Raw genomic sequence first — 124,613 nt, 5'->3', positions numbered from 1 at the left:
ACTTTCAGCAAAATTAAATGCACTCAGTGTCCCCTTTCCACCGTACCTGGGAAAGACAGAGACTGGCCTTGTGTTTCTGGACCTCTTGCGGTTTTTTTCTAGTGAATTAATACACTTAGCTGTATTACTCTTCCTTAAAGGCCCTAAGCTACTGATTTTGACTCACTCCTTATATCGAGGGGATGGCGGCCCTTGGACTCTTAGATAGTTTACAAATACTTCTTAGCACCATCGCCTGTTAACTTTACAATCTGTTCCTAATGTGACAGTGCTCATTTAAGCCAGCAAACCTGCCCCACTTGTCCTGAAGCCCTTCTGGATTTCTCATCAGCTTTAAAAGGCAGTGCCCTTTAGAGTAGGAAATTGAAAAAGAAAAGAAAGGAATGACCCACATTTTCAATGGACTTGGCTAATGGACTTGGCAGCTCTGCCGTTGCAATGTCAAGGGCAATAATTATGCTGAGTGCTTGGGACACGCGGGGATGCCTGTGGGACACAGCAGGCTATATCCGGCCAGCTGTTCATCCAGCCCAACCAAGTCCACTAGGCTTTGAAAGACCCGGTAGAGGTGAACTGGCTTGCGTTTGAGTTTAGAGAGTTAAGGATCTCCTTTAAAAAAAAAAAAAAATTCAGAATCTCTGTTTAGTGCAGTGAGGTATTTTTGTCACAACATCAAGCAAAAGGCCTTGGCTTCCACCTTAGAAGTGGCTGATGGGAGAGAGCAGAACCAGGTGGATGCAGAGAAGCCTAGTGCCCCCTGGGGGTCAAGATGAGCAATCCATCCTTTTCCAGCTTTGTGGAGCCATGCAGCCGCAACCAGACACTTGCTCTGCCTGTCCCTGTGGGGAGCACCAAGCAGGTCAGGCACTCCTTCCTCCGGCCCTTCGCTTCCCTTGCTCACAGGTCCTCATGCAACACATTCCCAGGGTTCTGCCTTCAGTTGGGGTCTGCCCTGCCACCCTGTGCCTTCCTGGGGTGACCAGGCTTGGCACACCTGACTTCCTTCCCATCTCTTCCTCTGGCAACTCGCTTGGCCTCTAGCCTGTGGTCCTTCTGGCTTCAACCCTATCTCCTGTCCCCCTGCTCCCCCCTCCACACTCTCACATCTCGACTCAGGACATCATTCTGTTTGAGTAGACTGTCCTTTTTCTCCCATGGCTTCATTCTCTACTATCCATTAAAGCACCACCTAGGAAGGGTGGGGGCATGATCTCCAAGTGTCAGCCCTAGACAAAGAACTAAGGGCAACTGGAGAATGATGAACGCAGGGGAAATGGCCTTTCCCCAGAAAAAAGCCCCCCGTTGGCTACCCCCTTCCAATACCCAGTGGTCAGCCCAACTGAGATAATACACATACAGATAACATTATATGGACTGAGCAGGCTGTATTTATACATTTAGGTGTGTGTGTGTGTGTGTGTGTGTGTGTGTGTGTGTGTGTGTGTGTGTGTGTTTAACAACTGAAGAAAAAGAGACCATGAATTTTAGAGAGCATGGGAGGGTTGCCTGCAGGAAAGAAAGGGTAGAAATAATACAATTTATGGTTTCAAATACTTAAAAATGTATTTTTTTTAAAAAAGAACTCACTACATAGCCAGGTATTCCCAGATCTCTGGGGTGGGATAAGGCATCCTTCCCAAGTCCCCCAGATCCTGTCCCTTCTGGTCCTCAGGCCTCATTTGTCAGTGGGAAAGACAAGTGATAGAGAAGAGCAATGATACAGATCTCTCTGCCCAGGGCCTGAGACCAGGCCACTGGCTCCACTAGAGAGCTTGACTGACAGCTAGCCTGGAGGCACCTCAGGGCCTTTATTAGCAGGTAACCCTGACTCTCTCTGGAGTAGCTTATGATGAGGCATGACAGCCATTAAGCTGCCATCCTGTGTGGGTCTCTGGCTGGTTCTGGGAAGTGTGGCATTGGATGCTCCATTCTTAGCATCCTCAACATCCTACTTATGAAGGTGATTCTGTGCTGTGGATTATGCTCAATGTTAATAAAAAGCTAATTGGTTGATAGTGGGGCAAAAAGAGATTGGGTGAGACAGCCTGACACAGAGAGAATGATGGGAGGAGGAGGAAGGGCAGAATCAGGAGAGGTGAGAGAGATGCCAGACAGCCACTGAGCAAGCAGGATGTGTAAAAAATGAGGTAAGAAGCCATGAGTCATGTGACAAAGTATAGATAGAAATATGGGTTAAGTGTAAGAGTTAGCGAGTAACAAGCCTGAGCTACTGGCCAATCATTTACAATTAATATAAGCCTCTGTGTGTTTATTTGAGAGTGGCTGTGGGACAGGAAAACTTCCATCTACAATTCTGTATGCAGCTTAAATCCCAGTATGTGTCAAGGCCAACCCAGGATCCAGAGGAAGCCCCTGGCTGATCATGGTGCTGAGTCAGCCATCACAGTGGGAATAGCAGGCAGGTGATCTCATTTACAAAAGCAGGCTGGAATCCTCACTCTCTCAAACCGCACTGACCTGTGCCACCACTGCTTCCTGCCACTTCAATTTAACCCCGGCATCTGCAAGAGAAAGCCATGCCTATTTTGTCTGTATGGCTTCTACTCTGCCAGGAAATGTCAAAATACTAGTTTTGGGGGCCACAGGTTGTGTGTATTTTAGTGTAAGAAACTCTTAGCCATGTATCTTGGACATACATGATTCATTTCTAATCCTATCCATGGGTTCTGAAGGCATCCTGATGGGGTCCCTGGCCCTCCCAGGGTCCCCCAGGAGTTTGTGCCAATCATAAGGCAGAGCCTCTGACCCCTCCCAGCAGAAGCTGTCTGCTGGCTTCATCCCTCACTTCCCCCAAAACAATCAAAGAAGCCAAATGCTCATCTGCCAGGGTGGGAAGAAGGATTGTACTTGGCAGGCTACAGGATGATGGAAGACACAGATTGTAGTCACAGCTCTCTCTCTCTCTCTCTCTCTCTCTCTCTCTCTCTCTCTCTCTCTCTCGAGTTGCTGCTATTTGCTCATGCTAGTCTTTAGGGAGTGAGAGCCATGCGGCACAGGGGTTCCCCCGGGCCTACACAGCAAGTCCCCTGAGCAGACAGACTCTCTGTGGCCCATCCCCACTGGGTGTCTTCCATCACTAAGCCATGACCAAAGCCACTGAGGTGCACCCCAAGGAACTGTCGTCTCCCTCCTCTGCTGACTTTTCGCCCAGAAGCCATATCATCTATGGACCTCTTCTTTGGGTCCCTCCCTTCCTCTGGTCCCAGTGAAGGGAACTCTGAAGTGTGCTAATAGGGCCGTCTTGAAGGTGGATGACAGGCCCAGCAAGGCCTGGGCCTGCCCCATCCAGACAATAGCAAATGTTGGCAGAAAGGGCCAGGGGCAGGAACCAGCCAGGCAAAGACACAGAACTGGCAGGCAGGCAAGACAGGTGAGCAAGGAGCAGGCAAGGCCACTTCCTCTGTTAGCATTGTCACTTTCCGTGATTCCAGAGACCCCTGGTAAGCCACAGTCCGAAAATTTTAAATGGAGATTTCCAGAAATGTATGGTTCACAAGTTTATGAAGTTTAGAATAACTTTTATTATGGTCCATTGCTATAATTATTTTATTAAGACATTTATTTATTATGTATATGGTGTTCTGCCTGTATGTCTTCCTGCAGGCCAGAAGAGGGCACCAGATCTTAGTACCGATGGTTGTGAGCCACCATGTGGTTGCTGGGAATTGAACTCAGGACCTCTGGAAGAGCAGCCAGTGCTCTTAACCTCTGAGCCATCTCTCCAGCCCGCTATAATTATTTTATTTTGTTATTACTTGGTGTGAATCTCTTCCTGATCCCAATTAAGTTAATATTTGTTGTGTATACATAGGAGAAAAAACATGACAAATTTAAAGTTGCTTCTGTTCTGTAGTTCCTGATGTGAGTCTTGGATGATACCCTCCAGGGCTGAAAGCATGTTCACCCACCCCAGGTTCATATATACAACATGACAGGTGCCTGCATGGAACTCTACCACTGTATACAATAGGCAGAGAAAACTATTGAGTTCATTTTGTGTCAGCCAGCTACTTCTGAGCATGGGGCCAGTGTAGACTCTATTGGAGAAAGCTGATGTTCCTGTTGCCAGTGGTCCTAATGGCAGATAGTTTCTTGGTTAGGGGTGGTAGCTCATGTCCACTTCTCCATCTCAGTGCTGATACCCCATCTGGCTCGAACCTGTGCAGGTCTCGTGCAGGCTGCCAGAGTCTCTGTGAGTTCATCTATGTGTCAGCTCTGTTGTGTCTGGAAGACACTGCTTCCTTGGAGTCTTCTATCACCCACCGCTGGCTCCTACAATCTTTCCATCTCCTCTTCTGCATAGATGCCCTGAGGGGAGGGGTTGGATGAAGAAATCCCATTTAGGAGTGGGTGCTACCAAGTCTCTCGTTCTCTGTACATGGTCTCTATGTTAACTCTCATATACCTCAAGAAGAAGCTTCTCTGATATGGGTTGAGCAAGACACTGATCCATGGGTATAGCAATATGTCGTTAGGAGTCATTTTATTGCTATGTCCCTTTAGCAGAATAACACTGGGTTTTCTGCCCACGGCCAGTCTAGTCTCAGGTTCTTGGCCACTTTGGCAGTGTTAGGTATGGGCTCCATCTCATGGAGTGGGCCTCAAGTTCAATTTTTAAAAAAAAGTGGTTGGTTACTCCCATAACATTTATACCACCACTGCACCAATATATCCTGCAGGCAGGTCATTATTGTTGTTGGGTGATAGTGATGATTACCTTTCTCCTCCACTAGCATGAAGAGTACCTTCCAGTACCACGAACACTAGTCAGTAGGGGTGAAGCTTCTAGTTCTGCTTGACTTCTCCATGTTTGAAGACGTAAGTAAGTGTTGTCTTCAGCAATTAGGGCCTTCCCATCAGGGTGTTGAGAGCGACCAATAGGCTTGGCAGTAGTCTGTGATGTTTCAAGGTGTGTGGGAGGTGGGCCTTGGGACCCTTTGGGCCAATGACTCATCAAGATGCAACCCATTCCTGGCACTGGAGGTTTTACTTGGTGGGATAAGATGTCTTGTTGGGGCATCGCCTCTCCTATTATGTGGTGATTTCACTTAGATCCTGGTCTATGTACATATTTTAGGAAGCGTTTGCAGTAGTATGTTTCCGTGTGATTTTTTAAGTCACCTTTCGTGTTAGTTTTCCTTCCCCATAGTCTTCCCTTTCCCCTTCTCTCCCATCTCCCTCTCTATTTAATCCCTCTTTTCTATTTCCCCCTTTCTCTCTCCATAGCACTATATCCTATTTCCTCTTCCTTGGGAGATCCTCTCCTCCCCACCGGTCCCTTACTGAGAATGTAACTTCTGTGGTTAATTGGATTGTAGTACACATATTGAAAGCTTAAAGACTAATATCTATATATAAGAGAAAACATATAATATTTATCTTTTGCGATCTGGGTTACCTCACTCAGCATGATTTTTTTCCTAGATCCACCCATTTATCAACAATTTTTATAATTTCATTTTTTAACAGATGGATAATATTCCATTGTGTAAATGTACCACATTTTCATTAGCATTTATCAGTTGATGAACATCTACGCTGTTTCCAATTTCTGGCTATTATGAATAGAGCAGCAATGAACATGGATGAGCAAGTGTCTCTGTAGTAGGATGTAGAGTCCTTTGGGTACATGCTCAAGAGTGATACAGCTGGATCTTGAGGTAGGTTGGTTTCCGGCTTCCTGAGGAACTGCCACACTGATTTCCATAGTGGCTGTACAAGTTTTCACTCCCACCAGCAATGAATAAATGTTCCCTTAACTCCACATCCTTGCCAGCATGAGCTGTCATTTGCTTTATTCATCTTGGCCATTCTGACTGGGGTAAGAAATTCTCCAAGTAGTTTTAATTTTCATTTCCACGATGACTAAGGATGTTGAACATTTCTTCAAGTGTTTCTCAGCCATTTGGGTTTCATCCTTTGAGAACTCTCTGTTTAGTTCTGTACCCATTTTTTAATTAGATTATTTGTTTTCTTGATGTCTAGTTTTGTAAAGTTCTTTATATATTATAGATACCAACCCTCTATCAGATGTATAATTGGAAAACGTCTTAGGGCCAGCAGACTTAGGAACAGGTTGGGGCAGGATCTGAATCCAGTGCTCACCTGCTGAGTGGCATTGAATAAATAGCTCCACAACCCTGAGCCTCAGTATTCTTGTCTGTACAGTGGGACCACAGTCTCTGAAGGACTTGAAAGGTTCACGAAGGCTGCCACACAGTGATGGGTCCATGCGGGGCCTTCCCTTCCTGCCCCGTGCAGTCCTGGGATACTGTTTCCCTACAAAAGCACTCAGTCACTGTTGCCATGGTGTGTGCAGTTTCCCCTTGGAGCACAGGTTTAAAGATTGCTGAAGAGCCTCCTTTAGAGCAAGTGAATGACAAGAAAACTGCTCCTGGAGATCTCAGCTGCTCTCCTGCCTCAGAGGCTTCCACATGCTGGCACCAGCATCCTGCGGGGCCGCAGGATGACTCTGATCTTTACTGAGTGTCTCCAGGGGCATGGGGTACCTCCTCAGCCAAATCTTCTGCCAACTAGGCAGGGAGCAGGCTGATGACCGGCAGCCAGTGAAGGCTGGGAAGCCATGTGTAAAACAGCCATCTTCCCAAGGCTGTCTCCCTGGAGACCTGTGATATTTGTACAGGAGTTGCTCTGGGAAGCTCAGCGAGGTGTAGGCCCCACTGTCACTGAAATAGAGATCTCCTGTCCTCCTCAAAACCCATGGCAGGAGGGACTGTACTGGCCAGCGGGTAACCATTTAAAGGGTCATCTGAGGGCCCATCGTTCTTCAGCCATGCGCAGAACAAGGACAAAGACCTAGCATGTTCAGCTGCTGCTTGCAGGGAAGATTGGTGCTTTGCAAGAAAATAGGTTGGAACCACTCCTCTGGAAGGTTCCTGGGCGTACTTCAACTGATTCGATGGTATGCTTATGTGGTCCCCAAATTTCTTTCTTAAGTCAGAGGACCAGCTGAACTCTGCTTCATCTGTGGTGTAGGTGAATGCCATCACCAGCAGCCAACACCCCAACTTTATAAATACGTGCACAGTATAAAAAGCCGCCTTGCTTTTAAAAAGGCCAGGGATGAACCGGCTCTAGATGCAGTAGGACCCAAGGGCATACTGTGTCTGTCTGTATGTCTGTACCTTCCTTTCCAGCCTCTGGGCTTTCCCATGTGGCCAGCATTACAGTCCACTGGCTGACTGTCCCGCCTCACATCTGGTCAGTTGGGTCACGCAACAGAGAGGAACTTTGTGAAAAAATCTATGAGAAATGTCCTGGGGGAGTGACTGGGTACAGTGGGCCACATTTTAATGTCATAACCATGAGTCACAGGTTGCTTTGTTAATTATATTTTTAAATAGAATTTTTATGCTGGAACTATTTTAGACTTATAGAAAAATGGCTAAGCTAGAACACACAGTTCCCAGATGTCCCAGAGCGATTCTCTTGACTGCTAACATCTTAGAATAGCAGGGTACATTTGTTAAATTAATGAGCCAACATCGATACATTAGCACTAACGAGAGCCCATGTTTTATTAAGGCTCCTTAATAAAGGAGCGTTTGCCTTGTCCATGTTGTGCCCCTCGATCCAGGGTGGCACTTCTCATGTCTCCTCTCAGCTGTGGCAGCTTCTCAGCCTCTCCCTGTGTGTGATGACCTTGACATCTCTAAGGAGGCCCAGGCAGCCCTTTTGTAGACTGTCTCTTAATTGGGTTCTGTCTGGTGCCTTTTCTCCTGAGCAGCCTGGGGTTACAAGGCTAGGGATGAGATAACGCGTAGGTCCCTCATGCTGTACCAAAGGCGAGGCTGAGCATAGGGATCATTACTCTTGGCCCTGACCTTGATCAGCTGGCTGGGGAAATGTTTGTCAAGTTTCTCCCTGCAGACTTCCTCCTCCTCCTCCCTTCTCCCTCCTCCTCCTCCTCCTCTTCTTTTTCTTCTTCTTCTTCTTTTAGTCCTTCCTGGAAAGAAACAACTATGTGCAGATCATGCCCCACTCCTGAGCACAGTGTGCTGGCATAAATCTGACTTTTCTGCATGGGAACTGGTGTCTCTCCTTCCGTGTGTCTCTTCAGCCTCTGATTATATCATCATGGCTTTGTGGGAACTTGTCTTATACTTTGAGCTTAAAATCTGATTCTACCTCTTTTACTTTGTTGCTCAGTTTGTTTCACTCTTTGCTGTTGGGTGGCTCCTCAGTTGGCTCCAAGCCTCTTTGATGAGTCTACAACAATGCACTTCACTTTTCTTTTCCTTTCTGTGAACAAACATCTCCTCATCCCAGACAGGAAACTGATGATGGACCAAAGTAAGGATACAACCAAAGTCCAACTTAGTGAATCAGTAAGTGTTTGGGAGTGACTTACAGGAGCCTAGGTAACTCAAATGCAGTTCCATCATCAAAGTCCATTCAATCATAGGTGATGACTCCATGCACCCCTAGAGTTTCCTGAACAACTTGCAGGCAGCTTTATGCTCAGAGAGTTTCCTCCCCTCAGTAGTTCTTACTGCTTAGATAAGTTAGGGGAAGGAGGGACCTTATGAATCTGGTGAGTTTTGGGGACTTCCTGATACTTGTGAGTTGTCTTCTTTCTGAATTTTAACAAGCTTCTCCCAGGGATGGAATATTTCAAATCAGAGGAAATTGCCACATGGCAAGTGTGTGTGTGTGTGTGTGTGTGTGTGTGTGTGTGTGTGTGTTTGGTGTGTGAGTGTGTGTTTGTGCATGCATGTAGAATTCGGAGGTCAGTGTAAGGTGTTGTTCCTTCCTTCATGTCTATCCACAGATCTAGCCTAGTGTCTCTAGCCTAGAGACAGCGTTGGTGATCATCAAGGATTTATTAGGTCTGTGTCACCTGCCTTAGAGTGCCAGGCCTCTGGTTACACAATCCATTTGGTGGAGCCCCCCCCCCACTTCTTCCCCCCCCAGAAGGAATCGGTCCATCCTTTGTGGTCAGGTGCACCTCTGTATGAGACAGGAACCCTGCACCGTGTGATGGTTTTATGCTCCTTCCCTATTTGAGAAATGTCATTTCTCATCAGAAATCTCTCTCAGGGAAAGCAGAGTTCAGAGATGTTCTGGGAAGGGGGCAATGCACCGGAGGCAGTACAATGAGCCTGCGCGGCACTGGTGAGAACTGGGCAGGACGTCTTTTGGTGAAGGCTGATTGGTAGACTACCACTGTATTCGTTACTTTCCTCATTGCCTTGACAGAATACCAGCTCTGAAGCAACATAAGTGAGAAAGGGTTTACGTTGGTTTGTGACTCAGGGGGACAGTCTGTCCTGCCTGTGCTGGGGGGAAGCCGCTTGCTCTGGGTGCATTAGGAAGCAGAGAGAGACAAGTCCTGGGGCTCAGTTGGCTGTCTGTATTTCCCCTTTTTATTTAGTCATGGGATGCTGCTGCTCACATGCTGGTGGATCTTAAGTACTTATTCAGCTAATCCTCTCTGAACATGCCCTGAAGTATGGCTCACTAGCACCCTTGGCATTCCTTAATCCAATCAAGTTAACAATCAATATTAACCACCACAGCCACCTAAAAACACACACACTGGGTGGGTGTGGTATGTGCCTTTAATCCCAACACTCGGGAGGCAGAGGTAGGTGGATCTCTGAGTTTGGAGCCAACCTGGTCTGCAGAGCAAATTCCAGGATAGCCAGGGCTACACAGAGAAACCCTATCTTGAAAACAAAAACAAAACCAAAACCCACCAACAAAAACCAAACTCACAACAGGGCAGTTGTGCATGTGAACCCTCAGTGATTGTGACAGTATATACAAGGCCTGTGCAAGCTCAAACCAGACAAAATCCCATCATGAAGAGAGGAGGTGGGCACAAAGAGAAGATGCATCCCTAGCTGAGGAGCTTCTAGCAATTGATAGCTGCTAGGAAAATCAGTTTTCTTTTAAGGTGTGACCCCTGGCAGGCTGATCCACTCCAGGGCAGGCTCCACACCCAAGAGTATTTGAGCTGCACAAATTGGACTCAATGGTGTAAAGAAAAAAAGAACATGAAGTTTGGTGAGTAAAGAGGTTGGAGTGGGATTGGGAGGAGGTAGGGGGCTGAATACGATCAAAATGCATTATATGAAATTCTCAAAGAACTAATGAAAATATTTAAAACTTGCTGTGGGTTTTCTTTCTCTATGCTGTGAATATGGGTGGCTCCCATTGGATAATAAATAAAGCTGTTTTGGACTATGGCAAGAAAGTTTACAGCCAGGTGGTAAATCCAAGCAGAGATACAGAGAGAAGAAGGGTGGAGTGGGGGGGGGGGGATGTCAGCTGCCACCAAAGAAGCAACAAGATGCCAGCAGACCAGTAATGCCACCACCACATGGCAACATATAAATTAATAGGAATGGGTTAAGATGAAAGAGCTAGCTAGCAAGAAGCCGAAGCCATAGGCCATACAGTTTGAAATTAATACAAGCCTCTGAGTGATTATTTTATAAATGGATGCGGGACTACAGGGCTGGGTGGGACACAGAGAAACGTCCCTCTACAAAAACTTCTCTGTGCATTACTAAAGGACACATTTCTATGTTCTCTCCTGTGGGAGCCCGTTTTCAGGTTCCTCGTGGGCTTTACTCAGCAGGTCCACATAGAGAGGATGATTAGGACCACAGGCCTGATTGCAGGTGTCTGAGATGGTCTGCACTTGGCTGTGCTGGGGGGAGGTCTTTTGCTCCACCCCTTGGCGTCTCTATAAATACCCTGGGAAAGAGACAGTCAGGGCCCGTTGGAAAAGGTTCCAGGCCCTCTCGAGGCTATCCTTTATTTTCTATCTGTTAATCTCTGCAACATTCTCCGCTATAAATCCTTCTATCTAATATTTCCTGCTGCTCGCACTCAAGAAAACTCTGGGGAACTGTGGGGTTGGTGGGTAAATACCCCACACTTTCCTTCCTTTGTGCATCCTGACTAATAATAAAATTGAACACTCGGGCACACAGGATTGACGAAGGCCTAGTGTGTCCCTCGGGATCCAGAGGTTTGAGCTACTGTGATGGTGGAGGGGAGAGCTGGCCTCCTCAGCACAGGAGCAGAGGCCAGGAGGAAGCTGAATTAAGGAGTGGAAAGGGAGCCAGTGTTGGGAGTGGGAAAAGCTCCTTCCTGGCTGTGAGGACAGAACCTCTGGCCCCAGGCAGAGCCGAGCATCCTAGGTGAGCTGGTTTAATCATTTTGGCTTCAAGATGGCGGTGGTTCAAAGGAAAATGGCCCTCATAGGGAGTGCCACCATAAGGAGGTGTGGCTTTGTTGGAGTGGGTGTGGCCTTGTTGGAGGAAGTGTGTCACTGTGGGGTGGGCTTTGAGGTCTATGCTCAGGCTATGTCCAGTGACATAGTTCATTTCTTACTGCCTGTGGATCAAGATATAGGACTCTCTCTTGCCAGCAATGGTGGTGCATACCTTTAATCCCAGCACTTCCAAGGCAGAGGCAGGCAGATCTCTGTGAGTTCAAGGTCAGCCTGGTCTACAGAGCGAATCCCAGAACAGCCAGGGCTGCACAAAGAAACCTTTCCTCAAAAAACAAAAACAACAAAACAAAATGTAGAAGTCTAAGCTCCTTCTTCAGCACCACGTCTGCCTGCATACCACCATGTCCCGCCAAGACAACAGTGAACTAAACTTCTGAAACTGTAACCATCACAATGAAATGTTTTCCTTTACAAGAGTTGCTGTGGTCATGGTGTCTCTTCACAGCAATAGAAATCCTAACTAAGACAAAGACCATCCCTAGAAAGGTGGGCTCACCATAAGGTGGGCAGAATAATTATTCCTTTAATGGGACACTGAGCTTTTCCCTCTGAGAATTCCTGTCCCCAGGGCAGCAGCTTACAGAATACATTTGCATGCATGCATGCATGCATGCATTCGTGTGTGTGTGTGTGTGTGTGTGTGTGTGTGTGTGTGTTCTGCCTGCTTTTCCTTTTTTCTTTTTTTTCTCAGAATGCTTTCCTAATGCTTTGGACTTTTTATTCCCCCAACTTTTGGGGCTTCCTTAGTCCTTCTCTAAAGCTTCCCTTGATTTTTAAAAATTGTGTGTGTGTGTGTGTGTGTGTGTGTGTGTGTGTGTGTGTGTGTGTGTGTACTTTGCTGAGTTTATGTGTGCAGCATGTATAGGAGCTCTTAGAAGACAAAGGAGAGTGTTGTGCCCCCTGGAACTATGTTACACATGGCTGTGAGGGGCTGTGCATGTGGGTGCTGGGAACTGAACCCAGGCTCTGTGCAAGAGCAGTAAGTGCTCTTAACCAATTCTCTCTGGGCACTCAGACTGACTGACAGTTGATAACCTCACACTGAGGGGGACCCTGCAGATATCCAGGTAAAGGAAGTGAACCCTCAAAGAGATGAGAATGAAAACCCAATTCAGATGGACTTTGCCAACCTGGATCTAATGCCAGGTGGTTCATTGTCAGCATATTTAAGACACAGGACAATTTGGGAAAAGGTTCCCAGGCAACAATCATTCCAATTCCAGGTACATCATAAAGCTTAAGGTATGACTACATAGAAACTCCTTTACAAAGTCCATGTGACCATGAGGGTAGGTTCTATGGCTAAAGGCCTAGAATCTAGTGTGGTCTCTGACTGAAACAGCACAGAGGTCAGCAGACCAGAAAGTACATGTGACATCTCCCCTGAGGATGGGTAACAGTCTAGGGAGGGAAGAGTCCGGGATAATCATTCTAGGGGATTTGGGCAAGGTCTGCATCTATAGAAAAAGGTGAGTGAGGTCTGCCTTCACAGAGAGCACAAAGTCAGCAGGTTATTAACAAAATCCACTTCCAGTCTTCTGAGTGGGGAAACGGGTATTTTATCTCCTCCATTGATAAGAAACCCCTGTGTGTTTAACATTCATGGTTTTCCTAATGATCTGTGGGCCCACAGGCCTTTGTGTTCCCAACACCACATCTTTCTAGGGCAGGATGTGAGTGTGGGTACATGGAAGGCCTGTGCACTGATGGGCACTTTTCCCACCACCTCAAACTCTTCCCATTTCTTTGTGTAAGCACACTTGTAATCTCGTGGCTGCCCCCATCCTGCCGTACCTCGTGTCTCTTTGAAGACATTCTATAGTCAGAGGTGTGAGTTGGTGCAGTTATGTACAGGGGGAAAAATCACACAACCCATGTTCCCATTGCAGGCAGCAACCTGTTCTGTTCTTCAGGCTGCCTTGAGCTCTGGCCTCCTGTTCGCTTCCCAGGTTTAACGAGGAAAGACAATGGCATAAGAACTGGCATCCTGGCCGGGCGGTGGTGGCGCACGCCTTTAATCCCAGCACTCGGGAGGCAGAGGCAGGCGGATCTTTGTGAGTTCGAGGCCAGCCTGGGCTACCAAGTGAGTTCCAGGAAAGGCGCAAAGCTACACAGAGAAACCCTGTCTCGAAAAACCAAAAAAAAAAAAAAAAAAAAAAAAAAAAGAACTGGCATCCGATCAGGGGAAGCACTTTGGGAAGCAGGCCAGGCTTGTTTAGAACAGCTCCTTAGCTTTAGAGTTGAGGTGTTTGAGCAGTGTGATTAACATGTTACACAGTGGTCCCTGGCAGAGCAGCTGCCATCACGGAGTAGGGAAACAGCCTTGCTTCAGGCAGATTGAGGACCTGTCACTTTGGAGTACCAAACTGGGTATGTGATTGCATTTAAAGCTCTATACAACTGACTTGAGGTTCTGCAGTTTTATTGTGTAGTTGTTAAAGCTACTTAGGAAGCAAAAACTGTGCTGTTCCTAAATAACCGAAATGACATCAGGGTGCACACTCCAAGGCATTTTGCTTTTTAACATCAGAGTGCATGCTTCAAGGCACTCTGCATTCTGTTTTAACTGATGGGGCAAACGAGAAGCATGGCTGTAACCACACAGCACCTCTGCCTCCTGAGTGTGAAATGTCCACTCTACCCTGGCAGTTGTTTTTGAAGTGGAGTTGAGATGCTGCCCTAATTTGCTCTCTGGTGCTGTGATAAATGCCATGACACTCCCAAGTCACAATCCATCATTCAGAGACGTCAGGGCAGGAACTGAAGCACAGACCATGGAGGAAAGCTGCTTACAGGCTTCCTCTTGTGGTGGTATTCTAATTGTACTGAAATGTGATTTTGATTGTATGTTAATAAATAAAGTTGCCCGGGGGTCAGAGCTATTAGAGCCATAGACAGAGTGTGGCGGTGGTGGCACACGCCTTTAATCCCATAGATCTCTGTGTGTTCAGGGATACAGCCAGCATTGCAGACATATGCCTTTAAGACCTAGGGGGCTGTACATTCAGACAGTGACGAGGTAGTCACGTGTTTGGGTTTACAACCAATGAGAAGGCAGAACAATAATACTATAAAAAAGACGTACAGACAGGATATAGCTCTCTTTCGGGAAGCTGGGACATCGCAGGCGGAAGGGTGAGATTTTAGCTCTGAGCTCTGACCACTTGGCTTTCTCTTTTACATTGTTTCTGTGTTTTTTATTTAATAAGACAGTTGGTTACATCAATATGCTCTCTATGGTTTACTCAGCCTGATTTCTTTTTTTTTTTTCCAAGCCAAACTGTATCCAGCTTTATTAAAGATACTTTCCATAAACAATCATGGTTTTTCAGGCAGGACATGGGCAGACAGTCATTAACAGTATACAAGAACTTCCAAACTCCCCTCTTGTATAGACTACCAGAATCAGAAAGCAATTGTAAAACCCGATGAGTCTTCATTCAATGCTTTGAAAAGGGGGAGAGCTTAGAGTGAGGGCTGACAGTTCACACTGAGGATGTTGTTTAACAACTTTTCTGAAGCCGACCCTGACTTTCAGGAGACCAAACGAACATGGCAGGATTATCAATCTGAAGATCCACAATCTTTTATAAAAGGAACCGCTGCTCTTTTGAGGGCACAATGATACCACTGCAAAGTCCAGATTGCCCGAGAGACCGGCAAAACCAATTGTGGGGGTCGGGTTCCAACAGGTCTCTGGTTTGAAGGGAGTTAAGTCTATGTTGATGGTGCAGGGGGAGGAGGATATAAAAATGAATTTAGAGTTTCCCACACAGGGCATTGTGTGCCATGGTGGCCACATATGTCAACACCAGGACGTCTCTCCTGAGAGCCAAGAGGAGTCTTTGAAAATTATCAGGGAAAGATGTTTTCCAACCATCACCAATCCAGCTTGGGAGACATTTTGTTAATGACACATGTTCCTTCCCCGCGCCCCCCCAAAAAAAACAATGAAGTGTTCTGTGTGCTAACAACATAGCTTAAAAAAAAGTAAAACAAAATTCTGCATTTTTATAAAGCTTGATAAAAAATAGTATTTCAAACTGTGCAGTCACCAGAAGTACACAGTTATCAAAAATGCACACATCTCACTTGGCATCTCCAGCACCATCAGCTTTCTGTGCCTGGTCTGTTTTGGCGGCTCCGTTTTCTGCACGATTATTCACATCCTTCCTGGCATCGGCCTTCTCCTTCTTCCCCTTGGGGACCTTCTCTCCCTTCTCTGCAGGGGCCTTTTCCGGCTTGGGCTCTGGCTTTGGAAGACCTTGGCTTTATCTCCTTTAGTATCCCCTTCAGCCTTTCTTTTGGGCATGGCGGCATCGGAGGACCTCGGCCTGAACGTGGGATGCAGCAGTGCGTGGGTTTGGTCTGTGGGGTGGGGGGAAGGGTGGGTCTCGCTGCTTCTTCACACTGCTCTCAGCCTGATTTCTTATTATACCTCATGACCACCTGCCTAGGGGTGGCACCACCCACAGTGGGCTGTGCCCTCTCACAGGCCAATCTGATGGAGGTGTTTTCTCAATCTTTCTCTTCTCAGATGACCTTGGCTTGTGTCAAGTTGACAAAAAGCTAACCATCACAGATGGCCTGTGTTGCCTTTTAAGAAAAGCAAGATTATCCCTGCCTGCAGTTCCATCTCAGTAGCACGTGGCATGCTTTTGCATGCAATCAGAATCCAGAGAAGAAGCCAGGGGAGGGGATAAAGTTAAGGCTGATGTTTATGTCATAGGCTTGTTTGGAATGATGCTGGTGTTGAGGACAGGTAGGTGGGTGGATGGATGGCTGATGGATAAATAGGTAGATGGAGCCATGAGTATAGGAGTGGATGGGTGATATGTGGATGCTGAAGGGATGCATGCATGAATGCTTAGATCTGTGTGTCTAAAAATGGATAGATGGATACCGGGATGGATGCCTAGATACATACATGTATGTGTGGATGACTGAGAAAATAAAGATGTTTGGCCTGTGTCAGGTAAATGGCAGTGCCTTCACTCACAGAAGTCCAATGATAGGCAGGCATGCACGCACTGAGTACTTACTATGAGGCAGGTTTCAGGTTTTAGGGGCCCAAGATTCCTGGATGAGGCATCCCTTTTAAGGGTTAAAGACCACTACTTCTGAGGAGGTGACATCTGGCCAGAGTCAGGAGCCAGCTTCACACAAGGCAGAGTGTTACCACGGAGACAAACGCTGAGAGTTGGTGACAGGACATTGCCACTGTGTGGAAACTACAGTGTGATAGTCCACAGCAGGGCCCCAGGAACACAGCACATGCTCAGATGCCTCCAAGCTCATTTTCTGTCTTCTCTGTATACTCTGAGACTGACCCATGCAGGCACACTATACCATGATTGGACTCAGCCAGTGAGGAGCTCCATTAGGAGCTAAGAGATGGGGGTGGAGACTAAGTCCTCCTGTTTGGGACTGGATGCTTTCAGAGCTTGTTAAAACACTCAAGCTCTGGCCCCTTTTACCCTGGTGTTCCCAGATCCACTATGCTTGACCCTTGGTGACCACACTGTCCTCTGGGCAGCCCTGATCGCTGCTTATGCCCTCATCACAGCCCTTTCCCACATAGCACACCTCAATTGTTTTAGTTTGAGCTTTGTGTCCTGTGAGAATCTTGACTGATAGTCTATGAAGACCTTGACCAGGAAACTGGTCCTCCGTGTGGACTGGGGTGGGCTGTCATTTACAGGAGCTGGGCAGGAGGATCTCCTTGCTAGAACAATGGGATGTGGGTAAACATGGGTGTAGTGGCATCTCAATGGCTCAGATCATTACCAGTGTCAGCATGGAAGGAGGAGAATGAAGCCCTGGGGAGATGCTGGCGTTGCCATGGCAATAGTTGTGATTGAGGAGAGTTTATACATACACAGGAAAAGGGGAAAAAAATGAAACCCACTGGTCACGCACCTAAGGAGTGAAGGGGCAGTTCAGAAGGGCTCTTAGCCACCAGGGTGGTGTGGCTGAGCCAAGGCTGCGAGGCTGGAAGAGACAAAGCACTGCTAGGTCACGTGGTGAGATCAGGGACATGTCAGTTGTCACAGCTGGGAGGGGCACTCCTGGATGGAGTGCTGGTCATGGTGCTCCAGTGCATAGGACAGGCACACACAGAGAATTGTCCAGCGCAAACGTCAACAGGACTGAGGTCAGAGCAGTAATGGGGGAGCGTGGAACCCCAGGTCATGGCACGGAGATCTTTGAGCATGAGTGAATGGCTTCGATTTCCATGCCCAAGCTCTCCTTGCTCCTGTGCCTGGATACCAGGGCTCTGGCCAGCAAGCGGCTATGCGGTATATGGCTTTTTGTATCACTGTGCTCAAACCTGACAGAAACAACTGACCGGAAGACAGGACTGACTGTGTGGAGGGTATGGTGGAGCAGAGGACCTCAGCGTGATGGCGAGGGAGAAGAAAGAGAGATGGGGAGGGAGAGGGAAAGCCTGTGGTACTTGGCTTTTCTCTTCTACTCTGGTTCCATGTGGCATCTTAGTTGGTTTTTCCCTGGAACAACTCTCACATACCCAGAGCTGGGCCCCAGTCTTACAGGTGGTTCTAAATTCAGCCAGGAAGACAGTGAAGAGAAGCTTTGCCAGCTGCGGTCTGGTCCTGTGGGAGGGCAGTCCTGCTCTGTGGGAGATGGTTTGTCTTGGACCGTGATCTGTTACAAAGGAGAATTCCTGGAAAGAAGCTGTGTCTGCAGGGGCTGACTGACTGACTGACTGAAATTTCACGAAAATTTCCTTTGGAGAGGTTTGAATGTTGCAGGTCCAAGACCCTGATTATAATTTATGGTGAGCTGTCTTTAGCCCACTAAATCCCCATTCCTTGACTCCTCTGTGTCAGACTTACCATACTGACAAGTAGATTAGAAACCTTTTAGAATGTTTTAGTCACCTGAATCTCTCTTTTTTCAGTGTTTTCTCAATCACTTTAAATGATTTGGTAAATAACACTGTTAAAATACACAGGACGGGGCGGGGCAGGGCCTCCGTGGCAAGGCATGGGTTCTAGGCCCAGCACCATAAAAATAAAATGGACAAAAGTCAAGACACATGGAGAGGGTAAATTACCTGCCTCTTTTTCCTCCTACCCCTCTGGGTCAGCACGGCCATGCCTAGGCGTCAAGGCGTAGGTTCGTAGGTGCAGGCCACAGGACATCTGGTTAGTGGGCCCTAGGGACACAGTGAAGGGCTTCTTAAGAAGCTCTGCCATGGTGATCACCCACAGTTGGAGTCTGGGTTGGAGACGAATTCCGTGTTTGCAAGTCCTGGGGCGCTGGCAGCCCCTCCCATCTTCCTTGGCACCAGGACTTCCTGCCTTGGCATCTTAGAACAACATCAGAATGTCACTGTGGCCTGCGGTTTTGGGGGCTGTGAAGACAGGTGTAGCCGCCCCTGGGATTCCATATGGGGCTTGGTGGGCCCCACACCAGCCGCAATCCTTAGGGTCGTGAGGGAGGAGGTGTGAAATAAGAGCGTGGGCAGTGCTGTAATCGGAGTAGCCTTTACCTTTCAGCCGATTCTCTGCCCAGTTCCTAAAGCCGGCATCAACATCTCCAATTCTGATTTCATGAATTGGATCCAGATGGCAGGATGAAAAGGCAGGGCACTGACATATTGTCGAAGAGGTAGGTCCTGCCCCTGGGAGTCTGTGGAAACCCCTTGACCACAGGGAAAGTCAAACTGCCATATGGACTCAGCTCTCCCAGGAGCCACTGCCACGCTGCATGAATAGCTGGCACCAAGGACGATGTGCAGTGTGTGTAAGAGGTTGAATTGCAGCCTCCTGCATCCATCTGGCCCACGAGCGTGAAGCTATTTGGAGAAAGGTTCTTGGAAGATGGGGGTAAATTAAGTGTCTTGATTTCATTTCTGTTACTGTGAAAAAACACCAGGACGAAAAGCCACTTAAGTGGAGAAAGGTTTGTTTCCACTCATGGTTCCAGGTTCTGGGTTCACTCTTGTGGGGAAGTGAAGGAGGCAGGAACTTGAAGCAGCTGGTCACGTGACATCCACACTCCCTAGCAGACTGAAGAGCATGCATGCATGCCTAGTGCTCAGCTCGCTTCCCGTGCTCTTAGACAGCCCAGGACCCAAACTCGGGGACTGATGTGACTTAGTTAGGCTTTCTATTGCTGCGAAGAGACAGCATCACCATGGCAACTCTTATAAAAGAAAACATTTAACTGAGGTGGCTGGCAGCTTACAGTTTTAGAGGTTTAGTCCATCACCATCATGGCGGCTGGGAGTATGATGGCGTGCAGGCAGACATGGCGCTGGAGAAGTAGCTGAGAGTCCTACATCTTGCAGGCAACAGAAAGTAAACTTTCTCACTGGGTGTGGCTTGAACATATATGAGCCCTCAAAGCCTACCTCCACAGTGACACACTTCTTCCAGCAAGACCACACCTACTCCAACAAAGCCTCCTAATAGCGCCACTCCTTTTGGGGGCCATTTTCTTTCAAACCACCACATGGTGCCTCCCCCTTTCAGGCTAGTTTGCTCACATAAATTCAGACACTCCCTAACCCCCATCCCCGCCCCAGACATGCCCACAGGTCTATCTGATCTAGACAGTCTCACTGAGACACTCTTTCCAGGTGATTCAAGGTTGTGTGTCAAGTTGACAGTTTAAAACTAAGGGATGTTGGGATGAGACTATGCCAGCCTTAAAAAAAGACCTAAATCCAACTGACAAGTGTCCCCGAAAAAAGAAGACTCAAAATCAAAAGGGGGAGGGATGTGAAGATGGGCACGGGTGTTAAGATTCATTCCCTGGGGGAGAAGTAAACATCTGCCCCTCCTCCTAAGGTCCCAACTTCACCCAGGGGAAGCAAGGAGTTCATTAGGCTTCCTCACAGAGCAACCGGTGAGGGGTTACTGCGGGGGCATCACACTGCAAGGTCTGCATCCAGCAGGGGTGATGGTTTTCCCAGGGCTGTGTAGTGGCCCCTCCTCCCCTGACCCTTCCCCACCTGCATGCTCTAGCCTCTCTTCCCAGGTCACATGCAACCAGGGCAGAAGTGCATACAACCTGTTGAGAGGGATGGCTGGATATTCAGATGAGGGTCTCCCACCCAGACCCCACTGTATCCAGGTCCTCCCCAGACTCCTTCTGTGAGTGAAGATAAACAGCAAACAGGCCCAGCTGTGATGAGTCTCAGGAATTTCGTGCACAGTCTCAGGAGTATGAAAGACGGCGGCTCTTTGGTTTAGGGGACTCGTCCTGTACATCAGATGGAGAGCTTGGAGCCAAGGTACCCACACGCCCAAGGAACACTTAGGACTGTAAGGAACCCTCAGGAAAGAGGCATGAAGACTCTCCTCAGAGCTTCCAAAAAGACCAGCCCTGCCCCTACTGGGTGGGATGTCTGGCCCTCAGAATGGTGAAGGAGCCTGTCTCTTGTTTACATCAGTTGGCTCGTGACGCTTCGGTGTGGGAGCCACTGGAAACACTGCTTCAAAGGGATCGTTTATTTATTTATTTATTTATTTATTTATTTATTTATTTATTTATTTATTTATTTATGACTTGTTTATTTATTATGTATAGTGTTTTGACTGCATGAATGCCTGTACACCAGAAGAGGGCACCTGAACTCATTACAGATGGTTGTGAGCCACCATGTGGTTGCTGGGAATTGAACTCAGGACCTCTGGAAGAGCAGCCAGTGCCCTTAACCTCTCTCTGAGCCATCTCTCCAGCCCCTCAAAGGGATTTTTTTAAAAAACCCAACCTGTTATTAGTTTTCTAAACACTGTACCCAAGCACCCAACAGGAAGATCTTAAGGGGAAAGTGATTCATTTTGGCTCACAGTTCCAAAGAACCCAGTCTGTGGTCATTTATCTCCGTGTGCGTGGGCCTGTTGGGAGGTAGAACATAATGACAATATGAGAGTGTGGTAGAAGCGCTTCTTCACAGCTGACAGGAAGGAAGCACAGGAAGAAGCCTGGGTAAGAAGTTCCCAGTGACCTACTTTTTCCAGCAGCCAGGCCCCACAGTCTACCTTTGGCCCCCTTCCCATATGGCTTTGTATTATGAACCCATTAGGAGATTAACCCGCATTAGCTCACTGCTAATTAACTGCATTAGCAATATCTAACTGGAAACGCCTTCATAGACACACCCAAAAGTGTAGTTCATTAACCCAGTAGGCGCATCTCAACCCAATCACATCTACAGCCAAGGGGAAGCCACTGCAAATGGAAAGGCTTAAAAGGACTGGGGTCGAAAACAGCGAGACCATGGTGTGAGTGTGTGTAGGGGGGTTGTTGGGAGAGTGGCCAGCCACACATCTTCAAATGCCAGGAACTGCAATAGAGCGTGTGTGAACTGCGTCCCCGTCACCGAGCCCACTTGGTTCTGAGCTCCTGTGGATAAGCTTTGTGGAGACGTGGACCGATAACGCCATGGCCCCTTCTTTTTCGACCTTCTCACCGGCTGAGCCGGACGCCTGCTGTTGCCTTCTAAATAAGCCTGTAGATTGACTTCTTTGCCATCTCAGTGACCCCGGTCCTGTGCGTTTACGATTCCAGTTCCTGCACAAAACCTGTTCTGTCGCAAATACCAGTGAAGATGCTTTGCTGCCAGAGAACCTAAGTGCTGTGTGGATGTCTCCATTTATCCCCTGTTGACAAGGCGGGAGACTCCTTCAGTGGCGCTAACAGGGGCAGAGGCACATCTGTAGGGCCCGGGGCAGTGGTGGGCCTGGTGTTTAGGAAGTCCGCAATGGCAGCAGTAGAAATAGCCACAAACACAGTGATGGCAGGTCTGTGTGCCTGCTGCCCACCCCTGGCTTTCACTCTACCAGTCCTTTTTTTTTTTTTTTTTTTTTTTTTTTGAGCCTGGTCCTCCTGCCATCTTGTAGGTACTCAGAGCCACCTCACTGTAGCAGGCTTTTTTGGACTGCCAGCCCACAAATCATGACACAGAGACTTATTATTAATTATGAAAGTTCGGCCTTAACTTAGGCTTATTTCTAATTAGCTCTTATAACTTAAATTAACCCACTTCTATTAACCTACATGCTGTCATGTGGCTCGTGGCTTGTTCCCCTGCATGTCCTGCTTCCTCTGTGTCCAGCTGGTGACTCCGCTTTTTTCCTCTCCAAGTCCTCTCTGTCCCCAAAAGTCCCGCCTAACCTCTTCCTGCCTAGCTATCGACCACTTAGCTATCTATCTATCTATCTATCTATCATTTATTTATTTATTTATTTATTTATTTATTTATTTATTTATTTATTTATTTTTTATTGGCTGCTAAAGATAAAAAACGTTTTTGATGCTTTTTCTAAATTACAAGAGATTCTTTGCCTGGCTAATTTACAAATAGCCCCAGAAAAGGTACAGTTATCCTTTCCCTATCATTATTATTATTATTTTTTTAATGCCAAATGCCGTTTATTGAAGGAGGGAAGAGGTCTTAAATACAGGCTTACAGCACAATGGGAGAACCCCGGAGGGCTTAGCTCTTTATTGAACCAACACAGTGACACACCTTCTCACGGTGTAAAGGAATATTCCGCAACACCTCATATTGTTTCAATGATCTGCTACTGGGCCAGCGTGCCCAGAACATAGGTTCTAAAGCTGAGGTTTATGCCAACACCAGGAGGTCAGAGCTGTATGACCTGCGGAGAGAGTGTTCTTCACTGAAAATAGGAGATCTAAGGACAGGGACAAGGACCATGTCAGGGTCAGAGTACAAACACTACCCACAGGTGTCTAAACGGCAGGTACTTACTGTTCACTGTGCTTGGTTCTGGAAGGTGTAGGTGAGGGTGCTGCCTCTTCAATTCCTGGTGAGTCTCTCTCCTGGCCTCAAGTGGGTTCTTCCTGACCATGGCCTCTCAAGCAAGAGAAAGAGGGCTCTGTCCCATTGATTCTTTTTTTTGTTGTTGTTGTTGTTGTTTGTTTTTTCGAGACAGGGTTTCTCTGTGTAGTTTTGGTACCTGTCCTGGAACTCACTCTGAAGCCCAGGCTGGCCTCAAACTCACAGAGATCCACCTGGCTCTGCCTCCCGAGTGCTGGGATTAAAGGCGTGCGCCGCCGCTGCTGCTGCCACCGCCGCCGCCGCCGCCGCCGCCACCCAGCCCCATTGCTTCTTTTAAAAAAAATAATACTATTATTATTGGTTATAGTAGTAGTAACATCAAGACAGGGTCTCATGTAGCTCATATTGCCTTGAACTTGCCATGCAGCCTGAGGGTGACCTTGAACTTTGTCTGATTCTCCAGTCTCCATCTCCTGATGGAGTGCTGATTATAGGAGCATACCACACTTGGTTCATGCAGTGCTAGGGTCTAGCCCATGTTTCCTGTGTGCTGGGCAACTCGAGCTAAGCCACAGCCCTGGCTCTACCTTGTCTCTTCTTATGAAAGCTCCAATCCTTATGAGAGCTTCATCTTAGGACCCATTTAACCTTCGTCACTTTCCTCTCCAAACACAGCCACTGTAGAGCACACGCCTTTAATCCCAGCACTCGGGAGACATAGGCAGGCAGATCTCTGTGAGTCCAGCCTGGTCTACAGAGTGAGGACAGCCTGGGTTGTTACACAAAGAAACCCTGTCTCAAAAAAGAAAAAGGAAAGAAAAGAAAAAAACAACAAAATTTCAAATTTAATTTAATTAATATGTTCTGTAGGTAACCTGGGTAACAGGATCTAGGACAAGTAGTTTCCTGGGCTCTGCATCCTTAGGTCAGTTCTTCCAGCAGGGCACTAGCAGCTCACCCACAGGTGTCTGCCCAGGAACGCTAAAAATGCTGAGGGTACTGGGCATGGCGGAGTAAGTCTTAAATTCAGGTACTTAAGGTAGAGGCTAAGTATAGCCCAGCCTACATAGTGAGTTCTAGGTTAGCCAGCGCTGCATAGTGAGACCCTGTCTGAAAAAACATGGATGCCTGGGCTGATCCTGGACCAAAGAATCAGACTCTGAGGGAGGAGGGACCTGAGCTACCAAGAGCACTTGTGTGGCGTGGAGGAAGTCACATCTCTGCTGCAAATCCAGCATCCAAGTGATGCCAAGATTTTGTGGCTGGGTGTGGGGAGGTTTCTGCTAAGGACTGGGACCTCCCAGGAATGGGTCCCCATACACGTCCTCTAAGGAGTGAAATGCTCATTTTCCACCTGATTAGGAGACTCTGGCCTCCCGGTGACGCCGATACAGATTTCCATAGAGAGAGTCATAAGGCTGAGGAGGACTAACTTCACAGCGTCCCAAAGCAGATGACGTCTCACTGGTCCCTCCTCCCTATCAGTCGCTTATCCAGCCATTCCTAAATTAGCCTCTGCACAGCCATATGCATGTCAGGGAAGCAGTGACTGACAGCCTGTCCCAAAATGGAAATGCAGATGACAGAAGTTGCCTGTAAAATAGCCCAGGGATTTATTTTTATTTTTTTTAGATCTGACGTGAGAATCGCAGTCTGGACAGGAAAAGAAGCCAAGTGGCCTTGACCCAGGCAAGCTACAGAAGGATGGCTCAGCAGCCCTGAGGGGCGAGGCAGCTCATGGATGGTACAGCAGTCTAGACAGCACTGTCCCCACACTGCACTGTGAGGCCCTGGAATCCTGCGATAGCTCCATACGTCCCAGTGATTGCCATGGCACCCAGCAGGATGCAAGACACAATCAGAATTCAACTGCTAGGCTTTTCAGGAAGGATGAGAAGAGCTAGCCGTGGCTGGGTAGAACAAGACAGAACTTGAGGCTAATGAGAGGCATGTGCCAGTACCTACTGAGAGGCTCCTCCTGCCCCTCTTGGAGATGAGGGTGAGAAGCTAAGAGCAGACAGGATGACAGCAAACTGTTCTCTTCTGAGTTCAGTCACTGATACTTAGAAACAAGGGCACGGAAGGAAGGCGTCTTCGAGTTCCACAGGAAGGGGTCTGTAGCTGGAGTTTTCTCCAGTCCTGTCCAGCCCCATGGACCCCACAACTGCTTATAAAATAATCACTCAGAAGCTCATATTAACTAAACTGCTCGGCCATTAGCTCAAGCCTACCATTGCCTAGCTCTTACACTTATACTCAGCCCATTTCCACTAATCTATATGTCGCTACGTGTTCCATGATTTTACCTGCTGCCTTTACATGCTGCTCCCTGGACGGCAGGCTGGCGTCTCCTCTTCTCTGCCTTCCTGTTCCCCCAATTCTATTCTCCTCTCTGCTAGTCCTGCCTATACTTCCTGCCTGGCTACTGGCCAATCAGTGCTTTATTTATCAATAAATCATAGCAACATATATTCACAACATACAGGACATCCCACAGCAGGGGTCTGTCACAATGACTGTCTTCAAAGATCTTCATGCAAAGCCTTTATGAAGGAAGAAAGCAAATATGTCAAGGACCCTTTGATTCACTCATCTATCAGCAATAGGTTTGGAATGTCACACATGTTGGGCGGTGTGTTGAGAACCAGGGTGTGCAACCGTGGCCTGTCCTGGTACAGGATACCATCTAGCGTGGAGCCAGACTAAGGGGTGAAAAATTCCAGCTCCATGGGAGGGGTTAAGATGGTACATGAGAAACTCTGAGAGTCGGAGGAGATGCACAGACTCTGCCCAAGGAAGGGTGCAGCCACACTGGGCCATCTCAGTCCAGAGAAGTCGGGGTGTAGTGCCCGAGTCTCTAGACCCCCCAAACAAGACCTCCACACCGATATCCAATACAAACACACAGGTTTATTGATTACAAGCTCGAGCTCAGATCTGACAGAGCACAGTAGGTGAAAGAGAGTGGCCCTGAGCTCTTGGGGTTTGGGATTTTTAAAGGGAAAAACCACAAGCAGGGAGGTACAAGCCTTGGCGTCTCAGGATTGGATGAAGGTATGTAACCTTTGAATTCATTGGTTGGGGTCTGGAGGAATTTTCAACAATGGTTATCAGAAAGCCACAAGGACATTTGGAGCCCACAGATGTTTACCAAAGTTCCTCATTGGCCAGCCCACCCTGGTTGGGTCACCTTGACCAGGGCCCTGGCAATTTGTCATTTTTCTTGGAACTGTTTGCGGTTTTTACTGGAACCAGGTTCAGCCCCTGGTCAAGTCCTGTTTAAAATGGAGTTCTTTCTTGAAATGGAGTCTATCTTGCTCTCTCAAGGGCAAGGGTGGAGGTGGCCTTCTGCTCTCTGATAGTGGGATCACTTCACAGTCTGGCCAAGTGGTCTTGACTTTAAAGAGCGGGGGAAAGCCCCTGGGTAGGAAGTGTGGCGGACTCAACAGGATTATCAACATGCTGTGGTCCTAGTTCTTGGTGAGGTAGACCGAAACATGTACCCTCAACAGCAGCACTCGGTGTCACTGACTCCAGGTGTTGTGTGACAAGAATTAGTGGGCCAAGACTGGCACCCGACAGTCAGCTGTCTGTGAGCTGGTTGAGGATGGAGATCCCATGTTCGATACCAGCTAGTCACCTCTTCTAACTCAGCAGTTTATGGTAGTTCTCAGTAAGGCACCGGCTACGGCCAGAAGAAATCATTCCCCATCACACGCCTGCTCTGCCCCGTGACGGTACAGATGCTTGTAAATGTCTGCAGTTTAATGGTAAATGCTGTTCTTATTTTTAGCCTTTAGTTGTGATCATTAGACTATTCATACAAAAGAAGATGGTTCAAATGTGGGATGTGCGCCTGCTCTCCCAGATGGGGACGGCTGTCGTGTGGCAGGTGTTTACATTTATTCCGGAAATCTGTTCTTTCTGTCCGTTTCCCTTAGCTGGAGTCTGCCTTACAATCTTTCCGGGGCTGGCATGAATGTCAGAGTCTTCATTTGCATCAGGCAGAACATAAAACTGCATCAGAGAAAAAGGTTATCTGACTTAGAGATCTCAGCGGTGCGCAGCAGGAATGTTTACCTCAACTCAAATGGGTGCTTTCGCTCAGTGAATGGTGGCTTGAACCGCCCCCTCCAGGGGTTAAGACTTTTCATGGGGGGCTGGGCATGGTGGCCCACGTCGTTAATCCAGAACAGCCAGGGCCACACAGAGATACCCTATCTCAAAACAAAACAAAGAAACAAAAGATTCCTCATGGCCATCTCCTTACAGCTCACTGTGACAACAGATGTAATCTGAACATCACCCTAAGAGAGCAACTGTCTGCTCCATTAGGTCACAGATACAATTCAAGAGCTCCATCTTCGTCGGGCTCATGAACAGATTTTCCATTTCAGAATCGTGCATGAAGAAGGTGGCTAGGGAAGCCTGTGTATGTACACCTCATGAATTCTCTACTAGAGCCTGTCTGGGAATAAGGCCCCAGCAATTCCCACAGAGCAAATCATTAGCTATTTAAATGCTTTGTACCCCAGATGCACCACAATGAGAAGGGGGATACGCTTATAAGAGTTTTTTTTTCAAATATGGCTGGGACTCACTTCAAAGAGCCGCCAAAGTCCTTCAGTACTCTTTGCAGAAGTTTTTTAGGAGATAACGTTTTTGGGGAAATATTCAAGATTGTACCAAGATGCCCTGGGAAAGTTGTTATGTGTTGTGAGGGAGTCATTAGGGCCGAGCTGAACTGAGACACCCACAGGGATTCCTGTGTGTGGGAAGCTGTCAAGAGCAGTTTTCCCTGAGCCCGAGAGACAGTGGTGACTACCTCCTCCCGACGAGGGGACTGGAGGGGGTCCTGTGGTCAGTCTGAAAACTAGGATAAAATCAGGGCTAACGATGCTGCATGTCAACATTTAGTCCCACTGTCAGTCTGTGGGAGACTGCGATGGTCCCTTCTTACTACAGCGTCACTGCCCATAAAGGGGGTGTGTTGCCCACATAGAGCGACTGGGGTAGCAGCTGTGTGTACTAGTCCGGGTTACTGGTTAACTGTGCAGTCGGGGGTGCCTGTCATGTATATAGTTGGAGGTTTCTGTCAGGTATACATTGGGGGTGCCTGTCAGGGGCCCTCACCAGTGAGATTAGGATTCCAACAAAGGAGGCTCAAGAGGGATCTCTCACCCCTTCCATCATGATGCTGCAGTAAGAAGGGACCGTCACAGTCTCCCACAGACTGACCGTGGGACTAAATGAGCTTTTCTCTCGTGACTCTCCTGCCACGAAGGTCCCCGGCATTTTGCTTCATATCCTGTGTCTGGGCTAGCTTAATGAGCAGCCACCTTCTCCAATGTCAACAGTCACCAAGGTAGAAGGAGGACATAATGGCTGTTGTGAGTCCTGCCCATACTTTCAAGGACTCTTGTCACTTGTCCCATGTTAGTTAACTGGGACTCTCAACTTGACTGCATTTTGAGTCACCATCGAAATACACCTCTGTGTGTATCTATAAAGGGGTTTCCAAAATGTTTAACTGCAGAGGGAATGTCCACCCCACTTCAGGGGCCACCATGCCACAGGCTGGGACAGCAGCTTCATCCCTCTGTGCTTCCTAACTGTAGACAATGAGAGCATCCTCAGGGTCCTGTCACCATGCCTTCATCATGGCGATGCGTTTGTATTCTTAAACTGTAAGTCAGCTAGGAGGGGTCTAGGAGCAGAATGGCTGCAGGAAACCTACTACTGTCTACCTCAGAAGACCACATATGTGTCTTTTGGGGGTCCCTTCTTACTACAGTCTATTTGATCATCACCCAGGGCTGGAGGGTAGGTGCCCCCCAGAGAGATTGTACGTGGTCAGGAGAAGAAAATACTTTTACTTGCTCAGACCCCTGGAGTCCCTACACACACACACACACACACACACACACACACACACACACCACTAGGCTTTCATTTTTTGGAACAACTTATTTCGATGAGACTTTTTTTTCTTTTGTCATGTAGCCCAGGCTGTCCTGGAATTCATTTTGTAGCTCAGAATAACCTTAAACTTCTCCTCTGTCTGCCTTCAGAATGCTGAGATTATGGGCATGTACCACCTTGTTTAATGGGTGTAGGGATCAAACCCAGGGCCTCAGGATTGCTAGGCAAGTCCTCTACCAACTAAGCCACATCCTTAGCTCCGTGCTGACTAGATTTCACAGGTCAGTGCCTGGAGGGCCGGCTCTGGTCCCTGCTGTGGACAGTCTGAGGCCCGTGGAGAACCTTTGGCTCATGGCTGGGGGCCAGGGGAACTTGGTCAACCATTCTTCCCGCCCAGCCTGGGCTCCTTGGTGGCTCCGTGGCTGCCTGCAGTTCTGGCTTTCAGGGACTGTTTGCAGACTTGAGTGGGAGCCACAGGCCAGCACATTTCCATGTGAATGCAGCGTGGGTCTTAGCTGCTATTTTCGGATTCCAGTGATCTCAGCCGCTGCTGGATGAAGACGATTTTTATACTGAAACTGTACACTTTTCCCTTAAAAGTCACGGCAAAATCTTCTTCATTCATGAATTGAATTCCTCTGCTAAACTGCTCTTAAAAGTAGTGGTGTGTATGTGTTTTCAGACATTCTCTAAAGGTACACGGCTTCAGGGCTCAGCCTGGAAGGTGAAGGAAGGTAGGACAGCCTTTCCCCATGGGTCACGAAGGTTTTCTTCTAGTGCTTTGGGTACATTGAGCTGGGAGTGGACCATCAGCCTTTGAGGCTTCCTGCACTGAGTGCCTGGGGGGCCATGGGCTGGAACTGCCACTGCCCCATACCAGGAGACATGATGGGTGAAATCTCAGCGGGACCCTTTTGTAGGCAGAGAACAGTGGATTTTAAGAGTTTGTTTGTTTAAAAAAAAAAATCTCAGCTAGGCAGTGATGGTGCATGCCTTTAATGCCAGCACTGGGGAGGCCGAGGCAGGCAGATTTTTGAGTTCAAGGCTAGCCTGGTCTTCCAGGATAGTCATGGCTACACAGAGAAACCCTGTGTTGAAAAAAAAAAAATCTCACAACAGTCCATATAAACTCACAATGATTGTGACAGTTTGCACAAGGCCTGTGCAAGCTCAAACCAGACAAAATCCCATCATGAAGAGAGGAGGTGGGCACAAAGAGAAGACCCATCCCTAGCTGAGGAGCTTCTGGCAACTGACAGCTGCCAGGAGAGGGAAAGGAAGTCAGTGCTGGGAGTAGAAAAAGCTCCTGGTCACGAGAACAGAACCTCCAGCTCGGGTGGAGGTGAGCAACCTGGGTGGGCTGGGTCAGTCATTTTGGCTTCAAGACAGGCTTAGAATGCCAGGCTCACCATGCCAGGCTCACCTTAAGCCAGGCTAAAGAGGTGGGTACAATAATTAGTCTGTTAATGAGACACTGTACTTTTCCTGCTGAGAATCCCTGCCCTCAGCAGCTTACAGTCCACAGCCGTGTGTGTGTGTGTGTGTGTGTGTGTGTGTGTGTGTGTGTGTGTGTGTTCCTTTTTTCTCTCTCTTTTCTCAGTGCCATTCTTAAATTCTTTTATTAATGAGACTAACCCCAAAGGGGACCCCCATACCCCCTGTATCACTAGGAGAACTGGTAACCTCGGTGTGTAACAAACTGACAGTCCAGTCAATGTCTGTAGAGATTCCATTTGCAGAAAACAATTTTATACATGTGGAAATAACATTAAAAATTAAATAACAGCAAAATACCCAAACAACGAGAACAACTAAAGACAGCAGCCCGGAGGTGGTAGTGGACTTCCAGAGGAGCTCAGGGACAGGACTTCCCCCAACTGTTGGTCTGCAGAACTTGGGGGTGCTCCACCCTGCCCCGTGAGTCATGGCCTGTTGCTACGGGTACCTCAGCAGAACTACCTTAAAGCATAGCCCCCCACCTCTGAGAACATGCATCATGAGAACTTGGGCCATTGCAGATCCTGAGGATTGAATGCTCAAGCACCTCTTCCAGTGTCCAGGTGTGACCCTCACACTCACCAAGTGGCATTTCACTGTCAAGGACAAGTGTTGGGATATCCATCACATTCCATAACTGACCAAATATGCAGAGCTGCTGTTTACTGGAGCCCTGGCCCAGCCTTCTTCATGGAGCTGGGGTACACTCCAATAGAGAGCCCCTTTTCTGTTGCAAAAGCCAGCAAACATCTTTTTTTTTGAGACAGGGTTTCTCTGTGTAGCTTTGCGCCTTTCCTGGGACTCACTTGGTAGCCCAGGCTGGCCTCGAACTCACAGAGATCCGCCTGGCTCTGCCTCCCGAGTGCTGGGATTAAAGGCGTGCGCCACCACCGCCCGGCTCAGCAAACATCTTTTTGATGGTTAATAATTTGTAATAATTACATTTAATTAATCTTTGTAATGATTGATATTTTCAACCTGACAGACTCTAGATGCACCAAGGGAAATGAGCCTCTGGGCATGTCTCTGAAGAATGTTCTAGGCTGGGTTAACTGAAGTAGGAACACCCACTTCAATGTGGGCAGCAGCATTCCATGGTCTGCGGTCTCAGACTGTATAGAAAGGAGAGTCGAGCTGGGCAGGAGCCGCCATCTCCCCGCTTCCCGACTGCCGATACAATGTGCCAGATGCCCCAAGCTCCTGCCTGCATGCCTTCCCTGCCACGGGAGCCAGAGAAACCTTTCTTTCCTTTAAGTACCTTTTGCCAAGTATTTTGTCCCAGCAACACGGGAAAACAATGGATACAGTATCTGGTACTGAGAAAACCAAAGCGACGTGGTCTGTAAAGAATCATTTATGTTGTACTTGGGCTGGCTTTTTTTTAAAATAAAAACTCATTTATTTCAAAGAGCAGATACATACAACCAAGACGACAAATGGCCACAGAACAATCATAGTTTGTCTCAATAAATAACAAAATCCCATTTATATCTCTTAAAATCTATATAGCACATTATACATTTAAAATAAATAATCCCTGTGGGTCTAGAAACAGCCCAGGTGTCTGGGGTAAGAGGGATGGCTGGGTGGGACCCATTGCTTCTGGTACCCCATAAAGCCCCCCCCCCAGCTTCTGTGCTCTCTCGGGCCTGCAGGGGACCACAGCACGAGCTTTGGGACTGGCCTTCCCAGCGCCCCCATCTTGTTGGGGGGCTTATTGCTTCACACTCATTCACATCTTGACATGACCAGTTTCCAGGTTGGTGGCGAGCATGGGTCTTCGTGACTGCTGGGTGTGGACTCCATCTCAGTTTCTGTCTGTAATTGGGCTTTCTCATGCTGTTGGTTACTTGATGGGACATTTATGACATGTCCTGTCCTTTCACCCTGCACATTCAGCACACAGGAGAGTGGGGTGGCCTGGGCTCACAGGCTATAAACATTCTGCACTGGGTACCTGAGAGGGGTGGGCTGCCTGGTCGCTGCAGGTCCGTCCTTCCTGTCACTGTACAGGCTAGATTTCAGTGGCTAGCGGGCACCATGCACCTGCCAGGCTGGGGCTGGCTGGGCCATTGGGCCTTGGCCCATTAAGGCAGTGGGACACAGCCAGGCAGGCTCCCCACTGTCATTCTGAGCGCTACGTCTGTCTGTCCAGCAAGTCTCAAGGTAGCTTGTGAATCGCTCCCAGATGTACGTGCAAAGGCGAGTCTTTCTTTTTATGACAGGATCCTTCCTTTCAGCTTTTCCAAAGACAGTGTGTGTCTAAGACGGGCCCGGGCACTCCGGAGGACTCATGGTCAGTGTTCCTTCAGCCTAAATGCAAAGGAGAGGGTGACAAGAGGGTCACAGAGCAGATGCTAAGCACACCGAGAATGCACAGACCCTACGCAGGGCCACCCCCGGGCCCTCCTCCCTGGGATGCCTGGCTTCGGGAGCTGGCTGGTGGGTGAACTATGTGCCCTTCCCACGGCTTCTCGGTGGCAGGAAGCAGGGAGGACAGCTGCTTCTCCGGCTGGGACTGGAGACTCTCTTAGCTGGGAAGGCGCAGCGCAACAAACTCCACCAGGAAGGCAACCGCCTCACAGTCCCCTCACTGGGAGTCTGAGGAGAGTCAGAATCACACCCACACAGAGGCACTTACTACACAGGAAAGGAGAGTGACTGTAGTGTGCCCAAACCGGGACGGGTGGTTAGCTCTTCCCTTCCCATCAGGCTGCCTGGATTGCCTCAATTCCAGAGAGGCCCCTGTGGACTTACGGAGCCTGGATCCCTGCAGCCGGCCCTGGACAACTCAGTTCCTTGTGTATGAGGCGGATCAGGAACTGCACCCCAAAACAGAGAAAAGACATCGTCACCGTGTGAGGACAGAGCAGAGGGCAGGTGTGGCCTGTTGAGGCTTGCTGGACTGTGTGGGTCCTCCTCTGAAGCACCCACAGGTGTATGCCCCGTGGAGAGCAGAGCAGAGACCAGGCCAGCGCCTGGCCTGAGGTGAAGGCTGCCTCTCACTCAGTCCTTGGGATAATCCAGACACCTGCCCCCAAACAGGCTGTTAGCACAGACTTCAAAACCGATCCAACCACAAGAGGTCCCAAACGGAAACAAGACAGAAAATGAAAGGGAGGTATGGCCCACGGTATGGAACTACACGGAGGAACTCTGGAGCCAGGTAAGCAGGTCATGAGATGGGGTACCGGGAGGCTGAAGTAATGCCTCAGGACTAGCATGTTTTGTAGGGAGCCTGTCTGAGGCCTAACCTCGTGTGTGTGTGTGTGTGTGTGTGTGTGTGTGTGTGTGTGTGTGTGTGTGTGTGTGTGTGTGTGTACACGTGTGTGTACACCATTGGCGGCTTTCCACACAGTGCTAACTGCTAGGCTGAGAAACATCGGCTTACCTGGTTAACGTCACACCCTTCACGTGCCAAAAGGCTCAGGGTAATTGTTCACCAAAGCAGAGTAATGGCTGGCTGCCACCCACAGCTCAGGGCTTACCCTGCCACAGGTGTGGAGCTGGTCTCTGTGACAGCAGATCACAAGCAGGTTCTGGGCCTGCATTGGAAGGGGATCCTGATAGGAGTCTCAGCTGCTGCTGGCATGTACTTAAAGGGCAGCAGGCACCCTAGTCCAGAGGGGCTTGTGGTAGGGGAGCAGGGCAGTACAGGTCTGAGGGACCACTGCTGCTCCCCATCAGCTGCACACCAGGCCTCAGGTCTTGGCTCTCGGATGCCCTATGATCAAGATGGAGGCCCGCGTGCATGAGCTAAGGAGAATGGGAATGTCCCCTATGGACAATACACTGTCCCAGCACTTGGCTCGGCCCAGGAACAATCACTGGACAGTAGCGGGAACGAGGAAATAATACCCAAACCCGGGTTGGTGTCCATAGAATACTGCAGCAAATTGGGACAACTCCAGCTCTCGCTCTAACTACCCAGGGCTGAGCTGGCAGCCTGCCAACACCGCTCCTCCCACCAAGTACAATGTGTGGCAAGTGCTGGCAGAAGGGACCTGTGATGGTGAATCCACACTGCCAAGAAGCAGGAAGAGCGAGAACAAGCGGGGCCTGTGGGTGGGCGACAGCCTGCGCGGGGGGGGGGGGGGGGGGGGTCACCTTCCAACAAAGCTCTGGGCCCATGCAGGTGACAGTGACCGGCGGAGAGGGGACTGCCCACTCCCCGTGTCTGCCCCCAAGATGCTGGGGGCCTGAGTGGCATGGGCTGGAGAGGAGACCAACAGCCACACGCCTGACCAGTCCCACTGCCCAGGCAGCAGGGACGTGGTCCCCTGGCATCCCCGGGGAAGCGAGCTCAGGTCCTGGAGCCCCCAGTCAGGGGGGATAAAACTGGTTTAAGGGAAAAAACACTGGAAGGAGGAAGGGCCTGCCAGAGCTTTAGGGCAGTTATTTGCATATGTATAATTTGGGGAAGTCTCAGGCAGCCAAGCTCTAAACTGTTTTCAGTGCAGTGCTGGGCACCAGTGCAGGGTGTATAGGAATAGAGTGAGCTCTGAGGAGCCGCATCCCCAGCCCTTACATAGCCGAGGATGACCTTGACCTTCCAATTCTACTGCCTCTACCTCTCAAGTGCTGTGGTTACAGGTGTGCAGTGCTGGGGATGCAGGTGTGCAGTGCTGGAGTTACAGTGTGCAGTGTTGGAGTTACAGTGTGCAGTGCTGGGGATGCAGGTGTGCAGTGCTGGGGATGCAGGTGTGCAGTGCTGGAGTTACAGTGTGCAGTGCTGGGGATGCAGGTGTGCAGTGTTGAGGTTACAGGTGTGCAGTGCTGGGGATGCAGGTGTGCAGTGCTGGGGATGCAGGTGTGCAGTGCTGGGGATACAGGTGTGCAGTGCTGGGATTACAGTGGTGCAGTGCTGGGGGTTACAGGAGTGTAGTGCTGGGGGTTACAGGAGTGCAGTGCTGGGGGTTACAGGAGTGCAGTGCTAGATTACAGGTGTGCAGTGCTGGAGTTACAGGTGTTCAGTGCTGGGGTTACAGGGGTGCAGTGGTGGAGTTACAAGGGTGCAGTGCTGGGGTTACAGGTTATGTCACCACCCCCAGTTTAATATGGTGCTGGGGACTGAGCCTGAGGCTCTGTGCACACTAGGCCAGCTCTCTCCCAACTGAGCTGCCTCCCCAGCTCTCTTGGCTCTTCTCCGAGTCCAAGCTGGGGCTGTAACGTACTGCACAGCTCGGGCTAGCCCCAAACTTGTGACAGTCGTATGCATTGTGAGTGCTGGGATCATGGGCCAGGGGGAGGTCTGTAGGTCAGTGGGCATGCTCCAAAGGGATTGTGGGACCTCAACCCCTTCCTCTTTCTCTGTTCTGTCTCCTAGCCAGGCGGCGAGTAGTTCCTTTCCAGAGGTTAGCCTCATCACAGGCTGAAAGCAATCCTGGACTGAACTATCCCAAACTGTGGGCCAAACTGAGCCTTTCCAATCTGACCGTGTCCGGTGTTTGCAACTGACACAGCAGGCGGACTTGGGGGGGTGTTTCTCTGTTCCCCATCTGCTCCAGCTCCCCAGCAGGCCCGCCTCACTGTCATCACACACTTTACAATGGGGGTGCGAGGGCTGGAGAGAAGGTTCTGTGATTAAGGGCCTGGGCTGCTCTCCCAGAGGACCTGGGTTTGGTTCCAAGCACCCACCTCAGGAGGCTCACAACTGTCTGTAGCTTGAGCTTCAGGGGGGTCTGATGCCCTCTTCTGGCCTCTGCACACAGGTGGTGCACATGTATATAGCCTCAGGCATACACACATACACATAAAATAACAAACTAAAAAATTTAAATGTGGACGTGGCAGCACAGAGAGGCTCAGAGACCTGTCACCTGCTGGATGGATCCAAAGCCACGGGCCTCCTCGCTTTGACTCTCAACAGCCCACAAAGAAGAGCCTCGCTTGTTTCTGACTTACTCCTCACCACCGGAGACAGAAAAGGCCTCAGTCCATGTGTGCTTAGTGAAGGCAGCATGGCACACGTCGCTAGGGATTGTGGGAGTCCCCAGGAAGACTTTCCACTAGGGTCTGTCCCACAGCTACAGGGCGGCTAACTGAAGATGCATGGGTTAGAAACAAGGAGACCCACCAGTAAGGCACAGGCATCTGCAAACATCAGCATGTAGAACACGTTGCTCCATCCTGAAGGGGAGATGAGCCCCGCCAGTAGGGGGCCCAAGGCAGCTCCTGAAACAGGCACACAGATACTGGTTAAGGAAGGCTAACAAGGGGAGACAAACTGTGTCGAGGAGGGAGCAACTGCCATAAACATCCTCGGGAGCCCATTCTAAAGCAGGTATTGATCTTCGAAATGTCCACCCCATCTGACACGCCATCATTATAAATGGACTTTATAGCTGGGTGTGTTGGCGCACGCCTTTAATCTCAGCACTTGGGAGATAGAGGCAGGAGGATTTCTGTGAGTTTAAGGTCAGCCTGATTATATAGTGAGTGCTAGGACTACATAGAGACCCTGTCTCGAAGAACCAAAATCAAAAAATAAATAAATGGACTATGTAAAGAAACTGAACCCAGCAAACACCCTCAGATACCCCTGTGCTCAGAAAATGTCACTGAATGAATCTGCAAGAAACACAGGACTTAGACCCTGCTGACGCCAACCACCTGATTCTGACTGCCCCAAGTCAGGGAGCTCCTTGTATTTCAGGGGGGTACTGACCAGTTATTTGCAGAGGGCAGTGTGGCTGCATCTTACTTCAGTGGTTCAGAAAAAACATGCCTGTACATGTATGTGCAAAACATGTGTGCATAAGCGTGCACTTACATGCATAATTGTGCAGATACACAACTGCAAGTGTGCATGCATGTGTATGAGTTTGTGTGAGTGCATGTGTGCACATGGGCACAGGTATGCACGTGTGTGTACAAGTGTGAATGTGTGTGTATAAGCATGCATGTGTATGCATGTGCACAAATGTGTATGTGCATGCATGTGTGAATGAGGTGTGGGATAAAGAAAAATTCAAGATGCTTGTGAACTCTTTGCATTATATTTGTGAGTTGTTTTTTCTTTTCTTTTCTTTTTTTTTTTTTTTGCAAGTCTAAAATCATCATGTCAAATAAACTCTGAGATAGACAAACAAAAGACATCTGCAGAAGAACGTTGGCTGCAGTGTCTGGAGTGCTTCCCTCACTGAGGGGGGGGGGCGGGTTGGGGGAGGCGGGTGAATGTGACAAGATGGCCTGTTCAGCAGCTGCAAGCTAAGGAGCTTGAGGATTGCCTGCAGGTAATTGACTGCAATGTAGTCCCCGAGAGCGGAGGTGCTTCATGCACACTGACTGTTCCAAGGGTGTGTACAGCACACACATTACCCTGTGATCTGGGAAGCTATCTGATACGCCTTTCCCATGTCTCAGCAAAGTTGCAGGCACACATCAGCTGCTCACGTGAGTTTACTCCGTACCTCCCGAAGACCATGGCGTGGACCACAGCTGAGTTTTAAAAATCATAAATCCACAGAGCAGAGGGCAGATAAGAGAAAAACAGGTGTGTGTGTGTGTGTGTGTGTGTGTGTGTGTGTGTGTGTGTGTGTGTGTGTAAGACAACAGTGGGCACAACCTGGGGACCTCTCCTCATAGCTAGGCTGGCCAAGCACATGATGGGGGGGTCCGTGGGGGGGGCTGTAGCAGGCAAAGGGCCATCATTTGTTCCCTCTACCACCCCAGAGTCCAGGTTCCCCCTCATCAATGACTCAGTGACATCCCACAAAAGAGCAGTAGCTGAACCTCTGGGGACAGCAGACCCCATGAAGGGTATGGGGAAGGTACCCAAGAGAGAACAGGGACCCAGGGAGAAGACCGGTCCCCAGCAGCCATCCATGCTCCAGTAAGGGTAAGAACATCAACATCTGAGTACCCTGCAGATTCCAGGCTGGTTTGTGAAGATGGGGGGTGGGCGCTCTCCAAGAGAAAGGGCTCCACAGTCACACTAGTTTAGTGGCTTATTTTCAAATACAAAGATACAAAGGGGCAGCTTAGAGGCCCCAGAGCTGAGGAAGACTTGGCTGTGACCACACACAAACTGAGGAGGTACACTCAGGGCAGTGAAGCCAGAAGAAAATCCCCGGGCACGGGAAATACCATCCGAGCACACGTGAAGAACCAACTGGAATCTTATGACAACCTTGGTTTTGTAGCTGAAGATCAGTTATCAGTAGTTAATTCTCATTATATCGACATTAATGAGTGTTGAAAATGTGACAGCTAAAATAAGAACCCAGAGGTTGACAGGTAAAGTCAAGGACATCTGTGAGAGAGAACAAGAGAGACAGGAAGAACAAACACAGAAAGGAAGAAACAAGAAGGAACAATGCGACAATCTGGAAACCCCACGTTTGACTGATGTTTTCCAGAAAACAAGATAGAAAATGGTAGCCAAACCTAGCAAAGAAACAACAGTGCCCATCCCCCAAGATGCACGGCCCGCTTCCACGTGGAAGCCTGCCAGGAGTACCACGGTGGGTGGAGAAGGGCCTCTGGGTAAGAGGGAGACCTGAAGACCCAGAAGAGGGGAGCCAGGGCAGTGTGGAGAGCCGAGGAGAGTGACAGCTGATATCTACTGCCAGCGATGGAAACTGAGAGCCACTGGGGTTCTGGAAGAGGCCCTGACGTCAAGTGAAGATGGACCCCCAACACCACAGCCTTGCAAGCTCTGGGAATTGTAGGAAGCTACTAGATGACAGAGAAGCGGTGACCAGGAATCTAGCACACAGGGCTCTGATATAAGAGGGAGGAGAAAGAAGTGTGGGGGACAGAGAGGGAGCCAAGTCTCTGTAGCTTAGTAGGCAGCTGTGTGGATGCCAGACGGATGGCAGTAGGAAACAGACTTAGACCGTGGTGGTGTCAGGGCGGGGACAACCAGGACAGAAACAAACCAAAAGCAAATGGCAACAGTTAAGCCAGGGTGGGGGATGACAGGTCTGAGGACCGGCAAGGTCGACTTCCTGGCAGAGTCAGTGTGATAGAGGGATGCAGGGCAGAGAGGGTGGGAAGAGCCGGGTCTAGCTGTCTTGGGTAGAGGACATGAGATGTTGTCCAGGCTGACGAGTCCAGGAAATTCACATTTGTGGTGGGGCTAGGAGCAGCAGCCCGGAGGGACCAACTCTAAGAAGAGGGCTTAGGCAGGCAGAGCCAGGGCCTGTCACATTGTATCATGAAAGCTCTTAGGACTGTCTAGTCCCTGTGGCTACATGATGTATTACTTTGATAAAAATAAAACCTCGAAAATACCCCTGGCTACAGCCGGCTGTTCTGCACACACATGTAAGAAAGGCACCCTTGGGTCCCGCTGAAATGTCACTCTGGACACTGCAAACGCACGAGCCATAAGGCACTCCCAGCTTGGAGAAGGTACTGGCTGGTTTGGGATCAGGGGAGCTGTGCCTTTGCCTAAACCTGAACTGACTAATAGACACGACCACTTGACGAGCACTGGGGGCAAACACTTCCTTCTGTGATGCTTTTGCTAAAGTGGTGTGTTGTCCCCCGAGCCTTCCTTTGCTTCATCTTGTGGGTATCTGTGTGCACGAGAGACACAGAGCTGGGACTTTATGGAGGACCAGCGTTCATGCTGTTTCCATGGTGACTGGCTACTGAGTCCCTGTGCACTTGAGCAATCAGGAAAGCATGGGCTGGTCCAGGAGTCCAGCCCATCCAGTTCCAATGGTAATGCTGTAGAAACTCAGGTGGGCACGCGCTTTGAAGGGGGGCAGCACGTGATGCTGGGGGAGGGGAAGGCTCACCGGCCCGCTGCCCTTCTGTTTTGAACATGGTGCTTTCCTCCTCCGCAGCCCGGCATGAGGTGGTGAGGTCCACCTCTTCACCGAGGCAGCCTCTCTCCTCTTAGCCTTGTGTTTGAGGCGAATGTCAGGAGAGAAGCATTTTTCCACTTCCTTCCTGATTCTTCTTTGATCCTCTGCTTTACTGGAGTGCCCAGGCTGCTGGCAGGACTCCATGGTAGCTTAAGCATGGTGTCCTGGGAGCAGCGAACTTCTGTGGGACCGAGTGGGTGGGGGAGGCTGTGGCGGGGAAGCACATCTAAAGTTTTCTGAAGTCTCTCTTGGGCTGGGTGAACTGGGAGAATGGTGGATCACTCCTCACAGGAAGGGTTGTGCTGCTTCTGAGACCCATCACCAGGCACAGCAACCCAGCCCCACACCCTGCCATGTCCCAGACACGCCCCAGGGGCCAAGAGGGGCCCTGAAAGGCATCATCAGGTTAAGTGGCCACAAATGCCATCCAATATACCTGTATCACCTCCAGACCCAACAAAATAAAGGAATCAGTGCTGAGGACTAGCTGGGTGACCAGCTAAGCCGAAGCCTGGCGTTGTGGACAACAGTGACCTTCTCCATGCCTCACAGAACACACCGAACTCTCACAGGAAGAAGTCCTGGAAGTGGCAGTGGGGGACGGAACAGAGATGAGGTTCCTGTGACTGGGAGGGCTGCCAGTCCTACCCAGATGAACCTCTCTGCCACAGCACTGACCCTGGGAGACCACATCTGTGAATGCACCATCCCCGAACGGGAGGGAGACCTCTGAGTCCTTGCCTGTGACTACAGCTGCCTTGGACCAGCATCAGTTCAGCTCACTAACGATGCCACTCCCATCTAAGGAAGGGCAGCGGAGGGTGTCTCTGCCCTCCATCGGCTCAGGTTATATTTGGTGTGGGTGGGGTCCAAAGGAGATGGCTTCTGGGATCTCCAGACTTGGTATTTTACCAGACCCTAGCTGTCTGTGCCTTGTGGAGGACCAATTTGGATCTGGAATGCCCCAAAGAACCACATGCTAAAGGCTTGGTCACCAGCCTCTGATGCTGTTGAGAGCTGGAGGCACATTCAGGACACAGGACCTAGTGGGGGGAAGTTAGGTCATGGGGTGTATGCCCACCCCCTTCTCTCTCCCTGCTGTGTGGGGAGTAGCATGGTGTACCATCATGATGCTTTCCTTCCCACAGGCACAAAACAATGGGCCATGGACTAAAATCTTCAAAACTGAGCTAACACAAACCTTCCCTCTATTCAAGTTGATTGCCTGTGGGATTTTGTTACAGTCACGCAAAGCTGACTAACACAAGGATGAGCCGTTTACACTGCCACCTTTTGTCACTCCAGAACGTGCTGACGAATCTCTTCAGAAACCTCAGCGAGGTGGGTGACAGGACTCTGTGAACTTCTGGATTGATCTGTTTCCCCATAACTCAAATTGAAATAAGATCCTGTCTTTCCTGAGGAAAAGTCAGAGCCTAAAGTTTCTCCACCCCTGGGTCCAATCAGAGCCTGGCGGGACATTCTCTCCCACCGAGGAAACAGATCCAGACACCCACAGCTGTCTTCTCTGAAGCCATATGCTACGGCCTCCACAGCCGACTTCCCTGAGCATCCAGGAGCAGACAGTCCTGACACTGGCACCAGAGCCTTGGGCACCCGTTAGTTAGGGACAAAAGCTTCTTGGGGAGCTGGGGGGTGGGGAGGGAGGCATTCTCTGCATACCTACAGACCCAGTGCCGTCGATGATGGCCGTCACGGTGGACAGGGCATGAGAGTTCCCTTTCAGACTTTTGTGAGTCCCCTGGGGGCGTGGAGGAGAAGGATGTGAAACACAGGCAGATAAGGAGTGAGAAATAAATCCGCTCCTGACACATGTGACCATTACACAGAACCTTTCCCCTAGGAAGTCTACACCCTATGCCACCCTGAGAGAAGCCCCAAGCATTTCTTTTTTTTTTTTTTTTTTTTTTTTAGTTTTTCGAGACAGGGTTTCTCTTGTGTAGCTTTGCGCCTTTCCTGGGACTCACTTGGTAGCCCAGGCTGGCCTCGAACTCACAGAGATCCGCCTGGCTCTGCCTCCCGAGTGCTGGGATTAAAGGCGTGCGCCACCACCGCCCGGCAGCCCCAAGCATTTCTAAGAGACAGAAATCCTTCCAAATATCTGCCCAGGCATATTTAGTTGTTTGCGACTGTCTTGTTTAGCCTAAAGGATTCAGTTAGAATCCTTCCTCTGCTTCTTTCTTTTTCGTGCTGACCATTTTGTTCAGTCTGGTGTGGATCCTTCCAGAATATGTCATGGGTACTTAGCCAAGTCTGCACACCCATGCTCACCCAAGGGATAAGCTTCCTATGGGCAGATTCAGAAACACACCCAACACCAGGGCCAGGCAGGGCCAACCCGCAGCCTTGGGTAGATGGTATCAGGTGAAGAGGATTGGTCAGAGCTCCACCGGGCCTCTCAGCTGGGCACTCTCTGTTGACCACTCAGGGAAGAAGAGGTGGTAGGGGACTGCTGCTAGAAGACTCTCCAGACACAGGCTATCTAGGCACAACTGTGAATGAAGCTTCACCCACTGAGGAGGCAGTGCTGGCCCTGAGTGTGGTGACTCACCAGGTCTGCAGAGACGGCCGTGGTAATCAGTGCATAGGGCCCGCTGACCAGGGCCCCACTGAGGAGCAGCATGGCTGTGGAGAACAGAGGGGACTCAGAACAGAGCCTGCCCGGCCCAGCAGTCTACTGGTGAGGGCAGGCACTTCCAGGGCAGGGGCCCACCCCCGGGAGACAATCTCCAGGGAGCACAAACAGCTCCTGTACTGTGCCTGGGGATGCACTACCATGCTTCCCCAAAGCCTCAGAGTCCTTCCTCTTCGGAGGACCTGAAACTCAAGTTCCCTGGCCTCATGGACAGTCGCTGATGATGGTTCTGGGAGGGAGGGAGGAGAGCTTGAGCGGACCAAGGCCAGGCCAGCACTGGGTCTATACCACAGCCCTTTCAGCCACAGAAGGGACTGCCTCTCTTCACCACAGGCAGGGATCTGAACACACGGCCCCTCCCTTCAACTGCATGAGCTCCTTTTCCTGAAGAGACTCTGGGTCCATGGGAAATGCCACACTGACTAGCAGAGTGCTTTCTAGGTCACTTGGGACAAGACTGTCCTCTGCCCCGCTTCCTCCAGCCTCCAGGGTGTGGCTAATGCCCCATCCCTAGGCTGAGGCTCCTCTGAGCAGCTCCTCCTGTTGGCACCCAGAGCTGGGCACTGCTGGGCCTGGTGGCCATACTTATCCCCACGAACTGTCACACCTGCACTGTTCAGATCCACGCCCAGAAACTGGAGCCTCGCCTCTCCCCAAAGGGGACATGGGGCCACACTGCTCAGTCACATCAGCTTAATGCCTCTGGACTGGCTTTTACCTTTCACATCACGAGATTGTGTGGACAGACACACGTGTGTGCGAGAATAAGTGACGAGGCCTCGTGTTACTCACCTATGGTGGCTTCCAGTCCCATTTTGCTGACGGAGGAGAAGACATAGAGCTGTGGGAATTAAGAACGAGGAAGAGCCGACTGAGCCCAGGCAGCTGCAGGTCTGCTGGGAGCCTGGGCTTTAGAAAGGGAGCCCACAGGGACCTGCTACCTGAGCGTGTAGCTCTGGGCCTTGGGGAACTCTCAGGGTGGGACTCTAAGCGCCCAGGGCTGGTGGGCAGGACACTGAACGGTTCCCAGCTCCTCATCTGAAGTCTGAAGCTCCCTGTCCGAGCACTGTACCCTGGGATGCAGTCTCCTAGCAACGGGGCCATGCTGCTTATAATGTCTTAAGGAGTGCCTCATAGGGCCTGAAGCCTCCGAGGAGGACTCAGAACTAGACCATGTTCCAGGGACAGTGACGGCCTTGGGGAGAGAGGCATGTGGACAAATATAATGTGGCAACAGAGTGGCTCCTGGTATCACAAAGAGCAGTGGCAGGCCAACGCCACACCAGCTCCACATAGCCACACTGTGGGGTGATGGCGCTCCTGACCAGATGAGGAATCTGAGGTGGGGAAGTCACCTGCCCAAGGTCATGAGCTTCTCAATGCTTGCGGGATGACCCTGGCGTGATGGGATGATGGGGTTCATTGAGCCTACAAGGTAGGGATGGCACACAGATTCCAAGAGACAGGCAAGGGTGTGACCGAGAAGGGGGACAGAGATGGGTGTGAGGGACCACCCCATAGAGAGGAGCAGCCCATGAGAAACCCAGGGTGAGGGAGAAGCATGGTGTGTGTGCAGCCCAGGGGCTGAGGCAGTACAGCCTGGAGGAGGCTCTGTGCTTCCAGCCAGGGACAAGCTGGGCTTCTAGGGATGTGGAACTTGGGCTGGGGGCAGAGCCAGGACTCACCGTGGGTGCGGCCAGCAGGAGCATCAGACCGCAGGTGGAGGCCCGCTTTTCCAGGCGGTCGGAGATCACACCTGCTAGGATCCCACCTGTGACGGAGGGGGGACAGCCTCAGGAGCTGATGCTTGGCATGCGCTCCCCCCCCCCCAGAGGAGACTAAGTCACAGGGGCAAACACTTCCCTGAGCCTGTCCCCTGTGGGCAGCAGAGAGTGGCCACTTGGGGCCGGCCTCACAGGACCCATCTTGCAGGGGCCATGGGAGTCACAGGGTGCTTAAGGTCAGGCTTGAGGGCGACCCCAACGCCCTCTACCTGGTATGTAAATAATGCCACCACCTCCCGGGTGTGTGCATGTCATTTCTGGGGGCAGCTGGCTCAAGAGCGCTGTGTCACATGGGCCCTCCCAATAGCAACGCTAACTCTGAACAGGGACCGGCGGATTGTTGTTGGAGACAGGGTCTCACCGGGTAGGCCGGGCATGCCTCACACTTGCCACCCTGCCGCCACGGCTCCGGAATGGGCCACCCACCCAGCTTTGCTGTTCGGGTCTTGACAGAGTGGAGCCAACGTCTGGAACTCACCGAAGATCCCGCCCACGTCAAACAGTGTGGACAGCTCCCCCGCTTTCTTGGCATCCAGGTGATCTGTTGAATGAGCAGCGTATGAGCCCGTGAGGACGCGCGTCCTTGGTGATTCTCCCAGGGGGACCCACGTAGGACTCTGCCCCATGAGCGGATTCGCATCAGAAGCAACCACCTGAACTCAGATTTTAAAAAGGAGGCTGGCTGACGCATCTCACCCCAGCTCGGCACTGCCTGGCCATCCTTGCGCCCTTGGCTTGGCCACCACAGGGGCGTCAGCTCAGGAGAGAGGGCGTCCAGGAAGCTACCTGGTGTGCAGATGGTTTGAGGTCAGAGGCAGGGCTCCCCGGGAGCAATGGCCAAGAACACTCAGCCAGTCATCCAGTGAGACTGAGCATGTGGTACCGTGTGCTACCTGACCCCCACCCCCGGGGGGCGGGAAAAGGATGACTAGAGCCTTCTGGTACCTCAGTGGCAGGATGCCCTTCACATCCCTTGGCTTCCAGCTGGATGGATGCTGGCTAGTATGAGGAGACAGTTGGGAAGCACTTGGCTGGTCTGACCCATCCCCCTTGCTCTGAATGCCACCTGCAGGGAACTGGGCTTGGCTCAAACCAAGACTCAGACTGGGCATCCAGGAAATTCAACACTCCAGTCAAGACTGTTCCCCGGTGAAAGGGAACATGGCCTCCTGCTGAGACTCCTCCTCCTCGTGACACTGTACTCTGCCCTTGAGATGAGGTGGGGGGTGTTAGGCGGGGCCCTGGGCCCTGAGGGAGCTCCCTGCAGTCTGCTCACCCACCCTCTTTTCCTTTGCAGCTTGTCCTAGTTAGCCATGCCCCCCAGAAGGTCCCTTTGCTGCCTCCCCAGCTTCCCTGGCTGAGGTGACACTCCCTCCAGCTTTGGGCTCTGGTCAACCTTGATGTGGCCCTATGACACCCCTGAAATCTGACTCCCCATTCTCCAAGCCCTCCTTCCTGGGCTGTAGCCAGAGCCCAAGGCCAAGGCTCTATCTACAAACCCCCGTTGCTTTTCCTCCCTTCCCTGCTTCAGTATGCCCTGCGACCCCCACCCCATCAGTGCAGGAACCCCGAGACAGCCCTGACTTGGTTCCTGGGAATTGCTGATCCCCTTGTCACGCTACCTACAAATGATGCACAGCTACATAGTACTATTTCCCGGAACATCCTATCAGGATCCACAGCTTCAGATGGTCTTGGACTCTGGTTATCTAAGACAGGCTGTCAGCCCTCCCACAAATCGGAGCACACCCCCAGCAACGGTTTCTAGGTCAGATTTCTAAGGATGTCTTATCTCAATTCCCAGTGGCCACGCTCCTGCTGGCTGGCTGCTCTGCTCCAAAGCCCAACATGGCCCAGATTTAAAAGCAGGCAGCCTCTGAGAACTGCAGAGGGGGTCGCGATGCAGGCGACGAGCCCAGTGAAGATTATTACCGGAGCCACAGGGCGTGCGCGCCTCCACAGCCTCTCCCATCGGCTGAGCGTACCATCCCTGTCCACTCACCATGTGTGGTCCCTGTTAGGAGGCTCTGGCCCAGCAGGCGTAAAGGAGTTCTGGGCAGTCAGCGCACAGAACTGAACCTCACTTCCGGCAAGCACTCACCGACACTGGTGATGTACAGCGGGAGCCAGAACAGGAAGGTGTAGCTGACCAGCTTGGCGAACAGCAAGCACAGAGAGAACTCAATCACGCCCTGGAAGAGGGAGGCGACTGTCAGCTCCAGGTGTGCGAGTGGCAGTGTGTCTCCAGGTGTGACCGAGTACAAATGGCTAGTCCCCTGCCGACGTGCTATGTATGTTTCTACAAGGTTCAGACTTGCTCAGGGGAGGATGCGACGGGGAGGCAAACCCCAGGAGATCCAGAGGACACACTCGCCTGGCTGCCTGGAAGGCAGAAACCCGGTGTCCACATCCAACAAGAGCTAATGGGAATATATACTGATGAGATAGTCATGCCAATGATGGCCAGTGATTTCCTCCTGCGGGGAGGAGGGATGCTGCTCATCAAGACTCAGGAACTGGGCTGGGGAGATGGCTCGGTGTGCAAGAGCACTTGCTATACAAGCAGACCCTGAGTTCAAATCCCCAGCACCCACATAATAAGCCAGGCATAGTTGTGAGTGTCTGTAACTCCAGCACTGGAGGGTGGAGAGAGGCAGATGCCAGGAACTCACCGGTCAGCTATCTAGCCAAATCGGCAAGTTTCCAGTTCAGGGAAGAGACCCTGCCTCAAAGTAATAAGGGTGGGGAGTGATAGGTGAAGACACCTGACATCTTCCTGTACATACATGGCCTCTGCATATATGTACATGGGTGTGTGCACCTGCATACTCATGTGTACACACTACACACACACATATGCATACACACATACATACACACACACACACACACACACACACACACACACACACACACACACAGAGTGAACCCCATCACCACCACCATTGGTGTTTTTCAGTTGTTATCATGGTATGAGGATGGGAGGGAGTGTGTGGTCCACCATTAGCCCGCTACATGCCTGGCATGCTCCGCACTGGGATGAACTCATCTCACTTCATCCTCAGATCAACAAATGGCACTGCACCAGGGGAGGAGCCCAGTGATGGGCAAACAGAAGCTCGGCAGGGATGCTCAGGCCAACTAGCCGGGCAGGGCCAGAGGGAGCATGAAGGCTGTGCCAGACCTCCAAAGCCTGTCCTGTCCACATCGCCCTGTGACCTGCATTTCCATGCCAGTCTGCTCCCTAGCCGATGTCTACAGAAGTATTTGGGGGCAGCAATCTACATCAGTTAGGGCACCACAGAAGGGCTGCCAGGCCCTCATAGCCCAGGTGGTAGTGGGCTTTAATCCCAGCACTGAGGCAGGCGGATCTCTTTGAGTCTGAGGCCAGCCTGGGCTACAGAGTGAGTTCCAGGAAAGGTGCCAAAGCTACACAGAGAAACCCTGTCTTGAAAAGCAAAAAAACCAACCAACCAAACAAACAAACAAAGAAATGAGGTTCATTTAAAGCTGTCATCTTCTGTTGGCTGGCTGTGAGGCCTGTTCAGGAAGCCAGTGCCCAGGTCTGCACTTGAGCTGTGGAGACTGGCCAGGGCTCACAGCTATATTCTGTGAGATTGCTAACCCAGGGCATTGTGGGAGCCAGCTGACACTAAGGTGTGGTGATACTGTGTTCCCCAATATATCGTGCACCCTAATAATTTTATCTGGGGTTAGAGAGAAGAACAGCCACTAGACAGACATAGAGGCCAGAAAATGGTGGCACTCACACCTTTAATTCTATCACTTGGGAGGCAGAGATCCATCTGGATCTCTAAGTTTAAAGCCACACTGGAAAGAGCCAACCATGGTGATTCACGCCTTTAATCCCAGGAAGTGATGGCAGAAAGCAGAAAGGTATTTAAGGTGTGAGGACAAGGAACTAAGCTGGTTAAGCTTTTAGGCTTTTGAGAAGCAGTTCAGCTGAGATCCATTTGGATGAGGACTCAAAGGCTTCCAGCCTGAGGAAACAGTATCAGCTGAGGAACTGGCAAGGTGAGGTAGCTGTGGCTTGTTCTGCTTCTCTGATCATTCAGCGTTCACCCCAATACCTGGTTCTGGGTTTGTTTTTATTAATAAGATTCTTTAAGATTCCTGCTACACTAAGGGTCAGAGCATAGTCAGGTCCAGCTGCTTAGGACCCCAGCAAATTGCTGGGTATTCTTCTGTAACCTCTACTCTTTCATGCCGTGCCTTCACTGTGGTCATGTGCCACATGGGGCACTCACTGGGATGTGAAACGGAGCATGCTCAGTAGAGCCACAGGACAGCGAGCACCCTATTGCCTTAGAGCCAGAAGGCAAGTGACTGGGAGGGCAGAGAGCCAAGAGGGACAGAAGGTATCATGGGTGCAGACAGCTTTCTGGTTTTCAAATGAAAATATTTGTCAAATTTAATCTATGAAGTTTCTGAGTGGAAAAATTAATTTCAAAATGATAGAAGTGATAGGACAAAACAAAGAGATCATATACACAGCCACACTTACCCCAGAGTGACCAGCCACACTGCTAACACAGGACGAGAGGATCTGACCCACCAACCACACAGACATACACACTTCTCTTCCAAACTCACCAAGGCTCAGCGCTCTCCCGCGGTATGTTCTCTCCCTGGTAAGCAGACTCACCGGGATCCTCAGGGCTCCTGTGAAGCTGATGGCCGCCATGCTGCCGCTGCTGTCACCGGGAAGGACGACGATGTGGCTGGGGTGGAGGGGACTCTTTCCATCAGAGAGCAGTAAGCATTGCAGCTCTGGGTCCTGGACACAAAAGGAACAGGGGTGTCTGGCTGAAGTAAGGCCAGAATTCTAAGTGAGTAGGTCACCGGGTTTCCTGCTAAAAGCCTTAGGAACACACGTGGGTGACACTGTCAACCCCATGGTCACATCAGCTGTTAGTATCCACCTGGCTCATGAAATGCCACTAACTCATAAAACTCTTTGGTTAAGAAATAGTGAAAAACAGAAAAAGGGACCCCATGTTGCTGCAGAGAAAGATCAGTGGGTTAAAGCACACCCGTTTGGAAGGTGTATCTTGTCCCCAAACGTCTGGAAGAAGATTCTGGTAACAGAAGATTCTTAGCATCTCTTAACAGAATCAGATATTTCCATTATGATCTTATCAGATGTGTCCAGCCTGCTGTACAGGGCTGACGTGTCGCCAAAGATAACTCAGGAATGCACCCGATACAAAATTATAAACACACTTAAAACATGAAGAGATTTTGTTCATGTGTGGTTTTTGTTTGTTTGTTTAATTCAATCACACAGTTCTCTGGCATGAACCTTGCCGATGACAACATGGATGAACATGCCTGAAGGGATGGTTTATGTATCCATCCACAGCAGTAGGATGCTTTTCTGGAAAGAGAGAAGCTAAACTCTGAACCGGCAATGTGGTCACTGTGCGGTAGACCAAGGTAACTTCATGGACTTGCTCATGAGGAATTCATCACAGGATCTCAGACCTTGCAAAGAGTTCACAGTGGACAAACGTTGCCAGAAGCGATGTTACTTTAAAATTTACAAGCCAGTTCTGAGATCTGTGCCTTCCGATACTGGGGACATTCCTAAGGGACAGAATTTGTGCTCACTGGAGCAAAGCAGAGAGATCCCAGCTCTGCATGGGGTTTTAAGTCAGAGCAAGGGTGATACAAAAAGGCTTTTCCCGAATGAACCATGAATCCCAGGGGCTTAAAAAGGAGTGTTCCCGTGTACTGCAGATGTGCTGTGGGACCCAACAGCTACTAATGCGTTTTATTTGTCTTACTGTAACCCAGGTAAGGTGAATTCAAATTACAGTAGATTTTTTTTTTTTTTTAAAGAAAGACCATGGGGCCGGAGAATGGCTCAACAGTTAAGAGCACTTGCTGCTTTAGCGGAGGACCCAGGCTCATTTCCAGCACTCACAAATGCCTGTGACGCTAGCTCTAAGGCTCCACTGCCCTCTTCTGGCCTCTGTGGGAACTGCACACACATTTCACATAGAGACTAGCAGGTACTCAGGCACACACACATATTAAAACAGATGAAAGCTAGGTGGCAGGTTTGACATGCAGACACTCAGCACTGTGTGGGAGCTCAAGATGGACACATCAGCCGGGCCGGGCTCACTGACCAGGAGGACATTTTCACACTGAACCTGTGTTCAATACTTAAGAAGGAAGATGATGAAAGGCTCAGGTGTGAAGGAGGGACACATTCTGTTCCTCACACACACAGGGACCAAAGGGCTGCCCCTCATATTGGGAACTGGCTCTCCTCTCATGAATCAAGTCAGGTGTCCAGCTTGGGCGACTCTCCACTAGTTCTCTGCCGTACTTAACAGTGGCTCCTCTGAGACTCCATTCCTGGGCTGGCTGAGCTGTAAAAATCTCTGAACAGCTCCAGGCTGCAGGATAGTCCCGGGGGCCCAAGCTGAGACCTGCAGGACTTCACAGGCTCTTTTAAACAGAAAGAGGCCTGGCCAGGGGTAAGACTCAGCAAGCCACAAGGCAGTGAGCAAGTGCAGAGTCCACCTGGCCAGGAGAGGCGCAGTCTGTGAGCTGGAGAGCAGTAAGAACGGGTCAACCACAGAAAGCCCACCGGCTCTCCCACAGGTAATGCCTGGGAGTGTATAGCGCCCTAAAGCGCCACCTGCTGGGCTGTCTTAAAGCTGCAGACCCAGACTACTCTGCCTCTAGGGAAGAACTAGGCAAGTTGGAAGAACTAGGAAAGTAAGTTAGTGGTATGTCTTCCAAAACAAGCAAAAGGGACTGCTATTTCCTTTCAGAGTGAACAAGAAGCCACTGGCTAATGAGAGACTCAATAAGCAGGTTCCATGTGTGCTCCAGCTTGAGGGCTGCATGATGAATAAGGATTCTTCAGCTGGAGCCCTGCTCTTGACTTATGCTCCCAAGAGCAAAGGTTGTTCCAAAAGAACAACTCTCTCTCTCTCTCTCTCTCTCTCTCTCTCTCTCTCTCTCTCTCTCTCTCTCTCTCTCTCTCTCACACACACACACACACAGGCTACTGCTGTAACTGAAACGCCTCACTTGGATGTGCCTGCAGTCACACTGTGGGAAACCTGTCCTTAGTGAGGTCTGTGCTTCCCATCTAGCAAGCAGGGCACAGGTAAATGGGCTTGCCATCCTGAGGCTCATGTGGGGTCTCAATAGTGTCCGAGCCCTGGCCAGTCAGAGATGCCAAGGATGAAGAGAACAAGTGGCCACGGGGATGGGAATTATGACCACCTCAAGGCAACCATCGCCAGCCCACGAAGACCAAAGGGGGCTCCCCCTGCAGCCACATGTGGCCTCTGCATCAAGCCTTGGGACTGGCATGAGCAGCAGTGAGCGGCACCTGGGGTCAGGCTGGGAAAGGGGACAATCAGGGGGTCCTGCCAGGCTCGGGGACACCCCGCTACATATCCAAACCCATAGCAAGCGCAGAGGCAGGGGTTTGCTCAAGACACTGTGTGAGCAGGGCCAGTCCCCACTGGAGTCGGCGTGAATAAGGCGGCTGAGCTGCTATGTACCTGGCTTCTTGGTGGCAGTGAACAGACTTGTGAAGGGGAGAGAGAGGGAAGACGGGAAGTAACACGCTGAAGCCAGAGGGAGTCTTTTCAGGTTAGTCACCACAAAGAACAAAATGTCAGCCTTCACAGTCACAGACACAGAGGAGTGTCACGGAGGTGGGAACATTAATCAAGACGTGATATTGAAAAATAAAAGTCAAGGGAGCTGAAATTTTTGCAGGCATGCCCAGCCTCTTGACATTGAGACACAATGCCGTCATCTACAGAGTCCACATTCGAGAACCACGCATCGGGCAGCATTCACAGCTCTGCCGGGATTCAGTGCCCGTGGCCTCTGGGCTGCAGGATGCACAGATCTGTAAGCATTTCGGTTCATGGGCCACAGCCCACACTCTCCTTAAAGTGCAAAGACCAGGATGTATGTATGGGACATCATGTGTCTTCCTTCCCACACTTCAGACACCGTAAATAAATGTCTCCGGGCAATAAAGACTGTGAATAGCAGGCTTAGTGCATTGATCCTTCGAGCAACCTGACTTCAAAATGAAAGAAAACGGCTATAACTTCAATGACGAAGTCTAAATTGCTCCAGGAGGCCCAGCTCAGGAAGTCAATGAACTGTCTGAGCAACTGAATCCAGAAGAACTGCATGAGAGAAGGGCAGGAGGAAGGCCAGGCATGGGCAGAAGCTTCTGGGCTTGTTCTAGGGTATGGATCAGGAACTTAGGACTTTTGTGCCTCAATTTCTTCGTCTAGAAAGTGAAGGAAAGGTAAGAGATGCCCTTTATGACATTGGTCACCTTTTCTTGGGCCTGTGACATGAACTCTTTGTATCACTTTGCACTCCTAGTCCACTGTGTGCGCCTCCTGCCCAGTGTGCCCGGACTTCCAACACCCACCTGCCATACAGCTGTGTTGCAGCGACACCTGCTGGGCCCAGCTGGAACAGCACCTGCCTGCCCTACCTCTCCACTTGGGGCACCAGGTGGCCCAGGCCTCGGCCCACTTCCCATCTGCACCTTCCTCCTCAGCCCTAACACAACCACGAGCAGCGGACTCCTTGGCTCGCAAACAACTACTGGATGGATGAATGGCTTTCAGAGTTGATCGAAGACATGTGAGTGCAGCTGACTGTCCAGAGAAAGCCACCAAAGGAACCTCAAACGCCCTTTAGGAATACAAACAAACCCAGTGGTTTAAAGAGCCTGGATGCCCGAGACATGACTGAGGCACAGGGACAGCCAGTCGGCCCACAGGACTCAGAGATGCTTCTCAATCTCTGAAGACGGCCCAGCAGGTGGGAGCCACGTGCCACTCACCAGAGGTCCGTTCTTTTCAGTGTGTGCGGTTTGCTTCTGCAGTCTAAATCTGTTGATGCCGTTCTCAGAGACTTTGGAATGCTGGAAGAAAAGCATCTCATTAGAGAGTTCCTCAGTAATGTTTGGACTGGGGCTGGGGAGATGGCTTGGTGGCTAAGGGCACTGACTGCTCTTCCGGAGGATCCGGGTTCTAGCCCCAGCACCCACATGACAGCTCACAACCTTCTTAACTGCAGTTCCAGGGGATCTAATGTACTCTTCTGCCTCCATGGGCAGTGCACACACACGGTGAATACACATACATGCAGACAAATGCTTACACACTAAAAGCTAATACATTTTTTAAAGGAACACTTCTGTCACTGCAGAAAAATGATGAGGGAAAAATACAATAAATGACCAGAAATATGCTGCTGTTTCGTGACTTCCTGGGAAAATTCCAAACACCCACACTGCACCACTTCATTGAAAGCTCACGGTTCAGTGGTCTGTTGAGCCAGAGCCTTGTGTCCACCACTGACCTCAGGCTCAGAATGTTCCTCACCTTTAGAGACAGGAGTCTGTCACCTGTACCCTCCCTAGGCCCACACCCCCTGATTCGACCGTCCCCCTAGATTTGTCCTCTTCTGGATGCTTTGTGAAGTGCATGGATTGCTTCACTAATGATTGTTTTACTAACAGCTTAGCAGCGGCTTCCTTAAGTAGTCTAAATGTAGGCCCCTCCCAAGACACAATTTGCAAATATTCCCATTCTGTGGGCCTGCCTCACTTAAGATGAAACACAAAAGTCTTGAATTCTGACATTTTCCCCCCCTTCAGTTCTGCTGTGCTATGGCTGAGCACCCCCATGACTTCATGTGGTGAAGCTGAACCCCACTGTGAAACGTTAAGAGGCTGGAAGTACCCGCTGTTCTGTTTATGATTCCCGCCCAGCCTGCCACAGAACCCTCAGGACAGCTGAGCTCTGGGAGACCCCAGGAACTCACTCAGACATTTGAAAAGGAGAAAATTAAAATATACTTTGGCTTTTTGGCCAAGATCATGTATGGGGAGAGAATCAGGTAGACCTAGCCCAGACTTAACTCTGCATCGCATCACACACACACACACACACACACACACACACACACACACACACGGGGGGGGGGGGGGGGGGGGAGAACCAGTAGCTTGGGCCTGGCCTGATCCCTGTATGTCTGGAGCTGGCTGTGAGGAAGAAATCACTTCTAAGACATCTCGCTTCCCCAGGTGTGGCCACAGCTGTCCAGAGGGACAGATGTTCCCACGAGGAAGCGAGTGTCCAGGTTCTAATGCATCTAGAGGTTATCCACCCACGTGACTCGTAGAGGCCTTAAATCACAGTGGAAACATCCCTGGTTCTGTAAGCTTGGACTCTGAAATCTACGCTTCGGCAGGGACATGGCTTTGAGAACCCTTTCAAATGTCAACCACAGCTACTCTTCCAGAATACAGTCGTCTTCTTTGCTTACTTTTGTTGTGGTTTCTAAAGAACCAGAATGCCCCGCTCCCTACACCACCCCCAGCCCACAGCTGTTGAGCCTCAACCGGAAGGGGCTCTGGTGCCCTCTGCTGCCCGGTTCAGGCACTGTCCCCAGAGCTGAGAGCTCGGGTCTGCTTGCTGTCCACGGGAAGGTCCTAACACCTCACAGGGCAGAGGGCAAACAGGTTAAGGGCGATTTTATGCCGACAGAAATGGGGGTCACTGAGGGATGTCAGGCCAGGCTGTGGTGACAGCCTCTGCCAGTGGAGCTGAGGGTCAGCAGGAAGGGCTTGGTAGGTGGCGATGTGGGCAGAGAGAGATTCTTGTCATGTGTGAGGCTGTGGCCAGCCTCTCCCTTCCTTCTGGCAGTGTGGGCTGCAAAGAGGACTAGGCTGTTCTGGAAGGGAACAGGAGACGGAGGAGCGCTTACCGTGGGCAGGGTGGAGGAGCACTTGATGTCCTTCGGATCTGAAAGAACACAGAGGAGACAGGGTGGCTGAGCATGGCTGCCCACAGCAAATGAACCCACCCGGGGCCCTCGGCAGTCCTTAGGGTGCGGCTGGTAACGGGAGCGCTCTTCACCGGGCGTTCCTGCTAAGTGAGTGGTTTCAGGGTCTCTTCTCACAAAAACAGTAACAAAAGAGGGGACTACGGGAGTGGACGGGCATGTTTCATGACTGTCATTTTTATTAGCCGTGTGCCCTTGAATGTACGTTAATAAGGTTCATTTGAAGAGAACAAGACACCACCATCGGGTGGCTCTCACTGAATAAACAGAAACTGAAGGAAGAAAGGCAGCCCGGGGCCAAAGGCCTAGGAGGTGAGGGCACTGCCCAGCTCCCCTCCAGGAAGTGCCAGGCCCACGGGTGTGGTGGACACGACTTTGAATATGGAAAGACTTGACGGTTTGGTACGTCAGCCGGAGCTAAGGACACAGTGGACCCGTGGAGCGCTCAGATGGAACACAAAGCCAGAGCACTGTCAGAACGGCGTTTATAATGGGCGGGGAACGTCTAAGAAATAAAAGTGAGGAGATCAGACGGCCGCCAGAGAAAACAGAATGCCAGTGTCACTGCAAGGAGTGAGGGGTCACGAAGAGGTCCTGCCTGTCCCGCCACCTGAAACTCATCCAGTGGCCTACTGGGCCTTGGGTGGTCACTCAGCTCCCCAAGCAAGCAGGGCTTGTCCCTGAACCCTGTGTACTTCAGAGAGAAGGCGTGAGAACAGCCCTGGAGCCTGACGCAGTGTCTGGGATGCAGGCAGCAGGCCGCATGGGACATTCTCTGCCTGCCACCCAGGAAAATGTCCCAGTTATGACAGACTGAAGAAGCAGGGTGGACGGGGGTCTCAATCCCAAGGCAGGGAGCAGGGTCAAGCTCAGCTCTTCTTGTAAAAGTGTAGGAGATGGAGGTGACCTCGGGCGTGGCTGGCACGGCACAGGGGAGCCGTCCTTGTGGGGAGCACAACCATATCCAGACGGAAGCAGAGCACAGTTGAGTACCAGGCCCTGAGACAGCCTTGTATTGTGCAGGGAACGGGGAGGGGAAGGGGCCACCAAGGCACCATGACCAGGCCTGTGGCCTGGGACAGGTATGGGGGACAAGCCACTTCAGTGAAGTGCCCAAGAGAGGCGGAAGCAGGGGTGGGAGGTGGCTGAGGAGGCAAACCAGCTCGTGGGAACTGGGGCCCACATCGGGAGGGCATAGCGTGAAGGTATGAGGACAGGCATGGCGGTGAACAGAGCAGTGAGCTTTGACTAGATGGCAGGTGGTCTTCCTCACACTCGGCAGTGACCACCAGACGCTGATAGATTACATATAACAACCCAGGGAACCGAGGAGGGATGACCACTACCAGAGGCCAATCCTGAGCCCAGGCTCGGGGTCCCAGCTTTGTCCCTATGCCCTGGCACTAGCATACCCCCCCACCAGCAGCAAACCACCTTCCTGTTCAGGGCCAAGAAGGACTGGGTAGGCAGAAGACACAGACCAGCTCAGAGGAATGGTCCTGAGCACATTGGCTCCAGCAAAACTTCCCCGAGAAATGGGCAACGCCAGGTCTGTGGCTTCCAGCCCAGGCAGCTGGCTGCAAGGCTGGGTTGGCCTGAGGGGTGGAGACAGTCTACCCTAGGGTGGACAAGGAAGAACAGGACCAAGGTCATGCAGTAACAGGCAAGGAGGAGAGTGGGTCACCCTGGGATGTGGGGCACCGGGTCCAAGGAGCCTGACAGACAGTTGTCTCGGGATCATCCTGTCCATGAACAGCAGGAGGGAGCTCCTAAGAAGGAGGCTCCGGGTTGGTGACCAAAAGGTGAAAACAGAGGTCCACTGTTCTGGATAATTCTGTCCTAACTAGGGGACAATGCCCTGTCCCCGACCGAGCTGAATGGCAGCATCAAGCCTATGTAGCCAGTGCCACACCCTCTATGCTTGCTTCCATCCTCCTTACCCAGAACCAGCTCCCCCCATCAGGTAAAGAAGAGAGCACACTCCCAGGGGACTCCAGAAGTGGGACAGGGCAGACACGGGGCCGGGCCGGGAGCCTTAGCGAGGTGGGACTGTCACTCTCCAGATATCAGTAAGATGAATACCTGGGGAGGGGAGGGGACAAGGCCCAGGAAGACAGGTGGCACAGTGGCCTTTCTAAGAACTCCAGGGACTTGCCAGCTAGGTAACCGGTTGCCTTAGGACAGCAGCCACAAGGCCTTGCCTATCCCACAGTACACTTGCTGGGGCCGGACCACCAGCCTGCCAGCCTGCCTGCCATTTCCTGGGACTCTGGGGAACACTGTGAAATGGGGGTAGGGAGCAGCCCACATCACCCATTCTGCCCATAGACCACACATCCAAATTCCAGGTCTGACTGTCCATTTCCGTTTTCACCTACCAGGAGGGCTGGCCGAGAGGGCCACATCTCCCTTGCTTGGCAAGATGGAGATCACTGAAAAACTAACGGATTGGCTTGAGCAGTGGGGGGGGGGGGGGGGGGGGAGAAGTGAGGAACTGAACCCACTAACACATGTTCATTTCTTGGGTGAGGGTGGTGTGGAAACTGGGGGTGGGGGCAAGGTCAGTGTGTGCAGAGTCAAGAGGCTGGAGCCCTGGAGATGAGGACAGAGGCTGGGAAACCACCCTGATACCCCAGAGCCATGTGCTTTCATCTTGCCTCAAGAAAAAAAAAAATCTAAGAACTAAATGGTCAGACTATCTTATGAGACCAGGACCAGGCTGAGGATCAGAGTGACCGCAGCAGGGCCTGCTCAAAGATTCTTTGCTTGAAAAGTTAGTTTCAATATTTGTTAAATCAGAAGTCCAGGGCTGACCAGAATAGAGCATGGACTTCACTTTCCCAGAGACACTTCACCTAATAAGATATATGGCTTTCAGCCACACCACGGTTTTATGACTTTGTCCGAGACGCAGCTTATCGCAAAGTACACAAGCTGGTCAAGTCCATGTCAGCACGTGGAGGTGGCCGGGGTAAGCAGGGACAGCCATGCAGGCGGGGCCTGTGCCCTCGGATGTATGTACGAGGAAGACCTGAGACTTCCTGGTGACGCAGACACGCCGCCGCGCTGAGGGAAGGATGGGGACCATAAAATGAGGGGGAAGGAATTTCCACAAGGGTCACCCAAGAAACTGGGGAGAGAGCAGAAAACCTGAGCAAGACTAGGAGAGAATGGGCTGCTGGGAAAGTCTGTACGGGGCCTGGCTAGGGGACAGCCAGGGTGAACACGGGCACCCAAGGCACTGCAGCCCGCACTAACCTGCCCTGAAGATGAAAGCCCAGGTGTCCATTTCTAGAGCCATGTATACTTACGTTCAATGAGAAAGAGAAAGCACACGATCCCCATGGCTGCCACGATGGCCCCGGGCACGATAAACGACAGTCCCCAGCATGTGGACACCCAGTAGCCGGCAATCAACGACCCCAGGATGTTGCCCACGGAGGTGTGGGAGTTCCAAATGCCCATGATCAGGCCACGCCTACAACACAGCGTCATGGGACAGTGAGTGGGTACAGTGGGGCCAAAACGGGGTCCACATGCAAGACGGGCGCGAGAGCATGGCAGCCCCAGAGCTGGGGCAGAGGAGCTAGACTGGCCCCACTGAGGCTCCGTCTGCAGGCGCCGCCGCTGCACGGCTGCGGCTGCGGCTGCGGCTGCGGCTGCTCCCCGGAGACCCGTGCTTTCATTCTGCCGCCGGCTGCATCGGCGCGGAGCCCACCTTTGCTCAGAGATCCCCGAGTCTACGATTCAAAGAGGACAGGGGACTTTTCCTACAATTCTTGGAAGGCTCGGGATTTCAACGGGTGCCTCCACAAACGTGGTAGTCGGTCGACTAGACTAGCGTGGTGACAGCAGCAGCTCGTACCGGCACACACACGCCAAATGACTAAAACGGGCTTTCTAAATCGGGCTTCCGAATCCGTCTCCCGTTTTAGCGTCTCCATCTTGGGCGGCGTCTCTATGGTTACTTCACCCCAGCGAAGCTGGGCAGGGGCTACAAGTGACTGACTGCACTGTCCTGGGATCCCCAGAGCTGGGCCAGGCCGGCTAATTATGGACTGGGTGACCTCTGCCAGAATGTTGTCTCAAACTCCACGGCCAGATGCAGACTCCAGTTCAAGGGGCCTGGGGTAGGGGTCCAGACTCTGTGTTCCACAAGCGTGGTGGAAGCTGAGGCCAGAGGCCACACAGCCCTCTGGTGTGGAGTCCAGGTCATTACTCCCTGCCTAAGTGGCCGGGGAGAAGACTGATCTGAGGGTACATAGGTTCTGAAGGCTGGAGCCCCATGGGAACTGTAGAGCCTCCATCTTAGAGGTTTCAGTAAGTACATTGCTTCTAAGAGGAGCCTCACTAATGTTCCTGAAATAGGCTGAAAGAAAACCTGAAAATAATGTGGTCTAGTTTTTGTCAGAAGCTAAAAAAAAAAAAAAAACCACCACCACCACCACCACCACCACCACCAACAACAACAACAACAAAACGCTGTTGAAGAGGGGCCATGTTCTCCTCACCTTCCTTTTCCAAACCAGTTGCTGAGGCACGTGACGACACTCGGCCAGCCTGTGGTCTGCACCAGCCCGTTAAGGATCTGTAGGTAGGCAAGAAGGCTGCCTGAGGGGAGACACTGGTCCCTCCCCATCCTCCCTGTGCTGGGGCTCACACAAAAATAACAGCACTTTATGTCAGTCTCAACCACCGAAGGGGAGAAGTGAGTTTTACATTTATATGTAGATTAAGCTATGAAATTTAAAATACATATGTAGCTCATATACATAAAATATATAGAAGCATGGATCTATTATAAAGTGTGTATAAGCCAAGAATAGTGGTACATGCTTGCCATCCTAGTTTCTAAGGTGGCTGAGGCAGGGGGTCTGTTGAAGATGGGAGATTGACATCTCCCTGGGTAACACAATAAGACCTCATTTCAAAAATAAAATAACCCACACACACATGAGAAAAGTAAAAAAAAAAAAAAAAAACCAACCCAAGCCTTATATGGTGGCTTAAACCTATAACCCTAGTACTTAGGAAGAATGTTGTGAATTTGAAGCCAGCCTGGGCTACATATGAGACTGTCTATAAAAGTTAAAAATAGCTGGACGGTAGCGGCACACACCTTTAATCCCAGCACTTGGGAGGCAGAGGCAGGCCCATCTTGTGAGTTCGAGGCCAGCCTGGTCTATAGAGTGAGTTCCAGAACAGCCAGGGCTACACAGAGAAACCCTGTCTCAAAAAACTAAAACTAAAAATAAAAAATGAAAAATAAGGCTGGACGATGGTGGCACACACTTTTAATCCCAGCACTCAGGAGGCAGAGCCAGGTGAATCTCTGTGAGTTCGAGGCCAGCCTGGTCTACAGAGCGAGTTCCAGGGCAGGCACCAAAACTACACGGAGAAACCCTGTCTTGAAAAACTAATAAATAAATAAATGAATGAATGAATGAATGAATGAATAAAAATAAAGCCAACCCAGCCAGGACGCTCAGCTAGGAACATTCTGACAGGTCGGGCTCAAGCATTCCAGACTCCTTGGAATCTAAACATTCTGTAAAGACAAGAACTTTTCTCTTTATAGACTCGTTTATAAACTGCTACAAATTCAGCTTAGAAATGGCATGTCTTCCCTGACTGCCCACGATGAAGATTCCTTCTCAGAAGCCAACCCAGCCTTGACCCAGCTGGCATGCATTCCCGCCCTCTCCCAGCAGGTGCTGGACCTGCATTTAACGAAGGGATCAGGGAAGTTCACTTTGGTGTCGTCATAACTGAGGCCATAGCAAAGAGCCCGGCCCAGTGCAGACTGTTTCACTGGACAGTGGGTCCTCCAGGAGGCATGCAGAGGGCAGCATGCCACCCGCTGCTGCTCCTGGATCGGCAGTGGGCCTCTGCTAGAGGAGCATGCTGGGACTCTGGGGACTTGTTTTCCTCCTGTTCTAACTCTGCCTGTCGTTAAGGTCCCGAGCTTCTGCACCCAAGGAGTGAAAGCAGAAGGATCAAATGCATTGTTGGGCCTGCGATGGCTGCATCCATACCGAATGGTCCATGTTCCCTAAGCAGTATGGCAGCAAGAGGCACAGCACTCACACTGGGTTAGTTATTGCTGTGGATATCACTCTGTGCTGTGAACGTGTTCCTCTGATTGGTTAATAAACGAAATGCTGATTGGTCAGTAGCCAGGCAGGAAGTATAGGCGGGACAAGCAGAGAATTCTGGGAAGCAGGAGGCTGAGTCAGGACGCTGCCAAGCACCACCATGAGAAGCAAGATGTAAAGATACCGGTAAGCCACGAGCCACGGGGCAAGGTATAGATTTATAGAAATGGGTTAATTGAAGATGAAAGAGCTAGCTAGCAAGAAGCCTGAGCCATTAGGCCATACAGTTAGTAATTAATATAAGCCAATGTGTGCTTACTTGGGTACAAGGGGCTACAGGGCCATGGGAGCCGAGCGGGATTGGAAAAAACTTCAGCTATAAGTTATTATAAATAATCTAGAGATAAGTAATCTACAGGAAGACGTGCATGGGAGCTATGTGAGCCCTACGCTGCTTAATGCACGGGACTTGAGCAGCCACGGACTTTGCTAACACAGATGTCCTAGAACTGATTCCTCCAGGGGTACCTAGCCACAGGCAAGAACAAAGCATGCTTGTAAGAAAGCAGTTCAGCTTTATTAAGCTCAATGGCACGGTTGCGAAAAGCAACATTAAACAAGAGTTGCTTTGGTTTTTTTTTTTTTAATCACACCTTCCCCGCCCTTGGCCACCTGGAGAAACTGGGCAGCCCCATTTCCTTTGTTAGTCAATATTTACCCACAGAACTGCAGGAGAGGGCAGAAGCCAAGCGGTCCCACAAAGGCTGGGCTCTCCAGGAGGGCAAGCTGGGCTTCTGGTCCCCCCACTGCCTGCACCTCCAGCACCTCTGTTTTGCCCCAGGCCCTGCAGTGAAGGAAGGTCTCATAGCTCTGTTCGGGCGGGCTCTGCTCCAAGCCAACCCTTCTTACCCACCCTGGCCACCCCCACGGCCACTTTGGAGTGATCACTAAGGTTTCACAACTCACTGACCTGCCAGACTGACAGCTCCTGAAACGGGAAGTAGCCATTCAGGTGCTAGAGCGCAAGGGAGGAGGGCCTTCCTGTGCCAGCGGCTGGAGACTTGACCTCGGAAGGGTGCCGGTCTGCCCCTCACCAGCATCTGCCTGCCCCTGGCTCTCTTAGCAGAGGTGGGCTTTGGGACCTGAACGTACACACCATCCTGTTCCTCACAGTGTGAGTGTGGGATCAGGCCCTTACCTGGGTCATCACGTAGAATCCCAAGCTGTGGATGTTATAGAAATAGCCCACGCCGAACAGGGCTGTGAAGGCGCCACTGGCCAGCATCCCAAATGTCAGGTAATACCTAATCGGCAGGCGTTCCCCTATTATGCCACTGAGGGAACAAGGAAAGAGGCCAGCATGAGGAAACACAGCACACGGCCAACAGCTCTGGCCACGTCTCCCTCCCGGATGTCCTGTGCCATTCCCTGGGCTTCTAGACCTCGGAGCCCCACCATTTCCAGGGAGACCGGACAGGGATGTTTCTCTGTGGAGCTCACTCGCTCCCATGGAAACTTCCAGGCTCATTTCTCATAAAAAATCACCAACGGTCAAACAATAAAACAGACGCTGTGACTCACACCATGACTGCCTACCAAAGCAGGACCTGCCCTGCTCCTTAAGCCTTTTATATCCCACACACACAGCCAGGGGACAGAGCCATTTAGAGTGTCCATCATTAAGCTGTGGAAGATGACTTGGAAAGAGGACCCCTGTGACCCTAAGCAAGCGGCCCATTGAGCGGTAAACAAGAGACCTGTGTGAACACACCCGTTGGGTGGGTCAGCTAGGACCATACTCCCCTGCCTGGCCGGCCAACCACTTCCTGCCGCGGCCACTGCTGCCTGGCTGAAAGACACGTTGTTTTCTTATTTGGTGTCTCAGGCCCATCAAGAGGGGCGGGGCCTGAGGAGTCTCACCTTCCTGGGCTGTTTGGGGTGAAAGTGAGCTACATCCAGGTGTTAGGTCGGCTGTGAGACTGTGCTGGTGATGGGCACCGCAGGGCTCCAGCTTTCTAACAGGGCAGATGCAGGACAGGCTGCTATCATATGACACCACCCTCTACCCCTTTACCAACGCTACCGAGGACGCACGGGATTTCAGCAGATACAAAAGACCCCACGTGATCTTTTAAAACTTCACAGGGGCTGGAGAGACGGCTCACTGGTTAAGGGCACTGTGTCCTTCTAGAGGACCTGAGAGTTGGTTTCTAGCACCCACGTCAGGAGGCTCACAATTAACTGCCTGTAACTCCAGCTCCAGGGGATCCGATGCCCTCTTCTGGCCTCCATGGATACCTATACACACACACACACACACACACACACACACACACACGCACGCACGCACGCACGCACGCACGCATGCACGCACGCACGCACGCGCACGCACGCGCACGCGTGCTCGCACACACACCTTTAGAAACTCTAGAAAATCCACAAGTCACATTCCCTTCCACATAACCACTCCAGGGCTCCAGAACAAGCAGAGAACGTGGGCAGATGCCTGCCTGCTTGCCTGCCTGAGGGCAGCAACCTGGAGCAAGCGCCATTGTTCCCGCATCATCTCCAGAACCTGTCTGCCAGCAAGCTTTCCCTTCTGTGCCCATCAAACAGGAAACATCGACCTAGAACCATGCAAATGACCTTTGAACACGAAAACCGGAGTGACGCACAATGACAACACACTGTTCAGGGGAACAGAACTTAATCACAGAGACTGGAGAGCATTCTAGAGCTAAGGCTTATCTGCTCCACCTTGCTCACTCCAGGGATTAGGGAACGTCTCAGGGGCTGCTAACCTGCCTAGGCAAAGGGGATGAATCATATGGGCTGCTGAGAGCATCTGCCATTGGCTGCCACTGAGAGGCGTCCTCTAGTATGGCCACCTGGTGCCACCAGGCATCTCCTCTCTGTGAGATCTAAAGGACAATTCTGATGGAATGGACAACACCCCACACCATATCTGATTCACAGAGGACTCACACCCACGCTGCACCCGCTGATCCTGCAAGGCAAGACCTGGGTGCACCCATCTCCCATGTTTTAATTTCCTCTACAGGGTCACATGACATCTACGGTCAAGACCTCAGTGGTAACTTGTCATGGCACAAAGCCCATCTGTAAAGTGGCAGGTGCCCTGGCCTCTCTTCTGAGATTTCGGAATGGACTTCATATCCCACAAGGGCCCCATTTCAAAAAAACTCAATGATGAGCCGCATGAGAAACTACCTTCATTTACTAAGCTGGGCTTCTTGGGCCGGACATCTTTGGAGTGACAGCTGTGCTACATCCTGGAGTGTTTAGCAGAACCTCTCATCTCTGCCCACTAGATGATGATAGATTTCCCTCCCTTAGCTGTGACAGCTGCAGATGTTTCCAGGCACCGCTGTGTTCGCTAGGGGATAAAACTGGCCCCAGCGGAGAGCCAAGTTTAAGTACCACTTCCTAGTAACTGAGGAAAACCCTCTACACTGCAGTGTTGGCGTGCAGTCAGACAGACCGGGAGCATTTGCCCTCAGGAGGGTGTGTGGCTGGCACGCTGGTGGAGACTAGGCCCACACCTTATGCCTCTTTGGCCAGGCATACCTCATACCCTGGTACTGGGGCATCCTTTTCTCATACACACAAGCTGAGCATCATCAGGTGGCATTTGCTTCTGATAAGGGGGTTGTATGTACCATTGGCAGGAATGGCTTGTCTGTCTATCACACACCACAGGGTCCCTGGGCTAGGACGGGCCCTGGGTCTTGATTCCACATGTTAGGAGGTTTTCAGAGAAGCAGTTGAACACTTACAGAGATTCCCCGAAACTCCCAGGCTCCATGCTCTAAACAAAGTCTCTTGGGATGAAGGCTGTTAGCCTCTATGATGCTTTTCCTTACTTTTTCTCCAATTCTGGGGCTTGGACCCAGGCTCTCTTACATGCTGTGTATGTATGCCAGGCAAACACCCTACCACCAAACGATCTCTCTAACTCTTCAGCAATGTTATTTTAAAATATGGTAGGGATGACAACATCAACTAGTTTTTAACCAGCCACTTATTTGCTCTCTAACTCTGGGGACATCTACCACCTTCTAGGTCTGTCCAATGACAGGAAAGAACATTTTTGATACTGAAGGGCCCAGAAGACTGGAAAGGGTCAGAGCATGGATGCCCCTACCTCAGGTACATCCCGATGGCGTAGGCACACAGGAAAGAGTAATCCAGGGCGCCAAGCAGCTGCTGGTAGTTGTTCTTATCTGCGTGGGTTTGAGAATCAACAGAAGGGCTCAGAATTATTCAATATGTCCCACAGTTGGGCTATAAAATACAAAACCGATATTCTGCAAGTCCCTTCAAAAGGGAGGCACTCTAATAATTCCAAAGACACACGGTAGCCCAACCACTGGCCAGCTTCTTGTGAAAGAAAATAAGCCGGGCGGTGGTGGCAGACGCCTTTAATCCCAGCACTTGGGAGGCAGAGGCAGGCAGATCTCTGAGAGTTCGAGGCCAACCTGGTCTCCAAAAGGAGTTCCAGGAAAGGCGCAAAGCTTCACAGAGAAACCCTGTCTCGAAAAAACAGAAAGAAAGAAGGAAAGAAAGAAAGAAAGAAGGAAGGAAGGAAGGAAGGAAGGAAGGAAGGAAGGAAGGAAGGAAGGAAGGAAGGAAGGAAGGAAAATAAAGCCACGTCTTTTTCAAGTTGCCCTTGAATATGTCCTTCGGTTTTGATGCAAACCACACTGGCTGTGGTGGGTTTGACTTCGAATTTCAAGGTCACCTGGCTGGCCTGCGGCACCCCTCATCAGATTTTGCTTGGCAAGCCCTAACCTCCAAGTGTGACAGGCACACACTACAGGCTATCTTCTAGAGACTTCCCCAGCACATACATGCTGACTTAGGGGGTGGCCCCTCTGCATGTAGGCATGGAAGATCTGGTGATTGCAACCCTAACCCTAACCCTGAGTCATGTTTGCTAGGGGACAGTTGTCACCAAAACACACTTACACTTGAGGATGGCAGCACTGTCCTGAGACCAGCCAGGCTGTAGGAACCCCCAGTGGGTGGCTGCCAAGATCCCTGAGCAACAGAGCATCTGAACTCACCGAAAGGGGCCCAGCCACAGTCGGTCTCGTTGTCCAGGAGCCAGTGGGTGGGGCCATGCCTGGAATTGCTGCTCCGGCCACTGAATCTGGGCTCAGGCTCATCCCCTGCAGCACACTGCTTATGGAGCTCGCCCTACAGCAGACAGGGATGGCGGGGTAGAAAGAAGGTTACTTGGGATGTCTCAACCAGACAGAGTGGCTTTCCTCCTCAGAGAACAATGGCTTTTTGAGCAGAAGGAGGCCTCTGGTAGGCGTCTGAGGCCCACAGGAGTTCCTGCTGCTGACAGTAGGTTTCAGCAGCGTTTTGTAGTAACTCCAGCTCATGACCAAACAGCCAACCCAAGCACCACCAGTCTCTAAAGGCCGAACAGTGGAGACAGCATCAGGCAAGAGAGCGCCAAGCTGAGGGCCAGATGCCAGTCCTCCTTGACGGTCCGTCCCTGGGGAAGGAAGGGGTTAAGTGCTGGATGCCGACAACTGAATCCTGCAGAGGAATGAAAGAAAAAGTTTTAGGTGTTGCCAGAACAGGGCCGAGGTCTCAAAACACGGCACAGGCTGCGTGATTTCATTTCCACGAGTTCAAGCATGGACGAGAGACCCTCTTGTGGCAGGATCGATCTTATGGCTGCTTAGAAGGGGGATAATGGGGCTTGGCACACGGGGGCTGGAAAAGCCCCACCTTAACTTAGGTACTGGGTACCCAGGTGTACAGGCAAAGACAGGTCAAACCAGCCGCTTAAGATGAATGCATTTTACTGTGCACAGATCATTCATTTTATATATATATATATAAAAAGTCAGCAAGGCAGGTGGCCAAGATATTGACCCACCCAGCTGGGAAGTGTGAGGACAGACTGCTGAGAACAAGTCACACAGTGTCCTGCCTTGGTCTCCCCATCTGCACATGAGGCCACTGCTCACTTATAGAACTGAGATTAGGATACTGACTACTAGGCTTTCTATACAGTGTGTGGGATGGGGCCACCCCCAGAAGGAAGCCACTTTTCCGGCAGGAGTAGGCCAGGACTATCTCCTGGGGAAACTGAGGAGCAGGGACCTGACTCTCACATCCATGTCTTCTGCACTAGATTTAATAAAGGTCCTGTGTCACACAGAGCTCAGGTGAAGCGGCCCCTCGGCTATGGGCGAAGGAGGACCTTCTGGGCAGGGGGATACCCCTCAGGAGACAAGGAATCCTTCCAGTGTCCTGGAGGTAGTTCCCTGAGCTGGATCCTGAGAGTCACAGGGGCCCCGAGGCTGGCACAGAAAGCGGGTCTTGCTACAGCATTGGGCAAGAAGCCACCCGGCCACCATGCACATGGCCAGCTTGTCCACCTCCATTAGGACAGAGTAGCTATTGTGAGGGCAGGTCGTCTGAAAGGCTGCCTTGGTCATCCTGGCTGGACACGAGGCCTCAGCACAGCACATCGATGTGGCACCTCTACATCACTGGCTTTGTGCACACCCCTGTGCTGTTCTGACGTCAATGTCACCCCAAAAGCTCACCACTTCATAAACTGATTATCTTCTCACAAGCTTCCACTGACAGCATGGATGTACCATTAGAGGCTCTGGCTTCTCTGTCGTGTTGGATAGAACACCGACCCTCGGCCCTTCCCCATTCAGGCCCCTGGCTGCCCCTGCCAGAGCTGCTAAATGTGTGTGTGTGTGGGGGGGGGGGGGTTGGGGGTTGGAGTTGGCGGCGGCTCAGGATCCACCAAGACCTCAGCTTCCTGGCTACTTAATAGGTGAGAATTTCTGCCTTCCCTACAACATTCTTTCTCAAGGACAACACACCCAAGGGGGCTTCTCTGCTGCTGCTCACTGAGGACAGTCACAGGCCAGGAGGATCATCTGCAGGACTAAGTGAGCATGTTAGCCTTGCATGGAAGTAAGGAATATGGATTTTATAAGCATAGAATTCTGTGACTTAACCTGCCTGGGGAACATCATCCAAGGAAATCAGAGCAGGTTAGAAACGATCCAAAATCTTCCGCCAGCCACAGGCAAGGTTTTCAGGTCTTAACTATCTACCAGGAGTGGCACCTAGCATCCTGGTTAGTTAGGGTCACAGACAGGCATAGACTCGAACCATGGACTACTGTTGGCTGCTTTAACTGACTGACCTCAGTACACTCCCTGGCCATCAGCTCTCTGAAGCCAACGTGACAATGACTGGAGTCACCGGATGGCTGAAGGATGGACTTCTCACACAGAGCATGGCCCAGGTCCTCTCCTTCCCCTGGGGCCAGCGCCTGGGGACTGACTCGATGCTTGGGCACAGCTCCTGAAGCTAACCTCTGGTCTCACTGGACACCATATTCTCACATCTCCTCCCCAAGCCTTTCATGTTAGAAATGTCATCTTTGCCCTCCTGTAGCCCAGCTGGGAGGCTGCTTCCAAAGGATGAAGGACTCTCTAAGTGAGCACATTAGTTTTCAGTAACATTGCTCTATTTTAACATTTCAATGACGTTTGGTCTGAAATCCTAGTGGTGGGTGGCAGGGGTGGGGGTGGGGATGGGGTGGAGGTGGGAATAAGGACATGTATGCATAATGAAGCCAAGTCCAGCAAATTCTCACACTGGGCTGCAGTGAATTCTCACAGTAGGCTCCCATGGGCTGATTGTCAAAGAAGCATTTTGGGGAGGGGATGTGTCCATTGACAATCATAGTTTATGTCAAAGCAGTGTCCTTTGCAAAAATTCTCAGGATTCTCTTCCAACAAGCTCCACAGAAAATCTACCAGCCTGTTACAGCAGGCTGATCTAGGAGATTAGCCTGGTCAGTTAAAGTGTTCACCTCGAAAGCTTGAGGACCTGAGTTAAAGCTCTGGAACCCATGGTGGGGGTGGGGATGGGTATGGCAGTGAGTGCTTTTAAGCCTGCATTGGGGAGGCAGAGACAGGCAGGTCTCCAGGCAGAGAGGTCCAGCCAGGTGAGCCTGCTTGGTGAGTTCTAGGCCAATGGGACCCTGACTCAAAACAACCAGGTAGAAAATGATTAATGAATGACCCCTGGAATTGATCTCTGGCCTCTACATGCATGTATAGACATGTGCATCTGCATACACACAGACATGTATGCACACACATGTATGCTCACATACTCTTTCTCTCTCACACACACAAAAGAACTGATCAGTCAAAAGAGTGCGTCAGGGCTGGAGAAAGGGCTCAGCAGACACGGGCGCTTGCTACCAGACCTGACCACCTGAGTTCAATCCCCAGGACCATGGTAGAAGGAGAGACCCAACTCCCACAGGACACCTTTTGACCTCCCAATGCACCCTCCCCACACATAAGATAAATAAATGTAACTTAAAAAGTAAAAAAAAAAAAAAAAAAAAAAGAATAGTGGATCCCAGCTATAGGCACCCTAACTTCTTTTTTGTTTGTTTGTTTTTTTGTTTCTGTTTTTTGTTTTTTGGAGACAGGTTTTCTCTGTGTAGCTTTGCTCCTTTCCTGGAACTCGCTTTGTAGACCAGGCTGGCCTCAAACTCACAGAGATCCGCCTGCCTCTGCCTCCCGAGTGCTGGGATTAAAGGCGTGCGCCACCACTGCCCGGCCAGTGCCCTAACTTCTTAACTTTTTACTCAAAATGCTCCTTGGGAATCTCTGTGTCGCCAGCTCGACTTTGACAGTTCCCGTAGGCAGTCACCTATTTCATTTACTCATCATAATTTTCTCCAACTTTCACCTACTGAATGTGCTCACGCACTTCGCTTTCCCTTTGGGTCAGTATAAACAACACTGCAATGAGGACATTTACACTGACTGGGTGTGGTGGGCCATGCTGGGATGCAGGACTCAGAAGTCGGAGGCAGGGTTGGTGTGAGTTTCCAAGGCCAGCCTGGGTTTCATAGTAAAACCCTGCCTCAAAAAAAAAAAAAAAAAAAAAGCAAGCTATGCCCTTCTAAGACCCCCCCCCCCAAATGATCCATTTCCTCTAGCTAGACCTTCCTTCAGGATTCGTCCACCTCCCAACTGTCTATTCAAATCTGAATCCAGCAGTAGTTAATCTGCTGACAGGCCGGAGCGTGTGTGATCTGTGGGGATCCTCCCATCTCCTGGCATCACTCAGCCATCAAGTCGACAAGATTACCCATCCCAGGCAGCAGCTGAAGTGCTAAAAACTGAGCTGCACCCTCCCCGAGACTATTCTGTTCAGTTTTGCCTGTTCTCAGTCTAAGGCTTTGATTATGGTACTTCAAAATGTTTTTTATTGTATTAAAATGTTATCTTTTATACTTTCCCTGGTGATTCTTTTTTTTTTTTTTATTTGTTTGTTTTTGTAGAAACAGGGTCTCACTAAGTAGCTCTGGCTGTCCTAGAACTCACTATGTAAACCAGGCTGACTTCGAACTCAGATCTGCCCGCCTCTGCCTCTGAGTGCTAGGATTAAAAGAGAGTGCGCCACCACACCCAGCTTTTGATGATTAATTCTTAAGCAGCACCTTTTCATAAAAACTTTAGGATTTTTTATTCAATTAAAGAATTGGCTCGGTATGACAGCACACGCCTTTAACCCTAGCACTTGGGAGGCAGAGGCAGGCAGATCTCTGTGAATTAGAGGCCAGTGTGCTCTACTTGAGTCCCAGGCCAGAACAGGGCACATCCTGAGACCTTGTCTATAAAGGAAATCTCTGCTGAGGTTTTCCCTGTGACCCCAAGAAGCACTGGAACTTTTCAGAGAACAGCTTTCCTTGACAGCTCTGACCCTTTTAACTGTGCTTTTCTGTGTGCCCTGGGGTCTTTACCATTTTCAATTCTGTACACAAAGAGGGCTGTCTCCACGCACTCCAGAGACCCTGCAAAAATAATTCTCTGAGAAACCATCTATGTACAGGTTCTGCTCTGGCTCAGCCTGGGGGAGAGTCCCCCAAAGTTCCCCTCCAAGGGGACAAGGACCCCATCTGTCTACCAGCCAGGGAAGACATCTGCTTCAAATAAAGATGTCTGACTGCAGGTGGGGGATCATGGGAAGGGACAACATTGTCCTCCCAGCCCTGGGTTTATCATTGTGTTTTTAAAGGTACATTTTTTTTTTAAATCAGAGAAAAAATAAAAGTAATCAGTGATGATTCAGGGCAAGTGTAACCCTGATTGACCCAACATCACTTGACAAATGAGTCATAATCACTGGCAAATCACCGCTCATTCTCAGCCTCGGGGTCCATGTCCAGTATGCAAATGTATTCCAGCTTTGTTTATAACCTTCTGGGAAATACAGACTGCAGATGGTGACTCATGGGGTCCCTGGTAGGATCATTCCCTGTCCCTGGTGCCATTTGTGTCATTTATAGCCGGAGCTGAAGTGAGTGCATGCTTGCCAAGGCTCTGTGAAGTCTAAATCATATGTGGAGACAGTCTTGCCTGTATCGGGAGGCAGAACAGCCTGTGGGACTCAGCCTAGGGCTAACCCACACCCAGAGACACTGGCAAGTCTGGGCGCTACAGGGAACCCTACAAGATGCTGACCATATGCAAGTAACTAGCTGTCTTGGAGACTCCGGGCCAGCACTGTCAAGAGCAGAGACTTGAGGCTGGAGTTAAGAGCACAGGCTGTTCTTGTATAGAACCCTGGCTTGGTTCCCAACACCAACACAGTGGCTCACAATGGTTCATAATTCCAGTTTGGGGGTATCTGGCACTCTCTTCTGAACTCTGAGGGCACCAGGCATACATACAATGTACATACATACATGTAGGCAAAACACTCATACACATAAATAAAAATAAATAAATCTTAAAGTCTGGTTCAAACCAAGACACCTCCTCAAGAAACCCAGGGTGACTTTTGCATACCTAAGCAAGGAGAGTGTGACCTTGGACTATGCTCACACCACTTCCTGGCAAAACCCTCATACTCATCAGGTAGAGTTCAAGGGTCAGGTCATGCCCCAGAGACCCTCTGGTGGCCAGCCCCCACCTCACCATACCTCTCCCACAGGCAAGTGACTCCATGGTGACACTCCACCTGCTACCTGGTACAGGAAGTTGTCCCTCCCCCGCCATGCAGGCCCAACCCTTCCAGCTCAGTCCTGGAAGCCCCAGCAAGGCTCCCTGACTGACTGTGCTTCATCCCAGGTCTTAGGTGCTCACTCAGGCCCCTGCAGGGGTGGTCTGCCCTTGCCTTCTGTGGTATACCTCTGTCTCGAGCCACGTGTGAATTTCTCTAAGCAGGAAGAGTCACAGAGACAGCATTCAAATGTCCAGGGCTGGTCACTGGCTAGCCCTTGTCACATGTCACACCCGGAGCTTTTAATGTCACTCACTGACAACTTTCCTACTCTTAGGTCTCTTTGAAACCTTTCTTTTTCCTTCCTTCCTTCCTTCCTTCCTTCCTTCCTTCCTTCCTTCCTTCCTTCCTTCCTTCCTTCCTTCCTTCCTTCCTTCCTTTCTTCCCCTCCCTCCCTTCCTTTCTTCCCCTCCCTCCCTCCCTCCCTCCCTCCCTCCCTCTCTCTCCTTTCCAGACAGAGTTTCTCTGTGTAGTCCTGGTTGTCCTGGAACTCACCCTGTAGACCAGGCTGGCCTCAGACTCACAGAGATCTACCTGCCTCTGCCTCCCGAGTGCTGGGATCAGAGGCATGCGCCACCACGCTTTCTTAAAGATTTCTAAGTGTTTTGTTTCCATGGCAAACTCCTGACTACCAGGAGCCAAGGAAAAGCTTCAGAACCTTCTTAGTAAATGAGTACGCTGGAGAGGGCACACAGGCCCCCAGAGGCAGCAGGCCCCTACCTTGTCTCCCATGCTGGGAGCCCTTTGAGGGCAGCTAGCCCTGCTCAGCTGGGAAGGTCACCGCACCAGAGTCCTGAACCAGGTCCCTACTGACAGATGGAAGGCAAGTGGGTAACAGAGCCATAAAGAGGCTGATCTTGGCACAGGGTAGCATCCTTATTTCCTCTACAGGAGTCAGAAGCCATTCACTCCTGAGATTGGCCCACAAATAACGTGGGGTGAGAACACATACCCGCTTCCTTCCTAGTTCTCCCGTTAATACCGAGGACATGGTGTCCAGTGGGACACCTGTCCCCGGCCCTTCCCCTGCTCTCCTGCCCAGGCTGCCCCAGAAACAGGCAAGGGGTCAAACTGCACCAAGCGTTGGAGTCACTTGGGGAAACGTTTAAGACAGGATTCACCAGGAAAGAAAACCCAGACCACATAAACATCTAATTAAGTTTGGGAATTCTGGAGCTGTAGTCTGATGGAGATGTGCCTCTGAGGGAATAAAGCATGAAACAAGGTGAAGCTTTGAGTCTCTGAAAAAGGAAAATAAAACATGACAAAAGACCCTAAAAGTCAGATGCGAGAATAATCTGTCTCCAGCAGTCTCCCTGCCCCATTCTCCCGCCCTCCCGCTGCGGGAGTCTCCGGACTTCAGGCAGATGACAGGATAGACAGACAGCCCGGCTCGAAGATCTCTTACCTTCACTATGCTGATAGGCTTTCGGGATAAGTGGAAGCTGGCGTAAAGCAGGAACGTCAGCACGAAAATGAAGGCCCGGTACCTGGAACGCATGTCGTATACAGGGCATGAGAGAGGTGTCGCACTGTTAGTGTTAGTCACACACCAGCCCCGCTTTACAGTCTCAGGACAGTATCAGGACATTAAAGACACTGCTATTCCTGATTGTCCAAACGGAGCCCACTGAAGCCCGCGCGGCAGGAGCTGGGGGGAAGCCAACGTCTTCTGCCCCACCCCCCACTGAGACACTGTCCCAACAACAAATAGTTCTCTAGTGGATTCCACGGCGGGGGTGGGGGTGGGGTGGGGGGGAGGGTGGGGGAGGGTGGGTTCTATGATTCAAGACATGTTTGACACCAGTCTACCCGTTGATAGTGTCAGACCCCATGGGTTGAGGGTTCTGTCCCACACGTGGCCTCCACTTCTAATGACAGGTAATTAGTGGCTCCTACATGTAGGCCCTGTCTCTTGAGGAACTCTCTGAACCCAGAGAAACCCTTTCTTGCCTTTTGTTCCACAGCCCACGGAGCCAGTTGGCCTGACAAGAATAAGGCCATGCTCAAGAGACGCTTGTCTCCCGTCTCTGAAACCATGAACCCCAAGAAGTGAGACTCTCCCTGGGATGCTCGTGCCCGGGAAAGGGAAGGGCTAGAGCCTTGGCCAGCCTGAGGGAAGGGACCTGTAAGGAGAGGTGGTTCAGTGCACGAAACCGCTTGCCACCAAGCCTGACCACCTGACCTCGAACCCACGCCACCCAACCTACAGACTGGAAGGAGGGAATCCATTCCTGCAAGCTGTACCTTCCACAATTCATCATGACAGGTGCACATCCACACCCATATACACAGAAACAACATGAATAAACAGATGTTTCTTTCAGTGAGAGGCCAAAATAAACATTTCCAGACTTAACCAAGACCCCATTTGAGGTGGAGAAAGTAGGGTGGTGGGACCGATCCACAGGTAGAAACTGGCTTCGGGATAGGGACCGGTCTGAGCTCTCCTCTCCCGGGGGGAAGCCTGAGTGGAAAGTCTACAGGACACTCCCTCCAAGCCCACAAGGTGACCGGAAGAAAGCAAACCTACGAAATGCAAACAGAGTTCTTCCCAGGACTCAGGAGACAGAGCTGGGCTTGTCCCCCGCAGGGGACATGCTGTGTCTCTGTGGCCTCTGAATGCCTCCCTGGGGCAGAACAGAAGGTTCTTGCCATTCCTTGGCCAAAGCTGCCACACGGGCCCATCCCCTGAGCCTGAGGCTGGTTATGAGAAGGCACCCACTGACCTCTGCCAAGCCCATTTCTAGCTCCCAGCCAGACTCTGGCTCCTCTCCAGACACTTCCTTCAGTGCCCAGGGCAGGGGAGCCTGGGCATGGGTTTCCCTCCAGAGCCTCTCTGTTTGACTCAGGAGCCTGGGAGAGTTTCCAGGGGCCACTGCTCAGGGCTGCCTGGCTAAGGCTTCAAGAGGGATGGATGACTCAGGGGCCTCAGGCTCTGTCTGTCTACTCCACCGCAGCCGGAACTGAAACTCTCCTATTGTGATGAGGAGGGCTGAGGCGGGCTGGGCCCTGACATACTACATTCCTCCTCAGTCTCACTAGGTTTCAGTCAAGGAGACTGGGGGATGAGGTGGTGGTAGCCTTGGGCCCCTCTTTCCACCAGGCCCTAATTCAGGGGTGGCTCAGGGAAGAAGGTGTGAAGCCCTTGGGGACAGCCCCTCACTCGTGCTGGTGAAGCCAAAAATGGACCCTTCAGAGAGAGAGAGCCTTGTGAGGGGGCGGGGCTCACAAGCCTCCTCCTGTGGGTTGGAGTCAAAGGTCAATGAAGAGCAGGCAGGATTTCCCGAAGGCAGAAAAGGAAGCCCTTATCTACAAGTAGCTGGTGCTGGGCCCAGCCTCCTTCCTCCATTTCCAAAGTCACCCTTCTATCTTTGGCCTCGGCTTCCTAGAGGACTTGGGGTGTGGGAGAGGTAGAGGCTGTAGACTGTCTTTCACCTTCCGGGAGGCTCTGCAGGTGGTAGCCGCTCTCAGCCAGTGGCCCACCCCACCCTGCTTGGCCTCTGGGAGGAATTGCGAAATTCCGGTCTAGGTGACTGAGGTCCCTCAGGATTCCTCAGGAGCCCTTGCTCCACGTGGCAGCTTTATCGCCATCCTCTTCACCATTCACAAAGCCAACCCATCCTGCTGCACGCACGGACAGAAGCAGGGGTTCTGAGCATCGGTTTACTCAGAAATAATGTCATGAGTCAATACGAGGTCTAGCCAGGTTAGCGCGTCCCTAAACTGAGGGACTGGTGTCCTTCTAAGAAAAGATGTTGGGAGTGGTGGCGCACGCCTTTAATCCCAGAACTCAAGAGACAGAGGCAGGTGGATCTCCGAGAGTTTGAGGCCAGCCTGGGCTACTTAGAGAGACCCTGTCTCAAAAAAGCAAGAACCACACAGAGACGCAGAGGAGGGAAGTGTGGCAGTGGAGACAGAGGCCGGTGTGATGCAGCTAGCTGGTCGCTGGCAGTGCCACGGTGTGAACTAGGGTGACGGGAAGCTGTCCCCGGACCTGTCAGACGGCCATGGCCCTGCCGCATTTTGAGTTTGGACCCTCAGCCTGCCGAACCGGGAGGGGCTTGCTTTTGTCTTTTGAGGCCCCGGGTTCACAGCATTTGGCTTCCGGGGAGGGGCACACCTTTGGGTTTATGTGATGCTACAGGTGGACGTGGGAAGATGAAGTAAGTGAAGAGAAGCCAAACGGTCTCAGCGTTTCTCTCCAGTGCTCTGCTTATACAGTTATGATGAACGGTACATGTCACCTCAAGAATAGAGCCTGGGTTAACCCTGAGTTTCTAGCAAAAAAAATAAATAAATAAATAAAAAGCATATCCCATCAATGCCAGCTCAGGGCCAGGATGCACCCCAAGACTCTCCTCAGGGGCATCTGTATGGTTCAGACATGCCCAGCTATTTGTTATATTGTAATATAACACTGTCATCTATTCATTCCATTTGAGAACCACACAGTCAAGTTACAACAATAACCAAAAACAATCTCTCTCTCTCTCTCTCTCTCTCTCTCTCTCTCTCTCTCTCTCTCTCACACCCACACACACACACACACACCCACACACACCCACACCTACACACACACCCTCATGTTTTAAGACAATTTATGATTTTGTGTTGGATTGCATCCATTGCTGTCCTTGACTACCAATCAGATAAGCCTGGATGGCTCCAGTTTGAACATCTGGTTACTAGCTGCTGGTGCTGTGTCGGAAGGTCGTCAAACCTTTTGTGGGAGGGGCCTACTTAGAAGCAGGTGTCTGGGGAGTGGGCCTTGAGGCTTACAGACTGGCCCTACTTTCTGTACCACTGAGATCAGAGCAAAGCAGCCTCATGCTTCCGTCATGGCAGCTGACAGCAGCTTCCTTAGCTACGCCTTTCCTACCACGAGGGACCGTACCTTCAAACGCGCGCAATAAGCCCTTCCTCCCTTAAGTTGCTTTCTTTCAGGTCACAGAGATGAGACAAGTAATTAATACAGTGCCCTTGAGTGTCACATCCTTCAGAGAAGCAGTGGCAAGCCACTGTGGTATCGTCTGGTCTTGGCTCAGCGTCACTTGCCTTGGTCACCTAGGAACTCAACAAGTGCTTTTGAGAAGTACTCATCAGCGTGGCTGGTTCAGAGACAAATCCCAACCCTTTCTGAACTCAGAAACCAGGCAGCCAGATACAGAAGGAAGTTCATGCCTTTGTCAGAGCCTTGATCGGGAGACGGGTGCCACTGAGATTGACACTGGTCACCTATTAAGTCACTGCCTGCCTTGGCAACAAGACCTTTTCCCACACTCAGTAGAGACAGGAATTTTGTAGGAGTGTGCTATGAGATGATGGAGATGATCTTAGGTCCCAGCTACCAGGCCTCTGATCCCGGAGGCTGGCCTCCTGGGGAGGGAAGCATGGTCCTGCTCCAGTGGGTCACAGGTTGTGACATTTGTGAGGATACAGCAGATGCTTTTCTCAGTCAGTGGGCCACCATCTACTCCTAGGATCAATTATTTGAAGTTTCAAGTTTTTCTAGACCTTGTCAGCAAGCAACAGTCCTTTGGTGGTACTCATGGCTTTGTTTCCTGGCATCACATAGCATACCTGCTGTTCCTGCCAGGTGAGACATGAGTGTCTCTGAGGCTCTGGTTCCTGTCAGTGGGAAGAGTCATACAGAGAAGGAGACCAGGAGCCAGGTGTGCAAACCTGTTCTGGACCTCTGGGGTCCCTTCTCATTCCACTTAACATGCCTAGTCCCTCCTCTCCCATGGGACCTTTAACCCCTCCCCCTCCCCAGCCCAACCTGCCGAAAAGGCACTGTCTGACTTTCTGGCCCCGCAAACATCTGCATATCCAAAACAAGAGACAATCCATAAAAACATGTGCTTGAACCTTTCAACGGCTCAAGGTCATAAAAGACAGACAGCGCCAAGGGACATTTTTTAGACCAAAGGACACAAAACCCACGAGATGGCAAAATGCAGTGTGTGGCTGTGTGTCAGATCCTGGATAGCAGAGGAACTGTCAAAGGTCTCACTGGACCCTGGACATGGCATTTAGCATGGACACTGATCACAGGGCCTCAGGCTCGCAGGCATTCTACCATTGAGCTACCTGCCCAGCAAAAGGCAAAATCTACATAGAAATATTTAAAAACGAGAACCGTACAGTGCCTGCCACACACACCTACGTAAAGTAGAAGGAGCAGACGAGGCAAACAGTAAATAGTAGCAATCTGTATACACAAGAACGCATCCCGGATTTACAGACCAAGCTAACCAGTCTCCCAATGAAAGTGTGCCCAGGGTTGTGACTAGATCCTCAGGAGGCCTCGAGGGAGAGATGTGGAGAGAAGCCATCTGCAGATGGTCCCAAACCCACCCTGAATCCTTTTGGAAGAGCCCAGTGGAAGTGGGTGAGTGGGCTAGAATGAGCCTGTGTAGACGACTGCCATGCTGAGCAGAGGGAGAGCAGAGCTTCCCGAGACAGACCTCAGAAAATCTCAGTCGTCACAAACTATCTCTGCAGAAGCAACCGGAAAGGCCAGGAGCCGTCTCCACCGGTAATAGGCACTACTGGCTCCTGCCACCTGCGCGCTTGAGGACTTTTTTTCCTTTCCAAAAGGCCATTTGTTTTCCTGCTAACTGCCCGTTCCCACATCTCCTATTAAAGACGATAACAAGCCCCGGGTTCTAAATACACTGGGGGACGCACGTTTCTCTGGGAACCTCCGTGAAGATGCGATGAAAACCTTTTTCTCTCCTTCACCTGTCTCGTCAGTTTAACTTGCTAGTGCCCAGGCACTCAACCTAGAGGGGACAGCAGGGCTGGGGACTGGACTCAGCGCCAGGGTGCTTGTTTAGCCCTCACAAGCACCACAAAAATGAAGTGAAATGAGCAAAGGTACGTTTTCCCTTCCTGACAGAAGAGGAGTCCAAATGCTGTCTGTGATGTCACCACCAAAACACAGGACTCCTGAGGGCTCCAGGTAACAGCAGCCACCATACAACAGCTATGAGAAGGCCGGACACCCGCGCTCCATAATGAAATACGGGTGGAAAAGCCACCCAGTGCCCCCTGTCACTCTGCCCCACACATCACCACTCCAGAGGGCAGCCCACCACCAGAGCTTACCACTGATCCCTGGAGAAGGCGATGATGAAGCGGATGCCCACAGGGAGTCGAGCCATTTACGTCGGTCCTGACCTCGGAGCTCCAGTCCCGTAATCAGATGCTCCAGGAAACAGGTTAAGATTGTTTTTTGACAGCCCTGCGGTTCACACAGCCTGGAAAGCAGCAACAACAGACGTGTCCTACTGGGTCCTGCCCCCTCTTCCTTCCATCAGGGTCGGCCGAGGTCTGTGGGAGAAAGAGAGGCATTAAGAACCTGTGTGGTCCTGACCTGGCGACAGTACCCGGGAGACACTGGCAGGCAGAAGTCGCTCCACAGATGGGGAAGAGACCACCCACGACTGATCAAAGCTACACGTCTGATACCAGAAGAAGCTCCCGCCGTGGATGCCCTGGGGAGGATTGCTCACACAGAGCTCACAGAATGCTCCAATGGTTCCTGGAGGGACGTGGGCACTCATCTCTGCCTTTGGGGCTTCCTTTGGCCACGCTGCCCCACCCCGCCCCAAAGCAGATGTCTACTGTTTGGTCGTGTACACAATTATTAGCACATGGGGTGGGGGCGGGCACCGGACTCGCTCCTTCCGTTACGACTCACTAGGCCTCCTGTGAGCCTCAGCAAGAGAGGATTGGGGGCCTGAGCAGAATGGCAGACAGGATCAACCGTCAGTCACTTGGGCTGTGTGGTTCTGCAGGTGAGTCTGCCATACCTAACACTGAGGGGATGAACTTCCCACCTGCCGCTGGGGTTCCCCAGCACAGGATAGCATTAGCTTGGGAAATCAAGCTTGCTCTGCAAGGCTGGGCTGAAGAAGGACAATGCTGGAAGGGATAGAACAAAGCCAGAGAACTGATAACGGGCCCAGCACTGAGGTAGGCGGGTCTCCTAGCCTCGGGACGTACATTCAGGGTGCTGAGAATTCAGCTTAACAAAGCCCCTTTCTTGCTGGCCTGGATAGCATCCCCAAAATCTGTGCGGTTTGGTTCCTGTCCCTGGATCTCCTCTGTAGACCAGGCTGGCCTCAAACTCACAGAGATCTGCCTAGCTCTGACTCCCGAGTGCTGGGATTAAAGGCGTGCACCACCACCGCCCAAAATCTGTTCCCTCCAAATCCCAGGTCATAAAGGCCACTGACACACCCTCCTGGAGCCCAAGGCATAGCTTTCACTCCAAGGCAGTGGTTCTTAGCCCATGGTTCTCAGCCTGTGGCTTGCAAACCCAAAAGGGGTCGCATATCAGATATTTACAATATGATTTGCAACAGTAGCAAAATTACAGTTATGAAGTAGCAACAAAAATAACTTTATGGTGGTGGTGGGGGGATCAACATGACACGAGGAGCCGTATTTAAAGGGTCTTATCATTAGGAAGGCTGAGAACCACTGCTCTAAGAGGAGAGATGAGGCTAGCCCAGCTAGACGGGCTTCACATCAAGACAAATCCCAGACCTTCCATTTGCCTGGGGGCGCCTTCTAGGCACAAGCACACTTCCTCCTGCCCATCCCTACACAGAAGGGGAGCACGTGGCTTGGCTGAAAGGCTCTGGCATACAGCCCAAGCACATGAAAGTAGTTTTTAAATGTCACCTCTTAGAAGCGCCCAATGAACTTCAGCCCATTAAAGAAAATGATAAGAAGTCAGTGAGAGGGAGGAGAGGACAGTTAGGAGCTAGAGCACTGTGACACAGCACCCCTACCAGGCTCAGAAGCACTCATAGCTGTAGCTAGCCCTTCTCACAGAGCCTGGCCAAGGGCTTAGGGACAGACACACCTACCATCTGTCCTTCCAGCCCCAGGGCTCTGAGCCACTCAGAACAGTGTCCATCCACCCTCCAAGGAGACTCAGAAGTCGCTGGAAGTCAGCAAAAAAAGGGTAATGCCTCAAGGGTTTTTCCCAGGTTTAAAGCACACAGACAAAATCCTAGCACCCTAAGGCAACACGTCAAAATTAGGGCACACTTAAGGACAAACCTGAGAACCAGACCACCCACCCCCTCCAAAAGTTTCATGAGTTTTTGTTTTAAACCAAGACAAACTACAACCTTTCCAAGCAAGCACTTTGTAAGCTTTTAAAGGCTCCATTTCTCGTGGGAGATAAACAGAAACCGTCATTTTCACTTGCCCTGCGTTTAAATACAAGAAGTCAGAATTCTGTCCACCACCATTCCTAGCATTCACAACAACCAACACATCCCAGGTGTTGCTCATGGAACCGAACTTGTAAATATACTTCCAAGACCGCAGGGTGCAAACCGGATCCCCAAGAGAGGGAATTGCCAGGTATCCTCTAGCTAGATATGAATAAAGAGACCAATGTGCAAAGCCAATCTATATACCAACTCGCCCAACTTCACGCAATTTAAGTTCCGGGGCCGGCAGATGGGTAGGCAGGCAGCCACTAGCCAGGTGCAGAAAGAGCTGACGAGAAGGAAAAGGCAGTTTAGGAGCGCAAACCTAGACGTGGGGAAGGGTCTTCAGTTCAAATGTAAATCTTTACCTGCAGGTCACCAAGATCCCAGAGTGGACCCCGAGGGCTGGAAGATTGGTGCATGCGCCTAGGGGACTTTCCGGCGATTTAAACCTTTTATTACCGCCAGTAGGTTAGCTGTCACCACGTTGGTCACCGAGCCCGGGCTCCAGGAAGCAGTTCTTTAGCAAACAAACAACCCGAGAACCCAGGGTGCTGCCTGCGAGCTTTCCCAAGGGCTTTGCGAGCCGGCTCCTCCCCGGTCGGTCGTACAGCCTCCTGGCCCGGTGGCGAAGGCTACGGGCACGCCCACGTCCCCAACGCGCGGCTGCAGACAAAGCGCTGGGTCTCCAGCAGCCGGCTCCCCACAGCTGTCACCACGGCCCGGGACTGGGAGGGGACCGGGCAACACAGCTAGGCGATCCCAGCCCCGGGCCTCGGGGAGCCTTCTGCTTCCACTTCCCCGGGAACTCAGCGTCGGGATCGCCCGGCACTGTCGCCCAACGCCACTCTAGCGCTTGGCTGGTCCCCGGTTCTCTAGCCACAGCAGAGGGAGACAAGCGGTGGCGAGGCCGTAGCGGGGGCGCAGGGCGCAGGGCGCGGGCCCGCTGGCAGGTGCGCGCCGCTGGGGAGGGTCCTCGGTCGCCCCCGCGTCTACCTGCGCTCCGCAGCCCGCGCCGCCTGCGCGCTTCCTGCTCGCGACTTCCTGGAGCGGCCGCCCTTTCACTTTCTCGGCCCTGCGGGCGCCGGCCAGGAACGGCTCCTCCCTCTCCCGCGCGCCCCTTGACCCCAGTCCCGCGCGCTCCCAGGGACCCAGACAGCCCCGGGATGCTCAGCTGGGGCATCCTCTAGTTGTTCCTGGGTCCCCCACACCTGCCTGTCATGCCCTCCCAGGCCCCGCAGGGCGCTGGGCTCTTACTGGCATGATGCCCAGCAGCCAAGTGCCGGCTCCTTGAGCGCCTTCGGTACCACCAGGCTTTTGTCCCCAAAGGCAGACCTTAATAATGACATCAAAATGGACAAGTTTTGCGCGAAAGGTTTGCTCCCTCGGAGCCCTGGACTGAAGACGGCCTCTCTCGGCCTACCACATTTTGTCAAGTGTCAGAATCACGAACACTGGCGTGCTACACATGGAGCAGACTCTTACCGCACCTGTGCCTGTAAGACAAACGGTTTGCATGGTTTGTCAGCATCCGGGGCATGGGGGAGGCGCCTTAGCACACAGCTCCCTTTTCACCCCCGGATAATTATCTTCCAAACCCCTCACCTCCTGCCAAGAATTGACCTGGAAGTCCGGGAGGGCCGATTTCCAAAGGGCACCTGCCTCATACCTCCCGCTGACAGCCTGGCCTGGCATCCAAGGCCAGCCCTCCTGCTTAGCCCCGGCTCTCAGGCAGGAAACCAAACCAACTTTCCAGGAACAGCCAGGCATCTGGGTAAAACCACGCTTAAGCCAACTTGAATCCTCGCTGTGAAAGTCGAGTGTATGGACCGAGCTTGGGCCCCCAAGGCAGCACCCTGCAGCGCCCTCTTCAGGCTGGCTGGTGTGCAGAAAGTCTGCAGCTTTACCCTGGGGGGCCCCTCAATTTGCTGAGTTGGGTAGGGCCACGCCATTCTTTACCTACGGGCTCTTGGGAAGTGTTCTGTACCCCTGAAGCAAAGTTGACTCGCTGTTTGGGCCACCCGCACCTTGCTGTCTCACACACCTCACATGGGAAGTGGCCCGGGAATTCTGGCTGGTCTACCCTCTTCCCCTGGGCTAGATGTCTCCTCTCCTCTCCCTAACTCTCCATTCTTTGTGAGCACCATAGTAACTCAGGTGGACTCCTGCATCTTCTCAGGTCGTCGTCGCCCATCACTTTTTTCTCCTCAGGCCTTCGATCACCAAGCTTGTGCAAGAGTCCCTTGCTTTTCTGCCCGTGTTCCATCTTTGTAGCTGTGCCAAACTGCCCACCCCCAGCAACATCTGAGCTCCCCACTTTTTGATTGGCAGCCTTCAAAGGCCCTTCACCCCCGAGGAGGTGAAGACGGGGCCCAGAGGCCTTTGCACAGTGGAAGGACCTCATGCCAAAGCTTCCAGGTAGTTTTTCAGTTCCCAAGAATGTGACTTTTTTACACTAGGGTGTTAGGACTTTTCTGAGTCCGGGGTTCTTGAGTGAGCTCGGACTTTGGGGATTGTTGCTTCAAATACGTCGCTGTTATTTGAGGGTGCTGTATAAAATGCCCAAGTCCTAGTGACGCCAGTCTACCTCCAGCCCCTAGGGGGCGCAGGAGGGAGTCCTAGATCAGAAAACCTCTAAGTCTCACAGTGTGACTGTCAGAGATATTTTTTTCTTTTTCTTTTCTTTTTTGTTTTTTGTTTTTTCGAGACAGGGTTTCTCTGTGTAGCTTTGTGCTTGTTCTGGATCTCGCTCTGTAGACCAGGTTGGCCTCGAACTCACAAAGTTCTGCCTGCCTCTGCCTCCCGAGTGCTGGGATTAAAGGCCTGCACCACTACCACCCGGCTGATTTTTTTTCCTTACAAAAAACCAAAATTGCAATCTTTGCACAGATACTGGAGTCAGCCAGGGGGAGTCTGGTGGTTTATGTAGAATATTTGCTGAAAATGTCAGTCTTAGAAGTTAGAGCCGGGCAGTGGTGGCACACTCCTCTAATCCCAGCACTCGGGAGGCAGAGGCAGGCAGATCTTTGTGAGTTTGAGGCCAGCCTGGTCTATGGAGCGAGATCCAGAACAGGCACAAAGCTACACGGAGAACCCTGTCTCGAAAAAAAAAAAGAGTAAGTTAATGTTTCACAATACATATTTTATATTGATCTTTTATATGATTATAAGAAGCATTTGAATGTAGTGAGGAGGGATGTGTGTGTAAAACTTCAAAATAAATCTTTCTGTATTTTGAAATGGAAATTTGTGATTGTGGCCACAAGGATGGCAGGTTTTATGCTTGAGACTATGATAAAGGATTGCATGTGCCCCCCATGAAGTAAGACTGATTTGTGATCCATGGTCTTCTTGCCTTGGCCTCCTGAGTGCTAGGATTGCAGGTGTACCCCACTATGACTGGCTCCCCCTGCTCCCTCCTCCCTCCTCAAACCCAGAGCCTTGCACATGGCAGGTGCATGCTCTGCCACTGAGCTACATCTCAGCCCTAGGAGTCATTTTTAAATCAAATTGAAAGGAAACAGTAATGAAAAGACAGAGAGAGGAAAGGAAATAAAGGAGTTTGTGTTTGCCCAAGGCAGTGGGTTTTTAGTGACGGCAGTGGAGGGACTAATACTTGAATTCAGGGTATAGTTTAGAGAGAAGAGCTTCACCAGGGTCTTGAACTAGTTGGTACTCAACCTTGCATCTATCTATCTATCTGTCTGTCTGTCTGTCTGTCTATCCATCCATCCATCTATTATCTATTTTCCTGAGATAGAGTTTCCTCTGTGTAACAGCCCTGGCTGTCCTGGAATTCTCTTTGTAGACCAGGTTGGCCTCGAACTCACAGAGAGGCTGGGATTAAAGGCATATGCCACCATTCTTCGCGTCAACCATGCATTTATAAGAATGACTTTGTCCCAGCACTGGGAGGCAGAGGCAGGTGGATCTCTAAAAGTTTGAGGTCAGCCTGGTCTACAGAGCAAGTTCTGGGACAGCCAAGGCTACCCAGAGAAACCCTGTCTCAAAACAAACAAACAAACAAACAAACAAACTGTTTTTTAAAGTGACCCGCAGAAGATAGGTTGGGCAAACATTCTTGCTTCTAAGACTCCTTGGCAATGTCTTTAATCTTTATTATTCTTCTAGCTGTAGAGTATGGGAAGTAGTCACAGAGAGAAGGGGGTCAGGGGACCCTGGATCCTAAATGGAGCAGGACTTGTATAAAGCCTGGAATCAAATTCGGGGGCCTGAATTGCACAGCTCCTGATGACATTTTCCTCTGCAGCTGAGCTCTACTCCAGGGCTAGCCTGTGGCAGCACCCATCTACTGTGGGTTTCCCTACCTTTTTAAGATTATAGTTAGAATGAGGCCAGACACGTGGGGACAGAAAACTGACCCCTACGGAGTCATTCCCGCCACAGAGCTGGTGCAGATACATGTGACAAGCAAATTGGACAGTTTTTATAAGATGCCCCCACAAGGATCAATAACCCTCAGCTGTGGTTTGGTAAGCCATGCGGCTCACATCCAGAGGTTGTGCTTTGAAAGTTCCCTCTGGGCCTGTATGTGATGATTTGTGCGGAGAGAGTCCTTTTACTGCACACAGTATGCTAATGTGTTGGTGGGAAAGCATAATGACTCATATCTTCTTCCTCCAACCCACGTGGTCTCACTAGGACTTCCAGCCTAAGAGGGATCCGGGAAAAGGAGATTTCAGAGGAAGTCCTGTGTTCTAGCCGCTGACACTAACCTACTCCATAGTGGGTTATCATTGGGCTCACTGGCAGGCACATCATCCTCTGCAATCTCAGTGGTCATGGGAGGGTTTGGGCCCCGGGCTCATCTGGGCAACTGTTCCTTCCCACGTTGCTTATTGCTTCAACTTCTGCAACCAAGAGCCTTCCCTTCTTAGCCCCTTTTAACCCTTCAACTGAAACCTTCTCTAAGAACAGACTTGTCTTAACTCCATAACAAATGTAATCTCGGCTGGGCGGTGGAGCGCACACCTTTAATCCCAGCATTGGGAGGCAGAGCCAGGCGGATCTCTGTGAATTTGAGGCCAGCCTGGTCTACAGAGTGAGTTCCAGAACAGGCTCCAAAGATATACAGAGAAACCCTGTCTTGGAAAACTAAAAAAAACCACCACCAACCAACCAAAAACAAACAAACAAGTTAACAAAACCAAAACCAAAAACAAAACAAAACAAAACCCAAAACCAAAAAAACCACAAATGCTGTCTCTTGCTTTCAAGGCATCCTTTCTGAACATTGCTTTGTGATTCCAGTGTGTGGTAGCCCAGCAGAGGAGGAGGCACAGGATTTGGGATCTGAATGTGTCTCCAACTCAAACCTTGACCCCAAGCTTCCTGGGACCCTGTGGAGGCCGCTCTACTCTGTGCTCATGAGACTGAGGCCCCCGTGGATGAAGGGAGGTGTTTGAAGACACAGTTTCTTACTTGTTCTGTTCATCTGTGAGTCCTCATCTAGCACTGTGCCTGGGCCACTCTAGCAGCGCGAGAAGCCCTCGCTGTTGACTGAATACTACCAGGTTTCTATGGCAACAGTGAATCAGCTTTAAATGCTTATGGCCATCCTAAGGACTGGGAAACAGGTATGCATGATGAGCCCAGGACACATGTGACTAACTGGGATGGCGGTGGGGGAGGAGAATTCCAAAGTCTCTTTCATCAGCTTATGTTGTTAAATGTTCCAGGAAATAGAGCATGAGACTCCCACCACCACCTTCAATAAGTCTGTGAAAGTTTGGTTCTTTGCACAGTTACAACACATCATCTCTTAGCCAGCCTCCCGAGACGAATGAATGAACTTCTGTCCGAGGACTCACATCTATCATCCTAGCCATCAGGAAAGCGGAGGCAGGAAAAACGGCCACAAGTTTGAGGTCAGCTTGGGCTACAATGTAGACTCTTGCCTCAAAAGCAAAGCAAAACAAAACAAACCCAAACCAATAAATCCAAACCCCGAAAGGCCACTCTCCATTGGGGCCTATCCACCAGTGAGCCAGGCCAAGGAGGCCAGCACCCATATTTACCTACACACACACACACACACACACACACACACACACACACACACACACACACACACTGCCTATCACAGCTGTGCCCACACCAGCCTTTACCATGTCACACTGAGGGCATTTTTAAACCCATACCATTCCCAGTTAGCTCTCTTTACCTTATGCTTATGGACCAGATGTAAATTGCTGCTTCCTACTCCAGTGCCATGCTCCTGGCCAGGATGCTCACAGAGTCCAACCCTCTGGAACTGTGATCCCCCACAGTAAATGCTTGGTCATTTTTAATTTTAATTTTTTTTTTTTTTGCCATGGCAACAGAAAAGTAACTAAGATACAAACCACAATCACTATGAGATGCCTTCTTACCTATTAGACCAGCAAAGAAGGGACAATGACCTCCAGGCAGCCCCTGAGCAGTGACTCACACTCCCTGGTAGGAGAGGGGATGGACATTGCCATCCCAGGGGCCGATGTAGTAACGGTGTTTAGAACCTGTCTGGGATAGTTCATCTTCGTCAGCCTGACTGGGTTTGGGATCATCTAGGACACGCCTCTGGGCTGTGCGGGTGTTTCCAGACAGAAGTAAATGAGGAGAGAAGGCCCAGCCCGTATGTGGATGGGCAGCATCACCCCATGGGCTGGGGTCCCAGACAGAATAAAGGGGGGGGGGAGGCCAGCTGAGCACTTCACTGCAGACACGTGACCCCAGCACCGGCTCCCACTGCTGCGTTTTTCTCTCATGAGGACTCCTCCTCTCCTAAACCGTAAGCCCCAAACCCCTTCTGCCACCCAATTGCTTGGGTCCGATGTTTCCTCACAGCAACGGGAGAAGAAACTGACAAGCCTCACGTATTCCTCACCACTGGGCCCCTCGACTCCCATGTCTACAAGCCTGGGTTCTGGAGCCTGAACTTGAGAGGAAGCCAGGACTCGAATTCAGACACTCCCGTGAACGCGCACACTAGCTCACCCACCGGGACGATGGGTTCACAAGCAGCTACGCATTGCTTTGCTCTATCATTGGCATACAGGAACATCTTTTTTTCCTCCCACATTTTAAATTCAATTTCCATGTAGAATAATAGTCATAGCTCACCCCTAGGGCCTGTGAGCTCTCTAGCCATGGATTCTTGGTCAGATTTAGAGTAGCATGCATTTCCTCCCGTGGAGTGGTAGAGTGTGGGCCTTAACTCCGATCAGAAATCAGTTGGTTACCCCCACAACGGTCACACCACTATTACACCCATGTGTATATCTTGCCACACTGGTCATTACCACACTCCATAGGGTTCACAGCCATGAGACTATTGATGACACCCCATTCTCCCCCATCCCCAGCAACCTGTATAACACCTATCAGTACGATGAAAGCCAGCTAGCAGCTAGCAGGGAGGCAGCTTCCTTCCTGATCAATACCGACTTGAATTCTCCCCGTCCTGTGATCAGTGAACATCCATTCCTTTGTCTACATCAAACAGTACATAAATACAAGAACTTAACGCCTGGTCCATGTGTATGTGTCACATCTTTATAAAAACACATTCAGTTTCTGTAGACACTCTGGATTATTATTATTATTATTATTATTTTTTTTTTTTTTTTGGTTTTTTCGAGACAGGGTTTCTCTGCGTAGCTTTGCGCCTTTCCCGGAACTCACTTGGTAGCCCAGGCTGGCCTCGAACTCACAGAGATCTGCCTGCCTCTGCCTCCCGAGTACTGGGATTAAAGGCGTGCGCCACCACCGCCCGGCTATCACTCTGGATTATTTTGATCCTCGGTATCTTGTTCAATTCTCACGACCTTCCTGAGGGCTGGGGAGGGGAGTTATTCTGGGCAAATAATAAACCAGCCTCTTAGTTTGTTGCTGGCCCTCTGTCAGAGAACCTAATCTATTCTTAGGCTCTGGAGGAGACAGCCATATGTACCACATGACTTCGCCCCACCACCATAGGCCACAGTAAGGTTATTTATATGTGGTATCAGAAGAACCAGGCCTGGGGGTGTGTGGCTCAGTGGAAGATTGCTTGAGTTCTGTGTTCAGCAACACACACACACACACACACACACACACTCACACACACACTCCCCCATATTCCTGCCAGCAACATCAAAAGCAGAACCAATATCCAGTTAGTAAGTGGCACACTCATTTTGAAGTGAAAGAGTAACCCACAGCCATAAAGCACGGGGGTTGGTAATGCTTTAAGGGTGTGAATTACTGCAGAGATTGCCACGCCGAGCTCTGATTTCTTTCCCATTTCCTCTTATCCCTGGTCTAGCATTCAACAGATACTCTGATGCAGTTAAGTAACTGAGCAAGCTCGTGGAAAATGAGCCTGACACAAGAAAACAAGACCACAAGCTGGGAAAAGAGAAAATGAAACATTGATATGCCTGGCTCTTGCTCTTTTCTAAAGGGTTGCGGTAGGTATAGTTTTGTCAGGAAATATCTAGAATTCTGTTTGACGAATGTGAGTTGATTAGTTCCTACATGCCAGGCACCCGCCGCGTGGCATGTGGCCCAGCTGTTGCCTGGTGTGGAATTCAAGGGTACCTGCCATCTCCTGTCTCTCCCCTGGCTGGCTCCAGCCAAGATGTTTGTCCCCCGGTTTGGGCATTACTGTACACTCTCACTTCCTGGGTAGAAGAGAATTTGTATTTCTCTCCTGACAACTACAGCTGCGTTTTAATGCCATTAAACCATATGCCTCAGGGGGAAAGAGAGAGGGAGAGGAAAGGCAGTGAGATTTGGTTATCGCTCCATTGTTTCCATATGCTTAACACTGTTGCCAATGTGAAGAAATCTAACCCCAAAACGGCTAAAATGTCCATGCCCATGTTTTTCTAGAAACCTCAGCCTCTTACCCGTATGAATCTTGGTGCTAATGAGCATGAGCAGAGACGACAGTCTGCTCATCACAGTCTACCCCGATGGTCACAGTTACCTGGCCCAATGATCTTTGGCATAGAAGGAACCCAACTGAAAACAATGAAGGCCTTGAAAGCTCTCCAGAGAGCGCTTGACAGACCAAAGGTCCTCAGCCCACTGTTAGAGGGACAACCGTCTGCACTGGGGTGCAGCCCAGTGGGGGGGTGCACGTGTGAGGGCCTGGGATGCATCCCACAGTACAAACAAAGAAAACCACTGTGGCTGTGGCGTTTTGAATGAGGAATGTCCCCCATAGTTCTGGGCGTTTGAAGTTAGTGTCTCTGTTTGGGGAGGTTTAGGTGGTCACTGAAGGCAGCTTTGAGATGAAAAGCCTCGGGACACTTCCTTTGCTCTCTCTGCTTTGTGTTGGTGGTTGAAATGTGATCTCTCAGCTGCCTGCTCCCACCGCCATGCCTGCCCCACCGCCATGCCTGCCCCACCGCCATGCCTGCCCCACCGCCATGCCTGCCCCACCGCCATGCCTGCCCCACCGCCTGTCACCTTGCTTCCCTGCCATACTGGACTCTTTCCGTCTGGAACTGCCGGCCAGATAAACGCTTCCTTCTCCAAGTTGCCTGGGTTGGAGTGTTTTGTCATAACAGAAGGGTAACAAACACAGCCAGTATCATCAGCGTCATTAATAATGGGTGATAATCTACGCCAGGTTGGCTGTGCGCTCGGCACGGTGGTGTGCTCATGACAAGCGTCTCTTTCAGGCTTTGGGGCAGCCCAGGGGGCAGTGACACCACTGTCCTCATGTTACCATTTCCTAAACAGACTTCAGGGAGACCCAACCCTGGACTGGATTCCTGCTACAGGCCCAATGCATGGTGCTATAGAAACCACGTTTTACAATAGAATTTTCTGTCACTACATGGTTAGCATGCGGTGAGGCACAGCTCTGCACATCGTTACCTTCACAGGACCACGGCGGCCATCAGAAAGCAGCTGTGCACTTCCGTACTTAGGGCAGAGCTGAAGCGACTTGGCTGAAAACCTGCTCTTTGTTGGAGCAGTTGCATTTTCCTGACCTCCTGCGGTTCTTAAGGCCCTTTCTCCACGTGAGAGCCCAGAAGGGGCACATTCAGGCCTTGGCCCGTCGCCATGGCAACTGACAGGCAGACAGAGCCTCTGGTTGGGAGGTGGGCCTGAAAGGCTGTGGGAGCTACAGAGGTAGAGCCCCGTAGGTGGTTTCATGGCCAGTTTCCTTGGCAATCTCATCCAGAAAGACACGGTGCTCTCTCTCTCTCTCTCTCACACACACACACACACACACACACACACACACACACACACACACACACACACACACACACACACACACACACAGAGCTTGGTCACTGGGGATGTTTCTCCTTCCTTCCTTCTTTTTCTTTTCCAGTGAAAAGGGAGGCAGGTAAAGAGACAGGAAGGTTTCAATCGGGGAAGTGGAGCAGAGGGAGCCAGAGGGCCCCTCCTCTCTCATCACAGGCCTGGCCATCTGGGCCTATCCCCGGGGGGCTGCACTGGCGGTACTTCTGGCTGGGGAAATAATGACACAGCAGGGGCCCATGGGGCTTGATGGGAAGCCTTTCACACTGCACGACGGGCGCCCCCTGCTGGTGCATGTTGGAAATTCTCTCCAGGGGCCTGATGAGAAAGATCTATCTGCCTGGTTAGAGATACAAGTCCCTGATCTCTAGTGAGACAGTCTTTGCCAGGGTGTCTGCATCTTCGTCCCTGTCATTTCTGTTAATTATGTGGATAATTGCTACACATGCAGTTGAATGAAATTTCTGTAAGTTACCGGAAAGCTTTGAGAGGACGACTCATTCCTACAGGTAAAATAAAACATCACACTCAGGGCTCTGTCGCACTGCCGGTACCCACTGCTCAGGACTTGACAGAGCAGCCATGGCTTAATGTGGTTTGCTTATTAAGCCACTTTCAAGAGTTTCAGTGGAAGACTCTCAGAGCCAGTGGGTCCCCGCTTGGGAGACAAATGGAGGTCAGTCGAAATGAGCTATAGCCGCCCTTAAATCAGAGATCAGGGGTTTGGTGGAAGTCGCTCTTGAATCAGATAGCTCATTCTGAACCCAGTGATCTCAGCTCTCTGCGACTTTGCACTTATCTGTACAATGATGAAGTGACAGCCAGGGCTTCTAAGATAACGCATGAGACAGGCGCTTACCCAGTACCAGCGGAGCCCCAGAACTTAGCACGTATTTACCCCTGTCCTCATTAGCGCTGATATGAAACCTGAATTTCTGATACTTTTATGGTCCAAAAAGCTAACATTTGTTTTCACATACTTAATTATATTGCCATTCTCAGCTTCTAACATTTAAAATACTTTTCACTATAGAAATGACATACTCAGTTGAAACAAATGTGGAAACCTCCAACAAATAGAGACACAGTGTTGCTCACCCAATCTCCCCACGCCCAACTTTTTCCTCACCAGAGAAGCTGCTAACATGTGTTTATAATCTTTTCATCTCTGGAACTAAGGAACTATAATTTTAGGGTCTTGTATGTTAATTACTTGCGGCTTGTTTATTCATTCAGGGTTCAGGCCTGAGGGTTTGGCTGAGTTTCGCCTTCTGGAGGAGACCCTGTTTGATGAATGGTCTGTAGTATGTGCTCTGGAAAGCCTATGGGTGATTCTCCACACAGGTGATCACGTTGTCTGACAGAGGTGTGCTCACTCAGCTCCACAGCCCTGCCGCACAGTGAGTGGGCTCCCTAGAGGGAGAGGGGGCAGCGGCTGCTGTGAGAATCTTTGTCTGTCTTTATTGCTCTCATTACCTAGCTGTTCCAACAAATAACACATTAATCAGGCATCATCTCTCACCCTCTACAAGCTTATTATCTCTAGTTTACAGAGTGGGAAATTGAGGCTGGAGGGCAGGGTGTTTCCTGAGGATGCTTCAAAGTAAAGCCAGCAATGGGAGCCCAGAGTCTAATGTAGCCTCAGTCATTAATGTCTCCATCAAATGATGCTTGCTTTACAATCTACTTTCTTCCCATTTACATCAAACTTTTAGATGAACTTATATTAGTAGGACTTATATGATATAAGATGATTGTGTTATCATTGTTTAAAGTATTACATCCCAAAAGCAAAAAAGAGAGCTGTAAAATATCTTGAGCTAATACAAATTATAATTTGCAAAACCATATAAGCGGCTGGGTATAGAAGTGGACAATGGCCAGACGGTGTATCAAACCAGAACACTGAGTCAGGCATGGTGATACAGGGTGGTAATCAGAGTTTGGAGGAGGGGAGCAGAAAGATGGGGAGTTCAAGGACAATGACAGAGCAAGCTTTGGCCAGCTTGGTCCCCCTGTCTCAAAAACAAACAAAACTGACAACATCCACATCAACGAATCAGCTGCTGTCTCTAAGCCAGGCTTGGGGGATGCCATCTGCTCTCTCTCTCCAAAAACCCAGGAGGCCAAACAATAGCCATTGTAACCACCAAAATGGCCAAGACCTGATTAATAGCAGGCAACATTCCTCATTTTTATCCCCATTTTAAACTAGGACCAACCAAGAAGGCCCAGATATGCACCCTGGCCATTATGTAACCACCTGCTTCAGGAGCCCAAGGCCAAAGTCATTCCTTCTCTCCACTAGGGGCCATCCTGCTCTCTCTGCCCTTGTTCTCCCCTGAAACGCAGGTGATGGACACCAGCTCCCTTGCCTCAGCAGACTCGGAAACTCTGTAACTCATTCCCACCATGACATGACATGCAGATGTAATGGAGAGGGCCATGAGGATTTGAATTTCTCTAGCACATTCTATGCTAGGTGAGGACAGGTCATGTTCTGAAGTCCTGGTGCCAGAGCTGGGACTCTCTCCAGATAAAGACTCATCTTTCAGCTCTAGTAACATGGACCCAAGACTAATCTACACGTTCAGATTTCCTTATCTTTTCTATAGATGGTAACATTATTGTGGAACAAATGCAGAGAAATTGAGAATTTCTTTCTCCACAGTTCAGGATAAAAATGTGAATTAATTTCCCCATTTCTCTGTATATACTCTATGTTTTTGTTCTTAATCCAAATAAATGTTCACACCCAGAGGCAGACCTCATGACCAGGGTTCTGGTAATTGCTGTGAAATAATTCTTCTGTACACTGTGAAGACGTGTTACTCTCATTGTTAATAAAAAGCTGATTGGCGGGTGGCTAGGCAGGATTTTCAGGGCAGAGAGAATGCTGGGGAGAAGATGGGTGGAGCCTGAGGAGACGCCATGCAACACAGAGTGAGCAGGATGGGAAGTACATACACGAGGTAAACGAGCCTCTGGGCAACACATAATTAGAAATGGGTTCATAAAGTGCTAGCTAAAAAACAAGCCTAAGCTATTGGCTGAGCATTTATAATTAATATTAAGTCTCTGTGTGGTTATTTGGGAACTGACTGGTGGGACATAAAACTCCACCTACAGGTAATGCTGATAGAGGCCTCAAAGTGGCAGAGCCAGTTACCCATGGACTAAAACCTCTGTAACCGTGAGCCAAGCTGCGGCCTTGGATATTTTGTCATAGTGGCAGAAAAGTCACCGACATACATCAACAACACCTGCATTCTGCAGGAGATATCCCAGCACTGTGGGGTGTAACAGGTCAAACTTACAAGGATCCTGATCAAAGGCTCAGGTATAAAACCCACCACACAGCATGGTGCATGTTGTGTTTTGCTTTTCTGTTGCTGTGGCAAAACAGCAGGGGCCAAAGCCACTCAGGGGAAGGGGTGGCTTACTTGGCTTACAGGTTGCAGACCGTAATCGATCATCGATTATGGAAATCCTGAGCAGGGACCAAACCTGAGACCCAGGAGGTGCACCACTTACTGGTTCGTTCCCTCCTGCTTGCTCAGCTACCTTCTTATACAACCCAGGCCCACCTGCCTAGAGATGGTGCCACCCACAGTGGGCTGGACCCTGCTCCACCAATTAGCAAGTAAGAAAATACCCCCACAGACATACCCACGGGCCAAGACACAATTCCTCAATTGAGATTCCTTCTCCCCAGGTGTGTCAGCATGGCAACCGGAGTTAGTCATCACAATGACAAGGAACTGTCACGCGAAGTGTCAAGAGCAGATTCTAAGCGTCACACACACTGGTGACTACAGCAGGTGTGTGTAGGCCGTGTCTGTAGAGATCGGCACCCAGTGCCTATGTGTGTCAATCAGTACGCTGCATATTAGCATTTTGACTTGTCAAGTAAATATGAAGAACTGCCCTCAAGTTAAGTTTCACATTTTATCACACGCTTGCCGTTGCTAGGAATGGGCGATAGAGTTGAGGTCCTTTCCCCAATCTCCAGTCCCCTCTCCTTCCTCCAGAATATCTTTATCCTGTACCCGAAGCTGACTGGGGAGACAGCCCCTCAGCCAGTCTTGGAAGAAAGGTGTGCTGGTGTGTTTCCCAATGTGGGCAAGCAAGTCTTCCAGGGAGTCAGCTGGGCTGACCCAGGTGGAAACCAGAAGCAGGGCACCGGAGGATTGGGTAGTTTGATTTGTTTGCAGGAAAGCTAGTGTAGGGAGGGGAACTTGGACACACAGGGAGCCTGTGTGCATTTGGGTTTCTGAACAGAGGGCGCTGTGGGGATGTTAGGAGGCCAGACACTAGGGCAGAAAGTCTTGGCTTAGTGGGGGAGTTGGAAGGTCTGAGCCTCAGACGACAGCATAGGAGTGGGAAGGGGGTCCAGAGGGGTCTCGCAGGGTGGAATATGGCCCTGGAGCGCCCCCTCCCCACCCCGAGAAGAAGCAAAGGAGAGCCCCTGTGAATGAGTGGGCCTGTACGTGTGGCATGACAGGTTGGGCATTTGAGAGGAAGCCAGAGGCACCAGAGGAGGCACCAGAGGACAGAGCAGAATGAATATGGGTCACCGGCAAGTGAGAGCCCAAGTCACCTGAGTAGGGGGCTGGTTGAGATGCTTAAACCCTGACCCGGGTCAGTGTGCAAGAGCATCTGCTTAAGAGACTGGAGTTCGTTGTTCCAGAGTGGACGTGTTGACAGAAAACAGAAAAGACCCGCGTGTGTGTACACGCCTCTGGAGACCACAAACATCTCAGTGCAGAAGAATCTGGAAGGGTCCTGCAGCATCCCCCGGAGGACCCAAGGGACCAAGAGGCGGGGCCCAGAGTTGAGACGCGCCTCTCGTCCTTCTGGGGGTCAGCTTTTTAGGTGGCTCCTAGTGGCGTCCATAAATCAGATCACAGGGGACATTCCAGAGGCCAGTGACACTGTTCAGGTTAGACTGTCAGATCTGTGCGAGTACCAAGTCGCCAAGCCACCCCCCCCCACCACCCTCCTGCCCCCGCTCCTCCCTCTTCCCGGGCGGCGATTGGCAGAGATGCCCTTCCAGTTGCCAGAACACTATCCCAGCCCTTGACTCCTCCCACACTGTTCGTCCCGCCCTTTCCCGCCACCCTTTTAGGCTGAGAGCCAAGCGGGCCGGGCAGCGTCTCCATGGCGACGCGAGACGCGGGTGGGGGTGGCTGGTACCTGCTTGGTAGAGACGCTACTCCGGAGATCCTAGCTGAGACCAGATCATGTCGGACCTGGGCTCCGAGGAGTTAGAGGAGGAAGGAGAGAACGATCTTGGGGTGAGAGCTCCTGGCCAGGGAGGGACTTCTGGGGTGCGCCGCAGCTCCGGAGCGGGAGGCGTGGGGACCAGCGGGCCGAGAGGCCGCGGACAGGACCACGCCGGCCACACGGGCGGCGGTGCGTCCAGGAAGTCGCTCTGAAAGGTGAAACGCCGTGACGTCTTGTTTCCACCCCCCCTCCCCGCTCCCATCCCGCCTCCCATTAAAGGCGAAGATTTCTAGGCAGAGGGCATGAGAAAAAGGATGGAGAAAGCTGCTTCCTGGCAACTCAATGCACCGTGCTGAGGTGCCCCGGGCTCTCAAGAGTTCACCACGTAGGTCTGGATCAGTTTCTCTGAACTGTCCCAAGCCACGGGAATCACTTTCCTAAGTGTAGACATTAGAGGAGAGGCAAAAGACTCCCAGGCAGCGATGTGCTCTGACTTCAGTGCCTTGTGGGTCGGCGGTTACTCCTTAAACAAGAGGGTGACCACTCCCTGACTGACAAAGAGGGAACAGGCTTGCTATGTGTGAGCAAAGAGAGTTTGAGGATAAAGCAAAAACCCGGGCCCCTCCTCTGTAACGCGGGGTTGGCACCTGCTCAGGCCTTTTTGCTGGTTCCTGGCCATCACCTCTCAGCTTCTGCTTGATCTATGCCCTGGAGCAGGCCTGGTCAGTGTGAAGAGGCAGAAATGCCTAGGAGTCACGTGCTCCCAACAGCAAGGAGCTAGTGCCAAAGGCAGGGCAGACTCCGTGTGAAATCTAGGCTTCACAGTCTCCATGCAATTTGTCAGAGACTGGTATTTCATCTGAAATTGCAAAGTACGTCCTGGCTTAGCTGCCTCCTTTTTAATAATCTGGCGGACCTTCTCACTGGTTTCTCGGGGTTCTACATCTAAACGTTCCCAGGGCGATGGTTCAGTCTGTGAGGACCTGAGTTTAGATTCTGCTACCATGCAAAAAGCTGGGCACAGAAAGATCCTAGGAGCTCACGGGCTGGCCGGCTTCGCTGCCATAGGAGGGCTCCAGCTTCTGTGAGAAAATCTGTGTCAAAATATGAAGTGGAGAGGATTGAGGAAGACACTGCCTGTCTGTCTCTGGCTCCTACAGATGGGCATGGACATGCACATACACACACACACACACACACACACACACACACACACACACACACAAACATACACACACACACACAGAGGTCACTAATTTATGGTCTGCTTCTGCTCATATTCAATTTACATTCCTGTCCATCCAAGTTTCTAGTTTGTTCTCCACCTGATTTGTAACATGTTTAAGCCTGTAGGTATGAAGGCAGACCACCCATGGATTAGCTGAAAGGATTTCTCTGCTCAGTCGCCCCCACAGCTCAGTCAGTGTTGGACAGGCTGGGAGGTCCCTGAGTTGGGAGCAGGGATCCACCCATATGGCTCAGCGTTGGCCATACTGGGAGGCCTCTAGGATCGGACCAGGGACTCTGCACATGTGTGTATTAGTTACTTTTCTGTTGCTGTGATAAAACACCGTGACTCATGGAAGGAAGAGTTTATTTAGACTTACAGTTCCAAAAGGATAAAAGTTCATCAAGGTGGGGAAGGCATATAGATAAACAGCAGGTATGGGGGGAGGGGAAGGGAGACATGGTAGCAGGAACAGGAAGCACAGACTGCAAGCAGGAAGTGGGGTGAGACTATAAACACCCAAAAGTTCGTCCCTAGTGACATACTCCCTCCAGCAAGGCTCTACCTCCCAAAGGTTCCACTACCTCCCCAAATAGAGCCACCAAGTAGGGAATCAGTGTTCAGAAGTCTGAGCTTATGGGGACATGCTCACTCAAACCACCACATTGTGGTTTGAAACAACCCTGAAAACAATCTGTAAGGTCACAGGCTTATATTCTAGGCAGGAATTTCTGGGCTAAAAGGGGCTAGAAGAAGGCAAGAAATGCCTGCCTGTTTGTTTCTAAAGCCTTCCACTTGATGTCCTGTACCTGTAATAGACACAGATCCAAGTTCACAGATCATGTTTTAAAATGTCTAAATGAATATGTTAATTGTGTATGTCTAAAGTATGTAGCGTGATATTTTAAGCTAGCCATGTTGCACCATTATGGAATGCTCTGGCCATTATATTAGGTATTATATGCACCGTACATCCATGTATATGAGCCAGAGAACACTTTTTTTTTTCAGAAAGTATAGGAAAAGCAGGAGAATTGCAAGCTTGCATTACTTCTTTTTTATTTACTTGTTTTTGGAGTTGGGGCAGGGGTCTGCTATGTGGCTAGGTTTGGCCTCCAACTCATGGCTCAAGCAATCCTGCCATCCTTCTGCCTCAGCCCTTACAAGTGGTACTGCTTGAGCCGGGCAATGGTGGCGCACGCCTTTAATCCCAGCACTTGGGAGGCAGAGGCAGGCGGATCTCTGTGAGTTCAAGGCCAGCCTGGTCTACAGAGCAGGTTCCAGGACAGGCACCAAAACTACACAGAGAAACCCTGTCTCAAAAAACCACACACACACAAAAGAACAAAACAAAACACAAGTGGTACTGCTCGCAAACATCTTTGTGTGTGTGTGTGTGTGTGTGTGTGTGTGTGTGTGTGTGTGTAAGGGGTGAAACCCAGGGTCTTGTACATGCTAGGCAGCCCCACTCACACTGAGCTCCACCCCAGTCCAATCTACTTACAAGATAGATTCATAGCTTTTCCAGATTGGGTTAGAATTGATTTATTTTCTTTACTTTTTTTTTTAAAGATTAATTTATTTTGTGTGTATGGGTGTTTTTTCTGCTTGTCTATCACATGGCATGCAGTGCCTGAGGAGGCCAGGAGAGGGCATTGAATCCTCTGGAACTAGAGTTACAGATGATTGTGAGCCACCATGTGGGTGCTGTTAACTGAACCCAGGTCCTCTGCAAGAGCAGCCAGTGCTCTTAACCCCTGAGCCATCTCTCCAGTCTCAGGGCCGAAAGTGTTTGGACTGTAAGTTCTTTGATAGGGAGTTTGACAATAAGATTAGTGGAATGTCCGTGTCTCCTTCCCCTCTCCCTCACAGCAGAACTTCCCAGCAGGACACAGACCTCTGGCAGACCACAGACTCTCCAGCAAAACCATGATGGAAGAGCCCTTCTCTTAGGGTATTTGCATTTTAAGTCCTGAATGATGGAAAGAGTGAAGAGGGAGGCGTCTGTGAAGGCTGGGGACCTGTCCCACCTGCATGAACTCTCTAAAGTGTTTGCCTGTGGGGACTGCGCTGTCTTCCCTTCATCGGTTCATGTTCACAGTGTCAGGATGAGCATAATAAACCACGTGCTCAGATGCCGGAGGGAGGGAGCGAAGCTCCCGCCATGGACACATGCATTAATCGTGAGACCTTGGACCGGGGCTCTGCCCATCAGGCTTGGTTACCTATTGGTGAAATTATTAAGGCCACTCCACGTAGTTAAAAGGGAGGTTTATTTTGTGGGGTAACTTACGAGTGAAGGGATAGTTTACAGGGTCTGGGGAAGGGGTAGCGCAGTCCAGCGGTGTTCTTTGGAAAACTTCCGCTCGGTCTAGCTCAAGCGTCCAGGGTCCAGGATCTCCCCTCGTCAGCATCTTCTCTCAGCCCCGCCTTGTAGGCGTGACCATTACTGAGGCCTCAGTGGGGGTTGGAACTTCCGGGTCAAAGCTGGAATGGCTACCCACTACAGTTACCTGCCTCACCAGGGCAATGTGAGAGGTGAATACCTTGCCCAAGGTTGGGATGCTTCGGTGGTACCATAGCTGTAGAATGCTTGGCTCGTGCTGTTGAACAGCAGTCACAGCTGGCTTGGTTTCTTTTGGCCAGGAATACGAGGGGGAGCGAAACGAAGTGGGAGAACGGCATGGACACGGGAAAGCGAGATTGCCCAACGGAGACACGTACGAAGGACACTATGAGTTTGGAAAAAGAAATGGCCAGGTCAGAACTGGGGGCTTAGGAAGCTGGTTTTCTCTGTTAAATATTGTCTTGGTGCATGCCGGACTCAGGACTCCTAAGAACTGTGTCATTGGTGTGTTTCAGGGGATCTACAAATTTAAGAATGGTGCCCGATACATCGGAGAATATATTAAAAATAAAAAACATGGTCAAGGCACCTTTATCTACCCGGATGGATCCAGATATGAAGGTAACATGCCATCACCACGGAGAAGATTTTTGTTTTTGCTGTATAGGTTGTTTCTGACATTGAGCTCGTCTGCAGATTCTAAAGTATATACGAGAGCTTAACGTTCACTAGATCTACCACTCAACAACAACAAAATGTGTTCCTTCCTCCATTGTCATCGAGGCCAGAAGTCTTTTAAGTAACTAAACATGCCCTCCTGTAAGCCGAGACTTAGAGTAAGGGAAAGGGGGCTGCTGGGTGGGCACAGAATCTAGGTGTGGCCTGGACCCTCGGCAGCCTCTGGCATCGTTCCTCTGAAGCTGTCTTTGTTGTTTTCTGTTTTTGCCCAGTCCCTCTTCTGATGGCCATGTGTCTTTAGACCGTGGAGTCCCTTGATCCAGGCATTTTGCCTTACTGTGATGTCTTTCCCAGTCTCCCATTCCTCACATGCTAATGTCATGCCCCAGGAAGACTCTTAGCTTATTTCTAAGAAGCGCCGGTCCCTATGTACCACTGTCACCTGGTGGGTACAAGTCTAATCCCAGAGCCAGGACGGGAGAAGGCAGGAAGTAGGCTGTGGACCTTCAGAAGGGGTATGCTGATCGGTATGTTCGGGTTTTCCTCTACTCTCTGTTTCTCCTGTCCCCAGAATGGGTTTTCTAGTTTCCATCCGATTTCCAAAAAGATCTGTGACTGTGGGGACCTTAGGTGTGACTCTGCATGTCACCTCTCTGTCTCAGCTTTCTTATCTGTAGCATGCAGATGGGGTAGATTGATATGTGTGTAATGCCTATAGAGATTCCTGCCTTGAGGGAAGAGCTTGTTGGCAAGGACCATGATGCACTTTGTGTGACAACATCACTTTCTAATGAGGGTGACATATCCTTAAAATTCGAGCTAACAAACATCTGAGATATTCATCTTCAGGAAAGGAAGGCTTATTTTGACTTTTAGAGATTTTAAGATTGGGTTATTTTTATTTTATGTGCGTGGGCGTTCTATACGCATGGGTATTTTACCTGCACATAGCCCAGAATACGTTGTCCACAGAGGCCAGAAGAGGGCATTGGAGCCCCGGGCTCTGGAGTTATATATGTTTGTGAACCACCATGTGGGTGCCGGAAACTGAATTGGGTCCTCTGCGAGAGCAGCAAGTGCCCTTAACCACTGAACCATCTCTCCAGCCCCCGATTTTAGTCCGTAGACATGTGAGCCTGTGGCAAGGCAGAGAACATCATGGTGGGAGTCTTCCTTAAACCCAGCTGCTCACCTCATGGTGGCCAGGACACAGAGGGAGGAGGGATGGCCATGTCCCCAGTGACCTGGCTTCTTTCACTAGATTCTATCTCCCCAGGGTTCCACAGCTCCCAACAGCACAGTAGTTGGGGACCAAGCCTCTACACATGGCCTTTGGGGGACACCTATCCAGACCATGGCAGTTACCCGCCCCGCTTCCAGATAAAACTAAAACTAACAGACAGCAAAGGAAGGGTCGTCTCCCGGACTCCGAGATGGGGCAGAGGCGTGAATGCATTAGACGTGGAGCTTAAATTGGTTTGTTCCTAACCCTTAGCAGGCTTGGTCGACAGAAGCACCAATGTAACGAGCTTTGGACAATTCGATTTGGGGCTTAATTGAATTCCTCCCAGACCCCTGGGAGCCTAATCTTGTTGTCACTTTTGATCTCAGGGTAGATGTGAATACAATTTGGGTTTCACATAAAGTACATTAAAAAGGGGAGGGGCTTAGGAAGTCTTTCTCTGAAGCAGGGTTGGGGATTTTATTAAAGATATTTTAGTATAGACTTAGGCATGAAGATTAGGAGACAAAGAGGTGCTCTTTGGTAAGACATACCCAAGTGCGGGTCCAGCGCCTCCCCACCAAAGGGAAGAGGCATCAGGAGTTCTTTACGTGGAGATGCACCAGCTGAAGAGAAAAGTCTACACACAAGACCTGTGAGCTCAAGCATGGGTATCCACACCAAGCAATCCCCCGGCTCTGCAGGCAATGGCTTCCCAAGGAGTCGGTTCAATGGGGGGCGCCAGCTACCATAGCCTCAGGGAAGGCTCGTCCTTACAAGGCTGTCCCCCGACTCAGATGCAGAGGTCATGCTAGAAACTCCCAGGCTGCTCACACTTCTGCCCAGCTCCTTGCTAGCTAGATGGTCCCCTAACCCTATCTCCTGGCCGATGATCTTCTTCTACAGCTCACAGAACTCACAGAAACACTGTTAATTGTTTATTATAAAGGGAACCATAAATAATACTGATGGCTAGTCAGATGAGTGGGTGTGTAGTGTGAGTTCTAGAAGGGTCCAGTGTGGGCCTCTGTTCCTTAGAAGTTGGTGTGCATGGCCATGCTGGCATATATACACTTTCCACAGCCCCAAGTCTCATCAAATCTCACTGTTCAAGGGGTTTTAAGGGCTTAATTGGCAGGCACCTCCCCCCTCCCCCATACTCGAGGTCTGGTGAGGAGACAGAGAATGATGGGAGTAGGAAAGAATTGTTTAAAAAGTTGCAAAAAAAGGTTAAATGTGGGGCTGGAGAGATGGCTCAGAGGTTAAGAGCACTGGCTGGTCTTCCAGAGGTCTTGAGTTCAATTCCCAGCAACCACATGGTGGCTCACAACCATCTGTAATGAGATCTGGTGCCTTCTTCTGACCTGTAGTCATGCTGTATACAAAATAAATAAATAAATCTTTAAAAAAAAGGTTAAATGTAAATTGAAGGCAGGAATAATGTGTTTCTAAATGCCATCCAGGAGCCTTGATTCCTGGCCACTAAAGCCTGCAGCGGGTGCAGGCCCCCCCCCCCTTCCTTTGAGCAACCCTGCTCCATTGAACAGGGTTTCCTGGGCTGGGCAGAGCCTCCCACAAGTTTCTCAGGTGGTGTAGCCTGTGCTCATGGGTCCTCACCAACATGAAATCTAGCGTGTTTGCAGTTTAACTGTCCTCTTTCACGTCTGTAAAGTTTCTGCAAAGTAAACCACATTTTTCTTGTCACACTAGCCTGGAGCCCAGCTCCCAAGGGCGAGAGAAGAGAGATGGGTTCCTTTTGTTATGATCTTTTTTGGGGGAAGGAAACCATCTGAAGTAACTGTGCCAGCTGTGGCCGCTTTGCCCCAGGGTGTGCTAGAGCAGCTCTGAGCAGCTCACGGAAGCCAATTTTGCACTTCTTGCAGCTCCATAAACAGCTCCAAATTGGCCTCAGTGGGAATATTCCAGAAACTGGCGGATGCTGCAGATGCAGATACGATGCTGCTCTGAAGGTCCAGGACAACCCCCAGATCTTTGCTCGTGGTGTGCACTGTCCCACGATTACTACAGACCTGGCACCAAATGCATATTTTAGTGAATGATCTTAATTTTGGGATTCTCCATCTCTCTTGCTCAGGTCCCTGTTTCGCATCTTATTGTGGGACCCAGTCCTCTTTCTGAACCCGTAGCAATCTCCATTCCCATCTCTCTGTGTATGTTTGGTGAGGCGCTCTGTGCTGAGCTGTCGTTCACCTTTGAGGTCCTGTTCTTGCCTCTGCCCCAGGCTGCCGATCACATCCTTTCTGGCCTCTGCCTTCATCTGGTGTAAACCTGTGGGGGTCCTGTGCTATCCATTTCTGCAGATGTTCTAGTTCACAAGGCGGCCAGAATGTGTTGTGAGTAAATATTGGAGAAGAGAGGCAAATTCTATAGAATTCCTAGTTTTGGATACACTTTGGGGTTTGTTTGTGGAAATAGATAGTTTGGATAGTCAACATTTTGTTAGCATAGTATATGTTCCCTTCATGTATGTGGAAATGTCTCTAGTGTTTGTGTAAGCCAGAAGTTTACACACATTCTAGGGTCCTCTTTAAGGAAGAGGATATAGAGTTGCCATAAGAATGAATTTTCGTTTGTAATGGGAAGTTGAAATAAACTGAACATTTTTAAATTAAAAATGTACGTGCCATAAACAACACAGAATTTAAGAATGCATCCTGGGGTGTATTTTTAATTAATGGCAGACATCCTTGTAGAATTCTAGAGTAGCTCTCCCTCACCCGTTTTGGTTTTTCTTTTGCACTGGGATCGAATCCAAGGCCTCCCACGTGCAAGGCAGGCGTCTTCTGCCGGTGCTAGCCAGTAGTCTTCCTACAAGAAAACAGTTTGCCTAGTTTTCTGTAGAGAGCATAGAAGACGAAATCATCCTTTTTTCTCTTGAAACAAACTGATCTCGATTAGTTCTTCATTACTTGTTCCATTCTAGAAAGTTCCATCCGGGTAGTAGTCTATAAAGTTCTACCCGGGTGCTGATTTGCTGTTGGTCATATGTGATCGGTAATGTCCACCTTGGGAATCCGCTGGTTGGTTTCCTTTACGAGTTGAAGAGTTTTTTTTTTGAATTTTCGAGACAGGGTTTCTCTGCGTAGCTTTGCGCCTTTCCTGGGACTCACTTGGTAGCCCAGGCTGGCCTCGAACTCACAGAGATCCGCCTGGCTCTGCCTCCCGAGTGCTGGGATTAAAGGCGTGTGCCACCACCGCCCGGCCCGAGTTGAAGAGTTTTTGAGAGACTGATTTCAAATCCCCTTTGGCTGGCAACACAGTTTGCTGCCAAGCCAAGTGTTCCAAATCCCGTGCTGTTTTTCCAGTGTTAGGGTTTTCTGTCATGTGCATGAGAAATGAGCAGGACCTACCCACATGCAGGGGAGTGGCCAGGCTCCCCAGGCCAAGAAAGGTAGAGTGGAGGATTTGGCAAGAGGGCAGCCGTGGAACCAGGTACCCAGCTGGGAGATGGAGTGAGTGCTGAGGCTAGACCTTCATCAAGCCTTGGAGATGCTGCTGAGTTGGCGCGTACCTGCAAGGCATGTGGAGTATAGCTGGAATCGGTGGCAAAGGGTCAGACAGGCTTGTCTCAACCCTGACCCCTCAAGCCCACCAACCTGCAAAAGCGTGAAAGTGTCTGGGGCTCACCTCACAGGCACACACCCTCTAGATCTGTGTCCCTGGGCTCCCAACTCGGCCCTCCTTAGCTAGCTCTCCCAGAAGCTGGCCCAAGGGGAAGAGAAGGTGGGTGGAGGGAAGTCAGAGAGGAGACGGGCATCAGGCTTAGCTCTGTGGTTACAAAGCTCTCTCTTTTGCAGAACACATTGCTTGGATCCTCCTGGGCGAGCAGGGGCCATAGCATCAGTCTGATCTTTTCATCTGACTTTGTGTGTGTGTGTGTGTGTGTGTGTGTGTGTGTGTGTGTGTGTGTGTTGTCCTTTGCAGGGGAGTGGGCAGATGACCAGAGGCATGGCCACGGCGTGTACTACTACGTCAATAACGACACCTACACAGGGGAGTGGTTCGCTCATCAAAGGTTTGGCTTCTACCTGTCGTCTTGGGGGTCCATTTGCGGGGTAAGAACAGGATAACGCCCACTGAAGGCAGTCCCATGCCGGAGGGCAGGTGTGTAGGGGAGGTGCTGCTGAGAGCGGCCGAGGAGGGACTACTGTCTTCTCATAGCGGGCCAGGACATGGATCCTCCACCCACAGCCCCAGGGAAACCCTGACTCTGCCCAGGGAAATCGGTTCATGGGCAAGCCGCTGGCCTCTGTGGCATTAGATGATGCTGGCTCCATGTACCCTGTGTGGGTGGCATGCCAAGTCTGCAAGTGGACACAGATACTGGAAACCAGTTGCCTATAAGCTGGCATCTGCTTACATCCCCCTCTGTCTTAGGGTCGGTGCTCCCATAGCGGACAGTAACCAGATGCTCTTGTCTTGTCTTCACCAGGCATGGGCAAGGCACCTACTTCTATGCAGAGACAGGCAGCAAGTACGTCGGCAGCTGGGTGAACGGGCAACAGGAGGGTGCTGCCGAGCTCATCCACCTGAACCACAGGTACCAGGGCAAGTTCCTGAACAAAAACGTAAGTCAGCGTGCCGTGTGCTAACGCTAAACACTCAGAGTTCCATTACCACCAGCTGAGGGCGGCTGCACCACTCCAAGCTCTTCGGATGCCCACAGAGTACAGAGTGGGGTGGGGTGGAGGCAGGAAGCCGGGCCTGTTTCCCTGGGCCCCAGTGGCACACTGTATCTCTATTAAGGCCAGTGCCCTCGGTACCAGGGCATCTTCTGCTGGCTGTGTGCGCTCTTGCCCTCTGGTAAACCATGGTCGAATGGGAGGGCGATCCCAGAGCTCCCCCCCTCCCCCCATGCCAGAGGCCAGCCTGCCACTCCTGGTTGGGAGGGCTTTAAGGGCCCAGGGTGATTGCCCCGGGTCTGGAGACCTCCACATGTTCACAGGCTGCTGTTTGGTGGGCTCTGCTCTGGCTTTGGTGGCGGCTTTGCACAAAGGGAGGAAGATGGGGGAAACTCGGTAACTGCGAGCTTTCTACCCAGGCTTTCCTGGGAGAACGCCACCGCTGCTCAGGGCTGGAGGGAGACTCCCCAGAGAGAGTTTGCTGAGCTCACTGACGGGGAAGTTGACAGGGGGTATGGCTAGCTACATTCATCACTCCCCCTTCAGACTCTCCACATGCCCTGGTTCATTTACATGTAACTTGAGCCTCAGCTGTTGGGGAAATCGATAAGCGAGACTAGACAGTCTGAAAAGGGAGAGGAAACCTGGAGGCTTTGCTCTGTCAGTCAGTAAAAAGCTTACAGTTATACGAACCACAGAAGGATGCCCAAACTGTAAAGTGTCATGTGCTAGCATACCCCCCCACCCCTGGCTGCCCCTTCCCTGCTCCCCCTTCCTCAGAACTTCTATACGACACATGCACACACACACTTACACATCAGCTTTTGCAGAATCAGTTTTGAGAGTTCGTCAGGTACCAGGACACAGAGGCACACCTGCTGACGTCTTGCACATCTGGGCATGTGGGATAAAATGCAGAGGAGGCCTCCGGGTCTAGACAGAGCTCCTGCCCTGGCTCAGCAGGCCATACCCAATGGTCCTCCCACTGCCTTTCTGTTCTATAAGACAAGCAAGCCATCTGACTCCAGACGCCAAATCCCTAGCAGGTTTTCCAGGTACAGAGTGAGGGCATCCCCTCTGCTCGGACCCTTAAAGGGAAAGGAACTTGGAACCAGCCTAATCTACGTTTGGTCAGGTGTTTCTGCTTTTGTTTGCTCCCCGGTTAACTTCCTCCACTCACCTAACCTGAGCACATGTTTCACCTTATAGACAGGGGCGGTGCCTGACCCTGGAATGAAAGCCAGTAGACTGAAGTTGGTTGTCATTCTGTCTTTGGAGAAATGCATGTACATAGACTAGAGTTCTTTCTGTGTGATAAACAGCATGACCAAATGCAACCCAGGAAGGGTTTGTTTCCTCGCACAGGTCCATCATTGAGGGAAATCAGGACAGGAATTGAAGGAGGGTAGGGACTCCAGCTTGACCCAGAGACAGCAGAGGAACACTGCTACAGCCTTGGTCTCAGGCCATGTTTGCTACCTTTTTATTTTTGGAGCTGAGGATCGAACCCAGGACCTTGTGCTTGCTAGGCAAGCGCTCTACCATTGAGCTAAATCCCCAACCCCTGCTACCTTTCTTATACAGCTCTGGCTGACCTGCCTGGGCATGGTGCTGTCCACAGTCAACTGGGCCCTCTTACATCAATGAACAATTAAGAAAGTGCCCCACAGACATGCTCTGCAGGCCAATCTGATGGAGGCACTTCTATACTGGAGGTTCCTCCTTCACAGTTGACAGCCAGATACCAGGACTGCTGAATGTAAAGAGCTGATATTTTGAAACACCACAAACACTGTCCGTTGTCTTGAAAAGCTGCACGACTTTATCCCCTCACTAACAGAACCTGACTGCCCATCACAGGTTCTCAGCACACTGGATTTATCCGCTACATCCTTTGCTTTTTCCCTCCCCCAATCTTATGTGCAAACATTTTTTTTTAAATTGTGTGTTTCCCTGGTTACAAGCAGGGTCAGGCATCTTTCACCCTCTCAGCACTTGGTTGTGTTTCTTTCTCAGAAACTCCCCCATCCCTGCCCTTGCTGACAAGTCGTTAAAGCAGGGTGAGCAAGGGCGAGGAGGGATGGAGATGAGGAGGGATGGAGACAGGAGGCAGACTAGAAGGAGATGAAGTCATTGAACACTCGGTCAGGACATGGCTGGCAGCTAATGAAGACATGAGGGGCCGAGGAACTAGATAACTAGATACGCCTGCCCAAATCACATCACCTGGCCAAGTCTGGGGAGGAGACGGATGCTACTGTCAACAGTGACCGAGGGAACCACTACTGGTTGTATTTTTAAAAGTCTAGTTGCTCTATAACTTTATAAAAGTCCGTCCTTCAGCAAAGAGAGAAAGGGGTTTTCTGGAAGGAATATTTAAATGTCGCCATGAACGAAACTAATCAAAAGAGGTGACGTCTATGAATGCAGAAACTAGGGAAGAGTCCTTAAACAGACTCACAAAGGAAAAATGGATTTAGTTTCCTAAAGGAACATAATGACAAGAAAATTGAAAGCCCAGGGTGGTGGTCAGTGTATGTCTACAGCGAAGAGATTGTGAGGCAGCCTGAGCTATGGAGTGAGACACAGGGTCAAAACACAACAAAACAGCATGTTCGCGCTAACGCTTGGACAAAGAACAGTGTTGGCATGGCAACGCCGAGCATCGGTAAACAAGGCACATTATAATTCCTGGTCCAAGGTGAATGCAAATGTCAGGTTGGCAACTGGTGATGTGGGAAAACATTTGTAAAGCTGGGGAGTGGCTCACACTCAGTTTCTAAGTCAAAGTGGCGACAGTGTGTGTCATCGTGACCAGGTTTTCGTTGAAAAAAAAAATCTCCTGGGGGGCTGGTGAGATGGATCAGTGGGTAAAGGTGCCTGCTGTCAAGTCTGGCGACTTGAGTTCGCTACCCAGGTCCCACACGGTGGAAGGAGAGAACCGACTCCCACAAATGGCTCTCTGACTGTCACACATGAACTGTGACACCATGTGCACCCCACCCCCATCCATGAGTAAACAAATTATTTAAAAGTGCTTTGCACTAAATCCAGTGCTACAGCAAACAGATCAAAGCGCTGGCGGGCAGCCCCTCTCTAGCCAGTCTGCCCATAGGCACCGACCGATTCATTCCAGGTTCTACAGTGGGTAGATTCCTTACTCCTTTTCAATGCGGTAAAAACATGGCAGAGACCTTCAGAAACAAACCCTTGAACAGTTCCACCAGCTGTCAGTTAACGGAAGCATTCTGTAACTCCTTCTCAGACTCTGCACGGTGAGGTCGTTCGGGGTGAGCTTTCTGGGCATGGCACTTAGGGAGCGTTTTTGTACTTTCTATTCGACATTGACCATGAAGCGTAAAGCGCACTGAGTTCCTTTCTCCCTACAGCCTGTTGGTCCTGGGAAGTACGTCTTTGACATTGGATGTGAACAGCATGGTGAATATCGCCTAACAGACGTGGTAAGTTGAAGAATACGATTGACTCTGTTTCCAATGTCATTGGGCTGATATTTAAATATCAGCCCAGTGACATTGACCCCGAGAGGTAAAAGGGGACTGTCTGTGAGCACGCTCCTAGGCAGCTCAGCTGCCGAAGTGATCGATGTCATTTCACAATGCCTGCAGGAGTCAGAGCTAGATTTTGTGGCTAGGAACTGGCTAACCTTGAGTTCCGGCAGGTGTCAGTCCCAGAATGGCATCTGAATGCTATAACCGTCAGCAACAATGTCAGGTGTCTGTTCTCGGCTCATGGTTGACCGTCTTTTAAAGCCTGGTTAGTAAGTCCCTTTGCTATGTTTAGCACAGAAATTAATACCAGGTTAACTTTCTCTGGCTGGCATCAATGTCATCATTCTTAGGCATTCAGAGACAGTGTGTGTAAGGTGTGTGTGTGTGTGTGTGTGTGTGTGTGTGTGTGTGTGTGTGCTCCTGATGTGGACACTCAGGGACAGTGTGTGTCAAGTGATGAGGCATCAGTTGCGGACTGCCGGCTGGAAGGGACATCTGCCACTTGTGGAAGGTTCACCTATTGCTAGAGCACAGGTGTGTTCTTTGGGGATGTTCTCAGAGTTTGGTCCCTGGCTCAGCAGCCTCAGGGTCACTTGGGAACCTATGCAAATTATTAGGCTCCAATCCTGACAGGCTGAGTTAAAAGCATCGTGGGTGGGGCCAGCATGTGTGTATGAGAGAGCCTTCTGGGTGACTCCGAGCAGGCCAGGCCTGGGCACCACTGGCCTGGAACACTTGTGTCTTCCTCGTGAGTGGAAAAATTCATTTCTGAGTGAATGAGCAGATGTTCCCACCTGTCTCCAGGAGGTTTTGCTGACTCTTTAGGTTGATGTTCTGATCTCTGGAGCGTTTAAAAAGCTGCAGAATTGAGGCATCGACAGATACATTTGAAAAAAACCGATGCATGCTGGTTCCAGTTCCCTGTAGGAATTGCGAGTGTTGACCTCCCAGTTCTCTTTTGTTGAATTTGATCTCTGGACCCATGCCAGGAGAGCCCTTGTGTTTGTGCATTTTCCTGCCATCATGGGGACATCTTGGGCTTTAGGACTTGACCTCAGTGGATGTTGCTAGGGATGGAGAGTGGAGCAGGGGTTGAAAAGCGTGTCTCGTCGGTTATCCTCCGTTGCTGAGGGACATGCCGAGTCTGAGAGCCTCTCACGGTGTCTTGGCTGTGCTCTGTGGCTTCCTGACTTGTCTGGATCATGCTAGATCTGTCTTCAGCCCTTAGATGATGCCACCAGTAAGTCACACTTGTTCCGGTCAGGAATGGTGTCGCCCGAAGTCTCAATCCCAGTTCAGAGCCCATCTTTGCCCTGTGGTCTTTTAATGTTCCAGACCAAATAATAGCCATGTCGATGACTTTGTATTTTTGCACTTAAAATAGGAAAGAGGAGAAGAAGAGGAGGAGGAAGAGACATTAGTGAATATTGTTCCAAAATGGAAAGCTCTCAAAATCACAGAATTGGCCCTGTGGACGCCAACCCTCTCCGAGGAGCAGCCTCCTGCTGAGGGACCAGGCCAGGAGGAAACACCCGGAGCTGCTGGTATGGAACACCCCAGGGTTGTCAGGGCAAGCACCCTGGGATTGTCAAGTCAGGGGCCCTGGGATCGTCAGGGCAGGTACCCCCGGGTTGTCAGGGCAGGCACCCCTGAGTTGTCAGGTCAAGCTCCCGGGGGTTGTCAGAGCAAGCGCCCCAGGGTTGTTAGGGACATGCACACCTGTCCTCAGATCTGGTGTCGCTGATCTCTCTGGGAGGTGGCCTCTGGGTCAGTCTGGGTGCAGGATGCTATAAGTACACATGTTTGGGATGGGAGTCTCCCAGGGAGTAGAGGGGAAGAATGCAGATCAGCTGGATGGAAGAAATGCCCAGCTATGAAGTAGGCTTAGCCACCTTGGGGGATTCCTCAGTAGCCAGTTTACTTGGCAATGCCTCTCTGTGGCCGTGACTTGGGTTGGGTAGCCAATAGCAAATGGGTCACATGTCCCTGTTGGAAGAAGGATCGAGGCAGCATCTCTCTGTATACGTTTTACAGTGGTCTTGTGGAGAGAGTTGGGAGATGGGGCAGGGTGATCTGATGGCCAGGCCTGGGCTCGAGCTTGGAGGCTGGGAAAGGAGGCCCTGGTGTCAGGAGCAGGAGACCCACTTGACACACACATATCTGCACTCATGCTCCCTGGTGACCTCCTTCTGTCATCCATCATTGTCCTCATCCCAGGTATGGGTGACACCTCAGAAGAAGCCCAGGCTCTGGCAGAAGGTTTTGAGGGTGAGATGGAGAGGACCGGAGAGGACGACATCGATGCCCTCAGGCAGGAGAGCCGAGAGAACAGTTACGACATGGACCAGGGTAAGAATACGTGCCCTGTGGAGTGGACAGCACCTGTGTGAGGCCAGCCACACACCCTAGGAGGAGCAGGCTTCTCCTTCCCCCACCGAGCTAGCCTCAGGCCAGGGTGAAGGACCTGAGTGAGCCTGGGGAGACGAGCATAAGTCCCCCCAAAGTCCAGCTTGTCTCCCAGTTGAGCCTGTCCACGGCAGGAACTGGCCTGGTGTGACTGGTCCCCCCCTTTATTTTTTTTGGTTTTTCGAGATAGGGTTTCTCTGTGTAGCTTTGCGCCTTTCCTGGAACTCACTCTGGAGACCAGGCTGGCCTCGAACTCACAGAGATCTGCCTGGCTCTGCCCCTCCTCCCCCCCAGGTCTGGGATTAAAGGCATGTGTCACCACCGCCGCCTGGCACACCTGCACATTTGTATACAGCTCTGGGTCTCTGGCACACTCAGTGTGGGGTAGAGGGGCAGGGATCTCATCCAGAGGCGCCCATGTCCACAATTTCACTCTAGAGTGTTAGGGACCATCACCACGTCCCCCAGAGAGGTGAGAACTCACCGGGAACAAGAGCAGGAACTATTTCTAGGAAGGGTCAGCCCCAGATGAGTGGAAAGGCTGAGAGGCGGTGAGAAAGGGGAGAATGGGGGTGAGAGGAGACTCCAGACAGAAACGCAACCCGAAGCCTGGGGGAGTGCACTCTTTCTTGACTTCTCATGGTGGGCCTTTGGATTGGATCTTCATCTCTGTGGTGTGTGACTGAGGGGCCTTTGGGAAGCAGAAGCCTCAGGCTGGGAGCTCGAGAACCAGGGGGACCAGCGGAAGATGAGTAGCCCAAAAATCGATGTGGGAGAAAGAAAGAAGGGGATGGAGATGGGGTTGAGGAATGCTTAGGACCAGGTCCAGGGAGACTGGGCTCAGTGGATGATGTCTGGTCCCTGAGCGGGAACAGGAGCCTTAGCTCGGGAGCTTGTCCCGGAGTCCTTAGCCCAGGGACCCGGATGCCTGCAGAAAACAGAGCTAAATGCTTAAATAGCTGTAATCGTTTTTTAAACCACTAACTTTTATGTTTCTCGCGTGTTTTCTTTTCTTCCCAGGAAACGCGAACTTTGATGAAGAGCAGTTAGACCTCCAGGAGTAAGATGGAGGAGCTGGAAGAACACAGACACACCAGCCGTGCCTAGTTCCGGGCAGCTGGGGCTGGTACCAACCAGCTGTCAATCTTTTGTTGTTGCTCAGTTGTTGTTTTGCAGTTGGAAATAAATCTCCCAGTGTTCAGAGTTTGTGAAGGCGCCTCCGCCACCGCGTCTGAGGGCTGGTTTCCAGCTGCTCACCGGCACCACTCTTTGGAGTGTGGGGTTAACGGGTGTGGACTTCAGGTATGCACCTCTCACAAAACACGGCGTCTGGAGTGTGCCCCAGGCTCCGTAAGAAGGCCAGCTGCCTGCGTCCTCTGCCCTCTTCTTGGATTTCCATCTCCCAGCAAGGTCTCTGCCACAGGCTGAGCAAGGACACTCACGGGCATTGGTAGTGAGCGCCCCCTGCAGGTTCCTTGGCAACTGCAGTTTCCTGCCTCGTTCGTGGTCAAGTGCCATATAGATTCCCACCTGGTGTCTCCCTTCCCTCTCTTGAGCTGTTCCCTTCCCCCAGCATTCGGGGGCTAAAGCAGAAGCCCGGGAATCCTATCCCATAGAGTTTCTCCTCCTCTTCCCTCGAGTTGCTCAGAAGGGAAGTTGCTCAGAAGGGAAGTGCTTTATCTTGCCCCACTGAGATGGAGGCCGTCAGTTCCAGTGCTGAGCCGGGGCTCTGCCCACAGTGGGCAGGCTTCCCAGCTCTCCAGTACTGCCCAGTGCATTTCTTCTCATTGTCCCCCAGACTCTAGGGGGACAGGATGCTAGGGAGTGAGAGTGTCGGCTGTAAACAACCCATCCATTTTCCCATCTCTCATTTCCTGGAGACATTGCAGCAGAAATTTGAAGCATTTTGGTTTCATTAGGGCTGACTCCTCCCAGCTCAGGCCTCAGTGAGTAAAATGAACTACTGTGTGCCTCTCTCGGTATTTGAGTCACATAGTAAGTCTTACACCCCAGGTGAGGACGCCATGTCAGAAGAGCCTGCCCGCTAGCTCCCCAGGTCCTCCGCCTCCTAGAATCACCCCACCCAGGCTCCACACTCTGCACACTCTCAGATAGGCGGCATGCTGCAGCCGTGATGACCAGTGCTTTGACCTCCTCGGCAGACACCCAGTCACCACGAACAGCATGAGGGACCGTGACACTATGGCATGCTGATGTGATACCTGGCTCTTGTGGAGGCTCTCTGCACATGTGGGAAACTCACCTTCAGAGGAGACATAGATAGCTGGTCACCTCTTGAGTTTCTGATTCAGCAAGGCTGGGGAAATGTGAGTGTGTATTTGTTCAGGTTCCAGGGGTGCAGGGGCTTCTGGGTCATAGGCCACATGGGGTGGGAGGCTACTTTCCATAGCATACCATGGTCTAGTCCAAAAGCTGAGAAGGTCCAGACTGCAGATTCAGGTCCCCACTGTGTGGGAACCAGTTGGGGGGGGGGGGCTCTGTATTATGTAATTTCTTCCTTGTGACTCTCAGAAGCTGTGTGAGGTGATGCAGTAGAAATCCTCAGAACACTGCACGTAAAAAGATGTGGACATTTATTGACACTGTATGACTCCATCAAACTCCTCACAGTGGTCCTCAGAACACTACACATACAGAGATGTGAACATTTATTGACACCATGTGACTCCATCAAACTCCTCACAGTGATCCATGGAGCATCTGCTGAATAAAAGATTTATCGGAGAGAATTTTCCACAATTCAGGTTTTTAAGAGTATATAAAAATGAATTACACAAATTGCTGGATTTTATGACCCTTAGGAAAATGCAAGACAAACATTTTTCATAAGTGCAAGAAAGTTCTGGATTCTACGAATTGCAGGTTGTGTTAATATCATAAAGCATGTTGTAACTTGACTTCAGTAATTTCATTACCACATTAGAAACAGCAGCTGAGACCGTACAATATGCAATTATACTCAGGGATTATACTTATTTGCTTATTCTATGAGCACAGTTATGAAACGGGCTATCCTCAGAACACCGTGTTTGGAGTTGGGGTGGAGGGTAGAAGATACAACATGGTCAGCATGGGGCATCCTGAGATTGTGGCTCTGTATCTGCATGTGTCAATACCAACAAGCCCCGAGTAAAGGAAGGAGGGGCAGAAGGATGGGAGAAGAGAGGTGGGGTTCTCCCCCCCCCCCCGAGTTCCTGACAAGGACTGAAAGAGAGGGGATGACTCACCCAGAACTCATGGAAGGACAGCCCTGGACTTCTGGTGCCACGGCAGAACCTGGCTCCTGTGTGGGAACCTAACAGCATCTCTCCCAGCTGCTGCTCCAAATAGCTCAGAAGTAGGGAGTCAGTCATTCAAATACTACAGCAATCATGGACACACAGAGGGCCTGCATCATCGCTGTTGGTCATAGGACCACGGAATGAACCTCTCGGTGCTTCTCCAAGTGGGAGGCATGGATCATGCTAAAAGCTGCCCCTCCGCTGGGCCCACAGGGAGACTCGGGGCAGTTATCACCCGTCCTTCCCCTCAAGTACCCAGTTTCACAAAAGCATTGCACTATCCCCCTTCCCTTTACCCATAATGATATCTCTCAAGAGCCCCGGGGGGAGTCTAGAAACCTTTCCACCACCAAACCTGCCTACACTATGCTATCTCTAACTCACATGTCTACGATGAAGTTGATCTTAAAAATTACATGCAATGAGTTTAACATTAGCTCCTGAAACACAGAACAACCTCACTATTAATTCAGGTGGATGCAACATCCCACCTCCGTCAACATCTTTCATCGTGGTGTATCTTTGGGTCTCGAAGGATGGCAACCAAACTCACAGACACTGATGTCACAGATAGAGGGATCACAGTATCCTGAAGTGCATCTTATAGATGATAAAGCACATCCACCTTCCATGAGCAGTTTGCATGTCAACATTTATCAATGAGATCACTCAGGCCTGTCGTTCTATGTGGGACACTTTCTGCTAACGGATGTAAGGTGTTTCAATGTGCTTTTCCAGAGCTGAGGCTAGAACCCATGGCCTTGTGCATACTGAGAAAGTACTCTACCACCAAGTCACTTAACTCAGATTTCTTCCCTCCCCTTGCCTCCCTGTTCCTTTCCTGTCTCTTGTTCTCCTCCCTTCCTCCCTCCCTCCCTCCCTCCCTCTCTCCCTCTCTTCCTTCCTTTCTGTCTGTCTGTCTTTTCTTTTTGTTGACAGGGACTCACTGCACAGCTGGGCAGACCTGGAACTCGCTGTGTAGACCAGCCTGGATTGAGCTTTGCTGCTATTTTTTGCCTCTGCCCGCTAAGCTTTGATTGGCAGGCATACGGTCCACACCAGCCCTCCAGTTCTTTTCCTCTCTGAGTGTGATTAGCTGTGTCCTTAGGGGACTGCCTGTCTCACGCAAGTGCCTGGTTTGTTGTGTGTTGGCATAAAGGTTTCTGGTGTTCTATTTTCACATCTGTGACCTCAAGGGTGATACTCCTCTCTGTTTCTGATGATTTGGACTGCCTCTTTTGCTCCGATTAGTCTGGCTGGGGTCTAGAAGTTTTCTTGATCTTTTTTGAAGCACTAGCTTTTGTTTTGTTTTGTTTTGTTTTCTGTTTTCTATTGCGTTGATTTCTGCCCTGGTCTTTGAGAATTCCTTTCTTTTGCTCATATCGAATTACTATATTTTGCTTGTTATTTCTAGTTAGGGTGGTAAGGCCAAATATGTTAGGTTTCTTTTTCAAAAAGTGTGGTATTAGCCGGGCGATGGTGGCGCACACCTTTAATCCCAGCACTCGGGAGGCAGAGCCAGGCGGATCGCTGTGAGTTCGAGGCCAGCCTGGGCTACCAAGTGAGCTCCAGGAAAGGCGCAAAGCTACACAGAGAAACCCTGTCTCAAAAAAAAAAAAAAAAAAGTGTGGTATTAATTTCTCTCTAATCCTGTTGCAATGACATCCCACAGATTCTGATAGGTTGTATTCCTATTCCTGATCAGTTAAAAATTTTCCCTAGATTAAACAAAAAGACTTATTTATAGCATGTGAGTACAAATGTGTGTGTTCATACTCTGCATGGCATGCCTGCAGAGGTCATAGGACAACTTGTGGGAGTTGGTTTTCTGCTTCCACCAGGTGGGTTCTGAGGATCGAACTCCGGTGGGTAGGCCTGTTGGCAAAGACCTCTAATGGCTGATCATCCATTTTCCCACCCCATTTGCCCCTTTGACTTGGCCTCTGACCCAGGAATTAACTAGAGATGTGTCATTAGTTTACAAATACGTAGATTTTCTTTTTATGTTTTCTGTCATCATTTCTAATTTAGTTCTTTCGTGGACAGAAAATGTATATCCCACAATTCAAATGCTTTTACATTTATTACGATTTGCTTTATAGCCTAGGATGTGGTCATTTTGGCAAACAGGCCATGTTGTACTTGAAAAGAGAGTGAATTTACCACTGTGTGGTGAGGTTCTCCATAAGTATTGATTAGGTCAAGTTGATTGGTAGTGCTGTCGGGTCTTTTATGTATTTATTGATTTTCCTTCTTTCTGTTTTTAGTGACTACTGAGAGCTATTAAAACCCATGAAAAAAATGGCTGCAGGTTTTCCTACAGGTGGCGACAGGGTTTAGCATCTTCTGTTGCCCTGTTACACATTTCTTGAAGACCATGATAAACACCCTACTTAGCATTAATTGTCGTCTTGACCCAGTGCAGAATCACCTGAGAGAGGAGTCTTGGCTGAGTCACTGGCTTGATCAGATTGGTCTGGGGGCTCCTCTGGGTGGGAATTGTCTTGATTGCTAGTGATGTAAGAGGGCCCAGCCCACTGTGGGCGGTACCATCCCCGGGCAGGTGCCCCTGGGCTGTATAAGAAAGCAAAGTCTGGGCCGGGAGAGAGAGCCAGCATGCTGTGTGCCTCCAGATTTCTGCCTCGGGTTCCTGTCCCGACTTCCCTCAGTGATGGGCTGTACCCTGGAAGTGTAAGTCAAACAACACCCTTCGACCAAGGAGGAGCTACTGAGTGTTCAGACACAGCCTGTGGGGGCACATTCTAGAGTCCAGCCTGTGCAGCAGGGAAGGGTTCACATGCTGGATCACAGAAGGATGGGAGGGACATTGGCGTGGAATATGGGGTTCCAGAAATGTGAAGTATCTGAAGTAGGGTGGAGAACCGCGAACAAAATGGAGATAGGAATAAATATTTCAGAATTCAAAACACCAAGGGTTCGAGTGTTTTCTCACAGAACAGTAACTTTGCTTTATCGCTGCCCGAAGAGCATTGCGGTGGGTTTTTCTTTGTTTTCCCCCTCCTCAGGATTTGTGGTAATTTCACAACACACAGATCCATTGAAATCTACTGACACCATTTCCCCAACAGCTCAGATGCTTGTTACTGTCTCTTTTTCAGCAATATTTTAAATTAAGGTGTATACACTGTGTTTTAAAACATCTCGCTATCACACACTTAATAGAGAACAGTGTGGCGTAGCTTTTGGGTTCGGAGGGAGACCAGAAATTCTGTGTGGTTCACTTTATTGCCCCATTTGCTTTATGGTGGTGGTGTGAGAGTGAACCTGTAATAGCTCGAGGTGTGTGGGTGCATGTATCCTATCCTCTCCTGGGAGGAGAGGAGAGCACGTCCCTGTGGGCCCTCTTTGCCCCAGAGCTGAAGTCTCTGCTTGCTGACGCTGGTTTGATACTTAGTATTGCATTGTATCACTTTGAAAAGTGTCGGAGGCTTTGGTTACTGTTGTTGTTTTTCCTGTACTTAAAGTGTGATGTGTATGTACATGCTTGCATTCATGTATTTAGCAGGTTTAAAGGACATTTTGCTTCAGGATGATTTTGTTCCTGAGATAACAGCTGCTGTCAATCACCAATCTCTTGCCGTCCATCCTCTTTTGATACTCGGTCCTACTTCTTTTTCTTTCTAACAGTATTGTTATTTACTGATTGATATGGTTTCAATTGTTTTTCAAATTAGCATTTATGTGTGTGTGTTTGTGTAGGCACGTGTGTGTGCATGCATGGGTGGACTCCAAAGGTGTCTTCTTTAAGAGCCGCCTACCTTGCTTTTTGAACTGGAGCTCACTGATCTTCGAACACGGCCAGCAAGCTCCTGAGATCCTCTTGTCTCACAGGCCTGGGTTCTGGGTGGAACTCAGGCCCTCATGCTTAGGTGGCGCATGCTTTCCCGACTGAGACATCTCTCCAACCCATATTTTTAATTAGCATGCAAAGTGGGCTCCATTGCAGCATTTTCAAGTATAACCTGTGTTCATTCCCCCTCACCCCCCCTTGTCCTCTTCCACTCCCAGTAGCACCCTTTCCACTCTCGTGACACACGGCTCATCACCCCATCCCCCTCTTGCGGTCCCTTTCTGTGGATATTCGCCCTGTTTCTTTCTCCTGGGCATCCAGCTTTTCACAGTTCATGACATGTTTGGCACAGGCTGTCCCTGCTCACCAGCCATTCCAACAGTCGGACTGAGGTACAGCCTGCTGCTCTCAGGTCATGAGGGGTTAAAAGCATGAAACAAGAGGAGGAAAATGACACCAGGAAACCAGGGTCTGTAAGAGCCATTCTTGGTGTCTGCCTCTTTCCAGGAGCCATTTCTGAATTTCTTTTCTGTTCCTTTCCTTACCCTGAATTTCTGACTTCAACAAAATTGCTGTTTTACTTTTTTTTTTGGTATATGATTTTCTTGCATCCCAAGGTGTAGAAAAATCTATTTTAGTCAATTTTCTCAAATCCCAGGTGGTACAGCCTTCTCCCTCCGCAGAATTGATACTGCGTGCTGGCATTTAGTTACACTAGACTTAACGCACCTGTCAGAGAGGCACTCTAGAAAGTTCTGGGTAATCCAGCTGCCACATGAGCAGCACCAGAGCTGTTACCACAGCTAGAGAAGACAGTGCCATCCCCCAGTTGGCTGATTGTCACTCTCCAACAACCCAGCGAGAAGCTTCTGCTGTCTGCCCGTTTCCGAGACAAGGAAGTGAAGTGTAACCAATCAACAAGTGTAGGTGAGGGCCAGGCTCTGGGCCGCTGAGCTGGACTCAGAGTTTTCTGATGTTGACATGTCTATTCTTAGAGACAGTAGAAGACCATGTGGTCAGATCTGACCACTTCCCATTCTCAGAATAACCTTTGCTCTAGTCAATAGCTGGACAGACAGCTTTTCCCCCGACTCCAGGGCCTGGTCTGTGCTGTCTGTAGTCACTCCCGGGTGTTTGTTATAGATAGGCTCCCGGATCCTCGTAGATACCAAGATCCTGGGATGCACAAGATATTTATATAGAATGGAGCCGTCTTTGTACACAATCAGCATGTATCCTCAAGGCTGATCATTTCTACATTACTTACAATGCTTAATGCAACATGCATGATGTGTAGACAGGCCCAGCTGATAGTACTGTTTATTATATACTTCATATGGAGCTGTATAACCTACCTAGTGTCCAGCTCCTGGGTGGGGCAGTTTTGGTGTTCTTGGCAATGATCTTCATGCAGTGTAGTAGTTATTTGTGACTGTCATATAATGTACATAGACTAGATGGCTTAATTAAAAGGAAATTCAATAGCAAGATGTCACAGTCTGCTTCCTCCTGAGGCCTCTCTCCTTGGCTTTGCAGAAGGTATCTCCTGCTGTGTCTTCACAGGCTTGCTCATCTGTATGTGTATTTTCATCAGTGTTCTATTGCTGTGAAGAGACACCACAATATGGCAACTCTTCTAAAAAGAGAGCATTTAGTTAGGGCTTGCTTAGAGTTTCAGGGAGTTAGTCCATCATCCTCATGGAGGGGAGCAAGGCAATACACAGGCAGACACAGTAGCTGAGTTCTATATCTGGATCTGAAGGCAGCAGGAATAGAGAAAGCCACTGGGCCTGGCTTGGGCTTCTGAAATGCTGAAGCCCGCCCTCAGCATCACATTTCCTCCAATAAGGCCACTCCTCCTCATCCTTCTCAAGTAGTGGCACTCCCTGACAACCAAGCATTCAAATACATGAGCCTGTGGGGGTCATTCTTATTCAACTGCCACAATGTGTCTGTTTGCATCTTGACTTCCTTTTCTTATAAGGATCGGGTCCATCCTGATGACCTCATTTACCTCAGGTACCTCTTTCAAGATTCTGTCTCAAGGTCAGCAGATGACTCAGGAGATAAGGATGCTTGTTGCTCAAGGCTGGTCACCTGACTTCAATCCCCAGAACCTAAGTGGACTGGTTTGAGCGAGAGTGGGCCCCTTAGGCCCATATATTTGAATACTTGGTCTGTAGTTGGTGGGAACTATTTGGGAAGGACTAGGAGGTTGGAGGAGGTGTGTCACTGGGGGTGGGCAGGGGTGGCTTTCAAAAGACTCACGCCATTCCCAGTGTGCACGCTCTCTGCATCATGCCTGTGGATCAGGACGTGAGCTCTCGGCTGTCCCTGGTGCTATGCCTTGGCTCTGCCACCTTGGACTCTAACTCCCTGAAACTGTAAGCTCAATTAAATGCTTTCTGAAGTGCCTTGGTCACAGTGCTTTGTCATAGCACTAGAAATATATTTAAGACACTACATAAAGTGAGTGAGTAAAAGAGAACCAGTTCCACAAAGTTGTCTCTGACATCCACATATTCCCTGTAGCCTGAGCATACACAAGTGCTTACACATAATTCTCTCTCTCTCTCTCTCTCTCTCTCTCTCTCTCTCTCTCTCTCTCTCTCTCTCTCTCTCACACACACACACACACACACACACACACACACTTTTTTTTTTTTTTTTCTTTTTTAAAGATCCTGTCTCCAAATACAGTCTCACACTGAAGTACTAGGATCAGGACTTCTGTGTGATTGGTGAACTGATTCAGTCTGCAGCAGTGAGGCTTAGCAGCTCTTCGGGTGGCCCAGGCCCCAAGTTGCTCCCCAGCCAGGTGGGGGTGGGGGAGGGGAGTGCCTTGAGCTTTTGAGCTGTCCACTGACAGGGCCATTTTCTTTGCTTGCACCTCTGAACCCTGCAGAACCGTCTACTGGTTGAACTCGGGAGGAAAGAACGCCGCTCTGCCTATGACACGTCAATAGGAATCCTATTTTAAAAACTCAAGTTGGCTCTGAAATGAAAAAGTCAAAGAATGTGGGATTGGAAGGTGGGCCAGGGCAGGGTCTGGGGAAGGTGTCCTTCCCAGATGTCGCCAGCAGGGGTCAGATGAGCTCAGACACATCAAGGGCCAGCCCCTGGGGAGGAAGGAAAAATGTACCACAAGTCTCCCTCCCTATTCTCTCCCTCCGAGGCCCCACTTTCAGTTCTTTCCTGCCTTCAGCCGCAACCCAGAGTGCAAGGCTGAAAAGTAGCGAGTCTTGCAACAGGAAACTGGCGAAAAAGAAAGACCCATTCAAAAGAATCATCATGGTATAGGGGAAGACAGCAGTGTAAGATACTTGTGTATGGGCTTTGGGGACGGGGTGGCCTCTATAGCTTAAGGTGGAAGGACACTAGACAGAGAATCTCATTTACTGCTGGATCAAGATTTCCCAAGCCAGAGTCACTCTGGAATAGAGTCCCCCTCCCCTGCACAGGTAAAGACAAGGGACTCACTCCTTCCACTCAGAAAGCCCCAGCCCCCACTGACGGTTGAGAAGAAAGGAGAAACCAAAAATGACATGCACAAAGTGTGTGTATACGGCTCAGATCTTTATGTCTAGACCCTTGTACAACAGCCAAGATGTGCTCAGAAGAACAGAGGCTGTGGCAGGCTGGAGAATGGCCTTCAAAGACATCCACATCCCAATTCTGGGACCATGAACACGTGACCTCTGTGGCTAAGGGACATTACAGGCACCATTGTCAAGGGAGATTCTAGGTTACTGAGCACAGTTTGCCATAGGGTCCTTGTGAGGAGGAGGCAGCAGGCTCGGGGAAGGGGCCCTGGGACCATGCCTGAGAACTTCCCCAAACTGATTTGCAATAGAACATTATAAATATGATGGCAGGAAGTACAATTGCCTCTAGATTCTGGATAT

General features: G+C 50.5%; 2 protein-coding genes, 2 long non-coding RNA genes and 1 pseudogene across 5 annotated transcripts; 3 read left to right on the top strand and 2 right to left on the bottom strand.

The window, feature by feature from the left end:
• Positions 1 to 15,378: 15,378 nt before the first annotated feature.
• Positions 15,379 to 15,602, bottom strand: LOC121824676 (non-histone chromosomal protein HMG-17 pseudogene; annotated as a pseudogene).
• A 16,264-nt stretch (positions 15,603 to 31,866) lies between these two features.
• On the bottom strand, positions 31,867 to 97,639 carry Slc37a1 (solute carrier family 37 member 1). Of its 2 annotated transcripts, none has more exons than XM_042266706.2 (20): positions 97,533 to 97,639; positions 79,945 to 80,169; positions 74,240 to 74,321; positions 66,813 to 66,945; positions 65,891 to 65,969; positions 62,924 to 63,059; positions 60,142 to 60,218; positions 58,942 to 59,108; positions 55,553 to 55,590; positions 53,622 to 53,702; positions 49,416 to 49,547; positions 46,851 to 46,941; positions 45,228 to 45,290; positions 44,651 to 44,736; positions 43,758 to 43,806; positions 42,882 to 42,955; positions 41,993 to 42,071; positions 36,568 to 36,665; positions 33,249 to 33,313; positions 31,867 to 32,804 (listed from the first exon to the last, which is right to left on the bottom strand). In XM_042266706.2, exons 2-20 carry the CDS (start codon positions 79,998 to 80,000, stop codon positions 32,789 to 32,791), a joined length of 1,602 nt encoding a protein of 533 aa, XP_042122640.1. In that variant the 5' UTR covers positions 80,001 to 80,169; positions 97,533 to 97,639; the 3' UTR covers positions 31,867 to 32,788. The 2 variants fall into 2 exon arrangements, with proteins under 2 accessions (XP_042122640.1, XP_042122639.1); XM_042266705.2 differs by lacking the exon at positions 97,533 to 97,639 and adding an exon at positions 82,439 to 83,121.
• LOC143270032 (uncharacterized) lies at positions 74,604 to 75,181 on the top strand. Its single transcript, XR_013046889.1, has 2 exons — positions 74,604 to 74,712; positions 74,799 to 75,181. It is a non-coding gene; the product is annotated as an uncharacterized LOC143270032 (long non-coding RNA).
• LOC143269987 (uncharacterized) lies at positions 88,533 to 91,422 on the top strand. Its single transcript, XR_013046805.1, has 3 exons — positions 88,533 to 88,704; positions 90,376 to 90,520; positions 90,945 to 91,422. It is a non-coding gene; the product is annotated as an uncharacterized LOC143269987 (long non-coding RNA).
• On the top strand, positions 97,475 to 114,796 carry Rsph1 (radial spoke head component 1). Its single transcript, XM_006997583.4, has 9 exons — positions 97,475 to 97,633; positions 101,437 to 101,550; positions 101,653 to 101,758; positions 106,983 to 107,073; positions 107,491 to 107,626; positions 111,070 to 111,141; positions 112,574 to 112,733; positions 113,407 to 113,538; positions 114,616 to 114,796. Exons 1-9 carry the CDS (start codon positions 97,580 to 97,582, stop codon positions 114,657 to 114,659), a joined length of 909 nt encoding a protein of 302 aa, XP_006997645.1. The 5' UTR covers positions 97,475 to 97,579; the 3' UTR covers positions 114,660 to 114,796.
• The last annotated feature ends 9,817 nt before the right edge of the window (positions 114,797 to 124,613 follow it).

Source organism: Peromyscus maniculatus, chromosome 21 (assembly GCF_049852395.1).
Source record: "Peromyscus maniculatus bairdii isolate BWxNUB_F1_BW_parent chromosome 21, HU_Pman_BW_mat_3.1, whole genome shotgun sequence".
NCBI classification, from domain to species: domain Eukaryota; kingdom Metazoa; phylum Chordata; class Mammalia; order Rodentia; family Cricetidae; genus Peromyscus; species Peromyscus maniculatus.
This window is presented reverse-complemented; position numbering and strand designations above follow the sequence as displayed.

What these genes read in the sequence shown, in the direction of transcription:
- Slc37a1 (XM_042266706.2), bottom strand. Translation starts at nt 80,000, where the DNA reads ATGGCTCGACTCCCTGTGGGCATCCGCTTCATCATCGCCTTCTCCAGG. An exon ending in AGCCTATCAGCATAGTGAAG is followed by an intron (nt 66,946 to 74,239) that starts GTAAGAGATCTT and finishes TGTCTGCTGTAG; the next exon opens with GGCGAGCTCCATAAGCAGTG. An exon ending in GATTCTACGTGATGACCCAG is followed by an intron (nt 60,219 to 62,923) that starts GTAAGGGCCTGA and finishes GCCTACCTACAG; the next exon opens with ATCCTTAACGGGCTGGTGCA.
- Rsph1 (XM_006997583.4), top strand. Translation starts at nt 97,580, where the DNA reads ATGTCGGACCTGGGCTCCGAGGAGTTAGAGGAGGAAGGAGAGAACGAT. An exon ending in TTGGAAAAAGAAATGGCCAG is followed by an intron (nt 101,551 to 101,652) that starts GTCAGAACTGGG and finishes GGTGTGTTTCAG; the next exon opens with GGGATCTACAAATTTAAGAA. An exon ending in CAGTTACGACATGGACCAGG is followed by an intron (nt 113,539 to 114,615) that starts GTAAGAATACGT and finishes TTTTCTTCCCAG; the next exon opens with GAAACGCGAACTTTGATGAA.